The 138,542-nt window shown below is 37.4% G+C and overlaps 4 protein-coding genes and 8 long non-coding RNA genes across 21 annotated transcripts; 3 read left to right on the top strand and 9 right to left on the bottom strand.

Annotated features, from left to right (window-relative positions):
- Window positions 1-18,597: 18,597 nt before the first annotated feature.
- Window positions 18,598-20,129, top strand: LOC116257979 (uncharacterized). Of its 2 annotated transcripts, none has more exons than XR_007573923.1 (2): window positions 18,598-18,722; window positions 19,718-20,129. XR_007573923.1 is itself a non-coding variant. In XM_031635024.2 (2 exons), the coding sequence occupies exons 1-2, from the start codon at window positions 18,656-18,658 to the stop codon at window positions 19,927-19,929; spliced, it is 300 nt and encodes a 99-aa protein (XP_031490884.1). In that variant the 5' UTR covers window positions 18,598-18,655; the 3' UTR covers window positions 19,930-20,047. The 2 variants fall into 2 exon arrangements, 1 of the variants encoding a protein (XP_031490884.1); XM_031635024.2 differs by having other exon boundaries at window positions 18,598-18,743; window positions 19,718-20,047.
- Window positions 20,130-26,394: 6,265 nt separating this feature from the next.
- On the bottom strand, window positions 26,395-30,944 carry LOC116257320 (uncharacterized). Of its 2 annotated transcripts, none has more exons than XR_004173346.1 (3): window positions 30,850-30,944; window positions 29,871-30,703; window positions 26,395-26,737 (listed from the first exon to the last, which is right to left on the bottom strand). It is a non-coding gene; the product is annotated as an uncharacterized LOC116257320 (long non-coding RNA). The 2 variants fall into 2 exon arrangements; XR_004173347.1 differs by having other exon boundaries at window positions 29,871-30,056; window positions 30,850-30,864.
- Window positions 30,945-42,514: 11,570 nt separating this feature from the next.
- LOC116257554 (uncharacterized) lies at window positions 42,515-49,971 on the bottom strand. Its single transcript, XR_004173425.2, has 3 exons — window positions 49,858-49,971; window positions 49,656-49,788; window positions 42,515-42,860 (listed from the first exon to the last, which is right to left on the bottom strand). It is a non-coding gene; the product is annotated as an uncharacterized LOC116257554 (long non-coding RNA).
- A 5,952-nt stretch (window positions 49,972-55,923) lies between these two features.
- On the bottom strand, window positions 55,924-58,940 carry LOC116257359 (uncharacterized). The gene is made up of 2 exons (XR_004173359.2): window positions 58,807-58,940; window positions 55,924-56,264 (listed from the first exon to the last, which is right to left on the bottom strand). It is a non-coding gene; the product is annotated as an uncharacterized LOC116257359 (long non-coding RNA).
- A 4,070-nt stretch (window positions 58,941-63,010) lies between these two features.
- On the top strand, window positions 63,011-78,644 carry LOC116257193 (putative UPF0481 protein At3g02645). The gene is made up of 2 exons (XM_050078626.1): window positions 63,011-63,170; window positions 77,275-78,644. Exon 2 carries the CDS (start codon window positions 77,280-77,282, stop codon window positions 78,642-78,644), a length of 1,365 nt encoding a protein of 454 aa, XP_049934583.1. The 5' UTR covers window positions 63,011-63,170; window positions 77,275-77,279.
- LOC116257194 (putative UPF0481 protein At3g02645) lies at window positions 63,825-65,237 on the top strand. The gene has a single exon (XM_031633805.2). It carries the CDS (start codon window positions 63,825-63,827, stop codon window positions 65,235-65,237), a length of 1,413 nt encoding a protein of 470 aa, XP_031489665.1.
- Window positions 78,645-83,063: 4,419 nt separating the features above from the next.
- On the bottom strand, window positions 83,064-85,392 carry LOC116257284 (uncharacterized). Its single transcript, XR_004173330.1, has 2 exons — window positions 85,257-85,392; window positions 83,064-83,433 (listed from the first exon to the last, which is right to left on the bottom strand). It is a non-coding gene; the product is annotated as an uncharacterized LOC116257284 (long non-coding RNA).
- A 3,625-nt stretch (window positions 85,393-89,017) lies between these two features.
- Window positions 89,018-91,129, bottom strand: LOC116257285 (uncharacterized). Its single transcript, XR_004173331.2, has 2 exons — window positions 90,848-91,129; window positions 89,018-89,391 (listed from the first exon to the last, which is right to left on the bottom strand). It is a non-coding gene; the product is annotated as an uncharacterized LOC116257285 (long non-coding RNA).
- Window positions 91,130-101,651: 10,522 nt separating this feature from the next.
- On the bottom strand, window positions 101,652-103,531 carry LOC116257335 (uncharacterized). Its single transcript, XR_004173350.2, has 2 exons — window positions 102,877-103,531; window positions 101,652-102,058 (listed from the first exon to the last, which is right to left on the bottom strand). It is a non-coding gene; the product is annotated as an uncharacterized LOC116257335 (long non-coding RNA).
- Window positions 103,532-105,789: 2,258 nt separating this feature from the next.
- Window positions 105,790-108,316, bottom strand: LOC116257833 (uncharacterized). The gene is made up of 2 exons (XR_004173487.2): window positions 108,185-108,316; window positions 105,790-106,158 (listed from the first exon to the last, which is right to left on the bottom strand). It is a non-coding gene; the product is annotated as an uncharacterized LOC116257833 (long non-coding RNA).
- Window positions 108,317-118,752: 10,436 nt separating this feature from the next.
- Window positions 118,753-138,335, bottom strand: LOC116256970 (uncharacterized). Of its 8 annotated transcripts, none has more exons than XM_050078884.1 (7): window positions 137,461-138,335; window positions 136,198-136,314; window positions 135,943-136,121; window positions 135,766-135,859; window positions 133,587-133,664; window positions 133,044-133,145; window positions 118,753-119,125 (listed from the first exon to the last, which is right to left on the bottom strand). In XM_050078884.1, the coding sequence occupies exons 1-7, from the start codon at window positions 137,998-138,000 to the stop codon at window positions 118,997-118,999; spliced, it is 1,239 nt and encodes a 412-aa protein (XP_049934841.1). In that variant the 5' UTR covers window positions 138,001-138,335; the 3' UTR covers window positions 118,753-118,996. The 8 variants fall into 8 exon arrangements, with proteins under 8 accessions (XP_049934841.1, XP_049934845.1, XP_049934842.1 ...); XM_050078888.1 differs by having other exon boundaries at window positions 118,753-119,121; XM_050078885.1 differs by lacking the exon at window positions 133,044-133,145 and adding an exon at window positions 119,206-119,307.
- On the bottom strand, window positions 120,524-121,962 carry LOC116257893 (uncharacterized). Its single transcript, XR_004173496.2, has 2 exons — window positions 121,829-121,962; window positions 120,524-120,936 (listed from the first exon to the last, which is right to left on the bottom strand). It is a non-coding gene; the product is annotated as an uncharacterized LOC116257893 (long non-coding RNA).
- Window positions 138,336-138,542: the final 207 nt, after the last annotated feature.

Here is a 138,542-nt window from a genome sequence, read left to right as displayed (position 1 = left end):
GCAGTCGTGCAGGGAACCGTAGCGCAGGTAACGAATCCGATGATCATGATGAACATGGCCATCAGAGCCTGCCCCTGGTAATGGCATCGACGCCTGTCGTCATCATCACTGCTGAGGAGCAGCGATAGAGCAAGCACCGCCGCCCCAAACGAGAAGGAGTAGATACCAAGGCCAACGAGAGCGGTGAAGACGGGTGCCAACAGGTGTTCTTGCGGTGGAGCGCCACCAGCAAGCACCACCCGCCCCACCATTTCTTCTTCTTGCTGATCTTGTCGTTCCCCTTCCTCTTCTTGCATGATGGTAGTAGTTAATCTTTGTGCACAGGCTGGCATATATATGTATACACATAGTTGGATCTGTTTAACTTCTTGGTCAATTTGGCGGGATTCCAACAGAAAAACTGATTAAGTTTATGAAGCATATATCAACTGATTTTTTTTTTTAATGTTCAAATCAAATCAATGCCTTTAGACCAAGCCAAAATTGAGCTAGCTATAAAAGTAAATAATTCATTCATTAGTCAATATTTGTGATTTTAGTTCTTGTTATACATTTGGGCCATTTGAACTGATTCTAGAGTCCGAACAAAAAAAATCAATTGGAGATAACGTCTATGAATATTAGTCATAGATAGACTTTTTGCACTGATCTGCGGAGGCCATTTGATCGGTTCATTCATATATATCTGACCATATTATATGCAAGAAATTTAAGACTATATTTAAAAAAAATTTGTGCGTCAAATCTTATAAGAATGATCATAATTAAAATTAGCCAGGTCTTAGCTTTTTGGCTCATAACGTTTGATTTGCTTATATTTTTTTATCTTGATCTTTTTTTTTCTTATATTTCACGCCGATTTGCATGATTAAACTAGAATTCTATGTGGTGTCGCGATGCATGAAGGCTGCGTATAACATAATGCTTTTCATCTTATAACCCATTCAATTTCCAAGAAAATTAATGAACTCCATATATTACATAATGGTTTCCATCTTACTACTAAACCAAGAAAAAGAAGTAGATCGCTGATCAGATTGCACTACCCAAGTCAGTACTGTTCTAAAAAATCTATGAGCTAGCTTCTTTATTTTCTGCAACAGGGTTACAACAATGGAGGAACATGCCCCAACGAGGCCCATAAAAGAACAAAGAAAGAAGCCGTGTCTGCTATCAACGATATTGCAAGAAATAAGCAAAGAAGGACAGAAGATGGACTAAGAACGAAATCAACTGTGGAACCAGTCGTTGCCATGAGTAAGAACGGAAATCCACAGAAAGTGAGAAAACTGAAGAAAAGATAGGGAAGTCGATCGTTGACATTTTGAAATTCTATCGACAAGTTGGAATGAGGATGACGATGAAGAAAAGATAGAAGATGAAGATTACGATGGTTACAGAGGTTGCTGACTAATGCTGCTGTTGTTGATCATGATGAAGAGGAATTTCTTGCTCAGCAACATGGTTGTGATATCGCTGATTCCGGGGCGCGACAGGCGGAATCGGGTGCTCGCCGGCGTTGTTGCCGAAGACTCTGAAATGGGCAGCCACAAAGGCAGCTGTTACGAATGTACAGACGCCAAGGAACAAGAGAAGCACGGACACCGAAACGGACCCCACGAATCGGCTACTGTCATCAGTCTTAATGAGGAACGACAGCCACAGCAACACCCCGCCAACCGCAAGCTGGTAGAGGCCGAGAAGAAGAAAGGCCTTGCAAACGTCTTCGAGCGCTGGAGAACCATCATCTTCTTCCTGTTCTTTTTCTTGCTCCTCTCCATGTTCTTGTTCTTTCATGATGGCTTCACTTTTGGCGAGGGTGAGAGAGAGAATGAGAGGGGGAGACAGAGAGGGACGCCGGATTGAAGGCCCGCAAGACGGCAGCTGGTACATATATATATATATGAAAACAAGAAAGGCCATCATTCCATCAACCGAACTTTTCGGCACACAATAACGAACGAACGAAGTCTTCAGTTAAAAGAAAACAAATATATCTATACAATATTTTTTTAATTTCAGAAAATCGATCGATAATCGGGCATACTTCGGCAAACTTAATCGTTATATCGACCTGATTTCTACATAATAGTTTAGCAAATATTTTAGTTGGGCATGAAATTTTATTCACAATTTAAGAAATAACCTCGAGTAATCTAATTTGAATTTTCTGCCAAGTGATGCGCCATCTCAATTACAAGGCACAATGTAGGATCCGAGATGCGATCAAGCACTTAGAGAGAGCTCAGCAATCGATAGCAATCGATGCTCAACTCAACCCGTAGGTTTTTTTTTTTTCCAAAAGTTGACAAAAGCAAAGAGGAAAGCTGAAAATCAATACCAGCTCCAAACAGTATGAGAACCTTAGTGAGTCCTATTCCCGTCTGCATTGCCATGGCTAACTCGAGCCAGAGATTCTATAAACAAACCCTATAGTTCCTCCTCGAACACGATGGCCGAGAGAGAAAAGAACCCAAGATCGAGCTGGGGACAGGATACACAGAACGACGGAGGCCGGAGAGAGAGAGGGAAGAACGGAAGAACAGGTCCCGTCTTGATCCACGTAATTCTTCTTCATCCTTTTCAGCCAGAGAGACTGAGAGCGGCTGGCAGAGACCAAACTCGTGTCGCGTCGTGTCCTTCCCGCCGCTCTCAGTCTCTATGGCTGAAAAGGATGAAGACGAATTAGGTGGATCAAGACGGGACCTGTTCTTACGCTCTTCCCTCTCCCTCTCCCGCCTCCGTCGTTCTGCTAATCGTGCCCCCACCTCGATCTTGGATTCTTTTCTCTCTCGGTCCTTGTGTCCGAGGAGGAACTATAGGGTTTGTTTCTGGAATCTCTTGCTAGAGTTAGCCATGGCGATGCGGACGGGAATAGGGCTCACGAAGGTTCTCATCTTGGTTGGAGCTGGTATTGATTTTCAGCTGTTCCTCTTTGCTTTTGTCAATTTTTGGAAGAAAAAAAAAACCTGCGGGTTGAGTTGAGCATCGATTGATGAGCTCTCTCTCTCCCTTACGATTAAAGATACTGTTAAAGATACTGTTAAGTTCTGATAGATGATAGAGCAGAAGGAAGATGATCGGTAAATACTACACTACATTTTTGAGAGAGAGTATTAATTTGAACAATGTTCTCTCTTGGAGGAGGACTAGCTTCATGCCTTGAAGGTGTATAAGATTGTGGTCAAAAGCCCAAGGTGCTTCCACATACTATAACTTCAGATGGGTAATACGAGATAAGCATATACACGCAGGTACGTATGCATGTATGTATTTCTATCCCAGAAATATGCATATACTGATATACATGTATATACCATACACCAGATAGCGTAACATAGGTATTGGACATATTACATTGATATTCAGATTTTCAAATGCGGCAGCGCCTGTCAACGTATGCTAGCTGTGGATATAACACTCGAGAATGCAGAAAGATACACAAAGAACGAACATTGGTACAGTCGATGCCTGATCGGTGAAAAATGTGAAAGATTAACTTCCATGGTGAATGGCATTGAAGATGAAATGGTAGGCAAGAAATGCAGATCATCGCGAAAGCTAAAGTCCAGAAGAAAGAAATAGACTGCGCCCGTTCCTGACATATGGTCGTGGTCGATCATTAAGCAGAGCAGAGGGTCGCCGTTAATGGATTATGGAGGCTCCTCCGGCTGACGTTGCTGGTCGTTGGTCTGCTCGTGCTGCCCATGCTGGCGTTCTTGATCAGGTTGCGGTTGTTCTTGCTGCCTCTGGGCTTCTTGATTAGGTTGCGGTTGTTCTTGCTGCCTCTGGGCTTCTTGATTAGGTTGCGGTTGTTCTTGCTACCTCTGGGCTTCTTGATTAGGTTGCGGTTGTTCTTGCTGCCTCTGGGCTTGTTGTTCTTGCCGTAGAAGCTGCAGCTAAACAAAGGTGGGGCAAAGATAGAAGACAGCGGCAACTGCAAGGACGCTGAGGTACATGGAAATTGAGGCAGACCAGATGGTCCATCTGGCTTCGGCCGGATGGAAATCGAGCGCGAACGACATCACTGCCACAAAGAGCACGCTGAAGAATAACAGGAAACCAACCATCACCATGTTAAACCTGTGGTCGTTCATAGTTGGCATCTTCTTCTTCCTCTTCTTGCTTGAATTAATCTCTAATGGCGGCCTTCTTGGTGCACCAGTGCGAGACAAGCCAAAGAACAAGAAAGAGAGAGAGAGAGAGAGAGAGAGAGAGAGAGAGAGGGAGAGAGGGAGGTACGTATAGACACATTGCATGACAGGTTAAACTGGGACGGTGTGAATTAGCTTAAATTGGCTCATGACTCAAACCGAATCAATGCCAAACCGATGCGCTCCATTGAACCGATGCAAAGGTGCCATGTCGCGTCCTGCTAATTCTAGAGCTGCCAACGTTTTGTGGAGATCTTGTTCAACAGCATTCCGTACGTTATCTCATGTATATGTACCAGTGATATATATATATATAGTGATTTATATATATATATATATATATATATATATATATGTTTATTGTTCATGAAGAGCTCTTGTAATTTCCCGTGCATGTATACGCTTTTTGAAGCTCTTATAGCACTCACTCATATATTAATTATTTGTGGTTCATGTGTATACGTAACATGTTGCATGATCAGCAGTTGAATTTCATGTTACATGATCAATATTGCATAATGATGCTTCTAGTTTATGAGATAGCTATGATGCTCGTCGTTTAGTCATTTTTTTTTTCTAGGTTAACAAAAGAAACGAGACGAGTGAAAGCCAAAATCTCCTCTTCTCTTTTTTCTTCTCTTTTTTCCACCTAAGATCTTCAATTTACATATCAGTGTCATCGCTCCTTTTACTACATAAAGAGCTTATGCCACAAAAACTGTCTGTCGACCCATTTTCGTTCATTCCATCAAACCCTTTAGGGATGAACTCAAAAGAATGCATGATGTATATGAGGTCAAGATTAATGTTAAAAAGGACACCTGTGATACAATTTTTATGCTGAGTCCAGACCAGATGAGTGTTTTCTGTCACCAATGATATTTAGTGACATAGTTGCCTGGTCATAAGCTCTGATTGCAATGGTGTAGCCAAGAATTTTGGGCAGAGGACACTAATTCTGTGACTCTCAATGTTTTAGGGCACCACTATATATAAACGAGTAAATAATTTAAAGCAACAAAATAAAAATAACAGGTTTTTTTGGCGGAACAGGTGTGGCAACTATCTACACCTCTACTCGTAGGTGGTGTATATAACCGGGTTCACTTCACCACTTTTGGTCGGTGAATGGTATTTTATAATTGTTTCAAGTAATCCCCTTCCATCTGGACGCCTGGACACTGAAGAAGCCAGATTGTCAGAACATGTGACTGATGATGACATTCGGTGACGAATAATATTTGTTACTAATAGATCCTTGACATGATGTTAATTACATCTGACGTGCCGTCACTGAATATCATCATATAATTACTGTATAAAGTCCTTGTTGTTATGTGCTGACCTGGACATAGTTTGAGTAAGTTTTTTCTTGCTACAAAGTTTTATTTCATCGAAGCATTTTAAATTAACAGGAACAGGTTCCATGTATCAATTTTTTTTTAATACTTTGAGCATTTTCATTGTTATTCTTTTGCGTTCTTTCATTTTTTGAAAAAGAGTTTTCCATTATTTTTTATTGATTCACAACTGATTCAGTCAAATTAGAGTCGTTGGCACAAAACTAAGAGTTCCTACCTGCGCCGTTTTCTAGTATCGTATTCCAAAGAAGATATGTACATAGTGTGTGTAAGAGAGAGAATAAAAAATTAGAAAGAATATATATATATATATATATATTCGGCCGAGTCGGGCCCCTATTACCAAATTCGGATCAACCGAGCCCCACCAATTTTTTAATTGATCTAGTCCAAGTATTAAATAACCAGTCCCAGCCCATGAGTATCCAACTAATTATCCGGTACTCGGCCCATTGCCCACCCTTAAGTGCATGTAATTAGTTTAATTTGTTCGGCACAAGATATATGCTTTCTGGATATGTTAAATTTGAATTGAACTTTCACCATCAAAGAAAAGTGCTTAACCACTCTTAGGACAAAGAAAACAATCTTGCCCCGCCCTAAATACCTTATCTAACAACGGTATGGTAATTGGCAAAATTATAAATCCATCCTCCGTTTTTCATGTTTCTCAAATTCATACTTCAACCAAGACCAAACCATCCAATCCATCCCTTGAGTAAGAATATGGTTAAACTACCGATTAATGGAATGACAACATTTCAATGGTCTTGATGATGAGTTTAGAAATAAATAAAGGAAATAATGGTTTTGAAGTAAACTGCAAAAAAATTTGGAGTGTGTTTTTTTAAAATAAAACCAAGTAGGTAGATGTGATCTCCATGTACACAAGTTTTTAATGTACATAAATTATTTTATAACCAATATAAAAATTATCGTCCACATTACTCAACCTAAAAGAAAATTTAGTTATACACGGAAAAAAAGAGGGAAGAAACATGTAGAGGATGATGGACAGGGTTGATATGATCATGCGGTAAAGAAGCTCATAAGAATAATTGATAAAAAAAGAACTAGACGCTGACATGGTTGATAGTTCTGGCAAACTGATTAGTTGGTACTGGGTAATGGCCATGGTCGATCTAGCGCAGAGTCTTACTGCTGCTGCTGATCTTATGGTTGCTGCGGCTGCTCGTTTTCGTCCGGGACGGAGGCGACTTGACGTAAGCGATGGGCGCTGAGGGCTTGGCACAAAACCAAGCAGCTGATGAGGAGGATTGAGAGAGAGAGCCAGATGACCGCGTCAAATACGCGAGGGAAGGGACTCCTAATCATGAACGACAGGGCCAGCAGAAAAATTCCAGCGACAAAGGATAGCATGCTACCACAATAAAGGGAACCCATCATTAATTTCAACCCCATCGGCGGTTCGGGTGGCGGAGCACCACCGCCTGGTGCCGCTGCTCCACCCCACCTCCATTGCTTCTCCCCTTTCTCCTTCTTGTTGAACCGCTAATGGCAGTAGTCTTGGTACATTCACGAGGGAGACGGAGTAAAATGCCATTATATGAGCGTTAATGGAAACCACATCAGGAAGGATAAAGAAGAAGCATTGACTGCCATATGTGTGAATGAAGAGGACTATGGAGAAACGAGAAAATATGACATAATCTTCCATGAACACATGATCGTAAAGTGGAGATCCCTTTGAAGAAAAAGTAATTATAAAAACGCATTAGATCTCTTTCTTTCTTATTTCCCACCCGAATCAACTTTAATTATTTGCTTTAGCTTTAGCGGATTGATGATTTGTTCTCGATATTGAAGTTATGTTATATATATTACTAATTAAAATAATTTTTTCGCCAAGCAAATCACGACTTTTGGCCGATTAATTAATTATATTAATTTGAATAATTTAAACAAGCTTAAGAGTTGAACATATATTTATATGTCCGCATAGTTGATAATTTTTGTGAGAAGGCCTTTCCATTTGTTGCCACTTTTTTTGGAAAAAGGAAATTTAGAGGACTCGTTTTAGTCTTTACAAACTGAAGCAGGTTAAGTCTGAGGAAATTTTTGGGTGCCAATATAATAATGAAGAAAAATACCTCTAGTTAAAAGAAAAAGAGAACTTTTTTTAGGGACAAAAAAAATGTTTTAAGATTTGATAAAGTTCAGACCTAATGATTGTGAGCCCGTATATGCAGATCGTTATAATCAATATACCTCCTCTTTAAATGACAAAGAAGCATCTTTAATTTTTTTGTCTCGCTCATAAGTCATATCGTTATCTTATAGTCATTATCTTACACCACCTCTTGTCATTATCTCATATATTATATGAAATAATAGGCATGTGTCATATTAGGTCATTAAAATAAATATGCATATTTGTAATAGAATCTACCCATGTCTTAGGCTTGTTATGTACATAAGGTGGCACATAAAACTCGCGTTGCTTTTGAACCTCAAATTTTTTTATCTAAATTTGTGTTCGGAACGAAATACAAGCCCAACTTCATATTTGGGTATCGTTTGGACCTCAATAACTTTCTCCTGATCTGAGGAGATCTGTATATATATATATATATATATATATATATATATATATATATATATATATATATATATATATATATATATATATTATATATATATATATATATATATATATATATATATATATATATATATATATATATATATATTTCGAGATAGCAAAATTTTTTGTTAATACCCAAAAAGAACCTCATATATAAAACTGTAATTAAGACCTATATTTGTGACTAATAAAGGTTTTCATAATAAGCAATATCACTAGGATCCTTCACAGATAAAACCCTAAGAACTACAAATTCTAAATTGGGATAGCGCATGTGTAGCAGGCAATGCAACCCTCAAGTTGGAATCCGGTCCTCACGACTTCAAGAGTTTAATGTTTTTAACTTTGAAAAATGTTTCACAGACTTATTATTTTGCCCTTACCAAGAGTTTGAATGCGAAGTTTCTTGGAGTTTAAAGGGGAAAAAAAAAAAAAGAATTAGGCATCTCGGAGAGAAAATAGCTACTTGCATCAACATCGGATAAAATACACGCAGATACCATAGACATAAATACCGCTGATATTTCGAAAATATTGTCTTTAATTTTATCGACAAAACATATATGAAACGTTCTTAACGGGAATGTGATATTCTCAACCTACATTACCAAAATATATTTCTTGTGATAATTGGCAACATATTTTCTAATGTCAAAAAGGACTTTTTTTTTATAAAAAAAATATAAGTAGTGTATGCTAGTTTCCTTTTCATAAAAAGATTTCAAAAACTATTTTGATTCTTTGTCTATATGTATGCGAAGCGGTAGAAGGAAACTATTACTGGTTTGGCAGTTGCATATCATGACAGAAGAGGGTTTAAAAGAAAAGGCTTCAGAAGAAATTTTTTAAAGCCGATCTGGTCTGTTGGACTGCTACATCAAACATGGCAAGATTATTATCAATTTGTGTTACTAAGAAGCTCTTAATTGTTGATCATGTTGGATCGGTAATCCTAGTTAACCTTTCCCACGATCCAGTTCTTAACTGTTCATCATGTTGGATTAGTAATCTTAGTTAATCCCTCTCACGATCCATCAAAATGACAAATGGGGAGGAGGTTGCTACTACCCCCGATGGGATGGGTTTGGGGGGACAAATCCCCCTTCTCTTTTTTTTTTTTAATTTCAAGAAAAGAGAGAAAAAAATGGAAAAAAAAGTTTTTCCTGTGCTTAAATGACTAATTAATATAGAGGGAAAGAAAATGAGAACTAATAACTGTGTTTGGATGTAAAGGAAATAAAAAGAAAATAATGGAATAGAAATGATTTTTTAATGTAATTTCAATCCTTTTGAAAATAGAGAGTTTGAAAGGGAAAGAAATAGATGTGTATTCGGCTTCCTTTCATCTCCTCTCCCTCTTCCTTTCATCTCATTTCCCTCCCTATTCCCTTCCTTTTTTTTCATTTCCTTTCACTTCTATCAATTCCTTTCCATCTCTTTCCCTTCATCCAAACATAACGTAAAAGAAAATAAAAAAGTTAAAAAAAAAAAAATGAAACCAGAATCATCCGATTAAAAGATGGAAGGTTATGCTTTGATGTCTCTTAATGTCAGGTAAAGCTTAGTTAAGCGACTATAATATAAAAGATGGAAGGTTATGCTTTGATGTCTCTTAATGTCATGTAAAACTTAATTAAGTGAACATATATATATATATATATAAAAGCAGCATTTTAAGTGTCGACCGTTAGCAGCTGCCCGGACTACAGGGAGGGAGACAGTGGTTTCCTTCATTTTTTTTTTGAATTTTTTGTTATTTTTTAAAAGAAAATTTGTTTGGAGAGGGGAAACGCCTATTTTGATTTATTATTTTAATACTTGTAAAGAAGGAGCAGCTCTTTGAAAATATTGATGAAGAATTGAAGCGGAGGCAAAGCCAGAAATTTTTATTATAGTTTCAAAATTTTGATAGGTACTGTTATTTTACAAACTTTTTATATAGGATATATGAAATTTTTTAAAATTTATGTGTAAAGTTGAAAAAGAAATTGAAGGTGGGGGCGGGGGCAAATAACCCCAAAACTTGAGTGTGGATTTGTTATTCGTTCAAAACTTAATTAAACGTGAATCTATAATTATTTTTGAAAAATATATGAAAAATTGAAAATGTATGAAAATTTTATTATTCCTTTTGTTGGATATATATGGATCTCAACGATTTCAGTTAAGGCGAAAGTTTTTGATATGAAATTGGATTAGTATTTGGTTCCAAACACAAATCTAGATGAAAGTTTTTGAGGTTCAAAGGGTTTAAACTCAAATTTTTTGTAATATAAATTAATCAATCCAAACTAACTTATTTGTTTCACGAAAAGTGATTTTCAACAGCAATACATAAAACATAACTTGGATATCGTGAATAAATAATTAATTAATCTACTAAAGCTAAAGTAAATAATCAATTTAATTTGTATGAACACTAAAGAGATCTAGCGCATTTTATCAGGAGCAATGATATAGTCAGTGTAAGTTGGTTGGCGATGCATGGTTTGTAAAACCTACCAATGGGCATCAATTTGGAAAACAAGAAAAAAAACGACGTGATTGAAAAATACCACATGAGAGGATTATCTTTGCTTGTTCTTCGAGAGATTCAGCCTTCAGTTTCTAAGTTGGTCTTCGTTAATGGATATGGCAGTCAATGCTTCCTGTTTATCCTCCCTGGTGTGGTTTTCATTAGTGTCCATCATCTCATTTGGTTTCAGTTTCTAAGTTGCTCTTTCTCCATTGTAGTTAAAAAGGTAGCATACGGCTTAGAAGTTTTTGAGTGACATCCGGTTCTCAATAGGAGACGGAGTAGCTTTGTAAGTGATATAATCCCTCAATTGCCTAAGTGGAAAACTTGTGTTCTTTAAGATCTTCTAAGCTCAATGGTTTCTGTCTCACCTTTTTCAACTTAATGGGTTTGATCTTAGTCTCAGTCACAGTCTGCTCTTGGATTTACATTGAGTTATCATTTTCTTTTCATTTTCTACTCTTTGTTAAATTTTCTTTATAACCAAACATGTTTTTATTTTTATTTTTATTTATTTTTCATTCTTCTCCTTCTCAATTAACCAACAAAACAAAACACAGGATTGACTTCTCTTTCCCTTTTTTTCTCCCTTTGCTTTCCCTCCAGCCAAACATGATTTCCCTCCATCCAAACAGGCTGCTATAGTTACAACAATCCTTTTCAAATCAAAGCTATGAACATTAATCCTGCAACAGTGAGCGTCTTCAGGCGAAGATCACTAGTTTCATTATTCTTATCCTCTCCTTTAGAAATATTCTTTATTGGTAGGCGAAAGGAGAAGTTTAATCTGTTGCCTGTGGGCTGTAATTTTTGCTGACAGGGCATGCAGGGTGGGAAGGGTGGGGCCAAAGCAATCTGTTGAGGCCTGACACTACTTATAAAATTTTAAGTTTTTGAGGAGTATCAATACATAAATGAAAAAATTATTCTAAAATATAAATATGAAAGTAAACATTTTTTTTTTTATATTGGTTTGTATCGGCAATTACCCCCACAATGCCCACGCCCGGCCTCTATGCTTGTATGGTGGCGTTGAGATGGGTTGCAGCTCACCTAAATACTCTTTTTTATGTGAGTCTCCAGTGAGTTGGGGAGCCAAAACCTCCAGCCCACTGCCATTGCTTCACATATAGTGGCCTCTCGCTGCTTCATGCTTTTGGTGAGGAGATGGGTGGAGCTAGAAATTTTTTTCTATGAGACACTAATCATACTGTGCATGCATTGAGATAGGAGTCTATGAAAGGCTCAAAATTAATCGAAGAATGAGATTGAATTACAACCACAAATGGCGGCTTGACTAGGAGTCAATGCACTGCGCGTTGGTTTAGTGTACGAAAGATGGACTATTAATCATGCATGGATTAACTCAACCACTAATGCGGTTGAAAAGCAAAGTATGTTAACGGATGCTAATACATGTGCAAATAAGCAAATTGGGCTGTAAGAGATGATTAATATGCAAATAAATATCTCTGTGGGTTTGTGTGGGCAGGACTGGGTTAGTCAGACACCCGACATCATTATTATGACCCAGCTCGCCATAGGGACCAATCGGTTGCTGAATGCTTTGTTAAAATGAAAATAAAAAAGTCAGATTTTTTCCCTCTGTCAAACATGAAGCATACATAATTTATCTAGAACAGTATTTGTTCATTCAGCACCTAACAGAAAGACAGACTGCCCACCAGAAATATTATTTTTAGAAAAGAAAAGGAAAGGGAGGAAATAATTAGGATCCCGCAGTTCTTCAACAATGGATTTTAAACAAATATTTCTTCCAAATATTAAAGAACGTTGGACCTCGACTCTCTATCTTTTACAGCCTGCCGTCTACATTTGTGCACTTGCTTTCTTGCACAATATTTGGTGTTAACATAGAAGGGAAGGGAGGGTGAGCCTTCACTAACTAACAAACAGTGATAACAGAGCGTGAGCATCTTGCTCGCAACAACAACATAGGTGCGCACACCTTTTTTCAATCGACACGACTGTGGAGATAACTTAACGGTATTCGTTTTAGAATGATAAAAGTGTAATGCCAGTAGCCCATTGCTGGTCGGGAGCCCTCGAGGCAGACAGGAGAATGGGAGACCTGCTGCAGAGATAAAATCATCAGAGAAACTGCTGATGCTGGTAGCCCTTTGAGACAGAGGAGCGGGAGAAGTTAATAAAGAAGCATAAAATTTTTTATTTTTAGCCTATTGAGTGTCCGCCGCGCAACTCCCCACCTTAATTTATTTTTTCATTGAATAAGCATTTTCATGGAAATAAAAAGTTTTAGATTTGTAATCTTTAGTGAAAACGAATTTTGAGCTCCATTTTTCCAGATTGGCTGGAAAATCTCTTCAAAAAGCAGAATCTTCTTAACGTAAGAAAGAAAGTCATCTTAAGCCATAGAATCCAGGGGGCGTAGCCCGAGGGTGCCAGGAAGAAGCACGGGCAGCCCCCAGATTTTCAAACAAAGTAGAAAATTCCTCAGTTTCTTTCTTCTTCTTTTTTTTTTTTTTTTTTTTTTTTCTCTTTTATAAGGAACGTTGATGCTTTTCCTCCCTACAATGCAGAGCTGACAAACTCATAGTGAGTCACCTTAGTGGAATCAGCTGATAATTTCTATTAATTACATGTTTTTTTTGTTGCGTGTAACTGAATATTGAGGTTTTCATTTTTTTTATTTGTGAAATATCATGAAGTTTATTAAATAAACACAAATATTGATATTACATGTTATTCAGTTTTAATGGATGAAAACAATCAAACATGTCTCGACATACTTACCTTCTTCATCTATTACCCGCTTGTTATATTTGCTTCCACTGCGTTAGTCCTTGATGCAAGCTTCATCCACGTAATGCTATACGCATCAATATGGAGAAGAAATCATGGAAGGGAGTGGATTCTTATTTATTCAAATGATACTTTGGACTTAGAATGAGCATGAAGAAATTAACAATACTTGTTTATTTCTTTGAGTCTTTAGAAATTGGATCACTTCTTAGGAATTCGTTGAGAATAATTTTGATCTAGTTCATGACCTACTACAAAGGAATACTCATCAAATTGTAGTCAGTTCCATAATGATCCACTGTCATCCACCTGACAGATGATGCACATGGTCCACTAGTCTCCAATCAGTGTCACAGTCATTCTGTAACATCAATGGGGTGGGGTGTTGCGCCATAGATGTTCATGCATCCGGTCTTGTATCGTATTGCATATCCGATAGGAACTTTTCAAAAGAAATCAGACATAGAAAAGAAAAAAAGCTTGATAGTTAGTTAGGAAATCCAATCGAATTCAAATTTAAATTCTTCAGATTTAAGTTTATCTAATCGGATCAGATTTGGATCGTAATTAGTTTTAAATATCACATATCCATTGTTTATATATTTTGAAGGTTGTAGTTATGCAGTTAAGATTTGGTTTGCAAATCAAGATTTAGATTCATATGTGAACCTAAAATCCCAATGGGATTGGACTTTTATTGTGAACTGCCAAATGGCCCCCGTCAAAGGGCATACTGTGAGTGTGTCTCATAAATGTGCCACAAAAATTGAGGCAGTTTTATAGAACATTAAAACAAACATTAAATCTACTACAAGTTTGGGGTAAATCTTTATTTCTGATATATATTCACATAACACTCACACTGTTCTTGTTGCTAACCGGTTTGGTTGTAGTAACAGGTGTCTCGGAAACGCATGTTCTTGAGACAGTTGTTTCAAGTACAATACAAGGAGTTCTTGACCATGTGAACAAGTAGTATTATGTTGATGTTTGTTTGCTTGGATAGCGTGTTCAACTTGTATGACTGTTCAAATCATTGGATAGACAAATTTAAAATATGTTTTTGGTTGGTTCTATTCGTCTCTCTCTCTCTCTCTCTCTGCACGTACAAACTATTTAAAATTTATATGTAATAAATAAAAACCATGATAAAATAATAAAAAACATATGAATTAATAAAAACCCTCGCTTCCTTTCTCTTCTCTCTACACAAGGATGGCCTAAAATTCTCTTATAATAATAAAAGATAATTGTTTAAGTATATTAAAAAAATATGAACCAACAAAAATACTCACTCTTCCTCTTCCTCTCATTACACATTCGAGAGACCTAGAATCAACATTAAATGAAAGAAAACATATATCTAATAAAATATGTAAAAAAAACTAGCCAATAAAAATACCCTTTCCTTTGCTTTCTCTCTCTCTACGTTTTTCTCCTCGTAACCTTCTTCTTCTTCCTCTTCCTATGCCTAGTATTCCACCATTTTGTACATTTAAGCAGAAGACATTTAAGCAGCAGATATAGAACATTAATATCAGATTGCTAAGCTCAATCACTGTGTTATGCAATTTTGTATCAAGTTCAGCCTTTGAGCAAAGGACCCAAAAGAAAATACAGAGGTAAATTGTAAGACAGCAGCCGAAGTGAAACAAGAAATTGACAGCAGAAAATCTGCAATGGCATTAAGCTACTGAGATAAAACCACATGCCTTCTTGAATTCAAAATAAAAATCTCTAGCTGGTAAAGAACCATAGAAGCACCTCGGCCTCCAGAATCAGAGAGCCACAAATGAAGAAAGAAAGGAACTGAAGAGGAAAAAAAGAATTCGTTCAATCACCATTTCACGCACACTGAAATGAACCGAGTTCTAAAAATGGAGACGGAATAGTTTCTCTCAACAAATAAATGAAGAAAAAAACTGAAAAATGTGTTCGACGTGCAATTCCCAAAATCAACGGCTTCTTCTTGTCTTTGATAAATTATAGCTAGAAACGAAGCCCTCCTTTGCTGAGGCAATGGCAACAAATCTCCATCTCGTAGTCTGTGAATTCAATTCTCCTCCATAAAAAGAAAATCAGTTGGGACTTTCTAGTTCTCCCAGTTTCAAGACAAAACACTGAATGGCCTCCGAACATAAGGCCCAAAATCACATCAGCTACTATCTGTTTGACGGCCCTTAATTAATCTTTACATAAAGTAAAAACTTATTCAGGCCCAAATTTCATCAGCACGTGACTATAATACCACGTAATTATTCATACTTTTGTCCTCATAAAAGATGACGAGGAACCACGATCAGCACTCTTTTTCTGTTTATACAGTTTGCTAATTGTTAGAACTCGGAAGAAAGCCATGTTTGAACGCAGTTGTACACCATCAATGCATGTTTTTACTTGAAAATGAGGACTTTTCATAACATATAGTCCTCCTCCTATTACCATTTTCGAAGTCCAACCTTCTTGGTTTTAAGAAAACCAAAATAAATAGAAAAAAATAACAGCCCGGGTTAGAACACCTGAATAACATTGAAACAAGGAACCAATAAACGTTGAGAGGTTGGAAAACAAGTTTCTTCTTGCTTGAAAAACGATCACTCACATTCATATAATCATTGCAGAATTCATATCCTTGCGTTTCACATAGCCCACAATCTGCAAGTTCTATGAGACCACACCCTTGTGAGGCATTTCACCAAACGAGTTAAGTGCAATATTCTATCAGTTCCCCAAATCTCGTGTAGGCAGCAATTGCAGGATTCAAACTTCAAAGACATTCCTAAACAGGAATTTATCAAAGACATACTGTGCTAACCCTTTCCAATAAAACATGAAAACGGAAGATCACTATAGAGAGAAAGACTGTGTGTGTGAGCCTTGAGGGGAAGACAGCTTCATGGAGAAGGCCAGCCACGGAGAAGACCAATGACGGTGGGGTGCTGGGTCTTCTGACTCTTCTCCATGTGAGGGGCGATGGGTGGTCCAATGAGAAGGACCGGTGATGCTAGGTGGCCACTTCTGAATAAAACAGAGAGAAAAAAGGGGATAAGGAGACGTGTTTGTTTCATTGCGGTATGCAGACACTGGGATCTGCCCAACCTGGTTATATTCACCGCACTGGTATCGGTGTATCGGTGCACATGTAGGTTGCTGCTGCACGCAACTCAATTTAGGGATCTGCCATTCATTCAAATGGCTGTATATATTAGAAAAGAATATATATATATATATATATATATATATATATATATATATACATATATAAAGAGAGAGAGAGAGAGAATTGTGAGGTTCAAATTTTACAAACAAATTATATTGTATTTATCTAGCATATCTGCCTGCCCACCGTATATACAGTTAGGTGTCCAGGTAAAAACAACAAGTTGAACCTTGTATCAAATTTGTCAGTGGATGAGGTAATTAGTAACCTACTGGCCGAAAAGAAACCCGAAACCCCTTTCATTTCCTTGGTCCAAAGCTATGAGTTGTGGTACACCCATCAATGAGAGTGATGTCGTGAATATTTCATCATATATAGTTTAAGATACTAGCACATAGCATTCACGAGAATCAAATTGATGATTAAACAAGTCATATTGATAAGATAAATTCGGATCCTAAGTGGGTTTGACCCAACAAAGCAAAAACAAGATCCCAAACAAATTTAATAGTTATGGACCAATAAAACAATTTTGGATCTCTTATAGAGCTCGATCAGTTAATCAAATTTGAATTACGAATGGATTTAGACGTTGAATGGTCCTATATCCAAAACAAATCTCCACGAATAAACATGGCGGATCGCAAAAGCGGACATTATGACTTAGTTTCACAATCCAAATGCACCACGAATATGTCTCCACGTCCAAATTCAACTTAACCAGATTCACTCTAATGAACTTTGGATTCAGACTTGGACTAGGTGCCCATTTTGTAAGACCAACTTTACTTCAGCTACATGCAACTGGTATGGATCACAAGTTATCAGATGTCAATCAGATATAACACTAATCAGATATAACACTCAGGTTTATGTTTAACAATTAATTTTTTCATAAAAGATAAATAAGATTTTTTAAATTTACATGTAAATTTACAAGGCCAATGTTCCTGCCGCCCCACTAGCTCCACCCCTGGTTAGGGGTACAAAACTGCACGCTAAAATATTCTGAATTTATTTACCAAATCCGACTGATTACGATGACCAAATTGAATCGGTAATCAGATATATCTGATCGATTTAGATCGTTAGAAACGAAAAAACTATTTATGGGATATTAGAAAATCCTGAATGATTGCCCACTGTTTGTGGTCGTGGATTTGAGAATTGAGCTGTTTGCGACTGCGGGTTTGAAAATTCAGAGCAGGAACATTGGCCTTTTCTCTTTTTAAATACAAACACTGTCAATTCTGACAAGTCCAATCTCATTTCCATTTTCGGCTCTTTTACCATCTCCACTGTTTCATCTCCACATGCATCTTCATTCCCAGCAAAATTCCAAAACATGGCCTCATATAGATATGTTGTAGGGATAAGGTTAAAAATATAGTCACACAAAGCCCGTCTTTCTTGAAAAAACCCGTTTTCCCATTGTTTTTTACATTATTTTTGCTGTAAAGCATATAACTTAAGTTTAATTATTTATCTTCATTTATTTTGTTACTAAAACATCAATTTTATCATTTTACAAACTTATGAGGACCGGTGATGCTAACTGGCCACTTCTGGCGGGTAGCCTTCGAGATAGAGGAGAGAGAGAGAGAAAAAGGGACAAGGGGACGTGTTTGTTCGGGTTCACTTCTGCCGAACCTGGTTATGTTCAGCACACAGTATTGGTGCACCAAAATTTGGTGGTGATCCAGTATAGTTTATACGAAAATACCTCCCGTTAACACAAAAGAAAAAACTTTCTGAGAAGACCAAAGTGAGAAATCGAAAAGAGGTGAAGGTAAAATGACAAACAGCCTTCAAGTCAGGGCCATTAAAGGGTGACAGAGCCATTAAAGGGTGAAGGTATACAAGTAATCAATGGGGCTGGTTGTTATGCATCCAGTCTCTTGCTGTACTTTTCATCCATATCCGACAAAAACTTTTGAAAAGAAATATGATCAGATTCAGATTTAACTGCGTCGTCTTGGTTGAGTCTCATGCCATCCCTATAAATAGATGTCGAGGGATGCCATTCTGCACCCATCCACTCTTCCTCCAGCAATTGTGAAGCAATTTGTATTCACAATGAAGCAAGCTTCCTTCTCCGTCCTCTTTCTTGCCGCTCTCTTGCTGCTCTCTGTGGCTTCGGCAAGTGATGTGGTTGAAAAACAAAGTATGTTTCCTTCTTTAGTCTTCTTTTGCTTCTTTCTTCTCTCCACACCAAAAAAGAAGAGAAAGTAGATTAGATCACGTCAAGCAGCCGGTTGGCGTCGAACCGCCAACTGCATGCATGATAGAGTTGCTTGATGAGACGCCGACAATAACAAATTTGTGGCTGTTGTTAAAGTAGTGGTGATCCGATCAATACCTCCTCTCCAGATCTCTCTATCTCTCTAATGCAAACTACACACGCGCATGCACATGAGCACGCAGATCGGTATGCTCAATGATACATATATGCTCGTTAGAGTTTTCTACTTGTATCCGACTTATCTTTAGCTATACTCTTTCCTATGGCAAATTTCTTGAAGAACCAAAAAAATAGACCTGCTGCCATCTTAGTAACATGCGCAGATCTACCTCGATTATCGGAGTTCCAAGTGTTTGAACGAGAGGTACCAGGACACAGGTAGGTATTGATGCATCGGCCTCGTCTTGGAATATAAGTTATCTTGCAGACTTGAAGTGATGTAAAGAGGTGCATGACCACTTAAATTACCACCACGCATAGACGATGCATGTGCCTCTTCGGCCGGGCTCATCTGGCTAAAATAGGCTAAAAAAAGAAATGAAACACTAGTTTTGTGTTTCGGTGGTTTGGTAAAAACTGGCTTTGGAAGGATAACCTATGGTGATAGTGATAGTTTGTTTAATTACTAATAAGTAAACCGCCTTCTTAATAAGTATAACCAATGTTTCTGAAAAATCTGTTTCCAAACCGCCCAAGAAAGCAGAAAAAAAAAAAAAGTGTTTTGGAGGCAAAATGCCATGCATCCAAACACTTCGATAGTCGTATTAACCGGACCACTTACTCGAGTTACGTATGATGCACCCAGTCCACAGTATTCTGCCATTTGTGCATGTAGACATGCATGAGATTTATTGATTGGCTGACCACTTTCCTGATCATTATGGCTATGGATGCAGACGAAAAGCAGGCGACAGGCGATCTTCTTTGTGGAGTCAGTTGCCACAATGGCCGATGCTGCGGATATGGTGAGAGCTGCTGCTCCGGCACTGGATGCTGCCGATCAGGTCAGAGATGCTGCGGCCATCTTCTTTGCTGCAATGTTGAGGAGTATACTGCGTTCGTGAATGCTCACGCTGTCCCTAGCAGGATAGCATCCATTGCAAACTGAAAGCTTCTCATTTCTGATCTGTTATCGTCTTCATCAGGATGATAGCAGTAACTTATGGTGCATCTAAATAATAAAGCCAGCGCATGCTTATTGTCTGCTGGGACAGCTTGCATGCAGGGTGCGCCCCTTCCTAGTTCTTCTTCCTGTTAGCAACAAGCAGTGTTTGCTTCTATCGTGTTTCCTTGTGCTATGAAATAAAATACGTTCTGTTTGATTAGTTCAGTTGCCTTTCTTTTATGACACACACATGTGCATAGATACATACATTTTTATCCAGTCGGGCCGGGCCGGATGCCCACGAGTACACATAAAAATTGGATAAAGAAAGTTGAACCTCGATTAATGTACTTAGCATTAATGTGCTTTGGGAAAGATACAAAGACATGCAAAAGCATCAAAATCATTCTCACACACGCTTTAATGCCCAGGCCGTTGGGTTGGATCCAGCCTCAAAAGAGGACCCGAACCCGTTCACCCTGACGGTGGAGACTTTTCTTGCCAAGAAAAGACCGAGTGACTCTTGGTTTTCTGAAAAGAGAAAGAGAGGCAATGTCAGTTAAAGAAGGGGCATATATTATTGACTGGGAAGCTTACAGCTATTCGTCAGATATAATTGCGGAAGCGTTCTGCTAGTCCTCGACACATGCTTCATCCACATAATGCCGCTGACATCCACCGAACATTAAGAGTTGATGTAAATCGTCCACTCGTCTCTCATGCAGTCTCCAATCGGCGTCACAGCCTTTCTCTAACATCAATCGGGTGAGGTCTTCTGTCGTCGATGTTCATTAATCCGGTCTGGTGGTGTTGTACTGCATATGCATATGCGACAGAAACTTTTTCAAAGAAATCAGACAAAGGAAAAAAAAAACTGATATTTAATTAGAAAATTCAAGAAACGATATGTGATCACATTCAAATTTGGATCACAATTAATTTTAAATATTTTATATTCAATGTTTATAAGCATTGAGTCAAAAATTTTTCAAGTTTTTAAATTTTGACTCGAGCCGAAATATCGTTTTTTAAAATTTCTATGCAAGATAGTTCAAATTTTCTAAAATTTACATGTAAATTTAAAAAAAAATAAGGTAAGTCAGGACCCCCCTAATTTAGAAAAAAATAAGGTAAGTCAGGACCCCTCCCTTGGCTCCGCCCTTGAATGTCTATATATTTTAAAAGTTTGTGACTATGCAGTTTATATTTGGTTTACAAGTCAAGATTTGGATTCACATGTGAATCTAACAATCATTTGGATTGGATTTTTATTGTGAATTGCCAAATGGCCCCATCAAGAACATACTATGAGTGTTTTATTAATCTACCCGCAAAGATTGTGGTAGACTTATAGACACTAAAAAAATGGCTGATCCACCGACGCGTAGAAAAATGAATGTAGGTGAAAGGCAACTTTTACTGATGTTCAACTTTAAATGTCAGTGAAGATTAATTTTTATCGATGTCCTCGACATCAGTGAAAAAAACTTTCACCGATGCTTGTCACTAGGATGTCGTTGAAGTTGAACTTTTTTGACGTCTCCTTCAAAAACATCGATAAACATGTCACTTATAATAAAGCATCAGTGACAAGTAGCCTTTCCCGTTGTGTGCTGCTAGGGTGTTATTTGGAGTTGAACTTTTATCGACGCCAAACTCAAAAACATCGCTAAACATGTGTCATGTTTACGAACGCTCAAAACAAAACGTCGACAAAGAACATTTTACTGACGTCAACTTCACAATCGATAAAAAGAAGTAAGTTTTACCGACACGTGGTCATGCTCACATTGCTAAAAGTATCTTTCACCGATGCTTTTAATTAAACCATTACCTATGTTTTTCATGCATCAGTATAACTCTGCTCAAGTCTTTCTTCTCTTTTTTTCTTCTTTCCACTTTTTCTTTCTCCTCCCTCTTCTTTCCACCAACGTTTACCGAAGTTTTTGGGCAATTGTAGGTGTTCTCATCAATTTTTTACATCTCAATGATAAAAAAGAAGGTTGCTCAAACTTAATATTAAGTTTTTTTTTTTTTGGTGAAAGATTTTAAGTTATGATATTCTTATATGGTAATGATTTTAAGATTTTCCCTCAAGTTTTGTGCTTTTGCAATCCAGCCTTCTTCTCCAAGCAGTGGAGATCGTGTCGCTAAAAAAGAAAAGAACATTAGCTGCTAGTGAAGTAGTTATTTTTTTCTGTTTTGTTCATGATTTTGCTACCTTCTTTTTTATTCTATTTGGTCATATCTTCTCTATCTTCTTGTTTGTCTTATTTGCTTAATGTCTTATCTATCTTCATGTTGTTTATTTTATTTGGTTGTTATCTTTGCTTTCTTCTTGTTGTTTCCGTACTAAAGGTAATTTTAGGTTTCCTGTTTCAGGCTTTTTTTCAATTTTGCTGCAGCTATCTAGGTTTCATATAAATGCAATGCACATGGATATGGGTCGATAAAAAAGAAATTAACAAATCTTCACTGACGCACATAATTGCATCAATAAATATGTTACTAACTCTCACCTGTGTCACTGTGTGCCTATAAAATGTTTTACCGATGCCCAAAATGTGTTGATAAAGGGTCGATAATAATTTAATTTACCTACGCACATGATGCATCGGTGAAAAACTCCACACCGACATGTGCGTTTGAATGTCGATGATAGTTTTCACTGACATTGTCTTGATCGACCACCTCGACCGTTGATAAAACTTTTACCGACGCATAGCCATGTTTTATAGACGTCGGTAAAATTCTATATTGACGTGTGCTTGAATGTCGATAATAGTTTTAACATCGATAATGCATATCCATGTTCTCTAGACGTTTTTCAGCTACCGGTAAATCCTCAGTTTTTTATAGCGAGAACAATAAAACGAGGGTCTTATAAATATTCCACAATCTTTGAACGGAATCTTTATATCATGGAACACTCATCGAACCTTTAAGTGAATAGGAGAACTTGATTTGGTCTGGTACTTTGAAAAAAAATAGATAACAAATCTGTGAGCTCTTGCCAGGACAACAGTTACCAGCAAGTGCAAAAGAGTCATGAAGGAGATTAACGCATCAAAGTGAAAAAAAAAAAAGTTATATCAAATAAGTCAGATGAATATATATATATATATATAGCAGCTACCCTCCTTATTTATGCTTATACCCACCGAGGCGAGGGGAAAAACCCTCTGGCGAGGTCCCATGGAGGGAGACAGCAGTTTCCTTTTTTTTTTTTGAATTTTTGTTATTTTTTTTAAAGAAAATTTGTTTGGAAAGGGAAACACCCATTTTAATTTATTATTGTAATACTCTTTGAAACTATTGATGAAGAGATGAAGCATGGGTGAGCCCACAAATTTTTTCTTAGGGGGCCCAATTATAGTTTCAAAATTTTGATAGGTACTGAAATATTATTTTACAAAATTTTTATATAGGATACACAAAATTTTGTAAAATTTATATGTAAAGTTAAAAAAAATTTGCAGGGGGGCCAAATAACACCCAAAACATGAGTGTGGATTTGTTATTCGTCCAAAACTTAATTAAATGTGTATTTATAATTATTCTTGAAAAGTATATAAAAATTTGAAAACGTATGAAAGTTTTATTATTCTTTTTGTTGGATATATATGGATCTCCTCGATGCTTCTAGACCAGGCGAAAGTTTTTTTGAGATTCAAAAGATTCCCAAATATGAAATTGGATCAGTATTTGGCTCCAAAAACAAATCTAGATAAAAGTTTTTGAGGTTCAAAGGGTTTAAACTCGAATTTTTTTATAATACAAATTAATGAATCCAAATTAACTTATTTGTTTCACTAAAAATGATTTTAAAAAGCAATATACAAAGCATCACTTCAATAGTTGCCTCTCTTTAGAGCGGTAAAAAAATGAACCACCCACCTCGAATGAAAAAAAGAAAGAAACCGCTAATTAGCCTACGTTTGCTGTCCCCTCTACTCTTCGGAGAATCACAATGAATTTTGTAAGAGGGGATGCCCACTATATAATATTGAGTTCAATGAAGATTATATACATTATCTTTGCTTTTTCTTCGAGAGATTCAGCCTTCAGTTTCTAAGTTGGTCTTCGTTGACACATATGGCGGCCAATGGTTTCTCTTTATCTTCCCTGGTGTGGTTTCCATCATCTCATTTGATTTCAGTTTCTAAGTTGTTCTTTGCCCATTGTAGTTAAAAAGGTAGCGTAAGGCTTAGAAGTTTTTGAATGTCACCCGGTTCTCAGTAGGACAGGTAGCAGCTTTGTAAGAGATATAATCTCTCAATTGCCTTGTGTTCTCTATGATCTTCTAAGCTCAATGGTTTCAGTCTCACCATTTTCAACTTAATGGGTTTGATCTTAGTCTCAGTCACATTGAGTTATCATTTTCATTTCTTTTTTTAATATTCTTTATAACCAAACTTTTTTTTTTAAAATTTTTTTCCCTTCCTCTCCTTCTTAATGAACCAACTAAATTGACTTCTCTTTTTCCTTTTTTTCCCCTTTACATGGGGCAGTTTATTTATTTTTACATTAACATCTTTAAATATTGTTTCGTATGAATGTCGCTTCAGATATGAAAATATTTGAACTAGTGCCCTTTCAGAAATTTTTTCTTGCGCAGCCACTGCATGAAGGCCCCCACTGCAGCAACCCTTCCGTTAAACTCGAACATGTGAAACGAAACTATTATCCGCCAACAAGTAGTCTGTCTCCATGCTTCCAGTTTCACTTTTGAAGGATTCCAAAATGATATAAACAAATGGTGATGAAGGTAGATGGGATCATATCCTGATTTTATAATTTCTACTTCGTTCAGTGAACGAAAACTTGAATCTGATCGTTAATCAAGTTCCAAGTGGTGTTAAATGTGTTCTTGCATTAGAGATCTGATAAATCGAAAGAAAAGAGGAAAAGTTGGCTTGTTGATGACCGTTACTTTGTAATACATCATTGACTTTGGGTTTAAAAATGTTTGCTGTGGGTAAATTAAGCTTCGGCATCCGGCCGGGCCACCAACGGGTACTTGGTACCCGGCTGGATTCGGGCCCCAAATGAAGGGCATCCGGCCGGCCCGATACGTTATCGGGCCAGCTCGGTTGGACCCGACAAAACCCAGTTTGGTCCCATAAAATTTTTAATATATATTTTATTAATTTATATATATAATTTTAATATTTTATTATGATTAATTATATTTATATATTATTCTATATTAAAAATATATAATTTTTAATTTAACCGAGCCGAGCCGACTGTCCATACTTAAAGTAAATGCTCTAATGAAATTTGACTCAAAGGGAGAGAAGGCAAAAAACGCCGGTCTGGTGCTTCAATCGGCAAGTCTTTCCTTTATTGTAATGAAAGAATTATACAATCAGGATCGTTTGACGGTCGCAAATTTTGACTGTATAAATAAAATTCTGAAGCAAAAATTCACCTGAAATTAGAATTTGAAAATTTCATTTTTAGTTAAAATTTTAAAAGTGATGAATTAAAACTATGGTGACAACATGTGCCTTAAGCAGAGATGAAAGAATTGTGGAATTCTGAAAATCACAATTCCACGCTTAGAACAGAATGGTAATTTCAGAATTTTGATTCAAGAATGAGTCGACGATTTTGAAATCAAATATGTGTTTGATTACACAATTCTAGTTTCAAAAACATGCCCACCTCATATTGTGACGGCCACCCATTCATGGCTAACTTCAGTGCGCGGAAGATCAACAGGGATCCTAACTTGCTTTTTGAACTTTCGTCCAAATTAAAATTATATATTTACTCCACCATTCTTAAATTAATTATTTGACAAACTAGTCATTTAGTTTTCTCAAAGTTGACAGCCGTTTTACATCAATAAGGTGGTACTTTTGTAAAAACTCTCTCTGGTTTGTGAATTCTCTTTCTTTTTGTGTTCCTAATTTTTTTTTTTGAATGCATTCTCTCTCTCTCTCTCTCTCTCTCTCTATTTCTGATCATAATATCTTTTTTGTGAAATCTCTCTCTTTCATTCTGCAAGTCCATATTCAGCTGATGATTTCTTAGATTTTAATAGTGTCTTTATAAAAGGAAAAAAATAAACGGCTCTCATAGCATATGATAAAAAATCAACATATTTCATAAAAACAGCTTTGTTATGATAAAAATAGTTTTTATATATACGTATTAAGATGTTTATATTTTATTTAAATTTTTTTTAGCAAAATTAAGGGGTTTGGTTTATATATATATATATATATATACACACACACACGATATTCACACACGCAGAATAACTGTTGCTAAAAGGTAAAAACAGTAGCTAAAGTTTTTCATCTGCCGCCGAAACAACAGTAATTAATGGTTTTTAATCTTACGATCAAGTAAGAATTTGAAGTAATTATGCTACAAACTTGCAGCAACGGATTTTTGGCTTTGCATGGCAGGATCTTGGATGTTGCAAAAAACATGCTTCTTTCTGTAGTGTAGTGATTTGGCAGAGCTTAACTAATTTATTTCATTCCACGCGACATAAAGCGTACAGATAAGGTTCTTGCAAAATCAACAAGAACCAGGACACACATACCCTGCATGCATGCTCGATTGTAAGCATGCACGCTTACTTTATTATTGACAAGCACCTTCGCTGCTACCATTATCATCAACATGCGTCAACACCGGCGAATCAGGAAGCCTCAGTTCTGAGGGACAATCGTCTCTTTCAGTAACTCAGCGTACTCCTCCGCCGAGCAGCATCGGTTGGTGCAACAAAAGTCTTTGCAGCACACGCCATGACGAAGGCAGGTAAAGCAATGGCCTCTGTAATCCTTCTTATCTGCATCCATATTAATGATAATTAGGGAAAGCACATTGCATTGGGCCAAGTAACATGCAGTTTTAGATGTCACAAGTAACATTCAAACGCCGTCTTCTTTCTTTATCCAAGTCGCCTCTCTTCTGCTACCAGCCTACCAGCATGAGGACGTCTCAGCTTCTGGCACAAGGAAGACGACTGGGTTCCAGTCCGTCGGGCGTCTGCTGCTCGTCGGTAGAGACAGAGGGGTCGAGGTTTAAAAAACAGGGGACTTTATGAGGTCCAACGAAAAAAAAAAAAAGAGGAAAAATATTCGTCGCTTAATCTTTCCTTTCTTTTTGACATTTCTCCTCTTTCTCTGCTAGCACTGCAGTGGTCGTTTTCGGTAACCGGCGACCATTGTGCATCGACAAATCAGCAGACAAAAATCTGATGCCTCAGTTCCCAGAAGCAGCAAGCGATTGGAACGAAGGGAGGCGGATGGCGAACCTCCCATTCTCTGGTTTTCTACCGAGGGTTTAAATTCACAGAGAGGAAACAAGGAGGTTCCCGGGGCTTACAATAAGCATACAACAGTGGGCATGATCTTAACACAGCGACATACATGAGTGCGCAGGCGGTGTTCATTATAAACATCACAACCACCACATAATAACATCACAGGCACCACAAAAGTCTAACAAGGATTCAAAGAACCTGGTTCTCATACTAATGTTGGGGAAAATGCAGCGGGTATCGTGTTTAGTGTTAAAAAGAAGGAGAAGAAGAAAGAATAAAACCTTACATAGGTTATTAACGGGTTTGCTTTTAGGAAGAGCGGCTTGAGTAATCTCTCAAGATCAACCCTAAGTATAAGATTAACAGGGTTTTTATAGAGGTTTCCCGCCGGGAGAGATTTCAGCAGTTTTCATTTCATAACTGCAATAGGACCCACTGAAACTTTGGCCTTGAAGCCTCAAAGTGCCCGCTGAAACTTTCGCTCTATAAAATCTGCTACACCGGCAGTCTTCTTCTCGTTTTCCAAATGAAGCGTGTCATGGTGAATATAATATAACTTAATTTAGCCTGAATCTGCCAGTGATCATCCCTATGGTTGCATATATCGTATCACATTAACCTAGCAGGAAAATAAATAAACTAGCTAGCTGGCTGGACAAATTTCCTATATGTTAAATGAACACTACCACAAATATAAATATAAATATAAATCTAACTATATATATATATATATACATATATATATATATATATATATATATATATATAAAGAGAGAGAGAGAGAGCCAATAATTGATCATAATTTAAGTCCGTGACCATCGCCCACGACGGGAAGGCAGGATAGTACAAGGATGTGAATAATGACAGTGCGAATGAGTTTCGAAGGTAAGTAAGTTGGCCGGCTGCAGTGGGAAAAGGTGTTTTGCTGAAGAATGACGGGCGCCTGAGAGTTGTTGTGACGCGTTTGGCATCTAAAAAATTTTGTTATGGTAACTTAGTTTAAGATGATATTATGTAATGCCTGATATAAATTATTTCATGTACTTATATGCAGGGGCGAAACCAAAAAATTTGAGGACCGAATTAAACTTTAAAAATTTTAACAAAAGCCAAAATATAATTTTTCAAAATCTTTTATACAGGCCAAGTAAATTTTATAAAAAATTACATGTAAAAGAATTTTTCTTTTCTTGAAATTTTGAAGGGGCTCAAAAGCCCCTGCCAGCTCTCACTGTCTTTCATATTTTCAACTTAGTTTTTATATATATATATATATATATATATATATATGGAAATACAGAGAGAGAGAGAGAGAGAGAGAGAGAGAGGGTCGCCAATAATTGGTCCCACGCCCAAAGCCTATGTTTATGAAACTTTTTTTTTTTTAAGTTTTCCTTCTCTACTGCAGATGGGCCAGGCATTTACGACAAAGAGATAAACCCTAATTGAGGTTTCCTTCTCTATTGCAAATGGGCCAGCATTTACGACAAGAGATAAGCCCTAATTGATGGGAAAGTAAGTTCTGTAAAAGTAAAATCAACAACCAAAAAATTACAATAACACCAAGCTAACTAATGTTCTAATAATAGATAAAACTATAAATGACAGATACGTAGATCAAATTTCATAAATAAATAAATATATCAAAATCAATGGCTCGTAGCTTTCGAACATGAAGGATTACAAAATTACATTCACATCTTATTCTTGATGCTTTTCTTTCCACGAAATTTTCGACCACAGTTACGAAGCTGGATCTTGAAAAATGACCAGTGCACCTTCAATTCTGAAAATGCGAGATTTTAAAGGATGGTTGCATATATCAAAGATAGCAGATGATAATATTTTAGGATATTGTAGATGTGACACTTCAGTTAGAATGCAATAAATACAGACCACGCGAAGATAAGTTTAAGAAGTTGTAGACCTTAAACCTGTTTATATTTACATCCAATTTAGAATCATTAGATTTTAGATGTGATCCAAAACGTACCTACTTCTATCTAAATACCCAACTCTTGTACGTGTATCTAAATACTGAATTTGCTTTATTTACATATAAAAACTACTAGTGCCCCTCTAAGTTTGAATCTTAAAATAAAAGTGCCCTATGCTGTACCTCTCCTTAATTCCAATACAATGTTACTAACCTTGTTATGTAACAAATATTAGAGAAAAAGCTGCAAAAAACCAAATCAAGCAACATGCAGGAGATAGAGAGAGAGAGGAGCAAGCTGGGAGAGGCTGTTCTGATCTTCAAATGGTGAGACTCCAAATATCAGACACCAATAGGAAACAGCCTCAAAGTAATCTAAATCATTCTCTCTGTACTATACGTCAAGCAACATGGAGTGCAGATGTGAGGTGTGTGTTTGACATCAAGAGTGTCACCAACACGGTAGAGGCAAAGCCACGAAATTCGAGCTAAGATGCAATAGACATAAAATGTAAAAGCTTTATGGGCACAAATATGTAAATGAGAAAAATTGCTTATAAATATTAACACAAAATAAGAATTTTTTAGTGTCCGTGTAGGGAGGCAATTGCCCACACCTGCCTCGGCGCCTGCAACAGGGTAACAAGTTCTACTCTTGATGGGCTAAAGGTTTTGAATGGAAAAGGAAGAAAAGGAGGACTAGAGATCAGGGAAACATACTTTTATTCTCATGTAGTGTACGTGCAAAAGCCATAGAGGACAGCAAGAGAAGGGCAAGAAAGAGGATTGAAAGGGAAACTCGCTTCATTGTTTGTAAATAGCAACTGCAACTGCAACTGGTGGAGGAAGACTGGATGAGTGCACTGCAGAATGAAACCTCCTCCGTCATCTATTTATAAGCGTGACCTGAGACTCAGTAAGAGATCTACCTTTTTAGAAAGTGAGAGAGAGTGAATGAGGGAAGCTTGCTTCTTGGACTAAACAACTAAAAAAGCACGACCTCGTGAGAAACTACTATTCAACATCAAGTACTGTATATTTGACGAGCTGCAAAAGGAAAAGATAAATTTGACAACGGCAAATTGAAAGCAGAACAAACAACTGGGTAGTATAGATGTGGCACCCACTATTTTGAACTCATGTTTTTTCCAATATAACCAACATATGATTATTCTCACAAAAAAGAGCAGTGTAGCAGTTTCAGAGTGGGAAAGGTTCTCAAATACCCACCCATTTCTAATCTCCTCTTCGATAAAAAACTAAAAATTAAAAATAAAAACAAAAAGTCAAAAATCTGCCCCTAAAATCGCTATAAATCATTGCTATAAACATGGCTGAGGGAAGATTGTGCAGTCGGCAGCCGGCATCTGCGGTCTCTCTGTCTCTCGCTCTCTACCACAAAGAAGACCTTCACCATCATTGGCCTTTTCCCTGGCGCTTTGTCTTTCTTCTCTGTCTAATGAGAAGAACAGTTGATGTTAGCTGGCCACAAAAGGGATAAGAGGACGTGTTTGTTTGATTGCAGACGCCCGGATCTGCCGGACGGCCCGGACCTGGTTATATTCAGCACACGGTATTGGTGCACCAAAATTTGTTGATTAGTATAGTTATCACGAAGATACCTCGATTCGCATCTTTTTGGAAAGACAGAAATGGGAAATCAAAGAAAAAAAACAGTAAAAAACTATCAAAGACAAACCTTTTTAAAAATTACTAGAATGTCTTCTAGGTCGCCTTCCTGCACGCAACTCAATCTAGCGATCTGCCATTCATTCAAATTCAAATGGTTGTATGTACAACATCTACTTGAAATATATATATATATATATATATATATATATATATATATATATATAGTTGTGAATTGTGAAAGAGTTTTGCTAGTGCTTGACACAAGCTTCATTACCTAATGCAGCTGATGTTGATGTATATGGTCCACTCGTCGCCGATCAGCATCAAAGTCATTCTGTAGCATCAATCAGGTGGGGGTGTTGTGTCGTGGATGTTCATGAATCCGGCCACGTGTTGTACTGCATCTGCCGACAGAAACTTTTCAAAAAAAATCAGACAAGAAAAAAAAATTGATATTTAGTTAGGCAGATTCAATTTAAGTTTCTCCTATCAGATTCAGATTTGGATCATAATTAGTTTTAAATATCTCATATCAAATGTCTATATATTTTGAAAGCTGTATCTATGTAGTTTAGATTTTGTTTACACTTCAACATTTGGATTCAAATGTGAATCACACAACCGGATTTGGGTTGGATTCTTGTTGTGAATTGCCAAATGGCATAATCAAGAATATACTATGAGTATTTCATAAATATGCCACAAAGATTGAGGCGGACTTATAGATACTATAAAAAAAAGACTGATTAAAGTTGAGCTTTTATGAACATTGAACTCAAATTCATCGGTAAACATGTTCACTTTTACTAACGTTCAAAACAACATCCATTTCGCAATTGATCAGAAGAAATAAGTTTGACGGACACATGGTCATGCTTACGTCGATAAAAGAACCTTTAGCAATGCTTTTCTTGTGTCAGTAAAAGCTTCCCCGACTCTACTCCGTTTGAGCTTTCTTCTCTATTTTTTCTTCTTTCCTCTTTTCTTTCTCCTTCCTCTTCTTTCCACCAACATTTATCAAAGCTTTTGAGCAATTGTAGGTGTTTTCATCAATTTTTGATGTCTACATGATAAAAAAGTAGATTGCTTGAACTTAATGTTATGTTTTTTTCCCATTTGTACAGGATTTTAGGTTATCCGTTATTGATATTGTTTTAGGGTAATGATTTTATGTTTTTGCTTCATGTTTTTGTGCTTTTGCATTCCAGCATTCTTCTCCAAGTATCAGAGACCGTGCTGCCAAAGAACAAAAGAGCATTTGCTGCTAGTGAGGTAGTTGAAATATTCTATTTGGTTCATTACTTCTCTATCTTCTTGTTTATTCTATTCTATTTGGTCATATTTTGTCTATCTTTTTATTTTTTCAATTTGGTTCATGTCTTCTCTATCTTTTCGTTGTTTATTTTATTTGATTCATGTCTTCTCTATTTTTTTGTTGTTTTGATACTAAAGGTAATCATTTTACGTTTTCTGTTTCATGTTTTTTTTTCAGTTTTGCTGCAGTTATATATGTTTGATATGCAATGCACATGAATATGCGTGGATAAATATATTACCAATGCCCAGCTATATGTCGATAAAAAGTTTTACTGGCACCCAAAATATGTTGGTAAAAACTTCCACTGGCACCCAAAATATGTTAGTAATAATTTTATTTACCTATGACACATCGGTGCAAAATTTTAATTCTAAACCGACATGTGCACTTGAATGTCAGTGATAGTTGTCACTCACATTATCTTCATTGTCTTGTCGACCACCTCGAACGGTGTTACATGTGTTAGCCATGACACATGTTTGAAACATTTAGCGACACATAGCCATGTGTTACGTACGTTTTTTAGCCATCGGTAAATCCTGAGTCTTTTGTAGTAAGAACAATATAACAAGTGCCTTATGAATATTCCACAATGTTTGATTTATTTTTTCAGATAGGTTCATAAAACACTCAGACCATTCCTACTCCCATATTTATAAACAAAGGAAATAATTAACTAAACCTAAGTTTTAAAAGACTTATATATTGTCTATATAATTGACATTAGTGCTAGTCGGTATTCTAGGATTAATTAATGAATATATATGTGCATAAATAAATTAATATATTCATTATATATGCATTAATTAATTCATAAATATATATGCCGACTTGAGATCTTCCGTCTGAAAGCCCCGTAGATCAGAATGAATAACTCTCTACCGAGTCTTCTTCATAGGCTAGCCAAGTATTTAATAACAAATTTGTATGGAGAGTTTTAACTAAGGGCTATGGGCCGATAATCTTGGATCCCGCAAATCACTTCTTACTAACGATCGCCTCTCTGTTTCCAGAGTCCTTGACGGTGGACTTCTATCTGCATTCAGACATGCGACTTGCTTGGCAAAGGCGATCCAGCAGCGATGGTTGGATATGGAACACAGAAGCTGCTCCTTTCTTTTGTTTTGTATTTTTGTTTTTGTTTTTTTTTTAAATTTCTTGTTATTTTTGTTTTTTTTTTTGAATTTTTAAGTTGTAATCATCCCAAATTTTTCAAAATTTTATATTTAGCATTTTCCCAACATTTTTGTGATAACTTTACGACAACCTTCAAGGATTTTTGGCTTCCAACACTTCAATTTCTCTTAACTATGGTCAACTTTTTCTTTTATTTGACTATGAACCATATGTGAGACTTATTTGTATCTAATTTTAGACTTTGGACAAAATGTCCAATCTCAGTTTAGACTTATTCTATAATTCAAACTGGGATCCAATTCAAGAACTCATACAAAAGCCTAGAAAAAATTCTAGGATCCAAATCTAGATCCAATGCCCAGCCCTAGATCTAAAACAGAGCCCTAAAACCAAAGCTAGATTCAAATACTAGCCCCAGATCCACAATAGATCCCTAGATTCAAACCACACACAAAATGGATCTATATCCAAATCCAAATTTGAAAACTGGATCCACAACAGAACTTTAGATCTAGACCGTAATTCAAATATCAATTTTGCACTCATTTGATCTCAATTTGTGCCTTAATATCAATCCAGGTCCGATCTGAACCCAAGATCCAAAGTTTAGATTCATATCCTTGATTGGTTCCAAATTCTTGATCTAGATCCAAATTTAGATCGAATTCCATGTTTTTACCTTAATTGAGATCAAAATCTGAGATTCAAAACCAAATATGAGTTTTAGATCAAAATTCGAGATCCAAATCTAAAAATATTATCTTTGATCAATTCTAAGCTTTCGATCCAGCTTCAGCTTCAAATATGAGAGCTAGATCCATTTTCAAATCCAAATATAAGTCACACTTCATTCCAAAGTCCAAGTATCGAGGTATGATCATTTTTTAGATGGAAATATTTTTTTATTCAAGATTCTCAAAATACCCTTGTTTTATGAACATATGTCAAAATGCCCTCCGTTTTCACGAAATATCATTTCATTTCATAAAAATACCACAAATACCCTTTGTAGGGTGCACAAGTAACACGCTAACCAAGTCTGGTTTAGCCAATCTAGGCCCAGGCAAGCCAGGCTTACGCGCCACCTTGGCGCAGCCTGGCCTGGCCTGGCTTGGTGGGTTCTAACCTGTTACTGCCCAGGCGCGATCTGGCATGACCAAGCTAGTCATGCAGCCAGCCATCACAGGCCAGAATAGGTCTGTGGCTGGCCAGCTCAGCCTGTCTAGGCCTTCAAGACTTGCAGTGGGTCAGGCCTAGGCTGGCGAGCCTTGGGTGGACAAGCTGCCTCTGGCATTATCAACCCTCATATCAACATATTTTTTGGACAAATTTGATCTTTTTTGTGTTTTTAAGTTATTTTAAGTCAATAATAACTAAGTGATAGTTAACTTCATTTAAAAAAAAAAATACCACAATCCCCTTGTGTCTTCTTTCTCTATAAATACCTCATCATTTCTCCAATAATCTTTTCAAGCCTTTGGTTTCTCTCGTCTCTTCTAGATTTCTTCTTTCTCTTCTTCTTCTTCTTCAATTTTTCTCTCCTTCCCTTGAAGCGCCACAAATAATAGAGTTGCTTACATGGATATAACTTCCACAATATCGGATGACTGAAGTTTTACCCAATTCAATGGCTATTGGACCCCAGGCCAAATTAATTAAATCATGCACTTATGTACGGGAACAAACAAAGGACGTCTACTTTTTAATTATATGGTCTTCTCGTTACAGTAATCTCCATCTCTAATTATTGAAACAGATCACGAAGCAACCCTACAAACAAATAATTAGCAAATTTTTAAGCTCTTCAGGACAAAGCTTTTAGATTTTCAGTCGTGGAGAATCCATCCTTAGTTTCTTAATAATTCATATCGTTTTAGAATCTGTCGACAAGGACGATCGGATTTGTGTACCTTATGCGGTTTTTCTACTTAAATAATTGCTTATGAATCGGAAGAAAATGGAAATAGAGGTGCATTGGATGCCGAGTACATTGGAATCAAATTAATTAAATCAAGAACATTCTGATTCCAGCATATCAATACGTAAGCTTTTTGTTGTGGTTTTGGTTCAATCTATAATAGAGGGATCGATCTCAACACACGATATACGATAGCTGGAACGATGCACAACTCAGAGGATGGAGACAAACAACCATCTCGGATACCTCAAACGGCACAGTCCCACCCTTGTTTTAGTTACTTCATGGACGTCTTACACCTTGTCTCACAGACTCACACCAAGAGTTTCAATACGTTTCACGGGTTCCGGATTCACTTTTTACTTGATGAAAGGCCAACGATATTTTTTACTATTGGAGGCCATCGTCTCTCTCTCTCTCTTTCTCTCTCTTTATATATATATATATATAATATATATATATATATATATATATATATATATAAATGAATGAATGAAAACAAGTAGCCATTTGTAACACACCAGTCATAATCTCTTGTCTTGAGCTCCTTTGCCAAACTGAGAAACCATTGAAGAGAGAGAGAGAGAACAAAAACAAAAACAAAGAGAAATCCAAGCCAACACCCATATCTCTTATGTTACTAAATCTATTTTGATATCTATCAATATAATGATTCCCTTGTTTTTGATTGTGCTTGATCCACATCATTACAGCTTGACCTTTTGCATGTGTTACCTCTACGTTCATGGTTATTTTGATGTTTGTGTTATTAGTTTCTCGTTTATTTTACTTTTCTTACTTTTAGGGATTTTTTTTTTAATTTACTGTTTTTTTCCATTCTTTAAACTTGACCGTATTCAACTTAGGAAGAGACCTTCCTCAGGGTTTGACACGGTTTAATTTCATCAATACATTGTCATATGTGAGTGACCAATGCATGGTTCAACTTGTTCTCGATTCTGTAAACATGCCTTTAAGTCAGATCTACTAGGCATAGGTCATCTTAGATATATGTATTTATACATTTTAGGGTGAACTAAAAGACCAAAACCTCTATCTATACTTTTCCTTTTTTAAGGTACAAGGTTTGCTTTTAGTGCCTTGAGATACTACCTTGACCATACTTCAATTTGAGCATTGGTGACTTATCTTTTGCAACACAAGAAGTTGGCGTCTCTAAAATTCAAAATAAAAACTGACCGCCTATCAGCCCCTTTCCCATCGATTGCACGAACCCTTATATATTTAACTTTTAACCTCTTTGAGCGCTTGAAGATGTCAAGCTAACGTTTGGCTAGCTAGCTAATTTTTCATACCAAATTAACATTAATTTCCTTTGATGTTGGTGGAGGAGGAGCCCCAGCAGATCCTCCCCTCTTGAATTACGACTGCTGCCTGCTCAATGGACGTATGGTTAACAGAGAATGAAGGTTTTCAGCTGTCGGTTCTTCCTGTTTGATACTGAATGGCACACCTCTATCTAAATCTATGGAGTAGCGAATTGATCTCAAAGGCTAAGTGCATGACAAAATGTGCTGCACATGTAGCATAGGATGAGAATCAAGTGTATATATATATATATATATATCTCTTTATTTCTACTGCAGAAAACTTTGGCAGGTCACATGAATCACGTCATGGGCACGATTCTTTTGGCATCAACGTGAAAGCGATGAGTCGGGGGAAATGGAATTTAGTGCATCAAACAGATACCCTTGTCACCCAGTGAGTGAGTGATGATACATGTGTTTTTGATGCAGTGCTGGTGAAATAATTACCAGAAAGCGATGAATGGGGGGAAATAATACGTTTGTGGGAAAAGTATTTCCAAGTGAAGGGGTGGCCAGTTTTTTCCCTCGGAAAAATGGGTTTAGGGTCTGTGCCGACGATGAGACAGACGGAAAGGGCGTTTTGGGAAATCCAAAACTAAGGCGCTCTTATCTTTGTTCAAATTTTGGATCCAAATTTCATATTTTTGGATCCATTTCTTTTTTCGTTTTGAGTGGAGGTACAAAGACACCACGTGAGTGGAGGTACAAAGACACCACGTTAAGTAATTAGGAATCAGTTTAGAAAATTAGAGAAAATGGGGGAAAAACACTGAGCATAAAATTAGAGAAAATGGAGGAAAACACTGAGCATGTTCCTTGTCGTTAAGGCTGGGCATCGGACGGACCCACCTAATATCTGGCCTTGGGCTTCAACTTATGCCCGAGGCTCGGCCCGGCCCGATCATTAACGGGCCGGGTTGGGCTTTTTCGAGTTAAAGGAGTTGAAGAACATGGGGAGAGAGACAAGTGAGCTTGGCACCGGCGACCCATAGAAACAGACGCTTAAGTTGTAGCGGTTTGCAGATGACAGGGGTGGAGAGATATAGGGGAATGGTCATGTTCTGGCAGACCTCGAGCAATGCGCGCCGCTCGGCTACCTCAACATTCAGTTTTTTGAAAAAAAAATGATGTCGGGCTTCTCGGGCCGCCGAGGATCACAACGGCAGGCCCGAGCCCGACCCGTTAATTATCGGGCCGGGCTGAGCCCGTTAACCTCAGCCCTGAAATCATTATTTCAAGGCCCTGGCCCATGCCCGTAACGGGCCGGGTACCGGGTACCCGGCGGTGGCCCGGCCCGTTGCCCAGTGACATGAAGAGTATCAATTCTTAAATACGGTGAAAATGCAAAATTACATTATGTCTTTACAAAATAGAGAAGCTTATTACGTATAGATCGGGCTCCACTCTTAGGCCTGAACAATACATCGAGTGGCTCGGATTCAACTCAGTAAAGTTTGTCTCAAACTCGAGTTTGAAAGGATTCATTTCATAAACAAGTCGAGTTTGGGTTCCATTTTTAATCAAATTTTGAGCTCGAATTCACTTAGGTTTACTGGATCAAACTCGACTCAGACTCGTGAGTAAGAGAAAAAAACATGGCTACATTAATTTCTTTGTTTCTGATATTTGATTCAGGGTCCCATTCTCTTCCCATTGATTACACTCTTCCTCTCTATCACACACATTTAATTCATTATCCTCTCTCTCTCTCTCTCTCTCTCTCTCTCTCTCTCTCATTTCATTCTCTTTTTCCATGGACAATGCCCTCTTTTCTCTTTCATTTTTTCATAGTCATTATTTTAAAGTTTCTTTTGCCTGGGTAGAAAATTCACTGCAAACTAGTTTATCAAAGAAAAACTCGTTTTGCAATGCTTTTTTATCAATACAAAAAAGAAAATAAAACCATCCTGTCTCAAAGCATAATCAGCTTATGTTAATTCCTATATATTCACATATTGGAACACTTTATTATATATTTGGACTTTGATTGGCACCAAAATGGTATGAAATTCACCTAATCTGTTAGGTAAAACCAGTGAAAAGGAAAAATAAGTTTAAAAAGTGACAACATGTATAGCAATATAGGTGTGTGAGACAAAAGCTCATGATTATACATGTGTTGTAACTCCAAAATTTTGAAGGTTCAAGATATATATATATAAATATTGCTATTAGGTATGAATCAGTGAAAGGAAATGCCGGTCGCCTTCCCCCTTTTTGCCGGCATACCAGCGGCAAGCCACCGGCTGCAAAAGGGAGCGCGACCAGCAGCGAAGGGGAAGGCGACCATTCTTCCACTTCTTATTTAAAATGCAGGCAGGGGACTATGTACATCATCTCATCCGTGAGGTAGAATATGTCATCTCCATTACGTAGGTAGAAATCCCCATTTCGTATAGATGAATGGACTGGACAACTAAAAAAGTTGCAATAATCAACTGCGACCACCACCGCCGAATCTCTGCTCTCCACTTGTATATGTCCCTTCTTTAACGAGACACTATTTGTATACGATCTCGTGAAAAGCTCCAGAGAGCTTAGGCTCCATACCTTTTGACAAAAGAAAAAAAGGGTATGCACATTAATGGAAAAAATGGGGAGCATTAATAGATGTGAATTGTGACCTCTTCAGTAGATTTGGATGTTGATAGCTGATCTTAAATCCATATTTCATTAACCATGAGGTCCTGGTCAGTGGTGATATCTCTCTCTCTCTCTTGTTTTGCATCTGTCTTTTTCTCCTCTCTCTTTCAGGCCTCATTCTCTCTTTGCAGCCGGCAGCCGGCAGTCGGCACTATAAGATTTGGATTCATATGTGAACCTAGCAATCTGATTTGATTTGGATTTGAATTGCCAAATGGCCCCATTAAAAATATACTATTCTGTTTCATGAATCTGCGACAATGATTGAGGTGAACATTGTAATGTCGGGCCGGGCCATTCACAACGGGCGAAAGCCCGACGTTAGCAAATTGCGGCCTGGACCCGGGCCCATTCCGGGCTGGGTACAGGGTACCCGCCGCGACCCGGCCCGCACGCCCAAGCCTACTGTCAACCGTTTCGAACTTCAGTAAAACATTTACTGGCACATAGCAATGTTTTTGCAGATGTTTTTCAGTTGTCATTGAATCCTTAGTTTTTGTCGTTGAGAACAATATACCAAGTTATTTATGAATATTCTACGATCTTTGAAGTAAATATTTATTTTTTAGATAGATTCATAGAACACTCGGATCGTAGGATTGGCATTAGTGGTAGGCATTAATCTAGGATTAATTAATGAATATATATGTGCATAAATAAATTAATAAATTGATATCTTCAAAATCAAGGATCTAAATTGTATAAAGTGAAATAACACTCAAAACATGAGTGTGGATTTGTTATTCGTCCAAAACTTAATTAATGTGTATTTATATTTATTCTTGAAAAATATATGAAAAATTGAAAACGTATCAAAGTTTTATCATTCCTTTTGTTGGATATATATGGATCTCCTCGATTCTTTCACATCAGGCGAAAGTTTTTGAGATTCAAAAGATTCCAAAATATGAGATTGGATTTGTACTTGGTTCCAAACACAAAGCTAGATAAAATTTTTTGAGGTTGAAAGGGTTTAAACTATTTTTTATAATATAAATTAATCAATCCAAATTAACTTATTTGTTTCACGAAAATTGATTTATACAGCAATATAAAAAGCATAACTTCAATGTCATGAATAACTAATTAATTAATATACTAAGGCTAAAGTAAATAATTAATTTAATTTGGATGAAGACGAAAGAGATCTAGCGCCTTTTTATGGGTTAGAACGATCAGGAGCAATGATATAGTCATTAACAGTGTAAGTTGGTTGGCATAAATTTGGAAAACAAGAAAAACTGACGTGATTGAAAAATAGCAGATGAGAGGAGGCCTATCACGTAGGCATAAGAAGAAACGAAGTGTCCCAACCATTAGAACAGGGTCTTGCTATCCAAAAGAGAAAGAAGAAAAGGTTTAAACACAAAAAGAAGTCAGGATGTTGGAGTTGGGCGGCAAGGCCATCTATTTTAAAGGGGTCTGAGATCCAAATTATACGGTTGCTGTCACGATTGAGATTCACGCACACATCTTTTATACCGTAATAGGTCCCAACGCAAGCTCTATAAACCATGAAGGTGATAGACATACGAGGAAGTAGTTGCCTCTATTTAAGAGTGGTGAAAACATGAACCACTCAAATGAAAAAAAAAGCGCTAATTAACCTACATTTACTGTCTTCTCTACTCTTCACATAATCACAATGAATTTTCTAAGAGAAGAGGAAAAGTTGGCTTGTTGATGACCGTTAGTTTGTTACACATCATCCATATTGGGCTATCCATATTAGGCTAAAAGATGTTTGCTGTGAAATTAAGCTTAGGCACATGGCCGGGCTACTGGCAGGTACTCGGTAGTCAGCCCCCAAATGAAGGGCACCGGGCCACCGGGCCAGTCCCATACGTTATCGGGCCAGCCTGGCTGGGCGCAATGAAACCAGTTCAATCAGATAAAATTTTTAATATATATTTTATTATTTTTTATATATAATTATAATATTTTATTATGATTAATTATATATATATATATATTATATTAAATATATATATTTTTAATTTAACTCGGCCAAGCCGACCGGATGTCCAGGCAATGCTCTAATGAAATTTAATAAATTTATGGGCCCTCACCAACGTTAAAAACTAAAAGGGAGGGAGGGCTAAAAACGCCGGTCTATGCTTCAATCGACAACTCTTTCCTTTATTATAATGAAAGAATTATACAATCAGGATCGTCTGACTGTCGCAAATTTTGACTGTATAAATAAAATTTTAAAGACAAAATTTCACCTCAAATTAGAATTTAAAAATTTCAGTTTTAATTAAAATTTAAAAAGTGATGAATTAAAACTATGGTGACAACATGTGCCTCAAGCAGAGATGAAAAAATTATGGAATTCTGAAAATCGCAATTTCCACGGTTAGAACAAAATGGTAATTTCAGAATTTTGATTTAAGAATGAGTCGAAGATTTTGAAATCAAATATTTGTTTGATTACACAATTCTAGTTTCAAAAACATGCCCACCTCATATTGTGAAGGCCATTCATGGCTAACTTCAGTGGGCGGAAGATCAACAGGGATCCTAACTTGCTTTGTGAATTTTCGTTCAAATTAAAATTATATATTTACTCCACTATTCTTAAATTAATTATTTGTCAAACTAGTCATTTAGTTTTCTCAAAGTTGACGGCCGTTTTACATCATTAAGGTGGTACTTTTGTAAAAACTCTCTCTCTGGTTTGTGAATTCTTTTTTCTTTTTGTGTTCCCAATTTTTTTGGGGAATTCATTCTCTCTCTCTCTCTCTCTCTCTCTCTCTCTCTCTCTCTCTCTCTCTATATATATATATATATATATATATATATATATATATATATATTCCTGATCACAATATCTTTTTTGTGAAATCTCTCTTTCTTTCTGAAAGTTCATATTCAGCTGATCATTTTTTAGATTTTAATAGTGTTTTTATAAAAAGAAAAAAATAAACGTCTCTCATAGCATATAATAAAAAATCAACATATTTCATAAAACAGCTTTGTTATGATCAAAATAGTTTATATATATATATATATTAGGATGTTTATATTTTATTTAAATTTTTTAATAACAAATTAAAGGGTTTGGTTTTTACCCACATATATATATATATATATATATATATATATATATATATATATATATATATATATATATATATATATATATATATACACGGTACTCACACAGGCAGAATAACTGTTGCTAAAAGGTAAAAACAGTAGCTAAAGTTTTTCATCTGCCGCCGAAACAACAGTAATTAATGGTTTTTAATCTTACGATCAAGTAAGAATTTGAAGTAATTATGCTACAAACTTGCAGCAACGGATTTTTGGCTTTGCATGGCAGGATCTTGGATGTTGCAAAAAACATGCTTCTTTCTGTAGTGTAGTGATTAGGCAGAGCTTAACTAATTTATTTCATTCCACGCGACATAAAGCGTACACATAAGGTTCTTGTAAAATCAACAAGAACCAGGACACACATACCCTGCATGCATGCTCGATTGCTAGCGGACAATAAGCTTGCACGCTTACTTTATTATTGACAAGCACCTTCGCTGCTACCATTATCATCAACATGCGTCAACACCGGCGAACCAGGAAGCCTCCTCAGTTCTGAGGGACACTCGTCCCTTTCAGGAACTCATCGTACTCCTCCTTCGAGCAGCATTTAGTGGGGCAGCAATAGTCTGCGCAGCACACGCCATGACGAATGCAGAGACTGCAAAAGCCTTTGTACTTATCTGCATCTATATTAATGATAATTAGGGAAAGCACATTGCATTCGGCCAAGTAACATGTGGTTTTTGGATGTCACAAGTGACAGCCCACATATATAAATTCAAAGGTCATATATATTGAGTAAAACAACTGAAAAAGAAATATTAAAAAGGGATTAGATTGCAGTACTTTTGGTCATTGCTGTAAATTTAATTAGTTCTAGAGAATATCTAATCCAAGGCACATGCACCAGTTATACATATACCTAAGAGATTTGTGTTCAGACCCAACTTATGTCAAAATAAAAAAATATACTTTTAAGAACGGCTAGAAAGCATTGCGAAAATTGCAGGCTGTGAGACTGTTATTACTAAAAGTAAATAGGAACAACCATCCTTTCATTCCTAAAAAGTTCTTTCAGGATAGTGTAGAAAAGTTATTTTAGGAAATGTTTTCACCTTTCCCAATGAAGAGCACTTAGAATGATCTTCAAAGCTCAATCCTTAAAGTTCCAATCTTAGTCACATATATAATTGTTGGGAAAAATGCAGCAGAATATATATAATTGTTGGGAAAAATGCAGCGGAATGTTATCCTATCTGTGATAGGCTTAGAGTCTCCTCACCAGCGGCGTCTCCTTTGTGCGTGAAGAGGCAGCAGCAACATCACACCAAGTGTTGGAAGAAGTGAAAGAAAAAAGGAACAAAACCATAGGTTATTCACGGGTTTGTTTCTACGAGGCGCGCCGGCTTGGGTAATCTCCCAAGATCAACCCTAAGTATGAGATTAGCTGAGCTTTTATAGACCGCCTCTTAGGGTTTCTCGATGCTCAGCAATGGTTATGACTTGAGAAATTTGGTTAGTTTTCATATTTAATCTCATAACTGCAAGTGAGCCCTCTTGCAATTACAAGATGTAAATATAAGGTTCAAGGCTGTTATCCAACATCTTCCACTTGGCCATGATACCGTCAGATTGTTTCCACTGTTTGTGGGTTTCTTTAATTTTAGTTATGTTGCTTTTTATAATGGTTTGTTCATCGTAACTTGAATTTTGTTTAAGGTTTGTAGCGAAGTTTTCTATTCAATGGTTTTTATTTGCAACCTTTCAAGTATTCAATATATTTTACATTAGTTACGAGGTTTTCTTCATGCACAAGTATTTCCATCGTAACATACTACAAAAAATACTTAGTCCCATGTGGACCACAAGCTTTGCATAAATTCATCAATAATTCTCTAGATAACAATGCTAGCAATGGATATTCTCTTCTTGTTCAATAATCAAGTTAGCCTAGATACTTTTCAACCACAAAGAGGCAAACCAGGATGTTTTGAATCCCATACGGGTTATATGCTTGACACATAAATCATTACGAAAGCTAATAACTATATGAATATATCTTTTGTTTCATTCATATATCTGAAAACATTTAACTGTCATAAAACAAGGTCAACATGAACTTTCTTAATGTATACTAACAAACCAAATTAGAAGCCTATACCAGGTCGAACACACAAACTCATATATATAGAAAACAAATTATGTATTTTCTTTTTATTGTTTTCCACAATTGCTTAACTTCTTTAACAACAGGAGTTTCAAAGCATTCATACAATACATTATCATATGACAAAACATTAGTTTTCCAATATAGTATAAGTATATTCAAGTGTGTTCCCACTTTTCAAGTATTTATATAGTCATCAACTTGATTAGCAACACCTAACCTTTATTATGACTATTTAAAAGAATGAGCAATTAACTGATAGTCTATAATACAAGCACTTTTCATCTTGTATAGTTTTCATCAATATATCATTTCATGCAAAGAATTTCATTTAACTCATCATTTATATCATAATTTTCATAACTAAATATTTATATCTTAACAAGCAAATAAATCACTTATTGTCATGTCAGATTTGACAAGTATTTCATAAAGTTCAACACATAGTTTTACTACCAAATGCACAAAACAACAATTCAAGTATCGCCACAAGATGATCTTTGAGATCACTAATAAGCCTCAGTCGGTTTATTATCAAACTGATTCTTAGTCGGTTCAATACTTGATTACTTATTAACATATTTAATTGATCAAACTTGATCATCAAATGAATAATTATATTTGTACTATTGAAATAGTTTCATCTCGTGCAACAAAAAAAAAAAAACATCATACAACCTACTTTATTTGGGTATCCAATGCATATGTATTTACAAACATATTGTTTTATTTTTAGATATGCATTTAACATGCATTATAGATATCCAAAGATATCAATATGGATCTAGTTACTGTGGATCTTATTATGTTCATGAGTATTATTTTACACCTCATGACAAATATTAAAATCAAATTCATTCTCAAATAGAAACTTGCTTCATAGTATGTTGACATAGTTTCATATACAAATGAACAAATAACATGATATGCTTGGATCTAATATAAAGAAGATAAGGATGTTTAACCATATATCCAAATTTATATATTCAAATCTGAATCAAAGCTGTATCTAAGGTGGATCTCAAGTAATAAATAGATCCAATTCCAAACGCTATATGAATATAAAGATTCAGATTATATTAGCATAAATCTAAACTAGTAATATCCACAATACAACTAATATGATTTTAAAACACATGATTCTCATTGAAATATTATATAATATGATTCAACAATCATTAGCCTATCTTTCTTCTCAAAAATTCAAGTTATCATGTACTAGCACTTTAGTGCTATAAAACTTCAAGTAAATGCCTTCTTGCCAATATGAATATTAGTTCAACAGTGTCATACTACATTTCATGAGCATGCATTAAATCAAATTGGTTTTCCTAAGAAAGAGAAGCAAATCAAACTTTATTCAATAGTTTTCTATAATGATCTTTGGATCCAACATGACAACAAATATTACAATATGATCAGATCCAGAAGCAAACATCATAACATTTATTGGAATAAAAGCCTAAAAAAGAGAAGCAAATCAAGTTTTATTTAATAGTTCTCTAGAATGATCTTTGGATCTAGCATGACAACAAATATTACAAAATGATCAGATCCAAAGGCAAACATGATAACATTTATTAGAACCAAAGCCTAGGAAAGAGAATCAAATCAGACTTTATTCAATAGTTCTCTAGAATGATCTTTAGATCCAGCATGACAACAAATATTACAATATGATTAGATTCAAAACCAAACATGATAATATTTATTGGAACCAAAACAAACATGATATAAATTTTTCTCACATATCCAAACAAGTCCGTTTAGATCTGAAACTAAACTTTATGTAATGTGAATTTCATCAATTCAAATATAGAAATTCAGATCTTATCAACATAGATCCAACCATAACAATAGGAAAAGATAACAAATATCTAATCCCAAAAGACAATCTAGTTCTCTTAAGTCAACACCAAAGATTTTTCCTTTAATTACTTTTAATGTGACGTAAATCTTAATTCACACCTGTAGTCATTTCAAATAAGAGCAAATAAAATTTCATATACTAGAACTTTTAGTACAACAAATCTTCCAATAATAAATTTCATTAATACGACTTCCATCATGCTTAAGAGTGTTACCTTACAACTGCAAGCAAAAATGCAAATAAGATGATATCTTGGATTCGATGAAAGTACAAGTGTTTGGAATCAATGATCCAAACAAGTTAACTTGGATCCAAATATATCATGAACCGAGCACAATGCTATATGATCTCACCATGTCTAAGAGTGTTGATTTACACCTCTTAGCATACCAACATACAATAATATAATCATTCAATTTAACTATGATAAACATACAATAATGTAATATTTATCACAAGAATATTCTTTCATAAGGAGCAAAAGAAATTCGTCTTTTAGCACTCTAGTGCTACTCACTTAGAAATTGTACAACTCATAAAATCATTAGATTTAAAAATCAATGCATATCATAATTTGTTTAGATTTAATATAAACAAGATCTTGATTTTGACCAAAAGATGTAACCGAGTCAAATCGAATCATGCTCCAAAAAAAATTGCAACGTTTACAGTGAGATCCAAATTCAACAGCCAAACAAATATATAAAACAAAATTTTGGTCAAAACTAAAATCACCATGAAACCAAACTGACGATGAATTATCCACAAGGTATGCATAATAGTGTATCTTTGAATATAAGTAGGATATGGATTTTAACAATGTACAAACCAATTAAGATATGAATATGTCATGATCTCAATGAATATAAATATGGATCTTTAAGTAAAATTCATATCATTCCAATGTGGATCCAACCACAATGATATCAACAATAGAATCAATATATATTTAAACAAAGAAAGAGGATCCAAATTCAAATACAATATAAGTGTGTTTCAACATAGTATTCATATCCAAGTAAGATTTTAGTTAGCTTCACAAACACAAGATTTGTATCGTCATTGAGTTATGCACACACTAAATAATAAAATTGCATAAACATACATATATGTTAACCATTTAGTCTTTATAATAAAATTGCATAAACATACATATATGTTAACCATTTAGTCTTTCGGTCTTGCCCAGTTTTGAGGCTCCTACTCTTGAAGTCATTAATTGTAAAAAATAATAAAAGGAGAACAATATGAGGATATCATATAAGGAGATCCGTAATAATAATATAAAGCATGCACATAAATCTCAAATTTAAACTTAAACTTAGAACTTGAATTTCCCTTTGCTTTTCAAATATATTTTCAGAACCTTCTTTCGGCAAGTCAATAAGCCTAAAGGTACCAGTACGTAATTGTACATAAAACCTTGGTTTTCTGCAGAAATTGCAAAAGGTTTTCGTGGAACCCACTTTCTGCAATTTATAATAAATCTGAGGGTATCACCACGCAATTTTGTATAAAATTCTCGGTTTTGCTGAAATTAACATTCGAAAGCCTCTTTTTGAAAAGTTTTCAGCAAAAACGTCACGACAATATATTTACAAAATATGACAGCATTTTTAAAAATTATGCAAAATTGATGGACTAAATTTGTAATTTTCAAATATTCAGTATAAATAGATTTCGACCCGTGAAAACTTCATTTTTGCGCCCCATTTTCTCTCTCCTCGGGAGAGCTTTTCTCTCCTCGCTCGAGGTTCTGCGCTAGGGTTTCCTACTGCCGCTTCTACCGGCCGACCGACGCTTCCAGCCGCCTTCCTGTCCTTATCTGCTCTCGCTCTTTCTGTCCCGGCAGACCCAGAGGAGGGACAGGAGGAAGTCGCCTCCTTCTCTACTCTCGCTCCTTTTATGTCGGCAGACCCAGAGGAACGACAGGAGTTCGTCTGCAGGGCTTCAAACGCCGTCTTCTTCCTTTACCCAAGTCGCCTCTCTGCTACCAGCATGAGGACGTCTCAGCTTCTGGCACGAGGAAGACGACTGGGTTCCAGTCCGTCGGGCGTCTGCTGCTCGTCGGTAGAGACAGAGGGGTCGAGGTTTAAAAAACAGGGGACTTTATGAGGTCCAACGAAAAAAAAAAAAGAGGAAAAATATTCGTCGCTTAATCTTTCCTTTCTTTTTGACGTTTCTCCTCTTTCTCTGCGAGCACTGCAGTGGTCGTTTTCGGTAACCGGCGACCATTGTGCATCGACAAATCAGCAGACAAAAATCTGATGCCTCAGTTCCCAGAAGCAGCAAGCGATTGGAACGAAGGGAGGCGGATGGCGAACCTCCCATTCTCTGGTTTTCTACCGAGGGTTTAAATTCACAGAGAGGAAACAAGGAGGTTCCCGGGGCTTACAATAAGCATACAACAGTGGGCATGATCTTAACACAGCGACATACATGAGTGCGCAGGCGGTGTTCATTATAAACATGACAACCACCACATAATAACATCGCACCACAAAAGTCAGATTGAACTTACAGGGATTCAAAGAACCTGTTTGACATGAAGAGCATCTCCTATAAGGGGGTCACTCAATCGATCTACGTTTGGTTTCTGGGAAAAGGATAAGGAAGTCTGGGGTAGGACGAAACGTACTCTGATTTTCAGCCATTTCACTTGCAAAAGCCACCTGCACAAGTAAGAGAAGGGCTACAAACAAGACGGAAAGGAAGCTCGCGTCATGGTAGCAACCAACTATATGGCTCAGGGAATCGAAGAGGAGTGGAAACAACCACAAATTAATGCAAATCATTCTCTGTGTTATATATCAAGCAACATGGAGTGAGCTGCGTGTTTGACATCAAGAGTGTCACCAACACGATAGAGGCAATAGGCATAAAATGTAAAGTTTTCAGTTAGGAGGCAATTGCCCACAACTGCCTTGCAAGAGGGTGACATGATCTACTCTGGGCTAAAATTTTTGAAAGGAAAAAGAAGCAAAGGAGGACTAGAGATCAGCATAGGTGCAAAAGCCATAGAGGACAGCAAGAGAAGGGCAAGAAAGAGGATTAAAAGGGAAACTCGCTTCATTGTAAATAGCAACTGCAATTGGTTGAGAAAGACACTGCAACTGCAATTGGTTGAGAAATTGGTTGAGCATGTTGTTCATAATATGTCTTTGAGCATGTTAAAGTGTGTGAGCTTTTAGTGTTCGAAAGAGAGATATGGGGAGGCAGTAAAGATGAGACCACTCAACTATCGAAAACAACTAATATAATTAGACAACCGCAGATCGGTCAATCCCGTTGGCGTTTCATCAAGCAACTCTTTCGTGCAGTTGCCTATTTGACATCAAGAGCAACACAGTGACATGATCCCCTGCTCTCACCATGAATATTCCCCAAATAAATGCCAAACAACTTCTAAAGGAAGAACGACTAGATGGGAAAAAGAAAACATACGGGAATCTTCAACCAATTGACGCCCAACAGCCACAGAGGATAGCAAGAGAAGGGCGAGAAAGAGGATTGAAAGGGAAACTCGCTTCATTGTGAACAGCAACTGCAACTGGTGGAGGAAGACTGGACGAGTGCACTGCAGAATGAAACCTCATCCATCATCTATTTATATAGGCCTGAGACTGAGACTTACTAAGAGATTTACCTTTTTAGAGAGTGAGAGAGAATGAATGAGGGTGGACCATGTACATCATAGATGAAGATGAAGCTTGCGTCTTGAACTAGACAACTAAGAAAGATGCAACACAGCCCGCCGTCGCTGGTCAAGCCTGCATCCCTTTAACCTACACACTTTAATGAGACACTTACTTGAACGCTATTTGAATACGACCACGTGAAAAGATACTATTTAACACAAAGTACTGTATATTTGACGAGCTGCAAAACCAACATATTTTTATTCTCACAAAAAATGGCAGTGTAGCGTTTTCAAAGTGAGAAAGGTTCTCAAACATTAATGTCCATTTCTAATCTCCTCTTTGATAAAAACTAAAAATAAAAAATAAAAACAACAAGTAAAAAATCTGCCCCTAAAATCGCTAAAAATCGTTGCTATGAACATGGCCGAGGAAAGGTTGTGCATTAGAAGATGTGAATTGTGAGATCTTCAGTAGATTTGGATCTTAAATCCATATTACATTATGTAAGGTTGCATTGACATACTATGATTGTTTACACTTTGGGGTATCTTATTGCCAGCATCTGTCTTTTTCTCCTCCCTCTCTCTCTCCACCACTGGGAAGACCCCCACCATCATTGGCCTTTTCCTGGCGCTTTTGTCTTTCCCTTCTAAAGGCTCACACACCTCTCTCTTCTCTTCCTCTTTCTCTACAGTGACCAACCACTATAGAGAAAGGGCTCACATTTTATATATAACAAAGTGAAAATAATGGGAAGGACCGGTGATGATAGCTGGTCGCTTCTGGCGGCTAGCCTTGGAGATAAGAGGAGAGAGAGAGAGAGAGAAAAAGGGAAAAGGGAGGTTGTTTCATTGCAGACACCGAGTTCAGCCCACAGTATTGGTGCACCATGTTCACAGCAAAGGACTAGAAAGATAAACATGAAAAAAAAAAAAAAAAAACTGAAAAACTATAAAAGGCAAATCTTTTAAATGCTGATATCCACTCCTCTCCGATTCTGTCTCCAATCAACGTCACAGTCATTCTGTAGCATCAGCGGGGCCACTTGCTTTACTGCATACGGATCTGCGACAGAAACTTTTCCAAAGAAATCAGACAAGAAAAAAATAAAAACTTTGATATTTAACTAAGAAATTCAAAGAACGATATCTGATCAGATTCAATTTAAGCTTCCTATCAGATTCAGATTTGGATCATAATTAGTTTTAAATACCTTATATCCAATGTCTATCTGCATTCAGCCATGCGATTTGGCAGCCAAAGGCGATCCGTCGGTGCTGGTTGGGTAGGGAACACAGGGGCTGCTCCCCTGGCCCCTTTCTTTTTGTTTTTGCTTTTTGTTTTGCTTTTTTGAATTTTTGTTTTGTAATCATCCCAAATTTTAAAAAATTTTATGTTTAGCAATTTTCAAACATTTTTGTGATAATTGTACGGACAACTTTCAAGGATTTTTTTGGCGTCCAACACTTCAATTTCTTTAATTGTGGACAAAATTTTCTTTTATTTGACTATCAACAATATGTGAGTCTTGTTTGGATCTAATTTTAGACTTTGGACACAATGCCTAATCTCAATTTAGACTTATTCTGTAATTCAAGCTGGGATCTAATTCAAAACCACATACAAAAGCCTAAAACAAATGCCAAGATCCAAATCTAGATCCAAAACCCAGCCTAAATCCAAAATAGAGCCATAAAACCAAATCTAGATCCAAATACTAGCCCCGGATCCAAAATAGAACCCTAGATTAAAACCACATACAAAATGGATATATATCCAAATCTAAATTCTAAAACTGGATCTACAATGAAACTTTAGATCTAGACCATTATTCAAATATCAATTTTGGACTCATTTGATCCCTATTTGTGCCTTTCTATCAATCCAGACCCAAGATCCAAAGTTTAGGGTCATATCCTCTATTTGTTACAAATTCTTGATCTAAAACAAATTTAGATCCAATTCCATGTTTTTACCTTAGTCTATTTCTAAATTTGTGAATCAAAACCAATTATGAATTTTAGATCAAAATTCGAGATCCAAATCTAAATATATTATTTTTGATCAATTCTAAGCTTTTGATCCAGCTCCAAACATACAAGTCACATATCATTCCAAAGTCCAAGTATCGAGACGTTAGGTTCATTTTCCAAATACCAATCATTTTTAATTCAAGATTTTCGAAATAACCTTATTTTATGGAAATATCTCAAAATGCCCTTCGTTTTCTCGAAATATCCTTTCATTTTAGAAAAATAACATTATATTTTCACAAAAATACAACAATACCCTTTGTGGGGCCTGCAGCTAACGTGGCAGGCTGACCAAGTCAGTCTTGCCAATTCAGGCCGGGGAAAGCTTGGCCTTCGTGCCTTGGTGCACCTGGCACTTCTCAGGCGTGGCCTGCACGACCAGGCTGGTCCTACGGCCGACCATCACTGGCCAGAATAGGCCTGTGGCTGGCCAGCTCGGCCTGTCTAGGCCTTGCAGACATGCAGCGGGCCAGGCTTAGGCTGCCCGAGCCTTGGGTGGGCAAGCTGCCCCTCGCACGGTCAACCCTCATATTCACATATTTTTAGACAAATTTGTTCCTCTTTGTTTTTAAGCAAATAATGACTAATTAATGGCAAATTTCAATTTTAAAAAAATATCACAATGCCCTTGTGTCTTCTTTCTCTATAAATACCTCATCATTTCTTCAATAATCTTTTCAAGCCTTTGATTTCTCTCTTCGCTTCTAGATTTCTTCTTTCTCTTCTTCTTCTTGTTCAATTTTTATATGCTTCCCTTGCCTTCAAGCAATGGAGTTGCTTTGATGGATGTAACTTCCACAATATCGGACGACTGAAGTTTTACCCAATTCAATGGCTATTGAACCCCAGGCCAAATTAATTTAATCATGCATATATGTACAGGAACAAACAAAGGAGGGCTATTTTTTTAAAAAAAAATATCACATTTTTATTTTATCCAAGGTAGTTTGGTCATTACACATATCTATATATGCATGCATAGGAGGAGTATGCTCGTAAGTAACCATCCATAGGCACTAGGGTTGGTGAAAATGAGAAGCGTACTCCATTTATGGTCTGCCCAAACTTGCTAGGGTAGTTAAAGTGTGATGGCTACTACATTTCATAATCCTGCCCACCTGTGACTAAGAGTATCAACATAAACCTCTTTAAGTGTGACTAAGAGTGTCAATATAAAAGTAAAGAGATTTCATGGGGTAGATGTAGGCCTCTTGCCTATCTAATCAAAGTTTTTGATGGCTAGCAATGGCATCAGTCATAATGTCTTGTCTTGAGCTGGTGTGCCAAACTGAAAAACCATTGAAGAAGAGAGAGAGAGAGAAACTGAGAAAAAAAAAATACAAAGGGAAATACATGATATGTGGTTTGGCCAAAAAAACCAACATCCATGTGGCATCTTCAATAGGTAAGAACTTAATTCGACTAGTGAGGCGTATAGATATTTATTAAGTTATGTCAGAATTCTCCGCCTTTACACGAAATGTTTACTTGCTTATTAAGATCTGTTTACATTCCTTATCTCTTTAATTACTAAGTCTATTTTGATCTCTACCAGTAGAATGATTCCCCTGCCATTGTTTGTGCTTCATCCATATCATAACAGCTTGACCTTTTGCATGCCTTATTACTTCTATTAGGCTTTAGTTGCCTACTAGATGTATTCTCAGCTCCCTTAATTAGTTACTTATATTTTGATGTTTGTGGTATTAGCTCACTTATTTTATTTTTCCTTAATTTTAAAGTTTTTTATTTTTTTAAATTTACTGTTTCTTCCATTTTTCTCAACTTGGCCGCGTTCTACTAAGGAAAAGCCTTACCGTTTAAAACACCAAAACGTTTTCTGTGACGATGATTTATACCAATCAGTAAATGTTGCTGGAAGAAATCTCAATACAGTACACAATATTAGAAACTGTTTGTATATTAGTATCCTACTGTATATTTTACACACACACATATATATATATAAGCGTATTCAATACAGAATAGGAAAATAATATACAATCTTGCAAGTTCAAATAAGACAAAGGCCAAGGCTGTCAGAGCCCAGTTCAAACCCATGTTTGTTTGGTTCAGTTCAAGAAGATGGAATCTGATTAATAGAAAGATTTCTCACCTCAGTATTCTAATAATCTGTGAATAGGATAATGATCAACACTTGCAAACTTTACAAATGCACAAAATGAAATGGAACACTGGCTCCCATTACAGGTTACCGTTCTACCACGACAACTTAGGGCAGAACCCAAAACAATCAATTGGGACTCAAGTGGGAAGCACTAGATCCATCAATTGAAATAAGACCATTATACAGAATAGAAGAATAATGCTCGCCAGAATCGAGTTGATGACGAAAGTGAAACAAGGAAGCCCTCATAGCTGACAAAACAATGCTCACCAGAATCGAATTGATGACGCAAGTGAAACAAGGAACCCCTCATACCTGAGAAAGAGGGGAAAGTAAAAAGAATTGAAAATGAGTTACTATATATTGGTGCTTAGTGATGGAGCCAAAAACATGTTGAAAAATGCTATAACAAAGGTTCGTCTATGCGATGATCTATGCCATCGCCGCTATAGGATGTTTCTCATCAACTTCCCAAAAGCGAGAAGTTTTTCAGACGATGATCCACTCACCGTCAGTAATGCTTTCACTTACTGACATTAAGACATAAACGTCAATGAAAAAGGATTTTTACTGACATATGCTTTTTCCCACATCAGTAAATACATATGTTTTTTGTAGTGAAAGGGCAAGCTCAATAATTCAGCGTTTATCTGGAAAGGGAGTTTTAACATACTGTTATGCATCTGTTACTTTGTCAATATCCTTTCATTTATATTACGTTACTATTTTATGTATCTGCTATTGTTCTATACATGATGCCGGGAGTTTTAACATACTGTTACTTCTGCCAAACACAAACAAATATAGTGAGCCCATGTGGATGGAAAGTGATAGGTCGCCTACTGATCTCTAATTATGGTGAGTTTGTTTTAGGATTTCTTAGTAAATGTTCATATCCCCGTGCGGGATTCATTTTTTGTGATATATATTTTCAAAAAAAAAAAAAAGTTAGGTTGAGGGTCTACCATCAATCGGTGGGGAGATCTCCAATTTGCTCTTTCAGGTACTTGCCTTTGATATAAAAGCTGCTTGCAGTGACCTTTTTTAACCAGAGACGAAGCTAGAATTTCTTTTCTAAATGGACCAAACCATATCTTAAAAATCTTGACATTGCCTAAGTGGAAGACTTGTGTTCTTTAAGATCTTCTAAGCTCAATGGTTTCTGTCTCACCTTTTTCAACTTAATGGGTTTGATCTTAGTCCCAGTCACAGTCTGCTCTTGGATTTACATGATCGTTTTCCTTTCATTTTTTTTTATTTTTTAAATTTTATTTTTAACCAAACATGTTTTTAGTTTTATTTATTTGTCCTTCCTCTCCTTAATTAACCAACCAAACACAGGACATGGGCAGTTTCTTTATTTTTTACATTAACAACTAAATATTCTCTTTGTTATATGTATGAATGCTATGAAAATATGTGAATGAGTACCCCTTGGAGAAAATTTTACTTGCTCAGCAGCCACTGCAAGAAGGCAACAACTGCGGCAACCCTTCTGTTAAACTCCAACATGTGAAACGAAACTATTATCCGCCAACGAGTAGCCTGTCTCCGTCCTTCCAGTTTCACTTTTGAAGGACTCCAAAATAATATAAACGCATGGCCATGAAAATAGATCGGAACATATCCCGATTTTATAATTTCAACTTCATTCAGTGAACTAAAACTTGAATCTGATCGCTAATCGACTTCCAATTGGAAACAAGTAGATGCTCTAAAATGTAATTTAATAAATTTGTGGGCGCTCCGCTTTGAACAACAGTAATTTTTTTTTTATTTTTAAATCTTATGATCTGAAATGGATTTGAAGTAATTGCGTCACAAACTTGCAGCAATGGTTTTTTGGGTTTTCAAGCGATTCTTTAGGATGTTGCTAAGCACATGCTTCTTTGTAGTGATTAAGCAAGGCATAACTAATTTATTTCATTCCACAGGTAGAGACACGCGATATAAACGTACACAAAGGTTCTTGGAAACAACAAGAACCAGGAGAGACATACTCAGCGTGCATGCTCGATCCCTAGCAGACAATAAATATGCACGCTTACTTTATTATTGACAAGCACTTTCACTTCTACCATCATCATCCATCATCGCAGGAGAATCAGGAAGCTTCAGTTGTTGGGGAGACTCTTTGCTTTCAGGAACTCCGCATACTCCCCATTACTGCAGCAAAAATCACCGCAACAGTTACTTTTGCAGCATAGCAATCTGCCCCTGTAATCTGGGCAGAGTTTTGGGCAGATTGTATCTGTATCCATACGAACGATAATTAGGGAAATCATATTGCATTCGGCCAAGTAACAGGCCATTTTAGATTTCACGAGTGACAGCTCCACACCAAAATTATATATTGAGTAAAATTAGTGAAAAAAGGAAGCTTAAAAAGGGGCTAGCTACATTGTAACAATTTTGATCGTTGGACTATATTTAGTTCTAGAAACTATGTATCTAATCCAAAACGCATGCATCTATATGTAAGAAACTTGTATCCCGTATCACTCCTTCATACATTGGTTTTCAGACCAAGTTGTGTGCCACAACACCAAATAGACTTTTAGAGCGGCCAGAAGGTTCTGGCTGTCATATACTTCCTAAAAGTAAATAGGAACAACCATCCTTTCGTTCCCAAAATGTTCTTTGAATGTAGTGTGCTAAGCTATTTTAGAAACTGTTTTGCCAGTTGCCCAAGGAAGAGCTTTGAGAATGATCCTCTAAATGCGTTCTTAAAAAGTTCAAAACTTAGTTACATACATTATAACTTATATATATGAACAGTAAACTCCCCCATGCAATAATGTCAATTTTAGGAATGGTAAGCCCGGCCACACACACACATAGATATTGGAGAGACAAAAGAAAAAAAGAGAGACAGCAAAAGCACAAACTTATTGATGTTTATAATTTGCTGTGTCCTTAGCTGGGAGGTCTATTTTTTCCTTGTTGTATTAAATTTGCCATAAGGAAAAAGATAAGCCGCAGGAAACTGGGAGAAGAAACCAACAATAACATGATGAATGCATGCAAAAAAGTTCTAAAAAAGCTTCATGCAACAAAATAAGCTTAACTAACATGCTCATTTATGTCTTTTAGCATACTCATGTGTGTTCATAGTGGCGTTACCTAGAGAGAGAGAGAGGTTTGGGTGGCAGCGTAGACAAGACAAGATCACACTCCCCAGATATCAAACATTGCCAGTAGAAAACAACCAAAAAATCTCTCCTCTATCACTGGTTGCTCCAGATCTCTCTGTTTCTCTAATGCAAACCTCACACGCACGTGAACGTGAGCACGCAGAACGGTATGCTCAATGATACATATATGCTCCTTAGAGTTTTTACTTGTATCCGACTTATCTTTGGCTATACTTGTTTCGTATGTAAGGGTGAGCCTTCATTAACAAACAGTGGTAATAGAGCGTGAGCATCTTGCTATGCTCGCAACAACAACATAGGTGCTCACACCTTTGATAATTGACCTGAAGAAATAACTTAACGGTTTATAAGGTTCTCATGATATTTTCCGTTTTAGAATGCTAAAAGAGATATGGTCAATGCATTATTTTTCAGGCAAATATGATCTTAATGGATGGTTGATAGAAAAAAAAATTAAAAAAAGTCTAAATTAATATTACATAAATGAAAATATTCATTACTTTTTTTTCAATGTTTGTCTTTCAACTTTCCATTACAATGAATCAGACGTTTCTTGCAAGTGAACAAGTGACACTCTAAATAATAGAACTACCATACAATTTTTTCTATGTATGTGTGTACGTACATGCGTATTCCGCCAGAGGGGAAAACAGAGCGCCATGAAGAAGGCCAACGATGGTGGGGTCTTGTCCACGTGAAGGGAGATGGGTGGCCGGTATCGAGAGAGAGAGGAAAAATAATGAGAAGCGCGGGCCATTTCTAGGCCACTCATTAAAGTATGTAGGTATGGCCAAGATGTGATCCAAAATGTACCTACTTGTATCTAAATACCCAATTCTTGTACGTATCTTGGGGCTGCTGGACAATTGCTCACACCAGCTACAAAAATTTGCTTCATTTACACATAAAAACTACGAGTGCGCCTCTAAGTTTGAATGTTAAAATAAGAGTGCCGTATGGTGTACTTCTCGTTAATTCCAATACTATATTACGAACCTTGTTATGTAACAAAACTGCAACAAGGCCGAAGAATGTAGCTAAGCAAGATAAGCTGAAAATTAAGGAGTAGAAGCTAACAGTCACACTATATGTCTGCATGCATGCAAACAAGTAGTAGAGAAAAAGCTGCAAAAAACCAAATCAATGGGCACGCTCATATACGTGTCGTTAAGAAATATGCTATTGTGTGTGGTCGTAGTCTACTTGTGTCGGTGTGCATGCGCCGGAGATAGAGAGAGAGGGAAGCAAGCTGGGAGAGGCTGTTCTGATCATGAGCTGGTGAGACCCCAAATATCAAACACCAAAAGAAAACAACCTCAAATTAATGTAAATCATTCTCCGTGTTATACATCAAGCAACATGGAGTGAGGTGCGTGTTTGACATCAAGAGTGTCTTAGACCAACACAAAGCCAGAAAATTTGAGCTTAGATGCTATAGGCATAGAATGTAAAAGGGTACAAATATGTAAATGAGAAAAATTGCTTATAAATATTAACACAAAATAAGAAATTTCAGTTGGGAGGCAATTGCCGACAACTGCCTCGGCAGCTGCAACAGGGTGACATGATATACTCTTGATGGGCTAAAAGTTTTGAGGAAAAGGAAGCAAAGGAGGACTAGAGATCAGGAAAACAAACCCTTATTATTCTCATATGGTATACGTGCAAAAGCCGTAGAGGACAGCAAGAGAAGGGCAAGAAAAAGGATTGAAAGGGAAACTCGCTTCATTGTAAATAGCAACTGCAACTGGTGGAGGAAGGCTGGATGAGTGCAGTGCAGAATGAGACCTCATCCATCATCTATTTATAGGTGTGGCCTGAGATCCACCTTCTTGGAAAGTGAGAGAGAATAGATAAGGGTGGACCATGTACATCATCTCATCTGTGAGGTAGAATATGTCATCTCCATTACGTATTCGTATAGATGAAGCTTGCGTCTTCGACTAGAGAACTAAGAAGCTTGCGTCTTGGATTAGACAACTAAGAATGATGCAACACCGCCGACCGTCGCTGGTCAGGCCGGAATCCCTTCTTTTAACCTACAACCTGTAACGAGACACTTACATAACGCTATTTGAATACGACCTCGTGAAAAGATACTATTTAACACAAAGTACTGTATATTTGACGAGCTGCAAAACCAGAAGATAAATTTGACAACGGCAAATATAAATCAGAACAACTGACACCCACGAATTTGAACTCATGTTTTTTCCAAGATAACCAACATAGGATTATTCTCACAAAAAATAGCAGCGCAGCGTTTTCAAAATGAGAAAGGTTGAAAATAAACTCATAATCTCCTCTTTGATAAAAACTAAAAATTAAAAATAAAAACTGTAAGTAAAAAATCTGCCCCCAAAATCGCTATAAATCGTTGCTATAAACATGGCCGAGGGAAGGTCACCTATCGATGGAGCCTGAGCTAGATTAGGTATTTTCACTTTTTCTTCTATTTTTTCATTATTTAATGAGTAAAAATGTCCAGTAAAGAGCTCATTAGAGTTTAGGCTCCACACCTTTATTGAACGAAAAAAATGGGTATGTACGTTAATGGAAAAAATGGGAAGCATTAGAAGATGTGAATTGTGAGATCTTCAGTAGATTTGGATCTTAAATCCATATTACATTATGTAAGGTTGCATTGACATACTATGATTGTTTACACTTTGAGGTCTCTTATTGCCAGCATCTGTCTCTTTCAGGTCTCTTTCTCTCTTTGAGGGCCACCGGCCATCAGTCGGCAGCCGCCATCAGCGGTCTCTCTTGTTATTCCCTCCCCCCTCTTTCAGGTCTCTTTCTCTCTTTGAGGGCTACCAGCCATCAGTGGGCAGCCGCCATCAGCCGTCTCTCTTGTTATTCCCTCCTCCCCCCCTCTCTCTCTCTCCACCATCATTGGCCTTTTCCTGTCTTTCCTTCTCATGGGTCAGATACCTCTCTCTTTGTCTTTCGCTATAGTGACCAACCACTAGAGAGGGAGAGGGAGAGGGAGAGGGAGAGGGAGAGGGAGAGAGAGAGATAGAGAAAGAAACACAAAGTGAAAATAATGACAAGGACCGGTGATGGTAGCTGGTCGCTTCTGGCGGCTAGCCTTGGAGATAAGAGGAGAGAGAGAGAGAGAGAAAAAGGGAAAAGGGAAGTTGTTTCATTGCAGACGCCGAGATCTGCCCGAACCTCAGGGAGTTCCTCTTCTATGGTGGGCCTGGTCTCATTAACAGTTACGTTGGTCGGCGATGAATGGTTTCTAAAATCTACCAATGGGCATGAATTTAGAGCCTAAAGAACGTGATTGAAAAATGGCACATGAGAGGAGGCCTATCATGTAGGCAAAGGAAGAAAAGAAGTATCGGCACCATTAGAACGGCTTCTTGCTAGGCCTAACAGAGAAAAGGTTTGAACACAAAAGGAAGCCAAGATGTTGGAGCAAAAGGAAGCGAAGATGTTGCAGCTGGGTGATAACGCGGTCTACTTTAAAAGGGTTTGAGGTCCAAATTCTACCGTTGCTGTCATAATTCACTGCACTCATCTTTTACACCTTAATAGGTCTCGACCCAAGCTATGTGAATCTTTGAAGTGAACATGGATATGGAATCATCCTGCATATTATGTTAACTAAGCAGAATCATCCTGGATATTGCGAATGTCATAAAAATCTAAGAAAACACATTCTGCTGCTACCTTGTTGGGAGGCCGATCAGTGGCTTTCTAATTTAACAAGGGGCACTGATGCAAAACAAAAAAAAAAAAGATATTAGACATAATTAAATGGTTGAGGGGCACAAAACACATAAATAATTTTGGGGCATGTTATATGAATAAAAAAAAAATCGAAGATCACTAATATAAAAATAAATAAAACTTGTGAGCTTGTGTGGGCAAATGGCCATGTGTCACCTTGTCGATAGGGCCAAGTAGAACCTTACTTTTGTTACCTGAAAATGAAGGATCTAAATTTGCAAAAAAAAAAAAAAAAAAACTTAAAAGAGGACACAGCACCCATACTAGAACAAAATTTTAAAAAAAACTGAACCAAAGATTTCAGAAGCCTAGTGTACAAATTAAACCGAGCTTATTCACACCACCTCAAACCCAAACTTATCTGGAAACTATCTAGATAGAGAAAACCTTTGAAAACTGCACATCTGTGACGGGATGCCAAACACTACATCATGTCGTGACAACAGGTAGATGCACGTCAAATTGGCCGTAGAAATCTTAAATTTATGTAGTTTATTTTTTAAAACATTTTAGATTTTCAAATTACCTTAAAATATTTTATTTTATCCACTGTCACAAAAAAACGCGTGTTATTCTAGAAAAAGATGCGTATAATAGTCAGTCGTATAATACCTATACAAAACGTGTCTTTTTTAAAAAAACGTCATAAAATAAAAAACACAAAAAAACACTTATTATACAAGTTTTTTGTGTTTTTTTATTTTTTATGATTTTTTATTTTTTTATAACTTTTAGGATTTATTTAATGTTTTAAATTTTTTAAAAATTTACCAAGATTTTCGTATTTTATTCCTGAGATATACAACTTTGCCGTATTATACTTTTTTTTTTTTACTTGTCTTATAATACCTACCTGCACATGTTTTTTGTGGCAATAATTTTTTATTATATTTTCAAATTAGAAAATTAGCCCATGATCAGTAAGAAGATTCACTTTTGTAAATCAAAGAAAAACCAAGGGGCACCACAAGTGTTCAGGAACAGGAACATGTGGGTGATTTGGAAATGGCATAAGATTAAGTTGGTCTGAAAATTAGGCACCTGCTTGTCACAAACATAAATTAGGTACCAACATACAAAATTAAAAAGTTCCGAATTTCTTGATTGCGGCTCCTCGTATGAGGGGAAAATAAAGATGAGGGGCCGGAGCTTTGCCCGCCGCCCCTATCTTCAATCTTAGGTACAAGTGAAGCGAAGTCAAGTCAATGAACAGCCCAACTTCTCTTTGGTTGACTTCTTTTTCAATAAGCTTCTGCCTTGGCCTCCCCCTAATTGACTTTCAGGATCAGTTGAACAAACGACAATGAAAATGGAGTGGAGTAAATGGCAATAAGAATTTATTGTCAATTGCATCCAAGTCTTGCAGCAAATCCACCTTCTCAAAAGCCTACCTTAATTTGCAGTTTGGAATTGAGATGAACAATAACTTGTTATTCAATATGAGAAAGAAGCTGAACTCCAATGGCAATAAATATTAATTAATAGATCGCGTCCAGGACAGAGTGCAGATCTGGGCCTTCGCCCTTGAGCCTGACCGTCCACATCCACTCGCAGAATACGCGGCTCTAAGTTCACCTGCCCCTTCTCCAAGTTGTTGTCTTGATAGCGTGACAACTGAATACCAGTGGCTGGCTGCCTTTCTTGAATTCAGTGTTGACCACTGCAATATGGGTAGATGATTCATCTGCCCCTCAGCCGTAAAATCCATTGATGCGTGTTTTGGAGTTTGGTGTCTGACTCGATTTCTTGTCTGCAACAAGTGAGATAGCGGATTAATATCGAGTGAACAAGAGCTCGATTCGGGTAAGCAAACAAGTCATTCAAAAGATTGGAACGCGACTCATTTGTTGAAGGAGTCGACTTGAATTTGGACTGGAAATGCGCTACAAACTCTTTCTCCGAAGATTCGATGCCAATTGCTACCACTTTCACCGAAGATTCGCTGTGAATTGCTACCACTTTCCTCGAATTAAGAGTCAATGAAAAGTCCTTGAAAAACTGCGCCTCCAAACAAAAGGGATAAAAGGCGGCCAAAAGTGTCGTGCAACCTGGGTTTCTCTCTCTGATCTCTCTCTCTCTCTCCCCCTCTCTCTCACCACTTGTTCTTTCTTTGCACGCCTGATCCTCCACCTGCCCAGTCCCACCTCTCCTCTTCCCCTGCCATTCCTCTCCAAGCCCGCCCCTACCATGCAACTTGAAGAATCACCGGAAACAGCAGGAACAGTGTCTCGCCTTTTTCTGTTCCACCAGCACCACTTTTCCAGGTAAGCATTTCAAAAGCCATTGCAAGATACGGCCATGGCCGAAACCTCACTCAGCTGCATCGTTGACGATGCCATGTCCCACTGGGTTGCGTGGGTTACAATAGTTCCACAGGCAGCCCATGGGCTGCATCGGCCCTGGCCGCGGCGGGGTCGACAATGGTCGATGCAGCCACCCCACTCGTTGGCGTCAGCTATTACCGGAGCACCGCTCCAGTGGTATCATTTTTTGGCTGTAAAGTGTGGGCAGTTGCTACCCTCATGCAGACTGTTTCTTGACATACTAGTTTTGTCTATGTCCTTTTAAGTTGGTCATCGAAAACGAAAATACAAGCTAGACGTTTAGATCCTCAAGGGGCACAGCTGGTCAGGCTAGGGGCTTGTGCAGAAGCATGCCTTTAGTTCGAGTCTTGTAGGTAGTATATCTTTGCGTCCTAGTGGCACCAAAGTTGCCATCGCTAATGCCTACATAACCCATGACCCGGGAGGCAGGGAGAATGGGGCTTAACTTTTCTCAATCAGTTATATTATTTATGGATAAGATAGCATGGTATTGCATGCCCACCGAACACTTGCATATAACTTTACATTACTTGCTTTAGGAATCCTGTCTCACATATGGTTTTTTTCTTTTGTGGCCTCACAAATACAGCGACAATGGCGGAAGAGAAAAATGAAAACGAAAACATGTATGCTATTGACATACAGAGCGAATATGAATCTTATGATCCTTCCGAATATGAGTCGAAGTTGGAAAAAAGGTGCATCTACAGATGGCCTAATGACCTTGTCATTACATCAAGCTTGTCCAAGCACCGCACTCCTCACATGGTATCACTTGGTCCCTTCCACCATAGAAAGGAGCACCTGCAACCCATGGAGCATCACAAAGTGAGAGCTCTCTTCAGGATCCTCAAGAAGAGCAACGTTTCAACCTCTGACTTCATTAAATCCTTGAAAGACGTAGAGCAAGAACTTAGGGATAGCTACGACAATCTTGATCAGAAAATGACATCGGATTCTTTTCTAAGAATGATGTTGCTTGATGGGTGTTTCATGCTTGAACTCTTTCGCACTAGACTACAGGGGGAGCCCGAGTATCCGGATGATCCTGTCTTTAATTTGCGTGGGGTGGTTATGGACACTGTGATTAATCGGGACATGATGATACTAGAAAACCAAATCCCTCTCCTTGTATTAAGAAAGTTGCAAGGAATAGTGGAAAAGAAAGAGATCAACGACGACACATATCTCAAAAACTTGTTCGGAAGAATTTATGGGTTCAGTGATACCTCGCCAGTTAATAAACCTAATTTGCATATTCTAGACGTGTATAGGAAGTGCTTGATAAAGGAATGTGCACCAACGAAACAAACGACCCCCACCACCCAAGTGCCTTCCAATCCGGTTTCGACTCAAGGTCCATCAAGGCTACATGGTGCTAGCGAGAAGGTGAAGTCTATGCTCACATCGATCCCCATCTTGGACTTTAGGGCTCTGTGCTGTAGGCCAATTACCAAATCAAATGTGCGGTCGGCAATGAGGTTTCATGAGGCAGGGGTTGAGTTCAGAAAGCGGGACCCTTACAATGGCCTAAGGGTTACCTTCGATAAAGAAAATGGAGTACTCACTCTTCCAGTAATCCTTGTACACAACCACACAGCAGCAATCTACGTGAACATAATGGCCTTTGAGCGAATGCATTCAAAGTTGTGGACGGACCAGAAGATGATTTCGTTTGTGGGGTTCATGGATAGTTTAGTAGATACTGCTGAAGATGTGAACCTACTGTGCTCTCGAGGGATCATGACGAACTTGCTTGGGAGTGACGAGGAAGCTGCCGAAGTCTTCAACAACTTGCTTATTGGCATTCCACACTGTCCAGACTATGAAGTCTACGATCCCTTGCAGAAATATGTTGCCTCCTATTGGAATGCTGCGAGAGCATATCTGAAGCGGAAATACTTCAAGAACCCATGGGCTGCTGTGTCCCTATTAGCAGCCATTTTTTTGTTGGTTTTGACATTTATTCAAACCTTGTTTACCGTGTTGCCTTTTATACATAAATAGGATCGATGGCTTCTTCTTATATTCTCATCTCGTAAACCATGGCATCTGAAAGCTGAAAAGGCATGAGCACCATGGCTTTTGTTGATCTGTTGTCAATACCACAATTAATTTTATTTCTGGGTATAGCAAATCGTATAAGTAAATTGATAACAACAAGAAAAAAAAGAATCAACAGAGAGAGATTTGCAACTTAAGAATATTGTCATAAATTTCTTGATATGTAACTTCACTAGCTTCTCAATGTGGATAATTTTTAGGGCCTGCTTTTTTGCAAATTGATCAGCTGTGCTAGTATATTGTACCTAGCACGACGAGAATGAAGATGGAAAAGAAAAGTTGGGTCAAATGTGTAACCATCAGATAGACAAGAGTTATAAAAGAACTGCCATTCCCATTGATCCATCACCTGTTTAGCTCACACTTGATATCCTTTGCATGTTATCCATATTCACACCCCTTGCACCATCTTATACTCTTATCATGATATGAGCGTTACTTTCCTCAGCCTTCCCGCATAGTGTGCACAAGTAATTGAATGCCATGTCTGTTCTTTCTTTTTTTTTTTAATCCTACGTTGCGTAGGGAGCTGGAAGCCTGCTTTCACTCGCTTCCTAAGTATATAGCAAGTGCTTCTTGATGGTGCCTACCCAGCACATTTGTCTAACCGGCACCATTCTTTGCTCTCAGGAACCTACACCTAAACCAGATTTCATGACCTGTATGCTTTGGAATGTCCTTGGGAAAATATTGGCAAGGTTGTTCTGGGGTATTTTTCAGCAAAGTTGTTTTTTCTCAAGAAGAAATCTCAATTTTTTTTAAAAGCTAATAAAAAAATGAAAATTGCTGGGTGGGGGATTTGGGGCTGGGGGGTGTTGTGGTGGGACTGGCAGGGGCCATGACCTCCCCTGGGATTTCGTAAAACAAGGTTTTAATAGTTCAAAATTTTAAGTTTGGCCCCTATGCAAATCTGAGAAAAAATATAGTTTGCCTCTGTAGAATTTTTTCAGAAACTTTATTTGCTTCTTGCTTTGAACTGTAGGGCCTGCCCAAGAAAAAATTCTTGGCCATAACTCTGTTACATACCTTGCTTGCTAGTCGTGCTCTGTTCAATCACGTGAGGTTTCAAGCCAAGGCATTAAATCGGTATTGGAATGGAATGAAACGTGCAACGAAATCATGAGAATTTCTTGTGAATTAATCAATCAAATTAAAATGTATACTTTTTAAACTATCAAAACCAAAAGGCAAAAGATTAGGACGATTGAAAAAAAAAGAGATAAAAAACAAGAAAATGCTTTTAGTTTTGCGATTTTTTGTTACTGCAATATTGATGAGAATTGTACTCTCGCTGGTTTTCAAGTTTGAAGAGGCCTTCATAAAAGCCTACCTGCCGAATTTGTAACTAAGCAAACAAATGAACAATATCCTCTTTAGATAATACGAGAATGTTAAATTGAGGCACGTCGAGTGAGCTCACATTTATGACCGAACGGATTGCTGAGTCTGTAGATGCATCATGTGTCATGAATGCAATGGCAATAGATACTAATTAATGATCATGGCCAGGCCAATCCAAGTTAAGCTGATTATTGAAAAGTTTGAAGCGAAAGCGGTCATGTTGATGAATCGGCAGGAATCTATTATTTTCCTTTTCAGATAAGCCAAAGGAAGTTGGATGAGATCACTGCCGTTCTTCTCTGGTTTGTGGAGGCCCTTCCTGATCAGTATGTAGGGCTTCATTTATTCACAAGAATGCTCAAGGAAGAAATTTGTAAAGGTCTATTTCGGAAGATTCAAAGTCTGGAAGAGCAAACTCCTCTCATACGTAGGATGGATATGAGAAAAATGCTGCTTAATAGGTCATGATCTTCCAAGTTGAATAATGTCATCAGTTCAAAACCAGAGTGTGCATCTCCCACATAGTACCACGATGAGAGTCTCATCCTGCAGGGCAACAGATGTAGGGTTTTTATGATGACACTCGCAGTTGAATGGGGTAGGGTTCATGTAGGAACAATATATCCTTTTTTTTTTCATCACTATTCTTAAATGAAAATGTATCTTTTACTCCTAAGTGGGCATAGTATAGCTAGTCGTGACGGGGTACACTGGTATGGTATATCCTTGCTTTGATTCCGATGAATGTCATTTCCCTAGGTTGCAAGGCCGTCTACTTTCAAAAGGTCTGACAGTCGTTGACATGACCCATTGCACTTATCTATAGACTGTAATAAATCCCGGCATCAGTTCTATAAACCTTGGAAGTGATAAGCGCAGGGGGAGCCAGTTGCCTCTCTTAGGAGAAGAGAGCGGTGACGCTCACCTCTAATGAAAAATAATGGAAAAAAAGAAAGAAAGCGCTAATTAGCCAACGTTTACTGTCCTCTCTACTCTTCAGAGAATCACAATGAATTTTCTAAGAGGGGATGCCCACTATACAATACTGTGTTCAATGAAAATGATATACATTATCTTTGCTTGTTCTTCGAGAGATTCAGCCTTCGGTTTCTAAGTTGGTCTTCGTTGACACGTATGGTAGCCAATGCTTTCTCTTTATACTCCCTGGTGTGGTTTCCATCATCTCATTTGATTTCAGTTTCTAAGTTGTTCTTTCTCCATTTTAGTTAAAAAGGTAGCATAAGGCTTAAACGTGTTTTGAATGTCACCGGTTCTCAATAGGACATTCAAAACACGTTTAAGCCTTATGCTACCATCAGACCCTCTTCTCTACTGATTTCATCTTGCAACAGAAGAAAACATTCATTTTTGCTTCTCATCTCATTCGGCATGGAGGCAATGGGGGAGCTACATATGGCAGTTTCTTTATTTTTACATTAACATCTTTAAATATTGTTTCTGAACGAAGTGCCCCTTCAGAAAATTTTTCTTGCTCAGCCACTGCATGAAGCAACCCACACTGCAGCAACCCTTCTGTTAAACTCCAACATGTGAAACGAAACTATTATCTGCCAACAAGTACTCCGTCTCCATCCTTCCAATTTCATTTTGAAGGATTCCAAAATGATATAAACTCATGGTGATGATGATAGATGGGATCATATCCCGATTTTATAATTTCAACTTCATTCAGTGAACTAAAACTTGAATCTGATCGCTAATCGAGTTCCAAGTGGTATTAAATGTGTGACATCGTTGGCTTTGGGTTTAAAAATGTTCACTGCGAGTAAATGCTCTAATGTGGAATTTAATAAATTTATGAGCGCTCCCCTTGAAAAGGTTAAAAACTCAAAGGCAGGAAGGGAGGGCTAAAAACGCCAGTCTTTGATGCTTCAACCGACAACTCTTTCCTTTATTATAATGAAAGATTACACAATCAGGGATCGTTTGACGGTCTTGAATTTTGATTGTATAAATAAAATTCTAAAGACAAAATATCACCTTAAATTTTAATTTGGAAATTTCAGCTTTAGTTTTTCTTTGTATTTAATAGTATGGAATTTCGATTCCAGAATTGAAAATTATTTCTTAATAGTGATGAATTAAAACTATCGTGAGAGACATGAAAAAATTCTAGAATTTTGAAAATCACAATTCCACGCCTAGAACAGAATCGTAATTTCAGAATTTTAATTTAAGAATGAGTCGAAAATTTTGAAATCAAATATTTGTTTGATTACACAATTCTAGTTTCAATAAAAATGAGAACCCTCCTTTTTTAATTTTGAAATCAAATATTTTTTCCCGGGCCTGCACCCGAGCCCTGAAAAAAAGGGCACCGTTCGAGCCTAATAATTTATCGAGGGATATTATATTTTATCGATTTTTATATATAAATATAATATTTTACTACAATTAATTACATATATATATTATTTTATATTTAAGAAATATATTTTTTTAAAATTTATTGGCCCAAGCCTGGCGGGCTTGGGCACGGGTTTTAATGGTCAGGTCGAGCCCGAGTTTTGAGTGTCGGGCCGGCTCGATGCCCAGGCCTTTTGTGAATTTTCTTTCTTTTTTTTTCTGCAAATTTATATTCCATTGATCATTTTTCAGGTTTCTCTTCTTTTTTTCTGCAAATTTATTTTCCATTGATCATTTTTTAGGTTTTAATAGTGTTTTTATAAAAAAAATAAGCCACTCAGGTTGCATTAACATTTTGATAATAAAGAAATCAACATATTTCATAAAAACAGCTTTGTTTTATATATATATATATATACACACGTCACTCACACACGCAGAATAACTTTTGCTTAAAAGGTAAAAGCAATAAGTAATGGATTTTAATCTGACGATCAGGTACGGATTTGAAGTAATTATGTTACAAACTTGCAGCAACTGATTTTTGGCTTTGCATGGCAGGATCTTGGATGTTGCAAAAAACATGCTTCTTTCTGTAGTGTAGTGATTAGGCAGAGCTTAACTAATTTATTTCATTCCACGCGACATAAAGCGTACACATAAGGTTCTTGTAAAATCAACAAGAACCAGGACACACATACCCTGCATGCATGCTCGATTGCTAGCGGACAATAAGCATGCACGCTTACTTTATTATTGACAAGCACCTTCGCTGCTACCATTATCATCAACATGCGTCAACACCGGCGAACCAGGAAGCCTCCTCAGTTGTGAGGGACACTCGTCCCTTTCAGGAACTCGTCGTACTCCTCCTTCGAGCAGCATCGATTGGTGCAGCAAAAGTATGGGCAGCACCGGCCAATAGCAACGCAGTATGTGCAATCTTTAACAACCTCGCCTCTTGCGTCCTTCTTATCTGCATCTTTATTAATGATAATTAGGGAAAGCATATTGCATTCGGCCAAGTAATATGCAGATTTTAGATGTCACAAGTGACAGCCCACATATATAAATTCAAAGGTCATATATATTGAGTAAAACAACTGAAAAAGAAATATTAAAAAGGGATTAGATTGCAGTACTTTTGTTCATTGATGTAAATTTAATTAGTTCTAGAGAATATCTAATCCAAGGCACACGCACCAGTTATACATATACCTAAGAAATTTGTATCCCGTATTCAGATCCAAGCTGTGCCACAATACAAAAATATATTTTTAAGAACGGCCAGAAAGCATTGCCAAAATTGCAGGGTGTTACTCTGTTATTACTAAAAGTAAATAGGAACAACCATCCTTTCATTCCTAAAAAGTTCTTTAAAGATAGTGTAGCTAAGTTATTTTAGGAAATGTTTTCACCTTTCCCAATGCAGAGCACTTAGAATGATCCTCAAAGCCAATCCATAAAGTTCAAATCCTAGTCACATATATAATAACGTATATATAGGAACAATAAACTCCGCCATGCCAAATACCTCATGCAATAATACCACTTTTAGGAGGAAAAAAAGGCGTGGAGGAGGAGAAAAAGGCGCTCATTAATGTGAGAAAAGACAAAAAAAAGGAAAAAATGGTGAGGAAAGAGAAAAACGGGCGGGAGGGAAACTGAAAAATGTGAAAGTGGGTGGTGTTGAACAGAGGAAAAAAAACGGAAAATTAAAAAACTGTTAATGTACTTGAGTTTATATTAAGCTTGAGCTTGACTTGTATAAAAAATGAGTGGAGGTTGAGTCAAGTTTACTCAGTTCGAGTCTTGGCTCAACTAGTTGTACAGTCATAATGGTGATCCCGGCGTTCATACACACACCACACACATACTCACAGGCATTAGATAGACAAAAGAAAAACAGAAATTTATTAATGTTTATAATTTGCTGTACCGTCCTTAGATGGGAGGAGGTCTATTCCTTACTTAATTGTGTTAAGTTTGCCATAAGGAAATAGATAAAGCTGCAGGAATCTGGGAGTAGAAACCAGCAATTACTCGATGAATGGACGTAAAAAAGTTCTAAGGAAAAAGCTTCATACAAAAAAATCAACTGAGCGAGCATGCTCATATGTCTTTGAGCATACTCATGTGCGTGTTGGTAGTGACGTTATCGAGAGAGAGAGAGAGAGAGAGAGAGAACTGGGGGGCAGAATAGATCAGATCACACTCCCCATATATCAAACAGTGCCACTAGAAAACAACCAAAAATCTCTCCTGTCATCAAGCAACCTTGTTCTAAAGTTGCCTGTTTGACATCAAGAGCATCTCCTATAAGGGGGTCACTCCATCGATCTACGTTTGGTTTCTGGGAAAAGGATAAGGAAGTCTGGGGTAGCACGAAACGTACTCTGATTTTCAGCCGTTTCACTTGCAAAAGCCACCTGAACCATTAAGAGAAGGGCTACAAACAAGACGGAAAGGAAACTCGCTTCATGGTCGCAACCAACTATATGGCTCAACCAACCATCTCCTAAAATAAGAATGCCCGGTTAACTCGAAATTTCTGGTTCCACCACTGTACCTCTCGTTAATTCCAACACTATATTACTAACCTTGTTATGTAACAAAACTGCAACAAGGCCGAAGAATGTAGCAAAGCAAGATAAGCTGGAAATTAAGGAGTAGAAGCTAACCGTCACACTATATGTCTGCATGCATGCAAACAAGTAGTAGAGAAAAAGCTGCAAAAAACCAAATCAATGGGCACGCTCATATACGTGTCGTTAAGAAATATGCTATTGTGTGTGGTCGTAGTCTACTTGTGTCGGTGTGCACGTGCCGGAGATAGAGAGAGAGGGGAGCAAGCTGGGAGAGGCTGTTCTGATCATGAGCTGGTGAGACCCCAAATATCAAACACCAAAAGAAAACAACCTCAAATTAATGTAAATCATTCTCCGTGTTATACATCAAGCAACATGGAGTGAGGTGCGTGTTTGACATCAAGAGTGTCTTAGACCAACACAAAGGGTACAAATATGTAAATGAGAAAAATTGCTTATAAATATTAACACAAAATAAGAAATTTCAGTTGGGAGGCAATCGCCGACAACTGCCTCGGCAGCTGCAACAGGGTAACATGATATACTCTTGATGGGCTAAAAGTTTTGGGGAAAAGGAAGCAAAGGAGGACTAGAGATCAGGAAAACAAACCCTTATTATTCTCATATGCTATACGTGCAAAAGCCGTAGAGGACAGCAAGAGAAGGGCAAGAAAAAGGATTGAAAGGGAAACTCGCTTCATTGTAAATAGCAACTGCAACTGGTGGAGGAAGGCTGGATGAGTGCACTGCAGAATGAGACCTCCTCCATCATCTATTTATAGATGTGGCCTGAGATCCACCTTCTTGGAAAGTGAGAGAGAATAGATAAGGGTGGACCATGTACATCATCTCATCTGTGAGGTAGAATATGTCATCTCCATTAAGTATTCGTATAGATGAAGCTTGCGTCTTGGACTAGAGAACTAAGAAAAGCTTGCGTCTTGGATTAGACAACTAAGAATGATGCAACACCGCCGACCGTCGCTGGTCAGGCCTGCATCCCTTCTTTTAACCTACACCCTTTAATGAGACACTTACATAACGCTACTTGAATACGACCTCGTGAAAAGATACTATGTAACACAAAGTACTGTATATTTGACGAGCTGCAAAACCAGAAGATAAATTTGACAACGGCAAATAGAAAGCAGAACAACTGGGTAGCATAGATGTGGCACCCACGAATTTGAACTCATGTTTTTTCCAAGATAACCAACATAGGATTATTCTCACAAAAAATAGCAGCGCAGCGTTTTCAAAATGAGAAAGGTTGAAAATAAACTCATAATCTCCTCTTTGATAAAAACTAAAAATTAAAAATAAAAACTGTAAGTAAAAAATCTGCCCCCAAAATCGCTATAAATCGTTGCTATAAACATGGCCGAGGGAAGGTTGTGCATTGGCAGAAAAACCTGTCGTCGACGACGAACATGGTCTGTGGACAATATTCACCTTTAATGATCGATGGAGCCTGAGCTAGATTAGGTATTTTCACTTTTTCTTCTATTTTTTCATTATTTAATGGCCAAAAATGTCCAGTAAAGAGTTCATGAGAGTTTAGGCTCCACACCTTTATTGAACGAAAAAAATGGGTATGTACGTTAATGGAAAAAATGGGAAGCATTAGAAGATGTGAATTGTGAGATCTTCAGTAGATTTGGATCTTAAATCCATATTACATTATGTAAGGTTGCATTGACATACTATGATTGTTTACACTTTGAGGTCTCTTATTGCCAGCATCTGTCTCTTTCAGGTCTCTTTCTCTCTTTGAGGGCCACCGGCCATCAGTCGGCAGCCGCCATCAGCGGTCTCTCTTGTTATTCCCTCCCCCCTCTTTCAGGTCTCTTTCTCTCTTTGAGGGCTACCAGCCATCAGTGGGCAGCCGCCATCAGCCGTCTCTCTTGTTATTCCCTCCTCCCCCCCTCTCTCTCTCTCCACCATCATTGGCCTTTTCCTGTCTTTCCTTCTCATGAGTCAGATACCTCTCTCTTTGTCTTTCGCTATAGTGACCAACCACTAGAGAGGGAGAGGGAGAGAAGAGAGAGAGAGATAGAGAAAGAAACACAAAGTGAAAATAATGACAAGGACCGGTGATGGTAGCTGGTCGCTTCTGGCGGCTAGCCTTGGAGATAAGAGGAGAGAGAGAGAGAGAGAAAAAGGGAAAAGGGAAGTTGTTTCATTGCAGACGCCGAGATCTGCCCGAACCTCAGGGAGTTCCTCTTCTATGGTGGGCCTGGTCTCATTAACAGTTACGTTGGTCGGCGATGAATGGTTTCTAAAATCTACCAATGGGCATGAATTTAGAGCCTAAAGAACGTGATTGAAAAATGGCACATGAGAGGAGGCCTATCATGTAGGCAAAGGAAGAAAAGAAGTATCGGCACCATTAGAACGGCTTCTTGCTAGGCCTAACAGAGAAAAGGTTTGAACACAAAAGGAAGCCAAGATGTTGGAGCAAAAGGAAGCGAAGATGTTGCAGCTGGGTGATAACGCGGTCTACTTTAAAAGGGTTTGAGGTCCAAATTCTACCGTTGCTGTCATAATTCACTGCACTCATCTTTTACACCTTAATAGGTCTCGACCCAAGCTATGTGAATCTTTGAAGTGAACATGGATATGGAATCATCCTGCATATTATGTTAACTAAGCAGAATCATCCTGGATATTGCGAATGTCATAAAAATCTAAGAAAACACATTCTGCTGCTACCTTGTTGGGAGGCCGATCAGTGGCTTTCTAATTTAACAAGGGGCACTGATGCAAAACAAAAAAAAAAAAGATATTAGACATAATTAAATGGTTGAGGGGCACAAAACACATAAATAATTTTGGGGCATGTTATATGAATAAAAAAAAAATCGAAGATCACTAATATAAAAATAAATAAAACTTGTGAGCTTGTGTGGGCAAATGGCCATGTGTCACCTTGTCGATAGGGCCAAGTAGAACCTTACTTTTGTTACCTGAAAATGAAGGATCTAAATTTGCAAAAAAAAAAAAAAAAAAACTTAAAAGAGGACACAGCACCCATACTAGAACAAAATTTTAAAAAAAACTGAACCAAAGATTTCAGAAGCCTAGTGTACAAATTAAACCGAGCTTATTCACACCACCTCAAACCCAAACTTATCTGGAAACTATCTAGATAGAGAAAACCTTTGAAAACTGCACATCTGTGACGGGATGCCAAACACTACATCATGTCGTGACAACAGGTAGATGCACGTCAAATTGGCCGTAGAAATCTTAAATTTATGTAGTTTATTTTTTAAAACATTTTAGATTTTCAAATTACCTTAAAATATTTTATTTTATCCACTGTCACAAAAAAAACGCGTGTTATTCTAGAAAAAGATGCGTATAATAGTCAGTCGTATAATACCTATACAAAACGTGTCTTTTTTAAAAAAACGTCATAAAATAAAAAACACAAAAAAACACTTATTATACAAGTTTTTTGTGTTTTTTTATTTTTTATGATTTTTTATTTTTTATAACTTTTAGGATTTATTTAATGTTTTAAATTTTTTAAAAATTTACCAAGATTTTCGTATTTTATTCTTGAGATATACAACTTTGCCGTATTATACTTTTTTTTTTTTACTTGTCTTATAATACCTACCTGCACATGTTTTTGTGGCAATAATTTTTTATTATATTTTCAAATTAGAAAATTAGCCCATGATCAGTAAGAAGATTCACTTTTGTAAATCAAAGAAAAACCAAGGGGCACCACAAGTGTTCAGGAACAGGAACATGTGGGTGATTTGGAAATGGCATAAGATTAAGTTGGTCTGAAAATTAGGCACCTGCTTGTCACAAACATAAATTAGGTACCAACATACAAAATTAAAAAGTTCCGAATTTCTTGATTGCGGCTCCTCGTATGAGGGGAAAATAAAGATGAGGGGCCGGAGCTTTGCCCGCCGCCCCTATCTTCAATCTTAGGTACAAGTGAAGCGAAGTCAAGTCAATGAACAGCCCAACTTCTCTTTGGTTGACTTCTTTTTCAATAAGCTTCTGCCTTGGCCTCCCCCTAATTGACTTTCAGGATCAGTTGAACAAACGACAATGAAAATGGAGTGGAGTAAATGGCAATAAGAATTTATTGTCAATTGCATCCAAGTCTTGCAGCAAATCCACCTTCTCAAAAGCCTACCTTAATTTGCAGTTTGGAATTGAGATGAACAATAACTTGTTATTCAATATGAGAAAGAAGCTGAACTCCAATGGCAATAAATATTAATTAATAGATCGCGTCCAGGACAGAGTGCAGATCTGGGCCTTCGCCCTTGAGCCTGACCGTCCACATCCACTCGCAGAATACGCGGCTCTAAGTTCACCTGCCCCTTCTCCAAGTTGTTGTCTTGATAGCGTGACAACTGAATACCAGTGGCTGGCTGCCTTTCTTGAATTCAGTGTTGACCACTGCAATATGGGTAGATGATTCATCTGCCCCTCAGCCGTAAAATCCATTGATGCGTGTTTTGGAGTTTGGTGTCTGACTCGATTTCTTGTCTGCAACAAGTGAGATAGCGGATTAATATCGAGTGAACAAGAGCTCGATTCGGGTAAGCAAACAAGTCATTCAAAAGATTGGAACGCGACTCATTTGTTGAAGGAGTCGACTTGAATTTGGACTGGAAATGCGCTACAAACTCTTTCTCCGAAGATTCGATGCCAATTGCTACCACTTTCACCGAAGATTCGCTGTGAATTGCTACCACTTTCCTCGAATTAAGAGTCAATGAAAAGTCCTTGAAAAACTGCGCCTCCAAACAAAAGGGATAAAAGGCGGCCAAAAGTGTCGTGCAACCTGGGTTTCTCTCTCTGATCTCTCTCTCTCTCTCCCCCTCTCTCTCACCACTTGTTCTTTCTTTGCACGCCTGATCCTCCACCTGCCCAGTCCCACCTCTCCTCTTCCCCTGCCATTCCTCTCCAAGCCCGCCCCTACCATGCAACTTGAAGAATCACCGGAAACAGCAGGAACAGTGTCTCGCCTTTTTCTGTTCCACCAGCACCACTTTTCCAGGTAAGCATTTCAAAAGCCATTGCAAGATACGGCCATGGCCGAAACCTCACTCAGCTGCATCGTTGACGATGCCATGTCCCACTGGGTTGCGTGGGTTACAATAGTTCCACAGGCAGCCCATGGGCTGCATCGGCCCTGGCCGCGGCGGGGTCGACAATGGTCGATGCAGCCACCCCACTCGTTGGCGTCAGCTATTACCGGAGCACCGCTCCAGTGGTATCATTTTTTGGCTGTAAAGTGTGGGCAGTTGCTACCCTCATGCAGACTGTTTCTTGACATACTAGTTTTGTCTATGTCCTTTTAAGTTGGTCATGGAAAACGAAAATACAAGCTAGACGTTTAGATCCTCAAGGGGCACAGCTGGTCAGGCTAGGGGCTTGTGCAGAAGCATGCCTTTAGTTCGAGTCTTGTAGGTAGTATATCTTTGCGTCCTAGTGGCACCAAAGTTGCCATCGCTAATGCCTACATAACCCATGACCCGGGAGGCAGGGAGAATGGGGCTTAACTTTTCTCAATCAGTTATATTATTTATGGATAAGATAGCATGGTATTGCATGCCCACCGAACACTTGCATATAACTTTACATTACTTGCTTTAGGAATCCTGTCTCACATATGGTTTTTTTCTTTTGTGGCCTCACAAATACAGCGACAATGGCGGAAGAGAAAAATGAAAACGAAAACATGTATGCTATTGACATACAGAGCGAATATGAATCTTATGATCCTTCCGAATATGAGTCGAAGTTGGAAAAAAGGTGCATCTACAGATGGCCTAATGACCTTGTCATTACATCAAGCTTGTCCAAGCACCGCACTCCTCACATGGTATCACTTGGTCCCTTCCACCATAGAAAGGAGCACCTGCAACCCATGGAGCATCACAAAGTGAGAGCTCTCTTCAGGATCCTCAAGAAGAGCAACGTTTCAACCTCTGACTTCATTAAATCCTTGAAAGACGTAGAGCAAGAACTTAGGGATAGCTACGACAATCTTGATCAGAAAATGACATCGGATTCTTTTCTAAGAATGATGTTGCTTGATGGGTGTTTCATGCTTGAACTCTTTCGCACTAGACTACAGGGGGAGCCCGAGTATCCGGATGATCCTGTCTTTAATTTGCGTGGGGTGGTTATGGACACTGTGATTAATCGGGACATGATGATACTAGAAAACCAAATCCCTCTCCTTGTATTAAGAAAGTTGCAAGGAATAGTGGAAAAGAAAGAGATCAACGACGACACATATCTCAAAAACTTGTTCGGAAGAATTTATGGGTTCAGTGATACCTCGCCAGTTAATAAACCTAATTTGCATATTCTAGACGTGTATAGGAAGTGCTTGATAAAGGAATGTGCACCAACGAAACAAACGACCCCCACCACCCAAGTGCCTTCCAATCCGGTTTCGACTCAAGGTCCATCAAGGCTACATGGTGCTAGCGAGAAGGTGAAGTCTATGCTCACATCGATCCCCATCTTGGACTTTAGGGCTCTGTGCTGTAGGCCAATTACCAAATCAAATGTGCGGTCGGCAATGAGGTTTCATGAGGCAGGGGTTGAGTTCAGAAAGCGGGACCCTTACAATGGCCTAAGGGTTACCTTCGATAAAGAAAATGGAGTACTCACTCTTCCAGTAATCCTTGTACACAACCACACAGCAGCAATCTACGTGAACATAATGGCCTTTGAGCGAATGCATTCAAAGTTGTGGACGGACCAGAAGATGATTTCGTTTGTGGGGTTCATGGATAGTTTAGTAGATACTGCTGAAGATGTGAACCTACTGTGCTCTCGAGGGATCATGACGAACTTGCTTGGGAGTGACGAGGAAGCTGCCGAAGTCTTCAACAACTTGCTTATTGGCATTCCACACTGTCCAGACTATGAAGTCTACGATCCCTTGCAGAAATATGTTGCCTCCTATTGGAATGCTGCGAGAGCATATCTGAAGCGGAAATACTTCAAGAACCCATGGGCTGCTGTGTCCCTATTAGCAGCCATTTTTTGTTGGTTTTGACATTTATTCAAACCTTGTTTACCGTGTTGCCTTTTATACATAAATAGGATCGATGGCTTCTTCTTATATTCTCATCTCGTAAACCATGGCATCTGAAAGCTGAAAAGGCATGAGCACCATGGCTTTTGTTGATCTGTTGTCAATACCACAATTAATTTTATTTCTGGGTATAGCAAATCGTATAAGTAAATTGATAACAACAAGAAAAAAAAGAATCAACAGAGAGAGATTTGCAACTTAAGAATATTGTCATAAATTTCTTGATATGTAACTTCACTAGCTTCTCAATGTGGATAATTTTTAGGGCCTGCTTTTTTGCAAATTGATCAGCTGTGCTAGTATATTGTACCTAGCACGACGAGAATGAAGATGGAAAAGAAAAGTTGGGTCAAATGTGTAACCATCAGATAGACAAGAGTTATAAAAGAACTGCCATTCCCATTGATCCATCACCTGTTTAGCTCACACTTGATATCCTTTGCATGTTATCCATATTCACACCCCTTGCACCATCTTATACTCTTATCATGATATGAGCGTTACTTTCCTCAGCCTTCCCGCATAGTGTGCACAAGTAATTGAATGCCATGTCTGTTCTTTCTTTTTTTTTTTAATCCTACGTTGCGTAGGGAGCTGGAAGCCTGCTTTCACTCGCTTCCTAAGTATATAGCAAGTGCTTCTTGATGGTGCCTACCCAGCACATTTGTCTAACCGGCACCATTCTTTGCTCTCAGGAACCTACACCTAAACCAGATTTCATGACCTGTATGCTTTGGAATGTCCTTGGGAAAATATTGGCAAGGTTGTTCTGGGGTATTTTTCAGCAAAGTTGTTTTTTCTCAAGAAGAAATCTCAATTTTTTTTAAAAGCTAATAAAAAAATGAAAATTGCTGGGTGGGGGATTTGGGGCTGGGGGGGTGTTGTGGTGGGACTGGCAGGGGCCATGACCTCCCCTGGGATTTCGTAAAACAAGGTTTTAATAGTTCAAAATTTTAAGTTTGGCCCCTATGCAAATCTGAGAAAAAATATAGTTTGCCTCTGTAGAATTTTTTCAGAAACTTTATTTGCTTCTTGCTTTGAACTGTAGGGCCTGCCCAAGAAAAAATTCTTGGCCATAACTCTGTTACATACCTTGCTTGCTAGTCGTGCTCTGTTCAATCACGTGAGGTTTCAAGCCAAGGCATTAAATCGGTATTGGAATGGAATGAAACGTGCAACGAAATCATGAGAATTTCTTGTGAATTAATCAATCAAATTAAAATGTATACTTTTTAAACTATCAAAACCAAAAGGCAAAAGATTAGGACGATTGAAAAAAAAGAGATAAAAAACAAGAAAATGCTTTTAGTTTTGCGATTTTTTGTTACTGCAATATTGATGAGAATTGTACTCTCGCTGGTTTTCAAGTTTGAAGAGGCCTTCATAAAAGCCTACCTGCCGAATTTGTAACTAAGCAAACAAATGAACAATATCCTCTTTAGATAATACGAGAATGTTAAATTGAGGCACGTCGAGTGAGCTCACATTTATGACCGAACGGATTGCTGAGTCTGTAGATGCATCATGTGTCATGAATGCAATGGCAATAGATACTAATTAATGATCATGGCCAGGCCAATCCAAGTTAAGCTGATTATTGAAAAGTTTGAAGCGAAAGCGGTCATGTTGATGAATCGGCAGGAATCTATTATTTTCCTTTTCAGATAAGCCAAAGGAAGTTGGATGAGATCACTGCCGTTCTTCTCTGGTTTGTGGAGGCCCTTCCTGATCAGTATGTAGGGCTTCATTTATTCACAAGAATGCTCAAGGAAGAAATTTGTAAAGGTCTATTTCGGAAGATTCAAAGTCTGGAAGAGCAAACTCCTCTCATACGTAGGATGGATATGAGAAAAATGCTGCTTAATAGGTCATGATCTTCCAAGTTGAATAATGTCATCAGTTCAAAACCAGAGTGTGCATCTCCCACATAGTACCACGATGAGAGTCTCATCCTGCAGGGCAACAGATGTAGGGTTTTTATGATGACACTCGCAGTTGAATGGGGTAGGGTTCATGTAGGAACAATATATCCTTTTTTTTTTCATCACTATTCTTAAATGAAAATGTATCTTTTACTCCTAAGTGGGCATAGTATAGCTAGTCGTGACGGGGTACACTGGTATGGTATATCCTTGCTTTGATTCCGATGAATGTCATTTCCCTAGGTTGCAAGGCCGTCTACTTTCAAAAGGTCTGACAGTCGTTGACATGACCCATTGCACTTATCTATAGACTGTAATAAATCCCGGCATCAGTTCTATAAACCTTGGAAGTGATAAGCGCAGGGGGAGCCAGTTGCCTCTCTTAGGAGAAGAGAGCGGTGACGCTCACCTCTAATGAAAAATAATGGAAAAAAAGAAAGAAAGCGCTAATTAGCCAACGTTTACTGTCCTCTCTACTCTTCAGAGAATCACAATGAATTTTCTAAGAGGGGATGCCCACTATACAATACTGTGTTCAATGAAAATGATATACATTATCTTTGCTTGTTCTTCGAGAGATTCAGCCTTCGGTTTCTAAGTTGGTCTTCGTTGACACGTATGGTAGCCAATGCTTTCTCTTTATACTCCCTGGTGTGGTTTCCATCATCTCATTTGATTTCAGTTTCTAAGTTGTTCTTTCTCCATTTTAGTTAAAAAGGTAGCATAAGGCTTAAACGTGTTTTGAATGTCACCGGTTCTCAATAGGACATTCAAAACACGTTTAAGCCTTATGCTACCATCAGACCCTCTTCTCTACTGATTTCATCTTGCAACAGAAGAAAACATTCATTTTTGCTTCTCATCTCATTCGGCATGGAGGCAATGGGGGAGCTACATATGGCAGTTTCTTTATTTTTACATTAACATCTTTAAATATTGTTTCTGAACGAAGTGCCCCTTCAGAAAATTTTTCTTGCTCAGCCACTGCATGAAGCAACCCACACTGCAGCAACCCTTCTGTTAAACTCCAACATGTGAAACGAAACTATTATCTGCCAACAAGTACTCCGTCTCCATCCTTCCAATTTCATTTTGAAGGATTCCAAAATGATATAAACTCATGGTGATGATGATAGATGGGATCATATCCCGATTTTATAATTTCAACTTCATTCAGTGAACTAAAACTTGAATCTGATCGCTAATCGAGTTCCAAGTGGTATTAAATGTGTGACATCGTTGGCTTTGGGTTTAAAAATGTTCACTGCGAGTAAATGCTCTAATGTGGAATTTAATAAATTTATGAGCGCTCCCCTTGAAAAGGTTAAAAACTCAAAGGCAGGAAGGGAGGGCTAAAAACGCCAGTCTTTGATGCTTCAACCGACAACTCTTTCCTTTATTATAATGAAAGATTACACAATCAGGGATCGTTTGACGGTCTTGAATTTTGATTGTATAAATAAAATTCTAAAGACAAAATATCACCTTAAATTTTAATTTGGAAATTTCAGCTTTAGTTTTTCTTTGTATTTAATAGTATGGAATTTCGATTCCAGAATTGAAAATTATTTCTTAATAGTGATGAATTAAAACTATCGTGAGAGACATGAAAAAATTCTAGAATTTTGAAAATCACAATTCCACGCCTAGAACAGAATCGTAATTTCAGAATTTTAATTTAAGAATGAGTCGAAAATTTTGAAATCAAATATTTGTTTGATTACACAATTCTAGTTTCAATAAAAATGAGAACCCTCCTTTTTTAATTTTGAAATCAAATATTTTTTCCCGGGCCTGCACCCGAGCCCTGAAAAAAAGGGCACCGTTCGAGCCTAATAATTTATCGAGGGATATTATATTTTATCGATTTTTATATATAAATATAATATTTTACTACAATTAATTACATATATATATTATTTTATATTTAAGAAATATATTTTTTTAAAATTTATTGGCCCAAGCCTGGCGGGCTTGGGCACGGGTTTTAATGGTCAGGTCGAGCCCGAGTTTTGAGTGTCGGGCCGGCTCGATGCCCAGGCCTTTTGTGAATTTTCTTTCTTTTTTTTTCTGCAAATTTATATTCCATTGATCATTTTTCAGGTTTCTCTTCTTTTTTTCTGCAAATTTATTTTCCATTGATCATTTTTTAGGTTTTAATAGTGTTTTTATAAAAAAAATAAGCCACTCAGGTTGCATTAACATTTTGATAATAAAGAAATCAACATATTTCATAAAAACAGCTTTGTTTTATATATATATATATATACACACGTCACTCACACACGCAGAATAACTTTTGCTTAAAAGGTAAAAGCAATAAGTAATGGATTTTAATCTGACGATCAGGTACGGATTTGAAGTAATTATGTTACAAACTTGCAGCAACTGATTTTTGGCTTTGCATGGCAGGATCTTGGATGTTGCTAAAAACATGCTTCTTTCTGTAGTGTAGTGATTAGGCAGAAGCTTAACTAATTTATTTCATTCCACGCGACATAAAGCGTACACATAAGGTTCTTGTAAAATCAACAAGAACCAGGACACACATACCCTGCATGCATGCTCGATTGCTAGCGGACAATAAGCATGCACGCTTACTTTATTATTGACAAGCACCTTCGCTGCTACCATTATCATCAACATGCGTCAACACCGGCGAACCAGGAAGCCTCCTCAGTTGTGAGGGACACTCGTCCCTTTCAGGAACTCGTCGTACTCCTCCTTCGAGCAGCATCGATTGGTGCAGCAAAAGTATGGGCAGCACCGGCCAATAGCAACGCAGTATGTGCAATCTTTAACAACCTCGCCTCTTGCGTCCTTCTTATCTGCATCTTTATTAATGATAATTAGGGAAAGCATATTGCATTCGGCCAAGTAATATGCAGATTTTAGATGTCACAAGTGACAGCCCACATATATAAATTCAAAGGTCATATATATTGAGTAAAACAACTGAAAAAGAAATATTAAAAAGGGATTAGATTGCAGTACTTTTGTTCATTGATGTAAATTTAATTAGTTCTAGAGAATATCTAATCCAAGGCACACGCACCAGTTATACATATACCTAAGAAATTTGTATCCCGTATTCAGATCCAAGCTGTGCCACAATACAAAAATATATTTTTAAGAACGGCCAGAAAGCATTGCCAAAATTGCAGGGTGTTACTCTGTTATTACTAAAAGTAAATAGGAACAACCATCCTTTCATTCCTAAAAAGTTCTTTAAAGATAGTGTAGCTAAGTTATTTTAGGAAATGTTTTCACCTTTCCCAATGCAGAGCACTTAGAATGATCCTCAAAGCCAATCCATAAAGTTCAAATCCTAGTCACATATATAATAACGTATATATAGGAACAATAAACTCCGCCATGCCAAATACCTCATGCAATAATACCACTTTTAGGAGGAAAAAAAGGCGTGGAGGAGGAGAAAAAGGCGCTCATTAATGTGAGAAAAGACAAAAAAAAGGAAAAAATGGTGAGGAAAGAGAAAAACGGGCGGGAGGGAAACTGAAAAATGTGAAAGTGGGTGGTGTTGAACAGAGGAAAAAAAACGGAAAAATAAAAAACTGTTAATGTACTTGAGTTTATATTTAAGCTTGAGCTTGACTTGTATAAAAAATGAGTGGAGGTTGAGTCAAGTTTACTCAGTTCGAGTCTTGGCTCAACTAGTTGTACAGTCATAATGGTTATCCCGGCGTTCATACACACACCACACACATACTCACAGGCATTAGATAGACAAAAGAAAAACAGAAATTTATTAATGTTTATAATTTGCTGTACCGTCCTTAGATGGGAGGAGGTCTATTCCTTACTTAATTGTGTTAAGTTTGCCATAAGGAAATAGATAAAGCTGCAGGAATCTGGGAGTAGAAACCAGCAATTACTCGATGAATGGACGTAAAAAAGTTCTAAGGAAAAAGCTTCATACAAAAAAATCAACTGAGCGAGCATGCTCATATGTCTTTGAGCATACTCATGTGCGTGTTGGTAGTGACGTTATCGAGAGAGAGAGAGAGAGAGAGAGAGAACTGGGGGGCAGAATAGATCAGATCACACTCCCCATATATCAAACAGTGCCGAAGAATGTAGCAAAGCAAGATAAGCTGGAAATTAAGGAGTAGAAGCTAACAGTCACACTATATGTCTGCATGCACGCAAACAAGTAGTAGAGAAAAAGCTGCAAAAAACCAAATCAATGGGCACGCTCATATACGTGTCGTTAAGAAATATGCTATTGTGTGTGGTCGTAGTCTACTTGTGTCGGTGTGCACGTGCCGGAGATAGAGAGAGAGGGGAGCAAGCTGGGAGAGGCTGTTCTGATCATGAGCTGGTGAGACCCCAAATATCAAACACCAAAAGAGAACAACCTCAAATTAATGTAAATCATTCTCCGTGTTATACATCAAGCAACATGGAGTGAGGTGCGTGTTTGACATCAAGAGTGTCACCAACACGATAGAGGCAAAGCCAGAAAATTGGGTCTAAGAGGCAATAGGCGTAAAATGTAAAGTTTTCAGTTAGGAGGCAATTGCCCACAACTGCCTCGGCAGCTGCAACAGGGTGACATGATATACTCTTGATGGGCTAAAAGTTTTGAGGAAAAGGAAGCAAAGGAGGACTAGAGATCAGGAAAACAAACCTTTATTATTCTCATATGGTATACGTGCAAAAGCCGTAGAGGACAGCAAGAGAAGGGCAAGAAAAAGTATTGAAAGGGAAACTCGCTTCATTGTAAATAGCAACTGCAACTGGTGGAGGAAGGCTGGATGAGTGCAGTGCAGAATGAGACCTCCTCCATCATCTATTTATAGATGTGGCCTGAGATCCACCTTCTTGGAAAGTGAGAGAGAATAGATAAGGGTGGACCATGTACATCATCTCATCTGTGAGGTAGAATATGTCATCTCCATTAAGTATTCGTATAGATGAAGCTTGCGTCTTGGACTAGAGAACTAAGAAAAGCTTGCGTCTTGGATTAGACAACTAAGAATGATGCAACACCGCCGACCGTCGCTGGTCAGGCCTGCATCCCTTCTTTTAACCTACACCCTTTAATGAGACACTTACATAACGCTACTTGAATACGACCTCGTGAAAAGATACTATGTAACACAAAGTACTGTATATTTGACGAGCTGCAAAACCAGAAGATAAATTTGACAACGGCAAATAGAAAGCAGAACAACTGGGTAGCATAGATGTGGCACCCACGAATTTGAACTCATGTTTTTTCCAAGATAACCAACATACGATTTCTCATAAAAATGGCAGCGTAGCGTTTTCAAAGTGAGAAAGGTTCTCAAATAAAGCTCCATTTCTAATCTCCTCTTTGATCAAAATTAAAAATTAAAAATAAAAACTATACGTAAAAAATCTGCCCCTAAAATCGCTATAAATCGTTGCTATAAACATGGCCGAGGGAAGGTTGTGCATTGGCAGAAAAACCTGTCGTCGACGACGAACATGGTCTGTGGACAATATTCACCTTTAATGATCGATGGAGCCTGAGCTAGATTAGGTATTTTCACTTTTTCTTCTATTTTTTCATTATTTAATGGCCAAAAATGTCCAGTAAAGAGTTCATGAGAGTTTAGGCTCCACACCTTTATTGAACGAAAAAAATGGGTATGTACGTTAATGGAAAAAATGGGAAGCATTAGAAGATGTGAATTGTGAGATCTTCAGTAGATTTGGATCTTAAATCCATATTACATTATGTAAGGTTGCATTGACATACTATGATTGTTTACACTTTGAGGTCTCTTATTGCCAGCATCTGTCTTTTTCTCCTCTCTTTCAGGTCTCTTTCTCTCTTTGAGGGCCACCAGCCATCAGTCGGCAGCCGCCATCAGCGGTCTCTCTTGTTATTCCCTCCCCCCTCTTTCAGGTCTCTTTCTTTCTTTGAGGGCTACCAGCCATCAGTGGGCAGCCGCCATCAGCGGTCTCTCTTGTTATTCCCTCCTCCCCCTCTCTCTCTCTCTCTCTCTCCACCATCATTGGCCTTTTCCTGGCGCTTTGTCTTTCCTTCTCATGGGTTACACACCTCTCTCTTTCTCTTTCTCTATAGTGACCAACCACTAGAGAGGGAGAGGGAGAGAAGAAAGAGAGAGATAGAGAAAGAAACACAAAGTGAAAATAATGACAAGGACCGGTGATGGTAGCTGGTCGCTTCTGGCGGCCAGCCTTGGAGATAAGAGGAGAGAGAGAGAAAAAGGGAAAAGGGAAAAGGGAAGTTGTTCCATTGCAGACGCCGAGATCTGCCCGAACCTCAGGGAGTTCCTCTCTTTGGTGGGCCTGGTCTCATTAACAGTTAAGTTGGTCGGCAATGAATGGTTTCTAAAATCTAACAATGGGCATGAATTTAGAGCCTAAAGAACGTGATTGAAAAATGGCACATGAGAGGAGGCCTGTCATGCAGGCAAATGAAGAAAAGAAGTGTCGGCACCATTAGAACGGCTTCTTGCTAGGCCTAACAGAGAAAAGGTTTAAACACAAAAGGAAGCCAAGATGTTGGAGCAAAAGGAAGCGAAGATGTTGGAGTCTACTTTAAATGGGTCTGAGGTTCAAATTCTACAAATTCTACAGTTGCTGTCAATTCACTCCACTCATCTTTTATACCCTAATAAGTCTCTACGCAAGCTATGTGAATCTTCAAAGTGAACACAGGATTGACTTCTCTTTCGCTTTTTTTCTCTTTACTTTCCCTTCATCCAAACAGGTTGCTATAGTTACAACAATCTTTTCAAATCAAAGCTATGAACATTAATTAAAGCAATCTGTTAACGCCCAGCACTAATTGTAAACTTCAAATTTTTTAAGGAGTACCAATACATAAATGAAAAAGCTATCTTAAAATATCAATATAAAAGTAAGCATTTTTTGTTGTTGGTTTGTGTCGACAATTACCCACACAATGCCCACGGCACGCTTTCCTCTATCCCTACGACAGCTTACCAAAATACCCTTTTTTATGTGAGTCTCCAGTGAAGTGGGGAGTCAAAACCTCGAGCCCACTGCCATTGCTTCACATGTGGGTGCAAATAGTGGCCTCTCTCTGCCCCATGCCTTTGGTGAGGACAAGAGTGAACCCAGAATTTTTTTTTTCCATGAGACACTAGTTATACAGTTCACAAATTTTTAATTGGTCATGAGAGAAGTGATTTGGATCTTTATATAACTGGACTCAGATCTACCCAAAATTCATACACTAATTCAAGCTTTCATAAAATGAGATCCGTTGAGGAATACCACAGCCACTTTTGATATCAAAAGGCAAGGGTGATGGCGGTTTCTCATTTTTAAGTTTTTGTTATTTTGAAAATAAATTTCTTTCTGAAAGGGAAAATACAAATTTTAGTTGGTTTTAAAATATTTTCAAAGAAGACAGTGGTTCTGTGAAACTATTGAGGAAAAGTTGAGGGTCTCTTTGTTGACCCCAAAACTTGAGCATGGATTTGTTATTTATTGGCACAAAACTTAACGCGGATTTGTAATTTTTTCTACTTTTTATCTTTTGAATTACTGCAACAACAAAACCTTTGGCTAGACCGAAAAACAACCTCACAGATAGAACCCTAACTAAGAAATACATTAAGCTTGTTACCAATATCACTAAGGTTTTTCGCATATAAAACCCTACAAACTACAAATTCTGAATTAAGGGGATAATGCATGTGTACCATATCACATAAGAAGCATTATTTGAGATCAGGCCCGTATTGTTATCACTTCTGCGCATGGCATTCGAATCACCTGGGCCAATGACCAGACCCTCTTCTCTACTGATTTCATCTTCCAACAGAAGAAAGCATTCCTTTTTGCTTCTCATCTCATTTGGCAATGGAGGAGCCAAATATGGGGTGGTATGGGCAGTTTCTTTAATTTTTTACATTAACATCTTTAAATATTGTCTTTGTTATATGTATGAATGCTATGAAAATATGTGGATGAGCACCCCTTTGGAGAAAATTTCACTTGCTCAGCCACTGCATTGAGGCCTCAACTTTGGCAACCCTTCTGTTACCAGAATGTGAAACGAAACTATTATCCGGCAACGAGTAGCCTGTCTCCGTCCTTCCAGTTTCACTTTTGAAGGACTCCAAAATGATACAAATGCATGGTGATGAAAATAATTTCAACTTCATTCAGTGAACTAGAGCTTGAATCTGATAGCTAATCGATTTCCAATTGGAAACAAGTCGATGCTCTAAAATGTGATTTAATAAATTTGGTGGGCGCTCCCCTTGAAACAACAGTGATTAATGGTTTTTAATCTTATGATCTGGAATGGATTTGAAGCAATTACGTTACAAACTTGCAGCAATGGTTTTTTTTGGGTTTTCAAGCGATTCTTTTGGATGTTGCTAAAAACATGCTTCTTTGTAGTAATTAAGCAGAGCGTAACTAATTTATTTCATTCCACAAGTAGGGACACGCGACATAGACGTACACATAAGGTTCTTGCAAAATCAACAAGAACTAGGAGACACATACCCTACATGCATGCTCGATTGGTAGCAGACAATAAGCATGCACGCTTACTTTATTATTGACAAGCACCTTCACTGCTACCATCATCATCATCATCATCATGGGTCTTTATCACCGGAGAATCAAGAAGCTTCAGTTGTGAGGAACACTCTTCTCTTTCAAGAACTTAGTAAACTCCTCCTCAGGGCAGCATCCAAAGCTGCAACAAAACTCTGGGCAGCACTTGCCAGCAGCATTGCAGGGTATGCAATCTTTAACAACCTCGCCTCTTGCATCCTTCTTATCTGCATCCATATTAATGATAATTAGGGAAAGCATATTGCATTCGGCCAAGTAATATGCAGATTTTAGATGTCACAAGTGACAGCCCACATATATAAATTCAAAGGTAATATATATTGAGTAAAACTACTGGAAAAGAAATCTTTAAAAGGGATTAGATTGCATAACTTTTGGTCATTGTCGTAAATTTATATATATATATATTGTCACAATATATTTTTAGGAACGGCCAGAAGCATTGCCAAAATTAAAATTAGAGGCTGTTAGGCTGTTATTACTAAAAGTAAATAGGAACAACCATCCTTTCATTTCAAAAAAGTTCAGGAAATGTTTTCACCTTTCCCAATGCAGAGCACTTAGAATGATCCTCAAAGCCAATCCCTAAAGTTCAAATCTTAGTGCCGAATACCTCATGCAATAATACCACTTTTAGGAGGAAAAAAAGGCGTGGAGGAGGAGAAAAAGGCGCTCATTAATGCAGCTCTTTAATGACATGGGAAAGTGGAAAGGCATAGTGAGAAAAGATAAAAAAGGAAGGAAAAAATGGTGAGGAAAGAGAAAAACGGGCGGGAGGGGAAATGAAAAATGTGAAAGTGGGATGTAATAAATTAACGTAAAAAAAAAAAAACGTGGCTGGGTGGTGGTGAACAGAGGAAAAAAAACGGAAAATTAAAAAACTTAAAAACAAAATGAGATTAAGTTGAGTGGGTGAAAAAAAAAGAGGAAAAATAAAAAAACGTAAAATAAAATATAAGATTAAAGTCAAGCTTAGTCGAGTTAGATCGTTAATGTACTTGAATTTATATTTAAGCTGGAGCTTGACTCGTATACAAAACAAGTCGAGGTTGAGTCGAGTTTACTCGAGCGAGTTCGAGTCGAGCTCGAGTTGGTTCAACTCGTTGTACAGCCCTCATTGTTATCCCCGACGTTCATGCACACACACCACACACATGCACAGGTATTAGATAGACAAAAGAAAAAACAGAAATTTATTAATGTTTATAATTTGCTGTACTGTCCTTAGATGGGAGGAGTTCTTTACTTATTGTGTTGAGTTTGCCATAAGGAAATAGATACGCTGCAGGAATCTGGGAGTAAAAACTAGCAATTATTCGATGAATGGACGTAAAAAAGTTCTAAAGAAAAAGCTTCATGCAAAAAAAATATACTGAGCGAGCATGCTCATATGTCTTTGAGCATACTCATGTGCGTGTTGGTAGTGACGTTATCGAGGGAGAGAGAGAGAGAACTGGGGGGCAGAATAGATCAGATCACACCCCCCATATATCAAACAGTGCCACTAAAAAACAACCAAAAATCTCTCCTGTCATCAAGCAACCTTGTTCTAAAGTTGCTTGTTTGACATCAAGAGCATCTCCTATAAGGGGGTCACTCCATCGATCTATGTTTGGTTTTTGGGGAAAATGATAAGGAAGTGCGGGGTAGGACGAAACGTACTCTGATTTTCAGCCATTTCACGTGCAAAAGCCACCTGCACCAGTAAGAGAAGGGCTACAAACAAGAAGGAAAAGGAAACTCGCTTCATTGTAGCAACCAACTATATGGCTCAGGCAATCGAAGAGGAGTGGGTGAGTGTAGAAGGGCATCCCTTCAACCATCTATTTATAGGGAAGACATGAGACTTGGTCAGAGATCTACTGACAGAGAGAGAGGGAGAACTAATGAGGGTAGTTGAGAATGTAATGCGCTCCTTTTATACTCCCAGCCAACCAATTTATGTCTCTCTCCCTCTCTTTCTCTCTCTTTTGCCTCTCAAAATTGGTGACATCTTGCCACCACTTCTGGTTTTTATCGAATTTCCATTTTGTCGACTCCCTCTCTCTCTAACATTCTTGGCACCATCTTGCCACCAAACATTCTTTCTTTCTAAATTTTTGGCGTCAATCAATTCCGTGCTTCATAAATCCATCCTTTGAGATGGTATCCCCATCCCCAATGCTTCTTCTTATTTAATCTCCTCTCTGTTCCCATTTTTTCACAAAAAAAAATAAAGAGGGTTTTGGGATTGCACCCTGCAACAAACACACGCATGCAAACAAGAACAAAAGTGTTGAGTTTAGCCATTATGGATTAATTTGCTTCTTAAGGGGCCTTTAGCCATTATATAATTCTCAAATCGTCCCCTCCAAACAGAAACCACCAACAGAGAGATCAAGTAGTCTACAAAGTTAATTTATCTCTAATTAGTTAACTTACAATAATTTAAAGAAGGAAGGTATATGAAAGTGCTGTAGACCAACAAGTATTGGGAATGATTCATGAAGCTTGTTTCTTTATGCAAGGCATAACTTGTACATTAATTTAGTTAAGTTTTTAACTTCCGGCAAAGTGCAACGTCCGGACCACTATATTTTCTTTATCATATGCGAAATTCAATGGATGTGCATTATTTTTATGAAAATTGCCAACCGCACTTGCCATTTATTTAGAAGTATAAAAACTAGGTGCAGATCATTTCTGAATAAAAAATCGCTTTCTTAAGCAAATAAATTAGAAGTAGTTCTGTATGAGAAGAAACATGATGAACTTATCCATGTGGATCATATGGAATAGGCGGTGTTTGAGAGGAGAGGAGGGAAAAGAGGATGGTGGATGAAGGAAGTCGGGCCCTTATCGTAACATTCAATCTCGCATATTGTGAAGAAAGTAATACATTCTTATGAAAGAGAAAAAAAAGCGGAGATATTTTATCCAAGGCATTTATTAGAAGCGATAATGTTCTGAAACAAGGAAAGGAGAAATCAGATTTGGATTCGACCCCCACTTTCTGCAGTTCAAATATGTCATAACAGTGGGTAATTAATCACTTTCTAAATGGAAAAATAATAATTAGAGGCTTGAAATTATAATGAAATCGTTGTTTACACAAGCTAAATCCTGATTTTTAAAACCTAACAGTACTGTGAGTTGCTTGTCTATCTTTCTGTTCAGCATTTAAAAGTAGTTTCCTTACTCTCTCTTGTTACAGAGAGTGAGAGAGAGAGAGAGAGATTGGGTGGGAAGAAGGAGGGGTCTAGACTCTCAACACAGACCACAGATCACTAACAATGATACACACCAACGGGCAGCAGTTGCAACAAACATCTTCAACGACTTTTGATTCGGCCGCAAACAAAACATAAAAATGTGATTAGCGACAACAAGCAGCTGCAGAAGTGACCTTCTTAAACCTGTTTACATTTAACATCCAATGAATACTGTAGCCTTCAAGCTCCAAAGTCGGGCTGCTCACGAGTTGAGTCGAGGTCGAGATCTCGAGCTCGACACGAGATTTGAAACTTCAGCTTCAGCTCGACTCGAGTGACAGACTTCGAACTCGAGCTCTGCGTGTGCTGCGCACGCTGTCGCCCTGGCTTCCTTTTCGTTCCATCAATGACGACGACGTGGAACTTGCGCCCTTTCCTTTTCGCTGCATCAATGACGACGTGGAGAGTATGATACGGGGGAGGAGAAAAGGAGGCCACCTGACATGAGCACAGCTGCATCAATGACTACGTGGAGTACGATATGGGGAGGAGGAAGTGAAAAGAGATGAAAAGGGAGGGAAAATGGAGTTGTAATAACGAGGGTAAAAAAAGACGTGAGGTTGAAAAGAAACGTGGCGGGGTGAAGAGAGGAAAAAAAAAGAAAGGAAAATTAAAAAACTTCAAACAAAAATTGAGATTAAGCGCGAAAAAAAAGGAAGAAAAATTTAGAACACAAAATAAAAAATGAGCTTAAATCCAGCCTTAATCGAGTCGAGTTCGAGTTCGAGCTCGACGAACTCGAACTCGACTCGTTAACATACTCAAGTTTATATTTAAGTTCGAGTTTGACTCGTATAAAAAACGAGTCGAGCTCAAATTAGCTCGATTCGTTGTGCAGCCCTACCTCAAAGTGCCCATTGAAACTTTGGGTCTATAAAATCAGACCGGTAGTCTTCTTCTCGTTTTCCAAATGAAGTGTGTCTTGGTGAATATGATATAACTTAATTTAGCCTGAATCGGCCAGTGATAATCCCTATGGTTGCATATACCGTATGATATTAAACTAGCTAGCTGCCTGGACATATTTCCTATATGTTAAATAAACACTACCACAAATATATATATAAATATATATATATATTAGAGAGAGAGAGAGAGGGGGGGCCAATAATTGATCCCATACCTAAAGCCCATATACATTGAACTTTTTTTGGGGGTTTCTTTGTCTACTGCAAGTGGCCCAGGCATTTACCGCAAGAGATGAACTCTTTTTTGGGGGTTTATTTTCTCTAGGGCAAATGGGTGATGAGGCATTTAGTGCAAGAGATAGATAAGGCCTAACTGTTGGACTTCCATGCATTCAATTTATTACTGCTAGATCTTGACTTAGTCAAGGGGCATGCAAATCAAATTCTTACATCAAGCAAATGACTTGTACAAATTAAAATATGTTACACCTTGACCGGATTACCCTTGTTAATGGTGGTGATAATTTAATTGTGTTATCTACTAAAAAAATTGCAGGGTAATGTGAAGTAGTCACCGTCGCTGGCCGGACCATCGCCCACCAAGGGAAGGCAGGATAGTGCAAGGAGGTGAATAATGACAGCACCGGAGAGTTGTTGTGACGCGTTTAGCATCTAAAAATTTTAGTCATGGTAACTTACTTTAAAATGATATTATGTAATGCCTGATATTAATGATTTCAGATACTTATATGCAGGGGTGAAACAAAAAAAAATTGAGGACCGAACTAAACTGTCAAAATTCTAACAAATGCCTTAATATAATTTTTCGAATTTTTTTTATATGGGCCAAGTAAAATTTTTAAAAAATTACATTTTTTTTTTTTTGAAATTTTGAAGGGGCCCAAAAGCCCCTGCCAGCTCTCACTGTCCTTTATATTTTTAACTTAATTATATATATATATATATAGAAAGAGAGAGAGAGAGGGTCGCCAATAATTGGTCCCATGCCCAAAGCCTATGTATATGAAATTTTTTTTTGGAGCTTTCTTTCTCCACTGCAAAAGGGCTCTCGTGCATTGAATTGATTTATGGCTAGATCTTGACTTTGTCAGGGACATTGCACAAGAAAAAGACGTGTATTTAAGGAAAGTTTATTCAGGAAAAGTTAAAAAGTAAAATCAACGACTAAACAAGAGAGAATTCCCGACTTTGAAAACTGAAAAAGAAGCTCTTATTTTTCTTACAAATCGTTCCTTTCAAACAGAAATCATTAACAGGGGGATGTAGTTTACAAAATTAAAAATCTCAAACTAATTAACTTATAATTGTTTCAAAAAATGAGGTCTACGAAAGTGGTGAATTCTTTTTTTTCCTCGAGCATGTGGAAACTAGCATTCATGTCTAAAATACCTCCAGTTTTTTTTATGCATCAGAATATTTTCATTTCTCCTCACTTTGTGATTCGTTAATTGATAATCCCACTTTGTGAGAGTTTCAAAGTTTTGACATAAGCAGAAATATCATTTTTTTTTAAATATTATATAGGATGAATGATTTTTTTAAAAAAATTTACATGTAATTTTTTTTTTGAGGGTGAGGGGGGGAGGAAATCATTCTTAGTTGTCCAGTCCATTATGCAAGCTTTATCTACATAATGCAGCTGATGTATTCTGCCTCGCAGATAACGTACCTGGTCCACTTGCCCTGTAACATCACTAATGGGGTGGAGTTGTTCATGTACCGTTCTCGTGTTGGACTGCATGAAAGGTTATATATTTTTCCAATTTAAGTCACATATCCGACCCAAATGTTTCATAAGAAATCAGACACGAAAAGTAAAAGATATTTATCGAGAAAATCCGATCGAATTCAAATTTAAGTAATGGCATCTGATCAGATTATCTGATCACATTCAGATTTAGATCAGATTTCTTTTTTAATATTTTATATATATCAAAGGTCCATACATTGTGAAAGTTGTATCTATGTAGTTTTGATTTGGTTTTCAAGTCAGAATTTGGATTCATATGTGGAACACTCTCCAGCTTGCTGCCAAACAGCCCTTCAAGTGAACAGGAGTACTCAATTTGGTCTCGGACTTTCAAATGACAAATTTATTTTCAACATGACCCTATTTACCAGTTTTAGATGACAAATATGTGAATTTTTGCCTGAACAGTTACCAGCATGAGCAAAAGATACACGAAGAGGCAAACAGAAAGGAATATAGGAGACAGTGCTGCAAAATTAGCCAGAAATTAGATAAAATAAGTCAGATGAATCAGCAAAAAATATGAACATATTTATATACAAAAGAAATAGTTAATTAAACTAATGCAGTTGGCAATAGTGGCATGAATTAATTCAGGATTGATCAATCAATGTATATACATTAGTTAATTCATTCATTATTTATGAATTAACTAGTTCATAAACCAAAGGAACGATATCCAAGAGTGGCTTGATGTAACATTTCTTTTATATATTAGTGGAACCTCACCTGACAAAATCACGGTGAGAGAGGATCGTCGTAAATGTAGGAGAACAATACTCTGAACCGCGTTAAATGATGAGTGATTTATATTTGTGCTATGCTTGAATTTTAAAAATTATATGAATCAGCTCCATGAGACCCATGTCACTGCTCTGAGGTTATTTCAAAATTTGTTACATATATTTTTATTGTCCCATAGACAAAAAATTCTTGCTTCTCCCCTAACAATGAGGCCAGAGAGACCATAGAGGTTTGTAAGTTGTTGATGTTCTCAACGGACCAGACGTTCGTGAGGGTGGGGTGGGCAAACCGATGGACTGTGATCCTTTTTTGTTTAGTTCCTTTTGACCTTCATCGTCTCCCGATGTCGATGGAGATCTAAATTTTTTTGGTCTTCAATTTTAATTTGTTGACTTAAAGAGAGGGTTCTTCCCCCAGCAGCTACCCTTTCCCGGGATACTGTATGAAATTGAAAAACCAGATGTTCTAAATCTCATTCTAAACCAGACCCGATTTTCTTTTCAAAACCAAATTCCATTTTCCACTCAAGGTATTTAGGAAGACACTGTTTCTTTTATTTTCCCTTAGGGGAAAATATTGCTGTATCTAGATTTCAATTTTTGGCTCATTCTTGTCTGCCTGCATGTTGAGTTATTCATCTGATAGCTTTGTGAAAATATTTAATGTTTTGATGAATAATAGCTGCCAGCTCCTGCATGCAATGTTGCTGAACAGTAGTCCATTTAAACCCAAGCTGTCTCTATGTCAATAATATATATGTCTAGGTAGACTAGTCTGTGAAGAACTAATTGTTGGGATTTCTCCCCATAATTCATATACAAAACCAAACGTATATGCCCTAAAACAGGATCATGCTCATGCTAAATCATTGAAATAAACGAAACCTTAAACTGAAGCGGAAGCGTACCTGAATCCATCTGATCTGGTGCACAGGAAGATCGCAGCAGGGTCTTTCAGGGTACATGCGGTGCGCTTGAGGTCTCTCTCAGATGGGGAAGAGGAAAACCCTAGAAACCAATGTTTCAGACAACCCTTGCACGACCCCAGGGACCACTACCATTTTATAATAAAGACAATTACTGATTCCACCCATCAAAGAGTCCGTAATTCCGTACTGGTATCTATACATTTCAAAATTACTCCATACCATCTAAAATGACGTAATATCTCAAATGCAATCACTTAAGCGGATATTTACGTTAAGACAACCATAATGTCTGAAATTCCTCATAGACATATGTCGGCCCACCAAATGATCTTACACTAATGTCAACCATTTCACACCAAGAGAGGGCCAAGGGGGATGATGTACATGGTGATGATACATTGAACACAATCTGCCACTAGCAATCATTTTCAATATCCATCCCTGGTCATGGTGGGAGCCATGAACTTTACTGTGAACCTATTAATTAGAAGGTCGTGAAAACATTCCATCGAATCCTGATTAAATCTAAAACTTTATTGGTCAGAGATAGTTTGAGTTGTTGGCTTCGTAAATGAGAAGGTATTGAAGATGCAGCACAATCTCATATACTGTAGGGAATTGCCTCATTTTAATACCAAATACCAATTAGAACATGAAGAATGGTAGACATGGTATATGTATAAGAAGATCAAAATCCTTAAAGTTCTACAGGTTAATTGCACTGAGCCAAGAATTTCTTGCAGCGCAAAACCGTGCAAAGAGTCAGCGGATGCTAATACATGTGTAAATTAGCAAATTGGGCTGCAAGTCCAACGTTTTACTTTGAATATAAATTGTAAGGGAAAAAGTTGTATGCTCGCCAAACTCTTTTTCGCCTTTATTATCTCCTTATGGCGTGGTCATGTTTATTTGATATGAAAGTTGTCATCTTGGGCATACTTTCACATGTACATATAAAAATTAGATATATAAAGAACGTTGGACCTCGACTCTTTATCTTTTACACCTTCCGGTATATATTTGTGCACTTTCTATTTGGTGTTAACATAGAATGAAGGGTGAATGACCTTTCTATTTGTGCACTTTCTAACATACAGTGATAACAGTGCGTGAGCAACTTGCTCGCAACAGCAACATAGGTGCTCACACCTTTGATAATTGACACCATTGAAGAAATAACTTAACGGTATTTAAGATTTTTAGAATGCTAAAAAAGATCATGGTCAATGCGTCTGAATTAATATTAGATAATGAAAATATCCATTATATTTTCCCAATGTTCGTCTTTCAACTTTCCATTACAATGAATCAGAAAGTTCTTGCAAGTGAATTCTTGCAAGTGAACAGAGTCATACTCTAAATAACTAAGAACCACCATACAATATTCTCAGGGAAAAACATAGCGCCATGGAGAAGGCCAATGATGGAGGGGGATGGGTGGTGGTTAGTAATACAAGTGAGAGACGCACAGAAAAATCAATTGATGAAAAGGACCGCTGATGCCAGTGGCCCTGGCGCATTGCTGGCCGGTAGCCTTCGAGGCAGACAGGAGAGTGGGCGACCTGCAACAGAGATAATAAACTCATGAGAGAGACTGTGGATGCTGGTAGCCCTTGAGACAGAGGAGAGAGGAGAGGGAGATAACGGCATGTTTGTCAACAGCTAACAGGAAAATGAATTTTATATATATATATATATAAGCAAGAAGTTAATAAAGAAGCACAAAATTTTTTATTTTTAGTCTAATATGTGTCCGCCGCGCAACTCCCCACCTTTTTCATTCAATATGCACTTTCATGGAAATAAAAAGTTTAAATTTGTAACCTTTACTGAAAAACGAATTTTGAGCTCCATTTTTTCCATATTTGTAATCTTTGCTGGAAAATCTCTTCAAAAAGCAGAATCTTATCATCGTCAGGAAGCAGCACGGGCCGCCCCCAGATTTTCAAACAAAGTAGAAAATTCCTCAGTTTCTTTCTTCTTCTTTTTTTTTTTTCTCTTTTATAAGGAACGTTGATGCTTTTCCTCCCTACAATGCAGAGCTGACAAACTCATAGTGAGTCACCTTAGTGGAATCAGCTGATAATTTCTATTAATTACATGTTTTTTTTGTAGCGTGTAGCTGAATATTGAGGTTTTCATTTGTTTTATTTGTGAAATGTCATAAAGTTTATTAAATAAACACAAATATTGATATTACATGTTATTCAGTTTTAATGGATGAAAACAATCAAACATGTCTCGACATACTTACTTTCTTCATCTATTACCCGCTTGTTATATTTGCTTCCATTTGCCGTTGTCCAATTTATCTTTTGGTTTTGCAGTTAACATATGTGGATATGCCTCGTCATATATATGATCTTAAAAATTTCATGTGGGCGTTTTGAAATAGCCTCCAAGTGTTTCATTAGAGGGTGTAGGTTAAAGAAGGGGCATATATAAGTGGATAACATAGGGAGACCCAGCATCAGATATAGTTGTGGAAGCGTTCTGCGCTATGTCGTCAGGGTGCGGCAACCCTGGTGATGCACCCGTGTCGACGCGATGTGGGTGCTCGGGTGCGGGTGTCCGCACCCGCACCTGGCATTTTGGTGACATAGGTTCTGCGCCAATCCTTGATGCAAGCTTCATCCACGTAATGCTATATACATCTATATGGAGAAGAAATCATGTAAGGAAGTGGATTCTTATTTGTTCAAATGGTACTTTGAATTAGAATGAGCATGAAAAAATTAACGATACTTCTTTATTTCTTTGAGTGGTTCAGTCGGATTTATTTCTTTGAGTGGTTCAGTCGGATTTCGGTCACTCAAAATCTTTAGCCCATTGAACAAAATTGGATAACTTTTTAGGGATTAGTTGAGAATGATTTCGTTCTAGTTCATGGCCTATTAGAAAGCACTATAGTGGGATACTCATGGACAAAATGTAGTCAGTTTGATATACATAGGAGGAGTATGCACGTAACCGTCCATAGGTATTAGGGTTGGCCAATCTCACATTTAGTAATAAATATCTATACACCACTCATAATGTCTTGTCTTGAGCTGGTGTGCCAAAGAGAGAGAGAGAGAGATACACTCTATGTGGTTTGGCCAAAAGAGCCAACATCCATGTGGCACTTTCTCCAAGTAAGAACTTAATTCCACTAGTGAGGCGTATAGATATTTATTAAGTTATGTCAGAATTCTCCAGCTTTACACAAAATGTTTACTAGCTTATTAAAAGCTGTTTACTTTCCTCATCTCTTTTATTACTAAATCTATTTTGATCTCTACCAATAGAATGATTCCCTTGCCTTTGATTGTGCTTGATCCATATCATAACAGCTTGACCTTTTGCATATTATCGTCATTCACAGCTTGCCTAATTAGGTCTTAGTTGCCTAGTAGATGTATTCTCAGCTTGCTTAATTTACTTACTTATATTTTGATGTTTCATGTGATATTATTGTTACTATTATTGGGTCTAATTTCATCATATGCAGATAGAATTGAACATATGAATTCATTACAGCGCTCAAGACCGTCAGCGTGGACGCATGCACATTTCCTTGCATGCACTTTTTCTTTTCCTCATTATTCTAAGCGGGACACGTGGACATGGATGTTTTGAAATGTTTAATAAATAAAATTAGTTTTATAGCTTTTAACATTTTTTTGGGAGAAGTACATATAGAATAATTGAAAATTAATGTTAAAATAGCAATAGTTCTCTTGTGCCATCATGAACACGTCACGTTAGTATGTTCCGCGGTGCCTCGCTACTAGTGCGCAAGCCTATGTCAAATTTTTAAACAAAAAGAGGAAAAGAAAAACTGAAACTGAAGCTGGGTTTCATTAACGAGTTATAGCAGAATTGCATAAGGCATCCAACTTCAACATTACATGGATTCTACATCCTGCACTGGCACATCGCCTGTTGTTTGACCCACTGTGATCTAGTGCGATTCAAATGTATATTCCGATCTCTTTTCGCTCCCATCTGCATGATCCTGAATACTAATTAGTCTTGGTATAATGTCTATGGCCACATCCTTACAATGGAACGGTCATTTCCTCTTGCAATGCATTTTGGCATTCATTTGGACTTGCAGAAAGGTTTCTATGTCTACCAAGTAAAGCTTTACAAATGGACTTGTCGCCATACTGGGTTGAACTGAAATCTTGTTGCCTGGGTTTTTATACAGAAAGGTAACTTGCTAGAAGAAGCTGGTGGTCCAGAGCAACCTGAAGAGGGTTTCCAGAGGAGGGAGAGACAATCCCGTAGTGAAAAATCGCGGTGTTCGTCGATTTCTGCGGCCAACCGGCAGGTAGAATAGGCGAGGCAAAGGAAGGAAGATGGAGGGAGGTCCCGGAGCGGAGACTTTGAGATTGTAGTAATGACCTTGATGTGATTTTAAGAGTGATTCAAGGATGATTTGATGAAGAACATGTATTAAGTTAGTCACGTACTATCTTCAATAATGTTTTTTTTTTAATAATCAATAAATGATCCTATAACATGAAAATTTTGATAGTAGAAAAATCAACTTTTTTACCAAAATAACTTGAATTAAAACATGATTCGTGCTGAATTAGTGTTTATGAACACGTCATTCATTAATCAAATCTAAGGTTCTAATAAGATCACCTCGGTCTTAAAAACTTTTGATTTGCAAATCATGTTTTCTGTGACCTTTTTTCAGTCTTACAGGTTGGATTTGAGTAACAGAAGACTTGAGGTGCACGGGAAAGCAAGGCGGCACCCAACATGGCATATTTTCCGTCAACATATTCAAAGATTTGCGTGTCTCCGTGTGAGTTTCTGCATCGGCTCTTTTCACTGAAATTTGTCACAATTAGTGTGTTCAGCCTACCCATTATTGCACAGAAAAGTTAAAATTCATTGGCAACAGAGGAAGGTACATATTAGACGTTGTTGTAAACAACGAGAGCTAGGATGAGCAAATTGCGTGCATGCTCTACTCGTAGGCAATGAGCATGCTTGTTTTCTTACTGAGAAGCGCCATGAATGACCACTATCATCATCATAAGCGAGAACAGAGATGAGGAGGAAGTTTTCAGTTCTGGGGGACGCTCTGAGCTTTTACCAACTCAGCATACTCCTTGGCTGAGCAGCACCATTGACCTTTCCCAACGCAGCATTTCTTGCCTCGGGCATTGCATTGATCGCAAAGTCTGGAAATACCTTTTTCTATTTTGGGCACAGGCTTGAGCCAGCCGATTTTTGGTTTCCATGAAAATGCCAGTGATTGATCGTTTTCATCTGCATCCATATATATTATTCACCATCAGCAAAGCCCTTCTACCAACTAACATGCACTTTTAAATGCACAAATGAGCGACACTGGTGCACAAAATTTTGTGAGTTAGTTTGGTGTTAATGACAAAAGTACCCCTTGTTCCCACATAAAAAAAAAAAAAAGTTTTAGCATAAACATACCAGCAGAATGATGGCTTTGTTATAATTTTAATTAATATTCTTTTAGCGGCCGATATTATAAAGTCAACCAAAAAGCAGGCTCTACCTTAAAAACCAAGGTCTAACAATTTATTGTCAAAAATGTATATTTTGCAACGCTTTTTATCAATACAAAAAGGAAAAGAAAAACCGTCACAAGCATAATCAGCTTATTTTAATTCCCATATATTCATATACTGGAACACTTTATCATATATTTGGACTTTGGTTGGCACCAAAATGACACGAAATTCACCTAATCATCAGCAGCTGGTGAGACCCCAAATATCAAACACCAATAGAAAACAACCACAGATTAATCTAAATCATTCTCTCTATAGTATACATCAAGCAACACGGGGTGCAGATGCGTGGTTGACATCAAGAGTGTCACCAACACGGTAGAGGCAAAGCCAGAAAATTGGGTCTAAGAGGCAATTGGCATAAAATGTAAAAGGGACAAATATGTAAATGAGAAAAATTGCTCATAAATATTAACACAAAATGAGAATTTTCAGTTCGAAGGCAATTGTGCACAACTGCCTCATATGATCTACTCTTGTTGAACTAAAAGCTTTGAAAGGAAAAGGAAGCAAAGGAGGATAGAGATCAAGAAAACATACTCTTATTCTCATATGGTATACGTGCAAAAGCCATAGAGGACAGCAAGAGAAGGGCAAGAAAGAAGATTGAAAGGGAAACTCGCTTCATTGTAAATAGCAACTGCAACTGCAACTAGTGGAGGAATGCAACTGGTGGAGGAAGACTAGACGAGTGCACTGGAGAATGAGACCTTCTCCATCATCTATTTATAAGCATGGCCTGAGAGATCTACCTTCTTGGAAAGTGAAAGAGAATGAATGAGGGTGGACCATGTACATAGATGAAGCTTGCGTCTTGGACTAGACAACTACTGAAGATGCAAGACCGCCCTCCGTTGCTGGTCAAGCCTGCATCCCTTCTTTGTCTTTCCCCTCTAAAGGCTCACACGCCTCTCTCTCTCTTTCTCTTTCTCTGTAGTGACCAACCACTTGCATGTTTTCTTCGAAAGGGTTAGCATAGAGACAGAGACAAAGTGAAAATAATGAGAAGGCCGGTGAAGATAGCTGGTCGCTTCTGGCGGCTAGCCTTGGAGATAAGAGGAGAGAAAGAGAAAAGGGACGTTGTTTCATTGCAGACACCGAGATCTGCGAACCTGGTTATATTCAGCACACGGTATTGGTGCACCATGTTCACAGGAAAAGACTGGAAAGATAAAAATGAAAAAGCAAAAAAGTGAAAAACTATGAAAGACAAATAATTTTTAAAACTGTCTCCGACTCTTACTGCAGATGTAGGTTGGAAGCTATAAAGGAGAAACCTTTGTATTTTACAAGCTTCGTCCACGTAACGCAGCTGACATCCACCAATTGGTAAAACTTGTGTGGTGGATGTTCATGATCACGTGTTGTACTGCACATGCATATGCGACAGAAACTTTTCAAAAGAAATCAGACTTAGGAAATTCAAGGAACGATATCTGATCAGATTCAATTGAACCTTCTCCTACCAGATCCATAATTAGTTTCAAATATCTTATATCCAATGTCTATATATTTTGAAAGTTGTATCTATGCAGTTTAGATTTTGTTTACACTTCAACATTTTGAAAGTTGAATCCAATGTCTATATATTTTGAACGTTGTATCCAATGTCTAGTATCTATCGAAATACTAGCCCCAGATCCAAAATAGATCCCTAGATTCAAACCACATACAAAATGGATCTGTATCCAAATCCAAATTCTAAAACTGGATCCGCAACAGATCTTTAGATCTAGACCCTGATTCAAATGTCAATTCTGGACTCATTTGATCCCAATTTGTGCCTTCATATCATTCCAAACCTGATCCGAACCCAAGGTCCAAAGTTTAGATTCATATCCTTGATTGGTTCCAAATTCTTGATCTAGATCCAAATTTAGATCCAATTGCATGTTTTTACCTTAATCTACATCTAAATCTGAGATTCAATACCAAATCTGAGTTTTAGATCCAAATTCAAGATCCAAATCTAAATATATTATTTTTGATCAATTCTAAGCTTTTGATCCAGCTCCAAATCTGAGAGCTAGATCCATTTTCAAATTCAAATAGTCACGTATCATTCCAAAGTCCAAGTATCTAGCCATTATGATCATTCTCTGAATACCAATAATTTTTAATTCAACATTCTCAAAATATCCTTGTTTTATGAAAATATCTGAAAATGCCCTTCGAGAAACCTTCTCAAAATATCCTTTCATTGAAGAAAAATAGCATTATATTTTCATAAGAATACCACAATACCCTTTGTGGGGCCCACAGCTAATGTGGTGTGGCAGGCTGACCAAGTATGTAATGCAACCCCTCCTCTGTTGAAGGTTTGCTCTAACTGGATTAGGGCAGAGCTTGTAGGGGTTTTAGGTAGTATTTACATGGTAAGAGGCGGCAGTTAGCAGGTGGCTGCTAACGATGCCACATTAGCTGGACTAATTGCGGCATCTAGGCCAATGTTGTCACTAGCATATTTTGTATCATGTATCGGTCGGGTCGACTTATATACGCCGTATCGTAATGTATTATTAAATTAATTTTTAACTTAAAAAACACTAAAAAATAGTAAAAATCAAGAAAAGAAAAGTAGCCAAAAAATCTGAAAAATTAAGAACAATGTATTTCATATAAAAAAAGCTTGTCACACAAAGAATATTAATGATTCATCATTGATAAACCATAGGAATATTTAAAATCAACAAATTCAAAAAATGAAAAGTAACACTAATAAAAGATTCCCAAGAAAGCTAAAACATTCATGATTTATCACAGTTTAAAGAGCATCTATGATCTATCACATACGAGTTTAGACTTTAGAGTGTTGTAGAGTTTAGTAAAGTACATAGTGAGTTCATCAAATCGATGGTTCATCCCCAAATCAGTGATTTTTCGGAGAAATCAGCAAAATCTCTCCTCACATGTTCTAGAGAAATTTAGAAAGAGGGTCTTGGTTAAAAGAATGAAGCAAAAAATGACACTAGGCCCTTTTTTAAATTTTAACATTATATTATAAGATATGGGGTGTATCGTATGAGACAGACAGCCCTTCTATCGTATGATACACCCGATATGGGTGTGATATGTAGGCGTATTGCATATTAAACTCATATTGTTTGGGTTTTCTTCACCTAGAAGAGACCTATCATATGACACACATAACACTGGTCTAGACTTTTGCATCCGTGTTATAGCATAATAAGACAAACCAAGCACTAAGCGGGTGATGCACTCCAATAAGTTGAGCATCAAAGAAAGGAAGCTCAGACCCAAATGAAGGCGTTAGCTGTAAATATGAAGGGGTTCAACATGAAAAGATAGAAATGAACTCGGAATGTAATTTAAACACATTATTCATAAACGAACATTTGGTTGGGTTGAGTACCAGCTGGCTCGATCCAGTTCGTTTGCCTTAGTGGAAGTAATAATAATAATAACAATAGTGTTTGTATGTGTATGCGTATGTAACTGAACAAAAGTCATTTAATTTCATTGCACAGGTACAAACATGACAAACTGTAAATATACATTGGTTCTTACTAACAGCAAGAACTAGGAAATCCACAGAATGCATGCATGCTCTTCTGCAGAGCAGCAAGCATGCACTCCTTCTTATTGATAAGCACCATAGATACTATCATCATCACCATCATCATATAAAGTTTCAGTTCTTAGGAACACTGTGAGCTTTCTCGAACTCGGCATACTCCGCCGCCGTGCAGCACCGATTTAAATAATGGCAGAAAAGTGCGCATCCTCCTTTTGCTCCTCCGCGTACTCCCCCGCCTATTATGCGTGACCATTGGTCAACCCCATGGTTCGGATTGTTTTCATCTGCATCCATATTTACAATTATCAAAGCTTCCAACCAATCACTTCAGATGCAAATTTATCAGCGAGGAAGGAGGGCAGACTGCTACCGCCTTGCGGCAAGGGGAAGGCGACCGGCAAGGAAGATGAAGGCGACCATTACATACTAAATGGAGTTTCGTAGGTGGAAAGCTAAAAATTTTTCATAAGAAAAGTAGAATTAAACTTTCCAAATTTTGTAAAATTTTACATGTAATTTGAAAAGAAAATTAAAGGTGGGCTTAACCGATGCGAACCCTCCCTTCACTTTGCCCTTCGCCCTAGAGGCATTAGAGTCCATCCTCCTCTAGGCTGTGACCTCCCACCGGCCTCCCCTGCCTTTTTTTTTTTTTTTTTACCAATAAACGCTTAGAAGAAAACGATGGGGCAAACCACCGCCGGTGCCCAGCCTACCGGCGGCCATACCCATCTCCAACAGCGGAAGCAGGCAATGCCTCCCCCTTCGATGCTTGTCAGTGTTGATTTTTTTTTTTTTAAATAAAAAAGGGGGCGTGGACGGTCCAAACCAGCTTAGATTTTTTTTTCTTTCTTTTTTTTTCTCATATTTTCAAGAAGAAGCCCACTGGGTAAACTTACCGACTTTCGTTATCTGACGCAAAGCCACCAAGGCTACCCTTGCAAGATGTGTGTGTGTGTGAGAGAGAGAGAGAGAGAGAAGGAGGGGAGGAAGAGAGGGAAGATGTAGACCGTCTGATTTTAGATCAGACGGCCAAGATTTAATGTCTCAAAAATAGGTTGTTATATATATATATATATATATATATATTTTGAAATAAGCTGGTACTCCTCTCGCCGGTTGGTTAGTTTTTTTTTTTTTTTTATTGTTAAAAACTTTATTGTCAAAAACTGTCGCCAACTGACTGTTATAAATGCACATTTTCCAATGATATTTATCGACATAAAAAAGAAAACCCATCCAGTCACAAGTATAGCAGGGTGATTTCAATTCCTATATAAAAATACGTATATGGGAACACACATTTTCATATATTTGGACTTTGGTAACATGGTGGTAAATAAATTTAATTCACTTGATCTGTTAGGTAAAACTAGATAAAAAAATAAATAAATTTGAAAAAGGGATAACATGTATAGCAATATAGGTATGTGAGACAAAAGCTCATGATTATATATACATGTGTATGTAACTTCAAAGTTTGACGATTCAAGGGGTTTTTTTTCCCAAATTATTGTTGTTTTTTCCCTCAAATTATTGGATTAGAATCACTAGATTTTAGGTCCGGCCAAGATCTGGTCCAGAACGTACCTGCCTATCTCTAAATACCCGTCCCCTGTACCTCTCATTAACTCCAATACTGTCATACTAACTTTGTTATGTAACAAAAACAGTCACAAGGCCGAAAATAAACTGGAAGTTAACTAGTAGAAGATAACAGCTACACCATGCCTGTATGTCTGTAAACAAATACTGTAGAAAAAGCTGCAAAAACCGAATCAACGGGTACACTCATATATGTCTCTATGTGGTTCTAGTCTGCTTGTGCATGTGTCCACAGAGAGAGAGAGAGAGAGAGACAGAGAGCCGGGGTGGGGGGAGGAGCCGGAAGAGGTTGTTCTCATCGTCTGCAGGTGTGACCCGAAATATCAAACACTACTAGGAAACACACACTCACTTAACAATCTATCATTCTCTGTGTATTACATCAGGCAACTCGAGGTGCAGTTGCCTGTTTGACATCAAGAGTGTCACCAATAGGGGACGCAGGGGTGAAGTCCGAAAATTCGGGCTAAGGGTCTGTAATAAAAAATTTTAAAATTTTTATGAGGCACCAATATGTAAATGAGAAAAAATGTTTAAAATATCAGCATAAAAAAAAATATTTATAAGTGTCTCTGTGAGGGGTAATTTCCTGAACTAACCCACACCTGCCTCCACCCCCTGCAACAGGGTGACATGATCGAGTCTTTGTGGGCTATAGTTTTGAAAGAAAAAGGAAGCAAAGGAAAACTAGAGATCAGCGAAACATACTCTTATTCTGATATAGTGTGCGTGCAAAAGCCACAGAGGACAGTAATAGAAGGGCAAGAAAGATGAATGGAAGGGAAACTCGCTTCATTGTAAATGCCAACTGCAGCTGGTGGAGGAAGACTGGTTGAGTGCAGAATGAGACCTCCTCCATCATCTATTTATAGGCGTGACATGAGACTTTGCCAGTGATCTACCTTTCTGGAAGGTGAAGAGAATTAATGAGGGTAGTTGAGCATGTGGTGACACTTTCCATTCAATTCAATTCCTCAAGCTTGATAATCTTACCATACTTTGAGACACTGTACCAATTCTCCATGCTTCCTTTCAGTTAATCTTTCCCCTCTCACTCTCTGTCCTGGATGCTAACCTGCAGGGCAGAAAGCCTTCAAATCTTTTTTTTTTTTACATCAAAATTGGAGAGGTCTGGTGTACGAGGGATAGATGATATATATGGATGTTGCAAAAATAAATATGGATAGCACCACCAACCGAAGATATATAGATATAAAGTGGAGATTAGGGGGAGTTTACATATTAATGCTGCTTTTTATCCGAGAATTTTTTAAGAAAATCAAATTTTTAAATGCAAAGAATTTGGTCTTTACAACGACAAAAAAAAAAAAAAAAATGTTCCTTTCTCTGCTCCAAATGGGCTGGGGATGCACTGCAAGAGACAAGCTCTAATTAATTGCATGTGGCTGCATTGAATTGAGTAAGGATCTTGATTCGGTCTTCGATTCAAAGAAACCGACTTCTTTTTATGGACGAGTGTATTCATTTATCGAATCAAATAGGCCAATTAATATCAGAGCTTCCTTCAAAGAAATTCTCATTATATTAATAAATTGGCTAGGCATGCATATTCATCGTCTTATTTGTAAAAGGTAAAAAATTGACAAATTTTCGCTGATTTAAAAATTAAATTTTCACAAATAAACTTATGAACAGTGTCTTATTAGCGGTCGAAAATTTAGGTGCAACTTTAGATTGTCGTGGTAAATGTTTCATTATCTTACACCAAAAGATCAGGCCATATTCATGGAAAAATAGAAACAAGATGTCCATGAGTACAAGGCAAGTTCATGGAACGATAGTTTCAATCCTTGAAATGAAAAACTGCTAACTCTGCCCTTGTTTACAAGTTTGGCAACGCTACTAGCTTTGTTTTGTTTCTTGATTTCTGAACTTTTTAAAATTTTAGCTAAACACAAATTTGTCTCTTGTTGCTTATTCCGTGATTCTGAATTGGGTTTATGTCATCTTGTTTAGGCCATTTTCTGTTGCTATATGTTTATAGACGCCAGCTATCCACCGCTGATGCGCCCGTGGCAAGGGGAGATGAATTTTAGGCTGATGGAAACTAATTTACGGACAAGTGTCTTTATAAGGGCCAACATCATATATAAATCAGAAAAAAATTGAACATATCAAGATGAAAATAGTGAACCTTTATGGGACATGTGGGCAATGGTCTACTGCACTTGCCTGAGGGTCTTCGGCACTATGTCACGCCAAAATAGAAGATCAAAATTTTGAAAATAGATTATTTTTACAAAGCTAATTTTGATTATCACGGACATCATTGGATTACATCTAAGTCTAGCTAGCCAAATTCTTATCATGTAACCGATAATGATAGATGTGAATCTCCACCAAGTGAGGAAACAACATCTTCCCTCAAGAAGGGACAGGCTTTACATAATGCAACTTAAAAGAGCTCTAATCAATACCTCCTATATCATCAAAAAAGTTGAGAGATAGTGAGGATGGTGGATGCAGACTTAGAGAGGGGGTGGAGTTAGAAATTTTTTGTCTGTGGGGCATTAAATGTATAGGTAACAAATTTTCAATTGGCCTTGGGACAGTGACTTGGGTCTCAGGGGGCGAGTGCATACAATTGAACCCTAATCTTCCTAGAACCCATCAATAAAAACAAGATTTTAGAGTAGACTCATTGTTTTAGAGTAGACTCATTGGGGCATATGCCTCATGCAGCCCATACCTACTTCTGCCGCTGACCTAGAGTCGAACCATGTTGAAACTCGTGTGTGCGACCTTGTTTTAGTATATATATGTGCATTGAACAGAACTTATTTAATTTCCTTGCAGAGGTGAAAACATGATCAACATAAATATATATTGGTTTCTTGCTAACAACAAGAAATAAGAAATCCATAGAATGCATGCATGCTCTTTTGCAAGGGCATGCACTCTTTCTTATTGAGAAGCACTATAGATACTGTCATCATCACCATAATCATATAAAGTTTCAGTTTTGAGGGATTTCATGAACTCAGCATGCTTCTCCGCTGTGCAGCACTGATTTAAACATATATGGCACACTCCAGAGTGTGAGATTGCACCACCTATCATCCCCACTGCTTGGAACCAGTTAAAATCAAACACGTGTTTAAACAGAAATGACACTTTCCAATATTTTATATCAACCTCACGTTTCACATTGTTTTCATCTGCATCCACATTTACATTTATGAAAGTGTTCAGCCCTGCAATTTTAAATGCACATACAAAGCTGGTTATATACGCGGACGTAATTTTGTTGCACCATTTTAATAAATGAGAGAAAATGCCTAGGAAATACAAAGAAAAATCTTTTGGAGGGACAAAAAAGAAATCTGTAGAAAAATATTTGAAGACTCGGTAAAGGAAAAATTTGTCAAGTTCGTATATGCATATCATTGTGACCAATATATTCTTTTAAGCAGTAAAAAAACATTTTCATTTTTTTGAACCACTAATATTGTTATCTCATTATCTCATAAATATTTTATTATCTCGTACTTATGTTTATCATTATCTCATACATCTATCTATTATCTCATTATTTCATAAATATTTCATTATCTCATAGACATTATCTCATACTTTTGTTTAGCATTATCTCATAAATATGTTTGTTATTTCATTATTTCATAAATCTTTTGTTATTTCATAAACATCATCATATGCTTACGTTTAGTGTTATCTAATATATTTGTCCGTTTGTTATTTCATTATCTCATATTTATTATATTTGTCATCTTATGCACATGCATATGCAATGTTTGGTCATTAAAGTAAATGTGCATATTGATAGTAGAATCTACATCCGGCATACGCTCATTACATATACGAACAGCCTACATCTGTCACTGCCATTGTCTCTGCTAGGGTGGCATGATCTATTGTTGGTGGGCTAATGATTTTGGAAGGAAAAAGAAGTAAATTAAGAAGGACTAAAGATAAGCAAAACATATTCTTATGCTCGTATAGTTTACGTGCAAAAACCACAAAGGACAGTAGGAGAAGGGCAAGAAAGAAGACTGGAAAGGAAACTTGCTTCATTGTAAATAGTAATGTCTGGTGCAGGAAGACAAAATTGAGTGCACTGTAGAATGGGACCTGTGCTTTGATAAACTTATAGGGGTGACATCGGACTTAGTCAAAGAGCTACCATTTTGGAGAGAGAGAGAGAGAATTAATAAGGGTAGTTGAGAATCTTACGTTGAGAATCTTACCACGCTTAATTTGAGACACTATTCCAATTGTCCATGCTTTCTTTCACTTAATATTTCCTCCTCCTTTCGCCCTGCGCGCTGGGTACCTGGTACCCGGCCGATCGGGCCCAGGTCTGGACCGAAAAAAACCCAGTTTGATCCGGCCATTATTACTTTAAAAAATTATTTTTTATTATTTTTAAATTTAATAATATATATTTCATTATTAAAAATATATTTTATATTAAAAAATTATTTTATCTTTTTATTATAAATCAGGCTAAACAATGTCGAGTCTGGGCTCAGGTTTCGAGTATCGGGCCAGGACTGGGCCCAAGTTTTGGGATCGTCGGGCCGACCCGGTCACCCCTACCAGCAGGTTAAAAGCACCTCAAGTCGTTTTTTTTTTTCATCAAAATTAGATAGGCAAGTGTAACAGGGAGGGATGATGTATAAATGGACAATGATCCATATTGCTGTAGATACAAAAGCTGGGCAATTATTTTCCTAGATGTTGCGAAAGTATATATGGATGGCACCACCAACCCAACATATATAGAGGTAAAGCGGAGATTAAGGGGAATTTACCGATTAATGCTGATTTTTGTGCAAGGACTTTTATAAAAAAATCGGATTTTACATGCACATAATTGGTCTTATGCCCTAACCGCTATTCAATATTTAAAACCAAGAGAGAGAGAGAGAGAGAATGTATCTTTCTACTCCAGATGTGCCCGGAATGCACGGCAAGAGATAAGCTCGAATTAATTAACTCGTCCTGCATTGAATTGAGTCAGACTCTTGACCCGGTCATGGCCTTCTAAGAAAATGACGCCTATTTATGATACAAGCGTATTCATTTATAGAACCATATAGGCCTATTAACATCATAACTTTCTTCAAATTAAAAATTCTCATTATATTAATATAGTTAGGCATATTCCTCATCTTATTTGTAAAAGGTAAAATAATTGACAAATTTTTTGCTGATTTAAAAATTAAATTTCGAAAACAAACTTATGATCAATTTTTTATTAGCGGTAGAAAAACTAGGAGCAACTTCAAATTGTCTTTCGGTTCCTTGTGTTTCACATCAAGAGTATCATCTATTATGTCTCCTGATCTACTCTTGGTTTGTGGGGGAAGGGGAAGTAAAGGAAGAATAATACTTGAGAAGGAAACATGCTTCTAACTTTTGAACCAGATCACAAACCATTTATAGAGGGAATAAGAGAAGAGTAAGAACAATAAGAAGGGAAACTGGCTCCACTTTTAACGGTGAAACTGGTGGAGATGAGACATACAATGGCATCCCCTTGTAAGATCTATTTACAATAGTGGCATGAGACCTAGATCTACATCTCCCCTACGTCTACGGCCATACAGGTTTTTTTTCACTAATATCTCAGAAAAGAAAAGACAACGAGAGCACAAGAAAGATATCCGTCCCCCTCTTAAATATGGGGATAAGGCAAAACCATCAAAATGTAAAATTATCTACATGTTATAGAGAATCAGACTCCGCACTCCGACACATATTACCTTGTAGAAAACTCAAAGTAAACAAAAATTTTCAAAAGCTGGTGGGGCTAAATTTTGATATATAAATGTGAGGAAATGCTCAGATCCGCCCAACAAAAATCTTATTATTGTAAATGCCCAAGATTGCATTGTCATGACTCAAAAATTACATGTTAAAACTTATGCCAGCAACTCAAGTACCCCTTAGCAAAAAAATCCTTCTGCCACCAGGGGCGGAGGGAAGGGGGGTCCGCGAGGGAAGGGGTGGCCCGCCTAGGCCATGGCCCCACCCCAGCCAATGAATTTTTTTTTTTACATTAAAAAATAATATTTTTTAATTACGTAATGTATTTTTTGTATTGGAATTCAGTTTGACCCTATCTGGATTCAGAGGTCAGACTGTCGGCCCGCTCCTGAAGAAAATCCTGGCTTCGCCCCTGTCTACCACTGAGCTGTACGTAGTAGCTGTCTAGACCCGCACAGCTTGCTTGGGATGACCTTTTAATTGCAGTTGAGGGACACCCATATTTATAGCTGACTTTTCTCTTTCAGAACTTAGGTCCCACCAAAAAAATGACCACCAAGAAACGACTTGAATGTTTGAATAACGAAGAGGCTTTATACAAAGAGAGGTCTCCCTCTGAAATCCACGGTGAGAACGAGATGATCTTAAGAACGTTGTTCCACGACATATTGCAGTCGGTTATGGATTATCGTGTCTCTGAATACATGCGTCCGGAGCCTTCATGGCGTGTAACAATTGGGCTTCCACATTTGCCATCAAACTCTACACCTCGCCTTTGATCCAACGATGGCCATTTTTATGGCTTGGAGCTCTCATCAAACCCCTTTTTAACTTAAGGTAATAGGCCTGTTTTTAGTGTCAAAGAATGCCGCCGATTCCAACCCGATACAACTCACCTCATGTCAGCAGTTGTTTGGAGCCATTTCTTGGCACCTCAAATACAAGGTCCACTTATGGAGAAACCAAGGGACACGATTGAGAGAACTGAAGAGGCTAAGACTCACCTCATTAGCCTGATAGATACAATGCAAAAAACAATCTTTTAGTGTCAAAAAACTTGCTGCGTGCGTGCTGGTGTGAGGCAGTTTGGAGGGCGAAGCTAACTGGAGCAGCATGTTTCAAGATATTCAAGAGATGTTTTGAATGAAGATCTACATTTCTCAAGATAATCCGTCCACAGATCTGATGAACAGGACCACTTTTACGAAGCTGGTTATATAAACACTTTCATGTGCATGTCACAAGGGTGTATAATGACCAAAATATGACAAATAAAGTAAAAAAATAAAGAGTTTGAAAGAACAAAAATGAGATTGTGAAAAAATAAAAAAACTAAAAGTACACTTTATCATTAAAACTTTCTAACATACCCTCGACTCTCTCTCTCTCTTTCTTTTTTTGGGAGGTGTATATTCGTTAAACTTCAATAAAAAGGGAAAAACATAAATAATGTGGCCTTCCTCCTCTTCTTCTTTGAGGCCTCCTCCCGTTCTCCCTGGTTAACTTCTGTTCCTTTTTCTTCTTCTTCTTCTTCTTCTTCTTCTTTTTTTGTGGCAACGGAGACCGAGCCTCCTCCCCGTCCTCTCTCTCTTCTTCACGGGCGACGGAGGCAGGTGGTCACTCTCCTCATTTGATAAGTCTTCAAATGCTGAAGTTCTTCCTTGTTTTGGCGCAGAGGCAAGATCGCAGCGAGGCCACCGAGCAAGAGGAAGAACAGCAGCAGCACGGCGGCACTCTCAAGTGTGCGTGGATCCTCGATTGGAAGAGACACCGTGCGTTCTGTTTCTTCCTTTTCTTTCTTGTTGGCCACACTTTGTTCTCAGCAAGATCATTTTTCACCAATGGACCTGAAAAATCTTGTTTATAATGAGAAATTACATCTTCTTATATTTTTTGCATTTCTTTCTTTTCCTTTTTATCAAAACAAGCTTTTTTATAATGACCATTTTCTTTTTCTTTCCATTCCATTCATTTCCCTTTCATTTATCTTCCTTAGGAACATGCCATGTCGTAAAAAATTGCTTGGCCAACCCTACACAATTTTGAATATCAATATACAATTTGAATATACATCAATGGTCATCTTTGAGTTATAAATTTACAAACAAAAAACAAAAATCGTTTGACCCTCGTGGAAATTTTCAATATTATATAATGGACCCCGTAAAAAGAAGTTACCGGCTCTGTTACTGTGCATTCTGATCGTGGCTCAATATTGACAACTAAAATGGCAGATAAAAGCTGGTTTTACTTGGTTAATGTTTAATTAATGTTACCTATTAGTAGCAAACTTTACGGACACAAGGCTTTGTATAGATGCAAATCTAATTTAAAGCACAACATATTTAATTTCATTGCACAAGTACACACACGAAAGTCGTACCTAGTACCTATTGCCTCTTGGGTTCTTGCTAACAACAAGAACTAGAAAACCCACATGAGCCGCATGCATACAGGGCCTCTTGTATACTTACAAAACAATAATCATGTTCTTTTTTTAATTTTTTTTATCGGAAGCTCCAAGATCACTACCTGGTGCATAATCATTGCCATGCGCTCATGGTAGAACTATGGTGATGTGGAGACGATTTAGAACTGTGTTATAGAACTAGTGAAGTATGTTTGTGTTAAAGTACATGCATGTTGTATGTTGGGAAGACGCTTCAACTAAAGAATCAAGGGAAAAACAGATTAGTGATCGGTTCAAAATCGAAAGCGTGAAGCTTAAACCATTTGGTGACAACCTCTAGGGCTGATAAGAGGCCTATTGGAGGGCTTTGTGGGTCGACACTACCCGTCGACACCCTCTTGAGGCGATGACATGTGCCTCAATGATGTTGTTTTATATTTATATGGATTGTGAAACTAAACAAGTAGAGATTACCACTTGTGTATGTTTGCAAGTACACCAGGCACGTCCAATAGACCTTGAGCGACCAGATTCTAAACTCAAGGCGTTTTGGGTATTTTGTGGACGCATGACAGGTATGGCGGCATTTCAGGCAGGGATGGGCCAACTTGTGAATGTGTGTTCTTAGGATCGTTGGATCTTAAGATTATGATGTGATTGAATGATTGTGAAATGATTGAATGAATGTATGCATGAGAGTTTCATGCTTATGTGATTAGTTTTGTTTAAAAATTTTATTTGCGGGTCAAATTGTTGAAACTAAAATAATTTACAAATAGATTTTTAAAAAAATTATGTATTGTATATAAAAATTTTGAAAATAAGATATTTCATCTTTTCTTAAAATTTTGAAACTATCATTCAGCCGTCCTCATAAAAAATAGCTGGCTCCCCTCTGACCATGCGAAAAATCAAACTCTAGAAAATGGCATTCCTATACACAATTAAGAAAGGATTCAACCAAGCGACATGCAATTTCTACATACGCAAATGACAGTCTAGACTATATATGTGCTCATTAATTGTCACTGTGGGTCCACCTATAGGTGTTCATATCACCGACGCAGTTGTATACATAAGTTGGTTATGGCCTTGCACAAAAAAAACTATGCATGGAAGCATAATACAACGACCATAATACTATACTTCTGGCTAGTAAAAAAGGGAGCTTTTAAAAGGAAAAAAAAGTAATGAAAAAAGCTAATAATAAAACTTTTTGAAAATTCCCAAAATACTCCAACTACATAAATGCAACACCTTGGTGCACGCAACTACGATTCATATGAAGCCTCCACTGCAAGTTTTTCCAATTAACATGTTTTTAGTTGTTGATGGGAACTAAATAGTCCCAAAACGTGTCCTTTGCTCGTGTGAGATCACAAAATGGATATATATGATGTGTTTAAAAATACGTTCTTTCATTGACCAAGTAATTGCGTACACCGCCCTTACAGCATGCAACAACGAAAATGAAGTCATTTTAGCCATTTTTGAAAAAGTGAATATTTTGAGGAGTGCCTTTTTTCATTTTCCACCCCACATAAGAAGGCCTTTTATTTTGGCATACTAAGGGTATCTCAGTCATTTCACACCCTTGATGCATAAAATTTACATAGAATTTATAAATTTATGTCACAGTGTTCGATTAATCTCCACTTATGTCTAATGTTTAACTCTAAAACTCCTTAAGCGACACTAGTTCTTTCTCTTCTTAAATCTGTCAGCTGAAAACTTGACGCGAATTAGATCTTAGCCAAAACTTGGCCTAGTTTGTCGGAGTTCAAGACAATCAGTTTTAGCAAATTATTTTTCAGATCCAGGTGCAAACCCAGATCCATCGACTGTTACGCACTTAATCTGAAGACGATTTCAACATTAAAACTAAGTACACTCTTGCTCCGGTGAGGTTGCCTCAAGAGGCATAGTAATTGCTCGGTGTATTGAAGGTTCATTGTTTATTCAATTCTCATAAATGCTATTTCCTTGGATTGCAAATGGTAGAAGCATGACACCCACTTATGGTTGTTAGCACCTCAACCAGGTCTCCCAAGACTCCAAAGGCAGAGGGATTAGTTGTTGGGGGCCTTTCGGCCACTTTTCTAAGTGGTGGGTTGTTAACCTTTTGCTCAATCCAAAAAATCTATGATGAGATTAATCTGATCTAGAACGATTGAAGGTTTAATGAGAGCAAACATTTTCATGAAACAGAGAATCAGAGTTTCCAGCTCTGATTTTTTATTCCTGGGAAACACTCTGTTATACGTTGAACGGGTTGTTCTGGAATAATGGTTGCTGTGTTCATTGATTTCTGTTACTCGACTCTTAAACGATAAGATTTGTCTGAAGGCCTCTTTGGTGCAGAGGATGCATGCTTGGGGTTACTCCTTATCATGCATCAAGGGACAAGATTAAGGGTAATAATTCCAGATGGAAGCGACGGATTCAGCCATTCAGGGCTACATTGAGGGAGATCATAATTGGTTTCTTAGCGTCCTCGGTAGTAGGAAGTATTGGCAAAAGTCCGATTGTCTATGACAGTTTTCTGTCCGGAGACGTAATAGTTCTTGAATCCTGATTTTTTTCTGTGGTTTAACTGTTTCTGTCCTTTTGGTGCTTTTCGAGTAATCTGCCTGTTTTTTCTTATGATTCTTTTATTATTTTATTCATTCTGCATTCCTTTTTTATGATGGTGAAATTTGGTGCGCCCCTCAACAAGGTCGCATCAAAACAACAAAACCTTGAACTTACGAAGCATTTCGCTTCATTTAAGAGTATACGCAGCTGAAGCTTGCATGATCCCGATCACTATAGAAACTAGTTCGGACATATAAAACCTTTGGGCAAAGAAGGCAACAGAATCCTACAAATGCGGGATCCAACGAGAAAATCGAGTATGTCGAAAATTTACGAATAGAAATGCAACTAGAATGTCCGGGAACAGTCATTTCCTCCTTTTTTTTTTACTGTTTTTTGGTGTCAGTGTATAATTAATGTACCACATTAAATCATGATTACGGGTCATCAATTTTGGCATTTTTAATAAAGTGTAGACAAGAAGAACTCCAAACTTAGCTGAGAGCCTGATACCAACCAGCACAAAAAGAGGGGATAACCAGATCTGCAATTGTTGGCCTAACAAAATTAGTGGAGCAAGAAAGCCCTGTGCCAAATATTTGAGCTTTCTCATGGATTCACTTATACAACAAATATGCTGGTAAGAATTGCAAAACTACATCTCTTTCGCTTTTCCTTTTTCTTTTTGCCCGCAGATAAGACCTTTACAAGAGACTTTTTCTATCAACAGATTAGGATATATTACAGAAGATGTGTTTGAAACGACTTTTACATGCTAAAGCACATCAATCCTTTTTTAAGGAGTTGAGTCTTCTTAATGTCTGGTCAAGTTCTGCCATTACTGCTGGTTCCTGCTTTTTCCGCTGTTTTGTGATGGTGTTTGTTGTCATAGAGCCAATCTTGTCAAAAGCTACCTATTGCAATACAGTACTAATACTTAGTGGAAGTGCCTTACACAGGTCAGTAGAACGCTAGTTTCAGAAGATCAGCTTACCGTCAAAAGTTCATCAGGATCAAAAAGATGATGAGCGGTTGTATGCAAAATACTGATCACATCTCCAACATGATTGACACTCAACAATTCCTCCTCCTTCATCTGCAACCACCCAGAAAGGCAGGAGAAAATGGTTATTTCTAGATACTTGGTTATTTCTACATTTGCAGAAGTAAAAGTAAGTAACAATTTATTCTGTATGCAGCCGTTTTTGCTTGACAGAAGAGGATTAGGCAAAAAATGTAAGGAGCCCTTCAGTAGTTGAAACGTTTCTCCATTCTGCCCCATATAAATGGCGCTCTTCCCTGTTTCCAACTGATCCGTTCCAAAAAAAACAGATATAGAAAAAAAATCTCATTAAGAAATTGGATTGAATTCAAATTTAAGAAATGTCAACATCTGATTAGATTCAGATTCATACTTAGGTATACATAAATATGGACTGAATTCGGATACGGATTTGGACCGCACGTATTTTTAAACAAATATCATATATTTACTGCTTTTACATTTTGAGGATAAGCCAAATTCTGTCGAAATTTGAATTTGGATTCAAATATGAATGTAAAATGTGGATTTGTATCAGTTTCAGATTATGAAAATGGATTTTGAGTTCAGATTTAGATATGTTCAAATCTAAACATGTGAATATTGAAAAAATAGATATTGTCAATCCATTGACATCCTTAGCTGCAATTGTTCCTGTGAATTGTTCGTTCTTTTTTTTCCATGTTTACTTTTTTAGTTGCACCATCAATTTTTTTTATCAGTTGCAACTTTTAGTCTGCTGCCGTTCCTCTTTGTTTACAGCTTGGCAACACTATTGCTTTCTAAATCATATCTTTATAAGGGACATCACCATAGATAAATGAGAAAAATTTTGAATATATCAATATAAAAATAATGATGGTGCATTGGTCGGCTTGTATTTTTTCTTCTGTTCATTTCCTTCGGCTCCTCTAACTGCTAGCAGGCAGCCTATCGACTGATGCTGGCCATCTGAACAGGTTAGATTGGTTGGCTTGGACTGAGACTTTTTTCTTTTTCTTTTTTTGTCAATAGGCAGGTAGGGTGCCACCAGCAGGAAGGGGATAGAGAGTAAAGAAAAAAAACGAGATTGATTGCGACAATTCATTGAGGACAATAAATACATATATATATATATATATATATATATATATATATATATATATATATATATATATATATATATATATATATATATATATATATATATATATATATATATAGAGAGAGAGAGAGAGAGAGAGAGAGTGAGTGAGAGAGAGAGAGAAAGAGAGAGAGAGAGAGATTCGGATTTGCACAGCAAATTTAATTGCATTACAACAGGCAGAAGTAGATACTACATGTTTTTCCAGACAACAAGAGCTAGGAAATGAACAGCTTGCGTGCATGCACTGCTAGTAGGCAACAAGCATGCTCGTTTTCTTATTGAGAAGGACCGTAACCACTATCACTATCATCATCATCATCATAATCATAAGAGAAAACAGGGATCAGCCGGCAGTTTTCAGTTCCGCGGAACGCTGTGAGCTTTTACGAACTCAGCATACTCCTCCGCAGAGCAGCAATGAGTCCCGCAGCAGCTCATACCCCTTTGGTGGCAATTATAGCACGAGTATATGCGGGGAACAGGTTTAACGATCGGGCCGGGTTTGAATGGGATTTTGGGGACGGTTCTGGGGAAGGGGAAGCCGACTTTGCCTTCGTCTGCATCCATAAAGATATACATATATTCACAATTAGGAAAGCGTTCAGCCGAATAACACGCACGGTGGTTTGCTTAATATATCCGAAAGGCCAGCTAGTGGGAACTACTCGCCTTTCCAGTTACTATTTCTTTTAGCACTTGACAGAAAGTCGATCAAAAGCAGGTTTCTTATTAATAATGTTTCCTGTAACCCAATAGCATTATGATGCCTGCAATGAGACTTCCTTGTTTGGACTTTGAAACCAAGCCAAAAAAAAAAAATTGTCCGAGCAGGCATTAGATGGGAGGTTTTTCTTTTTTTCTTTTTGGGTCCTTGGAACAAATTTGCCAAAAGGAAAAATGCAGGTATGCAACATAAGTTCGAAAGCAGCAAGTAGAAACTGGCAACTACACCATGACTGCTTGGAAATAAATACAAGAGAAAAGCAGCAAAACCAACTATAACGAGCATGTTGTTCATAATATGTCTTTGAGCATGTTCATGTGTGTGTTTGTAGTGTCAGAAATAAAGAGAGATAGAGAGATATAGATCTGGGGAGGCAGAACAGATGAGACTACTCAAATATCTAGCACCACTAATAAAGGACAACCGCAGATTCATCAATCCTTGTTGGTGTCTCATCGAAGCAAGTCTGTCGTGCAGTTGCCGGTTTGACATCAAGAGTATCACCCTTACCGGGTGACATGATCCTCTGCAATCGCTTTGGATGAAGTAAGATGCTGTTTGATTGTTACTGATATTCCACAAAATAAAATGAAAAGAGCATGGAACACTTGTTACAATGTTATATGAAACTGCCCCATTTTTTTAAAACAGGTTTATATGACAGAGTGTTACTTTAGCTAAACAACCTCTAAAGAAAGATGGATTGAATGGGGAACGATACATACTCGGATCTTCAACCAATTCACGCGCAAAAGCCACAGAGGACAGGAAGAGAAAGGCAAGAAAGAGTATTGAAAGAGAAGCTCGCTTCATTGTAAATAGCAACTGCAACTGGTGGAGGAAGACTGGATGAGTGTAGAATGAGACCTCCTCCATCACCTATTTATACGTGCCACATGAGACTTTAGTCAGAGATCTACCTTTCTAGAAAGTGAGAGAATTAATGAGGGTAGTTGAGAATGTCGTGCCACCTTCCATTCAATTCAATTTCCCCAAGCTTGATAATCTTACCATACTTTGAGACACTGTACCAATTCTCCGCGCTTCCTTTCAGTTAATCTTTCCCCTCTCACTCTCTGTCCTGGATGAATACCTGCAGGGCAAAAGGCCCTCAAATCTTTTTTTTTTTACATCAAAATTGGAGAGGGCAGGTGTACGAGGGAGGGATGATATATAGATGGACACTGCTCCATATTGTTGTAGATATGAAAGCTAGACAATTATATTCCTAGATGTTGCACAAATGTGGATGGCACCACCAACCAAACATATATAGATTTAAAGTGGAGATTAAGGAGAATTTACAGATTAATGCTGATTTTGATGTGATAAATTTTTAAGGAAATTGAATTTTAAATGCAAAGAAATTGGTCTTATGCCCAGAACCGCTATTCAATATTTACAACGACACCAAAAAAAAATGTTTGGTTCTCTACTCCAAATGGGTCGGGGATGCACTGCAAAAGATAAACTATAATTAATTGCCTGTCGCTGCATTGAATTGGGCAACGCTCTTGCCTCAGCTTTGGATTCGAAGAAAATGTGTTCTATTTATGTTCGGGTGTATTCGTTTATAGAATCATATTGGCCTATTAATGTCGGAACTTTCTTCAAAGAAATCCTCATTATATCAATAAACTGGTTACTGGTTAGGCATGCACATCCCTCATCTTATTTGTAAAAGGTAAAAGATTGACAAATTTTGGCTGATTTAAAAATTAAGTTTTCAAAAATAAACTTATGAACAGGTTTTTTATTAGCGGTAGCAAACTTAGGCGCAACTTTAGATTGTCGTGTGTGCAGTTGCTGTGTTTGACATCAATAGTATCACCTACCATGTCGCATAATATTCCCTTGGTTTGTGGCGAAACTGGTTATATGCATTGTTCTTGTGTATGAAATTTCATGTGTCATTTTAATAATGACAAAAAAATACCCATGATTAATATTTCTTTTTGTAGGGACAAAAAAGAAAATAGCAAAAAAAAAGATGATTTAGAGATTCAAGATGGGTAAAAATTTATTGGTTCTTATATGTTTATCATTATGACCAATATAAGCCTTCAAACAGTGAAAAATGTTTTCGTCTTTTTGTTCCACTCATATGTTATTTCATTACCTCATAAATATTTTATTATTATCTGATATTATGTTTATCGTTATTTCATACATTCATCCGTTATTTCAATATCTCATAAATATTTCATAAGAGTGTTCTTGTTAGACTACAACCAGCAAGGGGTGACCTTCGGAGTTACCTTAATTGCAAAATAAAAGGACATACTTTCTTGTAGTGTTTAAATGTTTTGCATGCAGCTTATGTTTAGTAATTGTATGCTTTGAAACTGTCGAGACAAGGACAAAGTTAGAAATTATTTGTTGTAAGAGTGAATTATAGTTTGAAAAATTTTAACAGGGACTGAAATATCATTTCTTAAATTTTTTGATACAGGATAAATTAAAATTTTCAAAATTTACATGCTCTATTTTGATTTTTTTATAATCTGAATGGGGCCATGGCCCCTGACATGCGTAGAGGTTACTTGATCTACAATCACATTTGATAACCTCCTAAGAACTTTTGGACTGAATAATATGTTTTAGAAATAGGTCACCATCGATCATTTTTTGCGAGATCGGACCATGAAGCATTCACAAAAGTTCTAATTCTACCTAGCTATTATGTTTATCTGTTTGCTTGATGCTTGAATAGAGATTCAATAATGACGTATAATGTTTACTGTTTCTTGCAAGCAGTAGGCACTTCGTTAGTAGGTAACTTAACCAAGGGGCAAGGATGAAGTCATGACAACTGGGATATGATTTGATAGATTATTGTCGGGACCCTTCAGTTGTGGTTGAGGGACACACATATGCATAGCTGACTTTTCTCCTTCAAAATTTAGGTCCCAACACAAAGATGACCCCCATGAAGCAACTTGTCTAAATTTATATCCCAAGACAAATCAATAGGTACCAGACTTGAACACAAATATTCAAGTGGGACTCACCAAAAGATGGCCAAGTACTGGGCCCTATACAAACAAAGGTGTCAGATAGGAATCCATGGTGAGAACTAAAGCAACTTTAGAACATTAATATTCCACAAGATCTGACATATTGAATTTGATCGGTTATTGATTCTCATGTCTATGAATGCATGCATTTTGAGTTTTCATGGCCTGTAACAATTGGGCATCCACATGTGCTCGAACTTAACTCCCCACCACCAATCTACCACCTTACCTGCCCTCTAGGGATGACCATACTTCTGAGTGAACAGAATGAGTATTTTATTCTATCGTCTCAAGGAGAGCCGAAGCTCCCATCAACTCCTCATCCTTTTACACAAAGTTTACTTTCAATGCCTCGGTGACCCCAATTGTGCTTCAACTTGCATGTCAGAATGGATTTATTGACATTGAATCTCACCAAACAATTCCCTCCCCTTATCCACCAAATAGGGAAGGCAAGGCAAGTGGCCATTTGCTCGTTTCTTCTATCAGGCTAGAGAGATGAGTCTTAGCATCTTCAGTTCTCTTAGTCGTGTCCCTTGGTTTTTCAATACATGGAAATAGTCGCATTATTTTGATTATAAGTTGTGTGTGTGTGTGTTGTGTGTGTGTAGGAGGGAGATCTTAGTCCCTGGTTTTAGGCTCAACTGCAGCAGTGACACTGCTGTGGCGATGTATGCTGCTTCAAAGATGAGTATGCCAAGTATGTCGGAGGTCATAGTGTCCCTTTAACTGAAACCTCCTCATCACTGGTTTCTGGCACCTGCGCAGGTGGTGGTATTGGAGCTTCGGATAAAAATATTAAAAAAGAGAACATTCTTATTGTTTGGTAATTATACACGAGAACATGTATGCATGCGGTTCCTGTGGATTTTCTAGTTTTTGTTGTTAACAAGAAGCCAAGAAGCAATAGATACGTCTTTTGTGTATGTACTTGAAATTAAATATGTGGTGATTAATTACTTTAAATTAGATTTACATATATAAAAAACCTTGTGTGTGTAAAGTTTGCTACTAATAGATAACATGAGTTAAACATTAACGAAGTAAAACCAGCTTTTATCTGCCATTTTAGTTGTCAATCTTGGATCACGATCAGAATGCACAGTAGCAGAGCTGGTAACTTCTTCTTATGGTGTCCATTATATAATGTTGAAAATTTTCACAATGGTGTCAAAGGAAACTTTTTTTTGTAAATTTATTACTCAACGATGACCATTGATGTATATTCAAATTGTATATTGATATTCAATTTTGTGTAGGGTTGGATATGTAAAATTTTTACGAAACTTTACAACAATCTGTGCCATTACTGTTGCTCACGTCCCTAAAAGGGATTACTGAATGATAGCCGCTATCTTCTTCAACAAGCACTTAGGTCATTCCTTGCTAGCTGTTTTTTATGTCAATAAAAGTGCCTTTTCATTGATTGACGCATGCATGTTTATAATCTTTCATCGACGCTACTTTCGCCAAAGTTTATTATGACCATCATAATCGTGTTAGTGAATACTTTATTTATGTTTTTCCCTTTTTATTGAAGTTTAACAAATATACGCCTCCCGAAGAGAGAGAGAGAGAGTTGAGGGTATGTTAGAAAGTTTTAATGATAAAGTGTACTTTTTATAAATCTTTTTATTTTTTTACAATTTCATTTTTGTCGTTTTCAAAATCTTTATTTTTCATTTTATTTGCTGTATTTTGGTCATTACACATCCTTGTCACATACACTGTACACAACAAAGTTTATACAACCAGCTTCGTTAAAGTGGCCCTGTTCATGAGATCTGTGGACGGATTATCGTGAGAAATGTAGATCTTCATTCACAAACATCTCTTGAATATCTTGGAACATGCTGCTCCAGTTAGCTTCGCCCTCCAGACTGCCTCACACCAGCACGCACACACCAAGTTTTTTGACACAAAAAGATTGTTTTTTGCTTTGTATCTAGCAGGCTAATGTGGTGAGCCTTAGCCTCATCAGTTCTCTCAATCGTGTTGGCTTCCAACAGCTGACATGAGGTGAGTAGGGAGTTGGGTTGTTTGGCGAGATTTAGTTTCAATATGGTCATCATGATGTGTAAGTTGAATCGGCTTGGAATCGGCATTCTATGACACTAAAAACAGGCCTATTACCTTAAGTGGACGAAGGGTTTGGTGAGAGCTAAAGACAGCCAGAAATATGGCCATGCTTGGATCAAAGGCGAGGTCGTAGAGTTTGGTGGGGAGTTAAATTCTAGCAAATGTGGTCCGTGGATGCCCAATCATTACAGACACCATACTCCATAACTTACTGCGATATGTCAGATATTGTGGAACAACGTTCTAAAGATCATCCCGTTCTCACCGTGGATTTCAAAGGGAGGCCTTTCTTTGTATAGGGCCAACTTCATTATTCAGGATCATTGAATCATGCAAAAATTCAAGTTGCTTCGTGGAGGTCATCTTCGAGGTCATTTTACTGGTGAGATCTAAATTTTGGAGGAAAAAAGTCAGCTACTTATGTGTGTGCCCCTCAACTGCAATTGAAGGGTCGTCCCAGCACCAGTAGCAGCTGGTGGGTCTCTACAACTACTACTTACAGCTCAGTAGTGGAGCTAGGATTTTTTTGCTAAGAGGCACTTGAGTTGGCAACATAAATTTGGTGTGGACATAACATATAATCTAATTTTGAGTTACGATAATGTGATCTTGGGACAGTATAATAAGTTTTTTGTTGGGCTGATGTAGGCAATTGCCGGTACCAAAAAATAAGTGACGCGGCCGGTGATACAGCTCGTATGTCCTCACATTAATATATCAAAATTTAGCCCCGCCAGCTTTTGAAATTTTTTCTTTACTTTGAGTCTTCTACTAACATGAAATATGTGTGGGAGTGCGGAGCCTGATCTATAACATGTAGATAATTTTACATTTTTATGGTTAAGATGGGGACAGTTATTTTTCTTATGCTCTCGTTGTGTTTTCTGAGATATTAGTGGAAAAAAAATGTTTTCTCAGATATTAGTGAAAAAAAAAAAAACAACCTGTGTGGCCGTAGAAGAAGGGGAAATGTTGATCTCTGAAATGTTCTCATGCGACTATTGTAAATAGATCTTACGAGGGGATGCCATTGTGTGTCTCATCCGGTCTTCATCCACCAATGTAAGTGTCAACAGTGAAGCGAGTTTCCCTTCTCATTGTCCTTAGCCTTCTCATATGGTTTCTGATCTGGTTCAAAAATTGAAAGCATGTTTCATTCTCTAATATGATTCTTCCTTTGCTTCCCCTTCCCCCACAAACCAAGAGTAGACCATGTGACATTGTAGGTGATACTCTTGATGTCAAACACAAGCAACCAAAAGACAATTTTAAGTTGCTCCTAAGCTTTCTACCGCTAATAAAAAATTGATCATAAGTTTGTTTTTGAAAATTTAATTTTTAAATCAGCGAAAAAATTGTCAATTATTTTACCTTTTACAAATAAGATGAGGAATATGCCTAACTATATTAATATAATGAGAATTTCTAATTTGAAGAAAGTTCCGATGTTAATAGGCCTATATGGTTCTATAAATGAAGTCGCTTGTCCATAAATAGGCGTCATTTTCTTAGAAGGCCAAGACCGAGTCAAGAGCTTTACTCAATTCAATGCACGACAGTTAATTAATTCGAGCTTTATCTCTTGCAGTGCATCCCGGGCCCATTTGGAGTAGAGAAAGATACATTCTATCTCTCTTTTCTTTCCTTTTTTTTTTTTTTGTAAATATTGAATAGCGGTTGGTGCATAAGACCAATTCTTTGCACGTAAAATTTGATTTTCTGTAAAAGTTCTTACATAAAAATCATCGTTAATCGGTAAATTCCTCCTAATCTCCACTTTACATCTATATATGTTCTGTTGGTGGTGCCATCCATATATACTTTTGCAACAACTAGGAATATAATTGCCCAGCTTTCATATCTACAGAAATATGGATCAATGTCCATCTCTACATCATCCCTACCTCTTACGCTTGCCCTCTCTAAATTTTGATAAAAAAGAATGACTTGAGGGACTTTTGCCCTGCAGGTTTGCATCCAGGATTGAGAGTGAGAGGAGGAGGAAAGATTAACTGAAAGGAAGCATGGAGAATTGGAACAATGTCTCAAATTAATTATGGTCAGATTCTCAACTACCCTCATTAATTCTTTCTCTTTCCAGAAAGGTAGGTAGCTCTCTGACTAAGTCTCATGTCACGCATATAAATCGATGATCGATGATGGAGGAGGTCTCGTTCTACAATGCATTCATCCAGTCTTCCTCCACCAGACGCAGTTGCTATTTACAATGAAGCAAGTTCCTCTTTTAATCTTCATTGTTGCCTTTCTCTTACTGTCCTCTGTGACTTTTGCAAGTAGACTATACGAGAATAAGAGTATGTTTTGCTGATCTCTAAGTCTTCCTTAATTTACTTCTTTTTCCTTCCAAAGTCATTAGCCCATCAACGACAGATCATGCCACCTATTGCTTTGGCGGTGGCAGATGTAGGTCTTTTTGTATATGTAACGAGCCTATGCCGGATATAGACCATACTATCAATATGCATATTTACGTTTATGACCTAACATTGCATATACATGTGTGTGAGTTAACAAATATGTTAGAAACAACAAATAAGTATGAGATGATATTTATCAAATAACAAAAGATTTATGAGATAAACAAATAACAGAGGATAGATGTATGAGATAACGCTAAACATAAATATGAGATAATGTTTGTGAGATAACAAAAGATTTATGAGGTAATGAAATAACATGCAGATGTATGAGATAATACTAAACATAAATATGATATAATGTTTTATGAGATAATAAAATATTTATGAAATAATCAGATAATGGACGGATGTATGGAATGATGTTGAACATAAATATCTGGTAATAAAATATTTATAAGATAAAGAGATAACACTATTAGTGGGGCAAAAAAACGAAAATGTCTTTTTACTGTTTAAAGGGATATATTGGTCATAACGATATGTATATATGTACTCACAAATTTTATATTTATTGAGTCTTCAAATCTTTTTTTTATAGTTTCATTTTTTGTAAAAAAGGTTTCTTTTATATTAATCTTGAGCATTTTTTGTCATTATTAAAATGACGCATGAAATTACATACACAAGAGTGGTGTATATAACCATCTAATGTGCATCTATAATTGCAGGGCTGAACTTTTATAATTGTGAATGTGGATGCAGATGAAAACAATCGGAAACGTGAGGTTGATATAAACTACTGGAAAGTGTCATTTCTGTTTAAACATATGTTTGATTTTAACTGGTTACGAGCATTAGGGATGATAGGTGGCGCGATCTCACACTCTGGAGGGTGCCATATTTGTTTAAATAAGTGCTGCACAGTGGAGGAGCATGCTGAGTTCATGAAGTCCGTCAAAACTGAGACTTTGTATGATTATGGTGAAGATGATAGTATCTATAGTGCTTCTCAATAAGAAACAGTGCATGCTCTCGCAGAAAGCATGCATTCAATCTATGGATTTCCTATTTCTTGTTGTTAGCAAGAACCAATATATATTTACGGTTGTCGTGTTTGCACCTGTGCAATGAAATTAAATAAGTTCTGTTCAATACACATATATATACTAAAACGAGATCGCACAGACGAGTTTCAACATGGTTCTACTCTAGGTCAGCGACGGAGGTAGGTAGAGGCATATGCCCTACGGATACGAGAGAGGAAGTATAGTTTTGTAATTTAAGCAGGTGCCTAAATCTAATTTTTTAAAATTTTTATATAGGCTAAATGCAAATTTTTGAAAAATACATGTAATTGTTTTTGTTCTAAAATTTGAGGGGTGCCATGGCCCATGGCCCCCCTAGCTTCACCCCTGCTTTCGGATGTAACTGTAGGAAATGCATTCTTATAAATTCAACCAAGCGACATTCAATTTCTACATACACAAATGGGAGTCTAGACTATATATATATATATATATATATATATATATATATATATATATATATATATATATATATATATATATATATATATATATATTTTCATTAATCGTCACTGTAGGTCCACCAGTATAGGTGATCATGTCACCCAGACAGTGGTATACATGAAACCTAAGTTGGCAAGGTGACCATGATACTTCTGGCTAGTAAAAAGGGGAGCTCCTAAAAGGACAAAAAAGTAATGAAAAAAGTTAATAATAAAACTTTTTGAAAAATAAAAAATACTCCAACTACACCTATGCACTACCTTGGTGCACACAACTCAATCTCATATAAAAGCGGCATAGTTTTTCAATCCATTATATGCACTACCTGGTGCACGCAACTCAATCTCATATAAAACCTCGGCGGCATAGTTTTTCAATCCATTATATGCACTATCTGGTGCACGCAACTCTGTCACCAGAGTGCGGGGTGCGGGTGCTGATGCAGGTGCCAGTGCCGGAGCGGCACATCCCAACAAATTTAGGTGCGACAGTGCGGCAATGGTACTTTATTATTATTATTATTATTATTATTATTATTATTATTAATTTATTATATATACAACAGAATAAGCATGTATATATTATTATTACAATTTAGTTATTAATGTATTACTTTATTATTATTATTATTATTATTATTATTATTAATTTATTATATATACAACAAAATAAGCATGTATACATTATTATTACAATTTAGTTATTAATGTATATAACATATTTGAACAATTGTATTGCATAAAAAAATATCAAAACAACATATATTATATAAGTAATTTAGTAATATGACATTCTAACTGGGCTCGAGTGTGAGTCGAAGTCGCATCCATATCCGGTGCACATCTGACTCGATGCGACTCAAGTGCCGGCAGTAAAATTGAAGAATCCAATGACTTAAGCACACAACTATGTTTCATATGAAACCTCCAATGCATGTTTTTCCAATTAACATGGTTTTAGTTGTTGATTGAAACTAAGTAGTCCAAAAACATGTCTTGTGCTCGTGTGACGTCACATAATGCATATATATGATGTTTTTAAACATAAGCTCTTTTATTTGGGCTTTAGCACTAGCTAATATTAAACCACTGACCAAGTAATTGCGTACACTGCCCTTACAGCATGCACCGACGAAAATGAAGTCGTTTTAGCCATTTTTGAAAAAGAAATTAATATTTCGGGGAGTTTGTCTTTTTTTTTTCCTTTTCCACCTTTTACCCCACATAAGAAGGCCTTTTCTTTTGGCATACTAAGGGTATCCCAGTCGTTTCACACCCTTGAAGTGTAAAAATAACATAAAATTTATAAATTTATGTTACAGTGTTATATCAATGTGCCTTAATTTTTTAGATTTATGTCTATTATTTTATTCAATTCCCATGAGTGCTACTTCCTTAAGCTTGCAAATGGTAGGAAAGTGGCACCAGGTGATGGTTGTTTCGCACCCCAACCAGGTCTCGGATGCAACCCAAGATCCCAAAAGACAGATGGAGTATTTGTTGGGGGCCTTCGGCTCACTTTTGCCTTCTGCTCACCCAAAAAATCTCTGGTGCGATTAATCTGATCTAGAGCGTTTGATGGGCTATTGCGAGTGAAAATTTCCATGAAACAAAAAATCAGAGTTTCCAGCTCTGATTTTTTCTTCCTGGGAAACATTCTGTTATACCTTGAACGGGTTGTTCTGGAATAATGATTCCTGTGTTCATAGGTTTCTATTACTCGACTCTGAAAAGATAAGATTTGTCTCAAGACCTCTTTGGTGTAGAGGATGCTTGGGGGTTGCTTCCTATTATGCATCGAGGGCCAAGATTAAGGGTAATAATTCCAGATGGAAGCGACGGATTCAGCCATTCGGGGCTATATTGAGGGAGATCATAATTGTTTTCTTAGTGTCTTCGGTAGTAGTTCTTGGCAAAAATCAGATTGTCTGACAGTTTTCTGTCTGGAGAATTAATACGTTTATTGGCCAGCAATGAATTGGTTCTTGAATCCTGATTTTTTTATGTGGTTTAATTGTTTCTGTCCTTTTGGTGCTTTTCGAGTAATCTGCTTGTTTTTCCTTCTGATTCTTTTATTATTTTATAAATTCTGGATTCCTTTTTTACGATAGTCAAATTTGGTGTGCCCCTCAACAAGGTCGCATCAAAACAGCAAAACCTTGAAATTCTGAAGCATTTCGCTTCATTTAAGAGTATAAGCAGCTGAAGCTTGCATGATCCCGATCGCTCTAGAAACTAGTTCGGACATATAAAACTGAGTATGTCGAAAATTTTCGAATAGAAATGTATCTAGAATGTCCGGGAACAGTCATTTCCTTTTTTTTACTGTTTTTGGTGTCAGTGGTATAATTATAAAAATGTACCACATTAAATCATGATTACGGGTCATCAATTTTGTCATTTTTAATAAAGTGTAGACAAGAACTCCAAACTTAGCTGAGAGCCTGATACCAACCAGCACAAAAAGAAGGGATAACCAGATCTGCAATTGTTGGCCTAACAAAATTAGTGGAGCAAGAAAGCCCTGTGCCAAATATTTGAGCTTTCTCATGGATTCACTTATACAACAAATATGCTGGTAAGAATTGCAAAACTACATCTCTTTCGCTTTTCCTTTTTCTTTTTGCCTGCAGATAAGACCTTTACAAGAGACTTTTTCTATCAACAGATTAGGATGATATATTACAGAAGATGTGTTTGAAACGACTTTTACATGCTAAAGCACATCAATCCTTTTTTAAGGAGTTGAGTCTTCTTAATCTCTGGTCAAGTTCTGCCATTACTGCTGGTTCCTGCTTTTTCCGCTGTTTTGTGATGGTGTTTGTTGTCATAGAGCCAATCTTGTCAAAAGCTACCTATTGCAATACAGTACTAATACTTAATGGAAGTGCCTTACACAGGTCAGTAGAACGCTAGTTTCAGAAGATCAGCTTACCGTCAAGAGTTCATCAGGATCAAAAAGATGATGAGCGGTTGTATGCAAAATACTGATCACATCTCCAACATGATTGACACTCAACAATTCCTCCTCCTTCATCTGCAACCACCCACAAAGGCAGGAGAAAATGGTTATTTCTAGATACTTGGTTAGAACAAGAAAACTTTAAAACCCAATTGTTAGGAGAAGGATATTCAACATAGATACCACGGTCAAATTGATGAAAAGGTCAAGCAACCATCACATGCTTTCTATGGTCCCAGTGGGAAATGAATGCTACATCTACTTGGCTTAGCGGTTCAGTTGAATTGGGCCTATCGGAGTTGAATGAATTTTGAGAATTTGAAAGCCAACCACTTTAATATCCAATCTAGATTAAAAAAATATAACAAATAGACTAAATATTCTGAAAATCAGCGCAGTTTTAAGGGGTAAACAAAGCAAGACTGGCATTCTAAGATAACAGTAATAAACCACATTATCTGACAACAGCACAATTTCGTATGCATTTTATATTATAAGTTAGTCGTTTAGATTTACCTTGAAGATAGCTAAAGCAACACGGAACAAAACATTCACACCCTCATTGAATAGGACGTCCCACACCCTCATGGTTGTCTGGAAATTTCCAACATTAAAACGTTATCATAGAACAAAGCAAAACTACACTAGACACATCAACATATAGGCTTTGGATTGAGAACATAAAATCAGACTCAACATCGCCTCACCAAAAGAATATAAGAATTCATGACTTTTTTTATCAACTGATGAAAAATAGCAGTTGAGACAAAGAACTTCATCAGCAAATTAATAAAGAATAGATCATGAAACTAAATATTAAATACCCAACTGGGAGAATGGATAATTTACAAAACCATAAAAAGGACAGGCTTAGCTTCTAAGAACTATTACTGTTTTCTGCCACTTTTGCTATGCTAATCCACTATCTTCTTTTTTTATCTAAGCAGACGCTTCTGCCTACTGAGTGATTCCAACAACTCCCCATTCAGTTAGCACGATAGAAAGAAATAAAAATTGGTAACATTTGCTAGCAAAGGGATAATAGGTAGGTTAAAAGTGCATTGAAGCCCAACCAAGATTCATGTACTCCCTTAACAGAAAATATGATATTTCACAAGGCCTCACATGGTTGAAGGGAAATTATGCAGAATCAAGCCTAAAGGTCGAGGTAGACTTCAAGGCTAAAAGAGAACAACAAAGCTAGCTTATGAATTTAGTCATTAATACGAATGCTTAGACTCATCATTTGTTTAAGTTTTTATTAGAACTGAATACTCCTATAGTAGAAGAACGAACATGGTGGTGCAGCCCACAGTTGTTTATTTGCTTTTTTTCTGAAGACTGAAATATAGAACTCAGTGGGGGAAATTTAAAGAACATCACTTGGATGGCCAGTAAGAGAAGCATCAAATTCCCGTGGACCCTAAACTCCCAAGCAGTACGAGATCTCATGTTCTAACTTCAGCCTTCTCAGATGAGTTTTGTTAGCAAGTGGCTTACATATAATCTTGAAGAAAGAATTTGTGTGTACCACAAATACTCTGTATTCCTTCTCTACCTACAGCTGACTTAGAGGGCAACACACTCAACTGGATGAAATTGAAGGCATAATGATATGGAATGACAAATTGGATAGTAAGAAGATGCGTGGAAGAAACCTGCAGTAGGCTATCAGAAGTAGAAATGGAACACAGCTGAAAGTAACATCTTTCAAGGAACAGAGTAATAATCAAGTAAGAGCTTAAGAGTGTTAGCCGTTTGGTTGGTGTTTTATTAGAAACTCTCTACCAGATATATTAAGAGTTAAAACAATCTAAAGTTCCTTAAACAGCAGCTGGTTTTATGCAAACGAGAAAAGGAAACCAGTGATCACCAATGTTCAAATGCCCATTCACATCAAACATATGGAGAGTGTGAATTTGTGCACAGAAGATATCTTTCTTCCAAATTTGATGCAAAACTAGATGGTGAAGGAGCATTTAGCTCATCCATAGTTAACAATCAGGGACAAAATCAAGGTTTTTTATGGTTAACAATCAGGGAAATCGGTGGGAATCCAAGCTCATTTATAGCTGTCATGATGAACAAGACTTGAATTTTCAAGAATTAGCTACGTAAAGATAGAGCATTGCAAAATTTTGGATAACTATCTTTCAGGCTGATAGAGGACAACCAGAGAAAGAACTAATCTCCTTAGGAGCCTCATACACAAATGTGGTGTTTACTGTTTGGAGAATTTAAGTTCAAACCATCTATCCTGCAGTATGCTTGTTTAAAATCCGGAGGTAAGACGGCCAGATGGGATAATTTCTTAAACTGGAAATATAAGCATCTTTACAGGAACACAATTTGTACTACAAGCCTTATCATGATTGTTAAGAAAACAGAAAAATCTTATGTATGTGCACTGATAATGCACATATGCACCTGTGTGAGGATGAAAAAAAGCACAGATTCTTATTTGGAAGCTAAAGCATCTGAAGGACAAACCTATTTTAGCAAAATGTGCAATTCAAGGACAGGATTGGACATATGAACTTGTGGGTACCATGATTTATAACAATGACAAGCATATTCATTAATCAGCAAAGGCATTGCTTAACAATCTTTTAGCAACTGTTAGAGCATGCGGATAAGCCATAGAATTATCTCCCTGAAGTTCACAATATTCTTCTGTTCATATGTCATGGCCTACCTCTGATGGCAAGCTTTTCGAGAAGAGGCACAGAAACCATTCTGTGGCAACAAGAGACACATCAAACCCCATAGCCTCCAAATGAGTAGCAATTCTGGAATACATTGTCCTAGTTAACTTACAATATTTAAGGAAAATAAGAGGCTCAAGTTAGAAGCTAAAATAAAGGCAACTAACCTTGGACATTTTTTTGAAAGCAGATCTTTGAATACTCTTTGTTCAACATGGCAACCAGATAAGTTGTCAGTGTAGCAATCATTCACTAGCACATTTTCCAGAAGGGTGGCAAGCATCCAGAATGCATCTTCTTCCGTCTTCATCACAAGCAGCAGCAGTGCAGCCACATAATTTAATCCCTGAACTCAAAAGAGATGCTACACATGAATTCAGGAGCCAAGAACGCAACCAATTGGAGAATTAAGTATGTCTTACTTGACAGTATCCAACATCAGAGTCTCTAAACGAATAACCAACTAGAACACGTCTCAAAGATGCATGACCTTCTGGTGTGTCCAGCCAAGGATGGGATGGGAATGTACGTGGTAAATCCTGTTGAAAATTAGAAGAAAAAAAAAGATAATTTCTGAACCACAAAAAAATGAAAAAAAGGAATGAACAATACAGTAAAGCAGACAAAAACTAAAAGAAACATGATACACGATACTGAGTTACATTATGAACTGAATTGCAAGTACATAAAACTGCAGAATAGATCACCAAAATTTCGGATAAAAAGGAATTTCAGAAAAAAAAAATGTAAAAGATTCACAGGAAGATGAAAATCCGAAGTAGTTTAGCAAACTTGTGAATGAGCAAAGTGCCGAAGTCATATGCTGAAAGCAATCCGGAAGTCCAAGTATATGGATTCGCTCATGACTCTGTAATGGCTCTCATGCATAAACTAGATTATTATCAAATTGGTATTGTTCAGTTTCAAGAATGTTAAAAGCCTAAAAGTATTATGGAAGTTAAGAAAATAAATGAATACTGGGTCAGCATAGAACTGCTTTTCACTCCATTCATCAAATAAAATCTCAAAACATTTCTTTCCTTCGATGTGAATGAAGATCACCCGTGCTTCTCTAAGGATTTTGAGTCTTCCATCTTTCATAATTAGGTCCGACAGTTGCAAATAACCCAAGATGACAAGAAAGATTGTTCACCAGGATCTAAAATACGACCAAGTTTACAAACTAATCTTAGAATAAAATACGATCAGGAGGCACAAAGCGGTCGGAACAACAAATATTGCTGATGCCCAGTTCAATAAACAAGTACCCGGTATCTTGACTCGCTACTTTAGTGCAAAGCACATATCAGAAAAAGTTGCACATGCAAAAAGATACACAGGTCCAAAACTATATAAAGTCCATAGGTGATAAAGATCCACCACATAAAAAAGGAAAAACACAAGTAAAATAAACTCTGGCACCTTTCGTGAATGAGAAACATCTAAGCAAAACAATCTATACAGAAAGACAGAGAGATGATAGACAGAGAGATGAGAGACAGAAACAGAGATAGAGAATCTCGCACATTCGTAACCATCCACCTGAAGCAAGTTATGAAACATATTCCAAAAACGAAGCACCCAATGCACCATTCATGGGCCAATGTCCAGAAGCATGAGCAATACCAATTTAGAGATACATAATTGATGGAAAGGTAGGAGGAAAGAAAAGATAGCAAACCCACGTGATCAATTTGCAGGGTTGCAGGCGTAACCTTGTCCGTCACAGCCTTGATGAGGTCGGCATAATAGGTCTCCGGCGCCATCGACCTCTTCTTCGCCGCCCCCGACAAAGAGAGCCAGACCTTCGGCCTAAGAACAGGAGGAATGCCCTTCCTGATCAACCGCTTCAACAAGATGGTGTCTGCGAGAACGGAAATCTTCAACGACGAAACGGTAAGAGCTTCCGAAAGCGAAGAAATCTGCGGCTTCAGGTACCAATTGGCACCCTTGCTAGCTTCCAAAGCCCACCAAGTACGCCCCTGCTGCCTCACCCGCTCCCTCACCTCGTTCAATACATTCACATCATCAAGGTTCCCCTCTACAGAGAACTCGTAAAGGTCGGTGAATTTCACCTTGATGGTGGCGTTCTTCTTGGCAGCATTCCCATTGGTGTTTCCGTTGATGATTTTATTGGTGCTGTTCACGGTGTTGATAACCTTCCAATGGAGTCTCTGGACATTGCCCCCATTGGATACTCCTCTCTTTGTTTGAGTTATATGCATCTCAAAGCCCGGAGGGAGAGAAGACAGAAAAAAGGGAGGTGGTATTTACAGAAAAGGAGAGAAGAGGAACCGCATTGATGCGATTAAAAATCTGATCTATGAAGGTGGTGCAGCAACAACAAGGTTGGTGGGTTTGTCAACTTTCCTCTGCGATTTTGAGGAAGATGGGTTTGTTGGGTTATCATGGAGAAAGAGAAAGATGATGATGACCAGGTAAAAGAAGGGGGGAGAGGAAAATGGTGGTGGATGGGATGGAGTTTTTTTGGGTGCACTGATAGCAAATAGAACGCCTACGACCAAGGTGGCGCCTCGTGACCTTGATGACAAGGATGACCTCTATCTCTTCCCACGACACTGCGTGAACGATTTTATATATATATATATATATATATATATATTGGTTAAATATTAGTTAAAAAAATTTAAGTTTTTTACATATATATTTTAAAATACAACTTGTTAATGCAAATGCATTTAGAAACAAAAAAAATGTTGAAAACGAACAAATTCATTTTCTGGATTTTAAACACGTTTTTTCTTAA

The sequence above is a fragment of the Nymphaea colorata genome, chromosome 7, assembly GCF_008831285.2.
Source record: "Nymphaea colorata isolate Beijing-Zhang1983 chromosome 7, ASM883128v2, whole genome shotgun sequence".
NCBI lineage: Eukaryota > Viridiplantae > Streptophyta > Magnoliopsida > Nymphaeales > Nymphaeaceae > Nymphaea > Nymphaea colorata.
The sequence above is the reverse complement of the archived record's forward strand: the minus strand, read 5'-3'. Positions and strand labels throughout refer to the sequence as shown.

Coding starts and splice junctions, on each gene's coding strand:
- LOC116257194 (XM_031633805.2), top strand. CDS start 63,825: ATGGCGGAAGAGAAAAATGAAAACGAAAACATGTATGCTATTGACATA.
- LOC116257193 (XM_050078626.1), top strand. CDS start 77,280: ATGGCGGAAGAGAAAAATGAAAACGAAAACATGTATGCTATTGACATA.
- LOC116257979 (XM_031635024.2), top strand. CDS start 18,656: ATGAAGCAAGCTTCCTTCTCCGTCCTCTTTCTTGCCGCTCTCTTGCTG. Junction 18,744..19,717: donor TGATGTGGTTGAAAAACAAA/GTATGTTTCCTT, acceptor CTATGGATGCAG/ACGAAAAGCAGGCGACAGGC.
- LOC116256970 (XM_050078884.1), bottom strand. CDS start 138,000: ATGCATATAACTCAAACAAAGAGAGGAGTATCCAATGGGGGCAATGTC. Junction 136,122..136,197: donor CTGATGTTGGATACTGTCAA/GTAAGACATACT, acceptor TTTTGAGTTCAG/GGATTAAATTATGTGGCTGC. Junction 133,665..135,765: donor CGAAAAGCTTGCCATCAGAG/GTAGGCCATGAC, acceptor GGAAATTTCCAG/ACAACCATGAGGGTGTGGGA.